The 144,179-nt window shown below is 39.8% G+C and overlaps 2 protein-coding genes and 1 non-coding gene across 4 annotated transcripts; all 3 read left to right on the plus strand.

Moving 5' to 3' along the window:
• The first annotated feature begins 580 nt into the window (after positions 1-580).
• Positions 581-651, plus strand: trnag-ccc (transfer RNA glycine (anticodon CCC)). The gene has a single exon. It is a non-coding gene; the product is annotated as a tRNA-Gly (tRNA).
• A 7,112-nt stretch (positions 652-7,763) lies between these two features.
• On the plus strand, positions 7,764-79,860 carry fbxw10 (F-box and WD repeat domain containing 10). Of its 2 annotated transcripts, XM_059948731.1 has the most exons (15): positions 7,764-8,447; positions 16,547-16,714; positions 20,479-20,673; positions 34,964-35,091; positions 39,462-39,674; positions 47,179-47,289; positions 54,122-54,225; positions 62,861-63,064; positions 63,161-63,282; positions 67,270-67,418; positions 68,913-69,055; positions 72,282-72,440; positions 73,331-73,611; positions 73,799-73,987; positions 76,676-79,860. In XM_059948731.1, the coding sequence occupies exons 1-15, from the start codon at positions 7,904-7,906 to the stop codon at positions 77,467-77,469; spliced, it is 3,504 nt and encodes a 1,167-aa protein (XP_059804714.1). In that variant the 5' UTR covers positions 7,764-7,903; the 3' UTR covers positions 77,470-79,860. The 2 variants fall into 2 exon arrangements, with proteins under 2 accessions (XP_059804714.1, XP_059804715.1); XM_059948732.1 differs by lacking the exon at positions 39,462-39,674 and having other exon boundaries at positions 7,765-8,447.
• Positions 79,861-84,563: 4,703 nt separating this feature from the next.
• Positions 84,564-101,079, plus strand: LOC132380132 (Golgi apparatus membrane protein TVP23 homolog B-like). Its single transcript, XM_059948743.1, has 7 exons — positions 84,564-84,710; positions 84,811-84,893; positions 87,286-87,430; positions 90,792-90,881; positions 92,204-92,335; positions 94,991-95,119; positions 100,428-101,079. Exons 1-7 carry the CDS (start codon positions 84,699-84,701, stop codon positions 100,458-100,460), a joined length of 624 nt encoding a protein of 207 aa, XP_059804726.1. The 5' UTR covers positions 84,564-84,698; the 3' UTR covers positions 100,461-101,079.
• Positions 101,080-144,179: the final 43,100 nt, after the last annotated feature.

Genomic DNA, 144,179 nt, shown 5'->3' on the forward strand with positions numbered 1-144,179 from the left:
ACAAAGAATTTAATACTGAGAACGAGAGTCTTTAAAAGATAATCGGTTGGTTGTGGAATTGGTTCAAAGTTGTTGTGAGTGAAGTTATCTGCTCAGGTTCAGGAGCCTGATGGTTGTAGGGTAACAACTGTTCCTGAAACATTTGTGGATCTAAGGCTCCTGTACCTCCTGCCTGATGGTTTGCAGCGAAAAAAGAGCATGGTCCGGATGATGCATGCAGCTTCTTTGTGACAGCGCTCCATGTAAAAGTGTTCAGTCCCATGACGGACTTGGCTGTAATCATTCCTTACTGTAGCGTTTCCGTTCCCGGGAATTCTTGTCCCCGTTCCAGGCCGTGATTTAACCAGTTAGGACGTTAGGTCAATTTTTTCCCCTCATTAGGTTGTTTTCGGCACGGACTAGATGGGCCGAAGGACCCGTCCCTGTGTTGTACCTCTCTATGACTCTAAACCCCCAATTTTAGTTTCCGTTTTCACGCTAAAATGACTGTTAGAGAACAATTTAACATATTCTACCCCGGATACATTTTATGTCATCATAAGTAACAGTGGTAAGTAACTGTGGCAAAGGGGTTTGCACAGCGCCGCTGGTGTAGTGGTATCATGCAAGATTCCCATTCTTGCGACCCGGGTTCGATTCCCGGGCGGCGCACGCCTTTTTCTTGACGCCGAGTATTTTAATTGATTTCTGCATTTTATACTTAGCGCTAACAAACAAAGCCCGAAAAAGCTTTAAATTTACTTCTAGCTTTTTTTTTAAAAAAAAAGACAATTCACAGCTCCGCGGTTATGAAATGGTGCCCTCTGTTCCGTGTTGGAGGCAGAGCCCGGGTTCGGCGCAGGAGGCGCTGACACCGTTCAGCCCGTGGGAACCGCACCGTCGGTCGGGAGACTTCCGTCGGCGCAAACAGGCGTTTGTTACAGCACCGCCGCCCTTAGCGGGCAGAGTGCTTTCCGCTGTACCGTCGGTAATAAGCCCGCACAGCTCGTCATCCCGCCGAGCACAGAGAGGCCTCAGCGTAGCACGATGAGGAGCGCTCGCCCGTGGACCCCTCACCGCTGTGAAAGCTTGGATTCGCGTGCACGGACATGTATTGTGCTTCTCTCACATCTGTCCCGCGTTTCTTTGTATAAAACAAGGGTACGCTGATACAAAGTTGTTTTCTTACTGGGATCCGACAGCGCCGCTTCAAGAGTTGTCGGTTTTCTGGCGGGTAACTTTATCAACAATATACTTATACACAAACATTCGAGGTAAAGAACAACGCTGTATATTACTGCAACACATTAACAAAAAAAGATGTTCCCCAGAGGAGTGATTTCAAAAACTCCTGACCTTCCTACTGAGTGTGGCGGTGTGAGATGTAACGAGCCGAAGGCAGGACATTAAATAAATAGGTGTTATGTTCCAGAAATAATGTTTGAGGGAGTTTTCGGGTTTTTGATGAGTTCCAAGATAGTGAGACGAGAGCTCGCTAGTGATCTACAGGGGAGACAATGGCATTGTTTTTTTTTTAAAAAAGGGCCGTGCGATGCTTGGAAGTCTAGAATTCATTGTTCATCGATAATTGACTTTCAAAAAGTTGTCTTAAGCATAATTTTGCACATGCAGAGCGCTGAAGTAGTTTACAGTGGTAAAAGACAGCTTTGGTAAGGTTGCAGTTTAAATTAACCAAAGGCTGATTTTCATATGTTGTATAACAGAAAGGCAATGAAGATTGGAATTTATTTGGAGATGACAGGACTTGGTGCCATTGAAGGCATTTTTATACAGGTTCAATCTAATGTGGCCCAATCAAATGAACAAATGATTGGAACAAATTACTACAGATGCAGAAAATCAAAACCAAGAATTAACAGTCAAGAAATGCATCAGTGTTTGAGGTCAGTGGAAAGTTTGAGGTCCGAGGAAGGGAGATGTTTTTCCAACACTGCTGCTGATCCAACATCTGCTTGGACTTTTGGTAAGATGGCGGCGCATACAAATGCAGCTGCCTCTTGGGGGTTGACCAAAGTTGCTTCTCCTCTGTGTAAAATTTGTTTTTTATGATCCAGAGCCAACTCTACACCAAGAACTTCGATTAATGCGGGGCTACTCCATCAGTGAGCTGCTGGTTGACAGCAGCAGCTGGACGGGTGTCGGCAGTGCAGCCAGCCGAGGCCGCGATGGTGAATAAGGAGACCATTGGGATATCAGATGAGCCAATTGGGATATCGGTGGAGCCAGTTTGGGTACGGAGGAGCTGATCCCGCTGCAGGCCGTGTTACTCGGAAGCATCGAAGTTGGTGCAGGAGATAGTCTAGGACATCTCACTCGTTTTTGCAAGACCCTGTTGGACAGTGATAATGTAAGTTGCTGCAGGCCCGTTACCCTTGTTTGGTGGCAGGACAGATGACAAGGCAGCTCTGTAGCCTCAGCTGTAGTGAGGATTAGGCCTCAAGCCTTGGGCTTGCCTGCTGCTGCAGACCAGGTGAGAAGATGCGAAAGAGTTACGGCCTGGCCTCTCCAGTCATTACTGCCCTCTCATGTTTGAACAGCAGAATGACAAGCCGGATTGCGTGCATCTGCGCACTGCCAGGAGACTGTACCATCGATTGTAGGACATTGCTGCTCAGGGTCTTGGACAATATATATATTTTTTTCAGTAAATATGCTTCTTTGCTCACTATTTTGAATGTTTGCTTGCTATTTTGAATGTTTTGTAACTTGACCCAGAGGAGCGCTGCCTCGTTCAGCTGCATTTATTTATCTATTTATCTATCTATCTATTTATTTATTTATTTATTTATTTATCTATCTATTTATTTATTTATTTATTAAAATTAGTTTTTTAATACATTTTACAAATTAAAAAAAAACCCAAATCAGAATGAGGAACATTAAAACAATGCAAAATTAAGCATACAATGACAATATGATGCAAAGAAAGAGAATTTTTTTAAAAAAGCACCTAAATTGAAGACAAGTAAACTTAGTATCCTCCCCCAACCCCACAACACAATAAAAAAACTCCAGACCAACCACAACACAATATAGAGAATATAAATCAGGACAATCAAACTCCCAGACTGTGAATACACTTAGCAACAGAGGATAATAATGCCTACTACCAGAAAAAAAAGGGAGCTGAAAGCAAGGGACCGAAAAAAAGAAAAAACACCCTAGTCAAGAGGAAGGTTATGAAAGTACTCGATAAAAGGTCCCCAGACCTTATGGAACTTTAGATCCGAATTGAGAACTGAATAATGAATTTTTTCGAGGTCCAAGCAGGCCATGATGTCGTTAAGCCATTGAGCATGAGTGGGCAGGGCAGCATCTCTCCATCTGAGGAGGATCAAGCGTCTAGCCAGGAGAGAGGCAAAGGATAATATTCGGCATTTGGTTGGACTCAGACGTAAATCTGTCTCGCCCCGGAAACCGAACAAAGCAATTAAGGGGTTTGGTTCTAGGTGCTGATTCAGAATATACGATAACGTAGTGAAGACATCTTTCCAAAATTTCTCCAAGCTAGGACAGAACCAGTACATATGAATGAGAGAGGCCTCGCCCCTCTTGCATTTATCACAAAGCGGACTAATGTTAGGGTAGAATCGAGATAGTTTAGATTTAGACATATGGGCTCTATGAACAATCTTAAACTGTAAAAGGCAATGGTGAGCAGAAAGAGAGGTTGAGTTAACCGATTTGAGAATCGACTCCCAACTCTCATCAGATAAGGAGATATTTAAATCCTGCTCCTATGCCATTTTAATTTTATCCACAGGGGCCTGTCGTAAGGCTGCTAACTTATCTCGAATAATTGATATTAAACCTTTACCTAGTGGATTAATGGAAAGAAATAAGTCCATAGCATTTTTCGCAGGCATTTCAGGAAAGTTAGTAATTAAAGGAGCAATAAAGTGTCTAATTTGGAGATATCTAAAAAAATGAGCATTGGGCAGATTGAGCTGCTGAAAAGAAGCGAAGCGATTATCAATGAAAAGATCTTCAAAATGCCTAATGCCCTTCCTATACCAAACATGGAATGCTGAATCGTACGTAGTAGGTAGAAAAAGGTGATTATGTACGACAGGGCTGGAAACGGAAAAACCATGGAAACCATAGCATTTCCTAAACTGAACCCATATACGCAAAGTGTGTCTAACAAGAGGATTAGCTATTAATCTGGACAGACTACTAGAGTGCAGAGCCAAGAAGTGCAGAGATAGATAGTTCTTTAGCGGAGCTCAACTCCATTGCCACCCAATTAGGGCACTCGGGTTGGCCATGGAAAAAAGACCAAAATGTAGCACAACGTATATTAGCTGCCCAGTAATATACACGAAAGTTAGGTAAAGCCATGCCACCCTCTTTTTTAGGTTTTTGGAGATGGATTTTACTAATTCTAAAGCGCTTATTCTTCCACAGATATGACAAAATAATAGAGTCTAAGGAGTCCAAAAAAAGATTTAGGAATAAAAATTGGGATAGATTGAAATAAGTATAAACATTTGGGGAGAACATACATTTTAACAACATTAATACGACCTACCAAAGACATAGATAGAGGTGGTTCAGCTGTATCTACGTATGGTTTGAATGGTAATTAAACTTGATTTGATTGGATTGGATTGATCCCTTCATTAGAAGTGGAGAAAGGAGAGGGAAAGGGAAGAGGGAACAAATTTTGATAATGTGAGGCCAAAGTTATCAAGGCAAAAACCACTGAAAAATATGAGTTAGTGACAGAAGGAAGGAAAATAAAAGAAATTAATTGAAACTGAAAAGTACACACATATGTGTTAAACTCAACTAGGCTGACATTACATTGTTGCCCTGATTTTAGTTTTTAATGCAAGTTAATCAGAATGATTGCCTCTACCATTACCATCTCTACCTGAGAACACCCAGCAATCTAGGGCAGAAAACGCCAAAATAATCCAGCCTTTGGATAAAGAAATTTTTCATCACCTCTGCCCTGAGTACTTTGAGATTGCCAGTCCTAACTCTGTATATCCTTCTTAACTTCTATATTATATATTGCATAAGTTAATAAGTTTCACGTCACATGCTGGTGATAATAAACCTGATTTTGATTCTGAAATCTCAATTATTGTACCCAAATCCTATTACAAATCGAGTCAATATGTTATTTGCCCACTTGCCTCCTTGTTTGGTTAGTACTATCTGCTTCTGATATATTTTTCACACCTTTATTTTTTTCTTCATACTTTAAAATTAAAGAAAAAAAAGCAATATTTGAACTTTTGACTTCCTGACTTTTAAGTCACACTCAGTTAAATTCAATTAAAGTTGAGCGATTGACTATAGGGTAGATAAGAACTTTTTAAAAAAGTTGCATTAATATAGATTTTGGAATGGAATTGTTCTCCTTAATCACAATTTAACCAGTGACATGAGTCTTTTGAGATTGGAAATTAATATTTCCTAGATGAGTCCTGCCTCACTATCTCTCCAGGATGGTTAGGTCAACAAACAAAATCCATTGACCGAATCCTTCAAGCAGATGCCCATTTAAGTAAATAAAAAGTGACAACATTTAGTTTTTAAAAATGGGAAACAAAAGTCTTCTATAGTTTTGAGTGAGATTCTGGATACATCTTTTTTAATTTAAATTCAGTTTTCACAGAGTACATTGGTAAAATTTATATTTAAAGGGAAATGAATAAGCTTCTCATTTCCCTTGGTTTAGAGTGATAGTACAGTACAGAAATGGGCCCTTCATTCCTTCTAGTCCGTGCCAACCTTTTTCTCCATCTAGTCCCATCTACCTGGATGCCATGGTAACGTAGGGGTTAGTGCGATGCTATGACAGTTCGGGGCTTGGGGCTTGGAGTTCAATCCCAGCATCCTTTGCGGTTTGTGCATCTTTTTCGTGGAATGTGTGGGTTTTCTCTGTGGTTTCTGCTTTCCTCCCATAGTCCAAAGATGCATTGGTTAGCAGGTAATTGGTCATTGTAAATTGTTCCATGATTAGGCTCGGGTTAAATCAAGGGTTGCTGGTTGTGTGGCTCGAAGGGCCAGAAAGTCCTACTCTGCACTATATCTCTAAGTAAATATATTTTTAAAAAACATGCGCCCAGACCAAAGGTCTCCAATTGTTGCAGTTGAATCTACATCCACCACCTCCCCTGGCAATTCATTCCACACTCGCACCGCTCTCTGAGTGAAGAAGTTTCCCCAAAGGTTCCCCTTTAATATTTAATCTTTCACCCTACCCTATGATGTCAAGTTCTCAAACAACCTCGGTGGAAAAAGCCTGCATGCATTTACACTATATTTACCCCTCATTATTTTGTATACAGGTGTACCCTGCTTTAGGAATGTTCACTTTATGCCACTTCACTTTTACAAAAGACCTACATTAGTAACCTGTTTTCGTATTACAAAGAGGATTTTTGCTTTTACGGAAATTTTTCCCACATAATGATTCTTCACTTTACGCCATTTCGGCTTAAGAAAGGTTTCATAGGAACGCTCTACCTTTGTAAAGGAGGGGGACACCTGTACCTCTATCAAATTTCCCCTCATTCTTCCAGGCTCCAGGAAATGAAGTCCTAGCCATTTCAATTTTTCCCTTCAACTTAGTTTCAACTCCTGCAACATCCTTGTAAATTTTTTCTGTACTCTTTCAATCTGACTGATCTTTCCTGCAGGCAGGTGACCAGAAATGCACAAAATACTCCAAAATAAGCCCTGTCAATGTCTCATACAATTTCAGTATAACATCCCAACACCCGCACTCAATTCTCCGATTTATGAAGGCCAATATGCCAACAGCATTCTTTATGACCCCATCTACCTGTGATAGCACTTTCAAGGAATTGTGCATCTGTTTTCTCAGATCCATTTGTTTTACAACACAGCTCAGTACCCTACCGCTCACTGATAAGTCCTACCCTGGTTTGTCCTGCCCAAGTGTAACACCTCACACTTGTCTGTACTCAATTCCATCCCCCATTTTTCAATCCATTTTCCCAGCTGGAGCAGATCATACTGCAAGCTTTCACAGCCTCCTTTAGTATCCACAATGCCTCCAGTCTCAATGTCATCCACAAAGTTATCACATTATATCTAAATCATTAATAGGCCTAACCATCTACTACCTATTCCTGACGTTTGCTAAGCTAATGCTAAATGCAATTTACTACTTTATCCTGAATGCTAAGCGACTCCAACTTCCACTTCCTTCATCAACCTCCTCAGAGAAACCAAGATTGGTTTGACATGACCTACCGTGCACAAAACAATGTTGTCTATCCCAAATCAAGTCATGTCTATCCAAACACTTACAGACCTTGTTCCTTAGAATATCATGTTATAATTTACCCACCACTGATATCAAACTCACTGTGTGACAATTTCCCAGCTTATTTTTAGAGCATTTATTGAGCAATAGAACAGCACTTACAATCCTCCAGTCCTCTGCACTAAGGATATTTGAAATCTCTCTGCCAGGCCCCTGAAATTTTCGCACAAGAAGTCCTCATGTCAGGCACTGAGGATTTATTCATCCTGATTTGCCAAGGGAGTAAAGCTGCTTAACACCATAGTTACACTGAGATTAAACAGACCATTTATCAGGAATGTCTTTGCTAGGTAGTAAGTAGAATCTGGAACTCGTCACCATCTGGTATCCCTGGGCCCAACAGAGAGCACAGGGTGCATGGGCGGTCGGAGGGCGCAGTAGGCATTACGGGCATGAGGGGAGGGACGGAGGGGCTAAGTGGGCGGGGCGTGAGGAGCACCGAGAAAGACAGCGACGGCGTTCGCGTGCTGACGCCGGCTGTCGCCCGGCAACGGGAAAGATACACGGAGCGCGAGGGAAGGCGTGGCTCCGCTCGCTGGCAGCGATAGGGCGGGGGAAACATCTCCTCCGGGGCTGATCGGGCACCCGGCCTCAATGAAAATGCTCCACTTGGACGCGGTGGGTGAAGTCAGCGAGTTTAACATCTGTTCCACCCCCAGCTACTCCTGCCTGGCTGGCGGCTGCTCGGTCTCGTCCTGCGGTTCGTGTTACGCCTGCATCCTCCAAATGAAACTCGTCGCCTCCAAGCAGTGGTTCCTCCGGGCTGGCGACCTCTCCAAGCAGCTGTTTTTAAAAGGGCTGATCCGGAGGATTGGCAGCAGGGACCTCTTGCAGCAAGTGGACAGACTCCTGCAGCCAACGTTTGGCAAAGATTTCACCCACTCTCGCTCGTGTGCTAACCCAAGCCTTCCAGGGGACCTCAGTACGCAGAGCTCGGACCGCAGCTTGAACAAATCCGCTCTACGCGAATATATCTCCGACACTTGGGAATGGTTTGCAAATAGCAGATACTGGACAAAAGCAAACTACATTCTGGGATTACTCCAGTTGTGTGATGTCAAACTACTTCACCTTCTAGCTAATCTGGTTCGCGCTCTGATACTCAGTGAGAGAATGCCCGACTCCCCTGTAACGAAAGGTTAGAAATACCTCAGTATTTAATTGAAATGCGCTCAATGACATTCACTTCCAAAAGCAATAAAGCATAGACTCTTTCCAACAGTGAAGCACAAAAAAAATTAGGTTAAGGGTATGCTAAGCACATAGCCGAATAATGTACAGTTTTGTGGGTTTATTAATGTTATCAATTGTTATTTTCAAAATTGTGCTTTTAATCTGTCCTCGTTTCTCGCTCATTTTTCTTCCTCCTTACTCCAGCCAGCAAAAGGTGAACTGTGTGGGATGGACTTTTGATGCACAGTGAAGGTTCATGAATTACTGTAGTAGATATTGTCTATGTGGACTTAAAAGTCTTTGACAAAGTACCTCATAAACAGTTGGTTAGTGAAGTCCAAGCTGAAGTAAGCAGGAGGCCCAGTGCTAAATTGGGTAAAAGCACAGCAAATTGTGGTAGATGTTTTTTCAGGCTGAAGAACAATAGACTTTGATGTTATTGCATAATCTGCAATTAAACCACTGATTCTTTTGACTGATACGATTTCAATAGTGGAATAGCAAAATGGGCAGTGGAATTTAACACAGGTAAGTGTGACGTGGGTGGGCAGGGGTGATAAAGTCATTACCAGAGAGTTCACAAGAAGAGTGAGCAGGAGATTCTATGCATGGATCTTTGAAGGTGTCAGGATGCATTGGAAGAGTGGTCAGTAAAGCATCTGGGATCATGGATTTCTTACATAAGACCATAACACCACAAGGCATAGGAAGACACTTAGGCCATTTGGACCCATCAGGTCTGCTCTGCCATTCCATTATAGCTGATTTATTATCCCTCTCAATCCCGTTCTCTTGCCTTCTCCCCTTAACCTTTGACACCCTTACTAATCGAGGATCTATCAACCTCTGTTTTAAATCTACCCAGTGACTTGGCCGCCACAGCCATCTTGTGGCATTGACTTCCATAGATTCACTACCCTCCGGCTATAGAAATGCCTCCTCATCTCTGTTCTAAAGGGATGAAGCATCCCCTCCATGCCAACTCTATCTAGGCCTTTGGATTTCAATGAGATTCCCCTGCTCCCCCACCTCATTCTTCTAACTCCAATGAGTACAGGCCTAGAGCCATCAAATACTTGTCATACATTAACTCTTTTATTCCTATACATAAACATATTCAGTAAAAATGCAGGGAGGTTATACTGGGCTTTTGTAAAGCTGTGACCTGCTTATCAATGTAATATTGCTGCCTGTTCTGGTCACCATACAACCTTTGAAAAATAAGAGAGAGACCTCAGATTAATTAAGAGATTTAGAAATTTCAACTGCAAGATTAGCTGTAGAAGCTGTTGTCACTGTCCTTAAACTAAAGGAGGCTGAGAGAGTTGATAGAGTTATACAAGTTTTGACAGTTTAATGTTAGATCAACAAAATCATTGACCTTAAATAAGAGAGTACATATTTAAGATCTTGTACATTAAATATTGAAATAAATAGGAAAAATATTTTTAGACTTTGAGTGGTAATAAAATTGAAATTGCTGCCTTAGAGGTCAGTGGAAGCAGAAACAATCAATAATTTTAAAAGAAGAATGAAGAAATGGTTCAATGAATTAAACTTGCAGAGAGATGGGATTGACTGGATTTTTCTCTAATGAGTTAAAATGGATTCATAGGCTACATATCCACCTCCTGAACAAGAGGCTTACAAGAACAATCTATCTCTGAACAAGAGATGGATTGGTTGGTTGAGTGATGTCCCAAAACAACTTTGCATTCAATATTGAAAAGGCCAAGGAATTGATGGTGGACTTCAGGAAGGTGAAGCCAAGAGAACACACACCAGGTTATCAGCGGGTCAGCAGTGGAAAGGGTGAGCATTTCAAGTTCCTGGGAGTCAATATTTCAGAGGATCTATTCTGGGTCCAACACATTGATGCAATCACAAAGAAGACACACCGAAGCCACACTTCATTAGGAGTTTGAGGAGATTTGCTATGTCAGCAAAGACTCTGGCAAATTTCTAGAAATGTACTGAGCAGAGCATTTTGAGTGCTTGCATCACTGCCTGGTGTAGAGGTGCACAAGATCAAAAACAAAAAAGCTGCAGAGGATTATTGACTCAGCCAGCTCCTTCATGGGCACTCAGCATCATGGACGTCTTCAAAAGGTGATGTCTCAAGAAGGTGGTATCCATCATTAAGGAACCTCACCATCTAGGCATACCCTCTTCTCATTGCTGCCAAGTGGGAGGAGGTACAGAAGCCTGAAGATGCACAATCAATATTTTATGAACAGCTTCTTCCACTCTGCATTCTGAGGTTGTGTTCATGGTTCCTGAATGAACCCTTGAACACTACCTCACTACTTTGCTCTCTTTTTGCACAAATTTATTTTTAATTTATTTCCTATTGTACCGTAGTATTTTTTTTGTATTCCATTGTAGTGCAGCCACAAAACAACAAATTTCTTGGCGATGTTTGAATAATAAAACCTGATTCTGATAATGTCTATGACTATAGAGTCAGCATAGTCTCTCTAATTTCTCTTACTATAGTTTCATGTGATTGATTTTTAACATAGACCTGCATATCAATAATTTTGTACAGTAGTTTTATATCATATTAACCAAAGAAAGATCTAGTGTTTGGTTAGCAAATTTCAAGAAATCCATGTACTAATGTAGAAGAAAAACTGGAAAGTAAATTTGTGCACTGTAATTTACCACAAACACCATTGTGACAGTGATTAACTGATCTGGTCATAGTAATGTTAGTTGTATAAACACCAGCCAGGTGTTAGGTTGCTCATGTTCCTTTGTATCAGTGCACTAATATTTGGTTACTAAGAGCTTCTCTCTTTAAATAAACATTAACCTTGTTTAGCCATTCTTCTTCTCGTGGTGCAGTTTGGTTGCTGTAGTTCTGATATTTATCAAATTATGACAATTAGAACTTTTAAGTCTACAGAGCTGATGTGGCAATTGTTTCCACTGATCAAACCAGCAGAACTCAGTCATAACGGCCACAGTACATAACACAATTAATGTAGCAAAACATCTTGAGCAATTTTATCTGATGTTAAAAATTAAAATTAATATTATGCTATTATGAGAAGAGGAAATAGAAAAGGGATTGTGCAAACTAATTTATCATGGAAGGGTTTTGTATGGTTTCAAAGTTAATACTTGATATTGCCTTCTCAGGCAGAACATTGGGATTGAGGATGACCGATATTCACCATGGTCTTGTGGTTCTGAGATCGATACTGAGAGAAACACAGATATATCCTCAGATGGGATGGTAGTGGCTGATGGGCTGGGTAGTGGCCGATGGGAAGGGTGCGAGCTGGTGGAATGGGTACTGGCTGGTGGAATGGGTAGTGGCTGATGGGAAGGGTGCGAGCTGGTGGAATGGGTACTGGCTGGTGGGATGAGTAGTGGCTGATGGGAAGGGTGCGAGCTGGTGGAATGGGAACTTGCTGGTGGAATGGGTAGTGGCTGATGGGTTGGGTACTGGCTGATGGGCTGGGTACTGGCTGATGGGCTGGGTACTGGCTGATGGGAAGGGTGCGAGCTGGTGGAATGGGTAGTGGCTGATGGGTTGGGTACTGGCTGATGGGCTGGGTACTGGCTGATGGGAAGGGTGCGAGCTGGTAGAATGGGTAGTGGCTGATGGGTTGGGTACTGGCTGATGGGAAGGGTGTGAGCTGGTGAGATGCATTGGTGTGTCTTTTTGTACCTTGCTTTGTACAGCAGAATGCAAGTAATCATAGTTCCTTTCATTAAACTTGATGAGTTTGTTTGAATTGTGCTTTTCTGGTGAGGGGTTGTTTATGTAAAGTATTGCAGCATGTAAATAAATCTATATATCACAGATGGAAAGCAGTAATCCTACTGTAGTAAAATGTTAAAAAAGGATGTATTGATACACTTATATGGTGTCATGTAAATAGAAATGTAAAATATTATTTTACAAGTATTAGCTATAAATATCCCTTGTATGAGAGGAACTATTCTTATTAGAAATATACAGAATCCTACGTGAAATAGTTTTGCAGTCAATATATGTGAAGTGTGTAAAAGCTTTGACTGTTTTTGCCAAAACTCAATTAGTGAATTATTCATTCAACTCTGTTGCAATGTTCACATAATAATATCTACATGTCATCGAATATGAGATAATTCTGACACAGCCACCTTCAATGCTTTAACAGGTTTATCTCACGGCAGGGTCTGTCCAAATGTTGTTTTCTTGTCTGGATCAAGAGCTCATTGATAGGTCTTGTGATAGGTTAAGCTGGATAAAAAAATAATGTGGAACAATGCGAAGCAAGTTTAAAGATAGTGTATTCTGGTTTTGGTTTACATGAGCCCTCTCAGACAAATAAAGGACAATTTAAAAGTTCATTACCAAGCAAGATTAATGTTGTACTCTAAATGTCTCTGGTTGGTAGAAATATAATGTTATTTTAACATACATTGTACTTACCAGCTTCAATCTGAAGTGACTGGTACTTTGGAACAATTTCAAATACAATAAATAATTAAATTGTGATTGGCCTAATATTTCATTTTGGAGACACGATGGAGACGTTTTGTTTATTTCATTCTGGTTAAACTTAAAGAGACACGGATGGATTTAATATTGCTTTGTAAAAAGATTCTTGATATTTTAAATGAAGTTTCATTAGTGTCATTATCAGAAACACATGGTTGATGAACTGTGGTGAGGAAATGAATTTTTGTTCATATTGCTGTGAAATATTTAATCTTTTCTGTTTTTATCAAATTAAATATATTAACATTTTAGCCTCTATATATTATGATTGTTGAAAAATAGTGCAATATTTTACTTTTTATTAATGACAGTTGTTGTTTAGCTATTTTTGACCAATAACTTCATGGCATTCCTCAATCATGGTTTTTATTTTTGTTTTCTGCTTGCTAGTTGGTTTTGTATCCACCTGTTGAGGCGAATTTTTAACATTAGTTTGATAGTGTTAAAGCAAATCTAAATTTACATAAAGGTGTATAATTTCATGATAATTTAAGCAGTAGACAAAATATGCATTGGAATAGATGTTTTTTTCTCAACTAATAGAATTTGGGAATAGTTCTTTTTATTAATAATATAGAAGAAGATTGAGACATGCTTCCTTGAGTTAAAAATACTGTATTACTGATACTCCACACCAGGTCTCACCTGAGATTTGAATTATAAGATGGCTTTAAACAATATCCTAATGACTTCAGCGAAAGGAGTTACAATTTGCTAAGACACAGATGTCAAACTTAGTTTGCCTGGACCTTGCGAGCATGAGGTCATCACCTTTGTCCCTTTAATTTTCACATGTTTTGTTCATTTGTGCGACTTTGTGCAGTAGAAGTGCAAATATTTATCTGGCTAATAGCTGAAGCATAGGGAAATTAGATGCTAATGAGTATGCTGTTAGTTACAGAGAAATTTCTAAAAGGGAAAGTTAACAAAAAACATCTGTATGACATTTTCATACAATGGGAATCATTAGGAAGAAATAATCAGTCTGTGAAATTGCTTATTAACATCATTCTTATAAGAACCATAACATTTGCAAAATGCTGTACTAAATTAGATATTTGCTGGCACGCATGTCTGAAAGGGCTGAGAGCGCTTTGCTTGTAGGTAATTATCTGTGAATTTAAGACAGCAAATGTTCAGAAAATTAATTATGGTAGTTGTTGAAAATCTAAACTAAAATTAGTAGAAATACACACTTGGCCAGACAGCATCTAAAATAATCTAACTCTGGCATTTATGTACTTCATTATTTCCTCTGTTTGCTCCTGCAGTAGATAAATATTAATTCTTGTCTTGTTTTTATTCATTTTTTTCTGAGTAGACCAGTTTTGTTGTGGATTATTTATTGGTTTGAATTACATTGACTTTGAGGTTAATGGCAGATTTAGAGACAATAATGAAAGATCCTGCTCCTAACTTTGGTTTGAACCTTGCATTTTTAACTTTCCGTTTGATATCCTTTCTTTGTAATATCAGAATCTGGAACCCATTCACAATGACAAACTTGTGTATTATTCATGACCCTTAAGACCCACTCTGCTGAATTTTGCAGGCAGAATTTTTGGGCTGGATTTCACTGATGTTCAGCCACTCATTCTCCAGAGAATCAGACCTGGGAACTGCTTTGTCTGGGTTAGTTCATTCCCAACTTTTGCTCTCTGCCTTGCAACGCAGATGTCAAAAATGAACTGGAAGATGCATCTGGCCTTTCACATTGCTGCTGTATCCAGCTTTTAAGCTTTAAATCTTAGCCAGCTATTATGTACTTATTAGAAATACAACAGTGCAAAATAAGCCTTTCTGGCACTTCAAGCCGAGCTGCCAGCAACCCTGATTTCATACTAACCTAATCATGGGACAATTTACAAAGATCAATTAATCTACTAACTGATAAGTCTTTGGACTGTGGGAGGAAATCAGATCACCCAGAGGACATTCACGCATTCCATTGGGAGGAGGTACAAATTCCTACCAGAGAACACTGGGATTGAACTTCAAACTCCAATGCCCCAACCTCTAATAGCAACTCATTAGCCGCTCGTTAACGTGATTGACTACAAGATCTTGGAAGTAAAAATAACCCACATTTTAATAATGATGTCTTCAAACCTAATAGTTTTAGGAGCTTCATAAAATAAGTTACGAGGGGTGATTGATAAATTTGTAGCCTAAAGTAGAAGGAGTCAATTTTAGAAAACCTAGCGCATTTACTTTTCCTACATTCACACACTTAGTCCAGCGGTCGTGGAGCATACGGATCCCTTCTTTGCCGAAGTCGGCGCCTTGGACCTCCAGAAGTGATCCATGGCAGGGGTGATTAATGGATTTGTGGCCTAAGGTAGAAGGAGATGAGTTATTAACTTCAAACTTCCTGCATTTTCACTCAAAGAGTTGAACTGCACGTGCATGCAACGAGAGCTGTATAACTCATCTCCTTCTACCTCAGGCCACAAATTTATCAATCACCTATGCTGTGGACCACTTCTGGAGGTCCAAGGGGCCAACTTCTACGAAGAAGGGATCCGTATGCTCCACGACTGCTGGACTAAGTGTGTAAATGTAGGAGGGGACTATGTTGAAAAATAAATGTGTTAGGTTTTCTAAAATTGACTCCTTTTACCTTGGGCCATGAACTTATCAATCACTCCTTGTATGTCAATGAATTGAAACAAAATATATTATTTCCTTTTTCCCTGTAGAACAAATATTGATCACCATATTTTCTTTTTATTTGGAAAAGAAAAGTATACTTGGCAGGAGAAAGATTAGTAGCATTTATTTAAGATCTCAGCTGAAATGGATCCTTCTATGTTTGTTTTAAATAGATGGGGTTAGAAGCTGTTGGCACAACATCTTATCCCAGGACGGCATTTAAGTACTACAAGGTGGGGGGAGGTATTGAAACAATATTGGACTGTTGATGCTGCCCTGTTCATAGATGAATGACCAATCTTCCCCTTACTCCTCTTCCAACTTCAGGATGACTAACTCCCACTTCCCGTGATTATTGACACATTTGTTCTAACTCCCTGCCACTCTCCTCCAGTATGCTTCCTCTGTGACATCTGTCAATTATTCTGTTTCCCAGTTGTGCTGCTAGTGTGAAGTGAAAACAGTGGAACTAAACTGCAAAAGCAGCCATCACCCCTACTCCCTCCACCATGTGGAGAAGTCAAAGTCAAAGTTGTGGTCCTAAGGTTTAGATCCACAAACTTGTGTGTTACTATCCTTACCTTTTGAAATTGGGGCCTGAGGAAGTACGGAGGAACACAGATAAGTGAAAAACCATCTCAAAGTTCACAAATGGCCATAGTGATTATAATGGAAACAAAATACCTTGGGCAATAATCCTGTTATTTCTTATGAAATTATACTAAAATGTTATTACAGAGAAATCAGTCTTATGTAACAATTTTAAATACCTTTGTGAAAAAAGCAAAATTGAAACCAATTCCTATTCACAATTTCTGTTCAGAAGATATTTATAAAATTTACTATAAATCCATGCAAAAAACCTTGTAAGATCATAATTATTAATGACCATTAAATCATATTTATTTTTTCAGATAGGGTTAAGGATGAAGATACTGTCTTACTGAATGAATCAAGATACAGTTTTAAAATAGATGAACACCCAGAACTGCAGGAACTGGTTGATATTTGGCCTCAGTTTACTGTTGTCACTCCTGATATAATGCCTCGTAGCTTCCGCAGTCAACCCAAAGAAGTTGTTGGTAAGGAAGTTTAACTGATGATGTTTTAAAAGGACTCTCAATTTTTACATCATTAGTAATACTCTTGCTACTCTGAAATCCCTCATTATATCTTTTCTTCATTTAATTGAGAATAATATAGCATTAGTAACATTTAGATTAATTCCAGTAAATCTTGCAGCATGATGTGCCTGCTGCAGCTGACAAGCTAGCATTGTACGCTATTTTCTGCTTTGCCAAAGTTATCATTCTGGAGATCTTCCTGGCTCTCTTTCCCTCCAACTTGGCCTCCAGAATTATCTCAGACAAGCCTTCTCTTGCCTGTGACCAGTGATGACTTCTGACGGCTGTGGACTAACTCCCTTCATCAGTTGAGCCACACAACGGAACTGCATTTGAGGGGTGTGGGGGATGCCTTCATTTTGGGTTTGTTCGCTTCAACTGACAGCCCTATGTAGGATCCGCCCTGCTTACTCTGCTTGGGGAAGGGGCTGGATAAGGTGCCCTATAAATAGCCTGCCTTGAAACCTCCTGACTAGATTACCATGTCCAGAGGGACCGCTGTATGTGGTTAGAAACAAAGAAACATGAACTTTGGAGCCTGAACGTGCACACTCTGAAAGATAGTTGATGCACCATCAATAACTCTCAGAGACAGGAGGCGAACGATAGGCTTTTATTAGCAGCAAAAGAGACCACGACATCTTGGAGACTGAGAGAGGAGCAGTGCCTCCAATCACCTTTATACAGGGGTCTGTGGGAGGAGCCACAGGAGCAATCAGCGGAGGGGCGTGTCCAGACAGGTATACATAGTTTACCACAATAGTGCAGCCAGTGACTAGTCAGAAAGAAAAGCTGTGATCATTGTCAGAGAACTGAGGAGATGCCATATCAACCTTGCTGCTCTTTGTGAGACCCACCTGGTAGACAGAGGACCACAGAAAGAAGAGAAATGTGTCTCTTCCTTCCTCTGGAAGGGAAAGGCAACTGATGAGTGCAGGGTCCATGGTGCTGGGTTTGCAATACAGAACCAGTTTGTCAGTCAATGTTCTGAGCTTCCCATGGGGATCAGTGAATGTCTCATGACCATCTGTTTAGTGCTTGCCAACAATCAGGCGGCAACCGTCATGAGTGCTTACGTACCAACTCTGGACTTGCATGAGTATGAAAAAGAGGCCTTCTACGCTGGCCTAGAGCATCCCCAAGGAGCGTAAGGCAATTCTGTTGGGGGATTTCAATGCAGGGGTCAGTCAGGACTTCAACCTTTAGAAGGGTACCAAAGGAAACCCGACATAAATTTAAATGGAGTGCTGATTTCACCATATTTGTGGAGCACAATTTTATCATCATAAGCATTCTCCTCTGCCAGAAAAACAAATTCAGGGCATCTTGGCAGCACCCTCAATCCAAACAGTGGCATCTCATTGACTATGTCACTGAGTGAGCTAGGGACTGATTTAATGTGAATATCACAAGAGCCTTGATTGGCTCAGGTGACTGCCAGACAAATAGCTGCCTGATGCACTCCACCATATCCATCTCAGATTCAGGAAAAAGAGGAAGGTTCATATGAAACAGACTAGGCCAAGACCACAACTGGAGAGCCTGTTTGACACTCCTACCCTTCAGCATCTTCGGGCCTCGTTTGGGGAAAACATCCAAAGAGAATATCTGGAGGATATTGAAGAACATTGAGGAATGCATAAATCCCCCATCCTCAATGCCTACAAAACATCCTTGGGTATAAGTCTAGAAAACATCAGGATTGGTTTGATGATAATGACATGGAGATAAAAACAATTTATCTTAAAGAAAAGGAAAGCCTTTTGTGCCTGACAGAATGATATTGGCAGCAAGACCAAAAGAGAATCTTACTCCAGAGCCAAGGAAAATGCCCAGTGCAGGGTGATGGAGCTAAATAATTCTTAGTGGACTGAAAAAGCCCTGAAATTCCAGAGACTGGCAGACTCTAGTGACACAAGAGGGCATCAAAACAGTCCAAGTTACTGCAGATTAAACCCTCTATGCTCAAAGGGCAGGTAGAATTTGCTAAAATATTGAAAGGATATCAACATTCAATAGAGATGGCACTTTCACGAGCTTCTTAACCGTGAAAGCATTGCTGAACAAGAGATTATAAATGTGATCCTCCAGAGACCTATGAGGGAAAACACGGGGAAACCTCTCAGTATGAAAGAGGTCCATGATGTCATCAGGAGCCCTAAAGCGATCCCAGCTGAGATCCTCAAGGAAGGCGGACCAACTCTTCTGCGTCACATAGACTCTGGCCCATGGTAGTGTAGCTGTTAGCACAATGCCTTACAGTACAGATGACCCAGGTTCAATTCCCACCGCTGCCTGTAAGGAATTTCTACATTCTCCCTGTGACTATGGGGTTTCCTCCAGGTGCTTCGGTTTCCTCCCACCATCCAAAGATGTACCAATTGGTAGGTTAATTGAGAATTGTAAATTGTTCCGAGATCAGGCTAGGATTAAATCAGGCGATTGCTGGGCAAGGTGGCTTAACAGGCCAGAAAGGCCTGTTAGACGATGTACCTCAATAAATAAAGTCAGCCTGAAGAAATTCAACATTACACCTAAAAGCTGAGAAGACGTTGAACTCAATAGATACACCTGGAGGAAATCTGTTCAGGAGGAATCTGCTCTACATGAGAGACACCTCCACTGTGCCACAGAAAACAAGTGGCAGATGTGAAAGGAGAGAATGAATAACCAGAAGACCCAACCACTAGTCACAGCTACCACTTACCCCTGTCCACACTGCACCAGAATATGTAGATCCTGGATAGGTGGCTCTACAGCCATCTGAGGCTCCACCAGAAGAAAACCATGACAACCCTTTAGGAGAAGGTCATACCTGACTCAAGTGATCAAGTACCACTGCTACCCAATCAGAATATGGGCTCTTGAGACCTATGTTAAAGCCCATAAGAGCAGAGTTCGTACTAGCTGTCACTGAAATCATGTTAATAAATTCGTAGCCTGGGTTTCATCTGCAGCCAGTGTTGGGCTGAATGGGTGCGGGCAAATCATAGATTTAAATTGGAAATACACATTCTCCATTTCTATCCAGTTTGATTTCTGAGGAGACCTTTCTGACTTTCAAGCTTAATTTTGGGAGCACAGTCCCATTTCTGAGAAGGCATTGTGAAGAGTAAGGTGTTACAATAATACCATCTGTTCCCAGATTCTGCTGAGCAGCTTTGCAGCTGGTTCTGGATTTCTAATACTGTGTTTGCAGACAAACTAAGATCTGGAACACATTTTTTTTGCAGCTAAACTAGCTTGTCAATTGAAATCACTGCATCAAAAATATTAATTTAAATTATTATAAAATTTATATGATCGTAAAATCATTCAAAGGGACATCAATGTTTCTGGCTGTTATTCCCTTGTTTACAAGTTTTCACGTTAGAAATTAAATGCACTATTTTTAAGTATCATGCTTTGTGTGATCACTGGACAATGTCTGTTGCAGTAGATTTATTAATATGTGACTAACTTAAAGACTGTACAAGTACATAATTAATGGCTTCTTTCTGCAGTGCTAAATTGGAATGAAAGATAGTCATTGTTTACTCTGGGCATTTACTTACATTCATCTGTTGCCAATATTTTCTAAATAAATCAAAACCTCTAATAAATCTGTGATGATTTTAGAATAACTTGTATTCTATAGTTACTTAGGGGATGAAATCCTACTGTCATTAGAAGCTGGCTTTGCACCCACAATTTAAGATTTTTCTTTGTTGTTGCATCCTTAGATCATAATCAACCAGCAAAGAAGAGATTGGCGAAAAAGAAGATGTATTCGCTGAATGAACCACAGGATGTTTCCACTGAAACTGAATCTTCAATTCCATTGGTTATAACCTCTTCTTTTCAGGCAACGTCAGGGGTCAGCAATTATAAGGACTTTCTCCGCTGCCTTCCTGTTCATCTCGCAAAATACATTCTTGGTAAGCACTTGAGTAATCATTTACACACAGACACAATTGAGTTTGCTCTACCAGGTCTGGGAAATCTGTATGCAGGATGAAACAAAAATAACCTTTGCAGTATTAACTTTTGAATGGGGAAATGCAACATTTTTAAGGGGAAGTCCATTTCATTAGATTGCCTTTATAGTGCTTATTCATACAGGATTGTTCTGCATAATTTGCTTTAAATAGTCTTTATAATGCATTTGGCTATCACCACAATAGGTATACATACAATGGATTTGATCTCATTGTCATTTTATGCGGCCTTGGATCATCTGGACAATATTAATACTTACGTCACGCTGTTGTTTATTGTCTACAGCTCAGTACTTAACACAATCGTTCCTACAGTTCTGATCGAAAACCTGGGCATTTGTACTTCCCTTTGTAACTGCATCCTCAGTTTCCTCTGTCCTGATAAAGGGTTTCAGCCCGAAATGTCGATGGTACTCTTTCCCATAGATGCTGAGTTCCTCCAGCATTTTGTGTGTGTTCCTCAATTTCCTCACTGGAAGACCATTGCCAGTGTGGATTGGAAATAACATTTCCACCTCATTGGTAACCAACACTAGCACACCTCAAGGATGCGTGCTTTGCCCACTGCCAGAATCTCTTTACACCCACGACTGTGTGGCTACGCACAGCTCAAATATTATCTATGAATTTGCTGCTGACGAAACTGTTGTTGGCAGAAATTCAAATGGAGTTGAGAAGGCATTCAGGAGCAAGATATATAGGCGAGTTGTGTGGTGTCGCAGCAACAACCTCGAACTCAACGTCAGAAAGACCGAAGTACTGATTGTGGATTTCAGAAAGGTTAAGATGAGGGGACACACAGCAGTCCTCGTAGAATGATCAGAACTGGAAAGAGTGAGCAATTTAAAGTTCCTGGGTGTCAACATCTCTGAAAATCTATCTTTGGCCCAACATATCAATGGTGTTACAAAGGGGTGACAGCAGCTACATTTCATTAGGAGGTAAAGGAGATTTGGTATGTCACCAAATATTCTTGTAAGTTTCTACAAGTGTACTATGGAGAGCATTCCAAATGGCTGCATCACCATCTGGTCTGGGGGAGGGGTGGCACTGCATAGGATTGAAATAAACTGCAGAAAACTTTGAACTCAGTCAGCTCCATCATGGTCACTGAACTCTGTAGCACCCAGACAGCTTCAAGGGGAGATGCCTCAATACTTTTGCTCAGCAAAATTATGTAGCAGAATTCCATAAGGAATTCACGTGTATTTCTAAGTCTGAGTTCTAAATTGAAACTAATATAAGAGTTTTCGTCTTAGGCCATACATAAAACAGTGTTCATTATTATTGAGTTTTGGAGCTGGTAAATACATCTTTTGTGGCATGTCCAGCTTGATTCAAACATTTCAGTACAACATATTAAATTTATTCACTGAAAGTAAGAATATTAATAGCACACACAAGATGAATTAGAATGGACAATTTAGACGCTCGTGTCTGCTCTGTCAGCCAGTGCTTCATGACTGAAATCTTTTACCTCTCTGCCACTTTCTTCTCTAACCCATATCCTTTGATTTCTTTAATATCTAAGAATCTACCTCTGAACTAAATAACTCTGGTGTTTAGACTCCCCAGCCCTTTGGGTAATGAATTTTGAAGATTTGCTGTCATCCGGGTAAAGAAATTTATTTTCCTCTCTGTCCTGAATAGTCAATCTCTTACTCTGAGACAGTGACCTTTTTGTTCTAGTCATCTCAGCAAGGGGAATCAAAAATCACAAATTCAAATGTACCCCTTCCTTATTCATAAAATGTGGGTGTGCCAGTGAGTTTGTGAACTCGCCTGCTTAAGCAGACTCCTTATAAAAGGGAGAACATAACTTAATCCATTGCAGTTGTACCTAAAACCTAAAACCTACTTGGGAATTTTGGGTTTGCCTTCCGCTTTGCACAACATCGTAGGCAAGACTTATCATTTGTGGATAACACTGACTTTACCTTTATAAATACATAGGTGAGGATGGATGTATATCTTTTTGTTCTGACCATGCAGTGCAATTGCAAAAATGTCCCCAAGAAGCTGACAATTGCAGTTATAAACGATTGATGAGAAATTCTGATCAGGCGGTTATTATGCAAAAGCTGAACTTAGTCATAGATGTGCAGCATATTGTACAGGAACTTTGACCTATCATGTCCACACTGATCATCAAGTATGCATTTATACTCATTTTCCATGGTTCTGTGATCTGAGCGTTCATTCTAATGTTTCTTTAATGTTGCCAATGTCCCTGTCTTCACCATCCCCCACTAACAGTGTATTCCAGATCACAACCATCCTCTGGGTGAATAAAATCTTTGAAAAGCTTCTTAGTATCCATGTTTCTACTTAATATCAGAGAATGAATACAGTATACAACCTGAAATTCATACTCTTTACAGACATTCATGAAACAGAACAAAACCCAAGAACGAATGACAGAAAATGTTAGAACCTCAAAGCCCCCCCCAACTCACATGCACAAGCAGCAGCAGCGAAAGCATCAGCCCTCCCCTCATTTGCTCCAGCAAAAGAGTCAACCCCCACCACCCTCCATGCAAAGCCCCCAGAGATTGTGATGTGGAGTCAAACAAAATCGTTTCAACATCTCAGACAGGCTCTCTCTCTCAGTAGCAAGGCAGGGAGAGTTAGCGCTCCTGCAACAACAAGAAGACCAACAGCTCACTGTTCTGCTGTTCCAATCTGCCGCATCGCTTGTCCGAGTTCCCCTGACTTGAGGACCAGTGGACAGGAAAGGGAGATGGAGAGGGAGAGGTATCACTAAGTGTAGGGGCCTCCTTTTGACAGCAGCATACCTCTGCCTGCTGTATCAACGTCCTGCAGTGCTTCAGTCGGCAACATCGGCAGGGAATCGAGACATCCACAGGGCCACGCCCCGCAGGTGCACGTCTTCCAGGCTACACCCGGAGGTATTGAACGGCAAGCCACTCAGCGAGAGCCCACCGTCTGTGAAGAATCGTAGTTTGAGCTGCAGCTGTAGATCACAGACTTGGACAGGACCCCAGTCACCTCATAAAAGGGGAGAAAAAAAGACATGAGAAGAGAAAAATCAAACTGTTTTATGGAGGAAATTGAAGAAGTCGTCTAGATCTGCAAAAACCTCCAGTGCCCATCATTATCTACTCTATTTATGCCTCTCATAATTGTGAGTACTCCAATCTAGTAATGCCATCAGTTTCCTCAATTCCAAAGGAAACAAACCTGCCTTATCTAGTCTCCCATTATCACTGAAGCACTTCAGACCAGGCAGCATCCTTTTTGAACCTGATGCAGGGGTTTAATCTAAACCTTTGATAATTTTTCCACTCCATCGACCCCCACACACTCCACCACCATCACTGCAGATGCTCCTTGATTCACAGAGCAGATTGTTTGTTGCTCCAGAATTTAGCAGTTTCTTGTGCCTTCTGGTGAATCTATTCTGCACCTTTTCCAATGGAATCACTTTCAACCTCTGGTGTGACAATCAGAACCACACAGAGTATTTCTAATGATGTATAATCAATGTCTTATTGAGTTGGTTCTTAGCCTCCCTTCTCCCATGTTCAATGCTATGGCTAATGAAGTGAAGTATCTTGTGCCTTCTTAACCATCTTACCTACCTATGGTGCCACAGATACTCTCATTGGCTAACTTATTAGCTACAGGCGTGTATCTAATAAAGAGGCTACATGAGTGGAACCCAGTGTGATCTTAAGCTGCTGTAGCCTATCCACTTCAAGGTCCAATGTGTTGTGTGTTCAGAGATGCTCTTCTGCACACCATCATTGTAATGTGTGGTTATTTGAGTTACTGTTGCCTTCCCGTCAGCTTGAATCAGTCTGGTCAATCTTCCTTGACCTCTCTTATTAATGAGACTTTTTTTGCCCACAGAAATGCCACTCACTGGATGTTTATTTTTAGTTTTTCGCACCATTCTTTGTAAACTCTAGAGAGTGTTGTGAGTGAAAATCCCAGGAAATCAGCAAACCACCCCATCTGGCACCAACAATCATTCCGTGGTCAGTGTCACTTAGGTCACATTTCTTCCCCATTCCGATGTTTGGTCTGAACAAGTGAACCTCTTGACCAGACACGCATGCTTTTATGCATTGAGTTGCTGCCTCATGATTGGCTGATTAGATGATTTCGGTAACAAGCAGGTTTACCTAATAAGGTGGACACTGAGAGTAATTTCTGGGGCATAAGGCTGAGATATTTTGGAGAAATAATTATGTAGAGTCAAAAGTTGGGGCTGAAAGCCGGTCTTAAAATCTCCCTTCCTCTGCGTGATCTAGAAAATATACTAAGTTGTACTTTAGCATAACTCACTGATGGAAGTTATCTCTGAAGGGACTGTTTTATATTGCTAAGCGGTCTCCTGTTCCTTACTTGAATAAAAGGATAAGGCCAAGTATAATCCCTAAATGTCTTCATGTCAGTCACTTATGAAATGATGTTATCAATGTTGGTGGAAAATGGTAATGTGGTCTTTAAGGCATGAAATAGATGCCTGCGCTGCTCAAGATTTGCTGGCCAAGTTGAATGCTGAATCCCACCAGGAGTTTTGGAGCAACATCGAAGGGCTGTTTTATTTGTCTCTGCCAGCAAGCAGCAGATCAGATGATTCAACCCAGCCTTCTTGAAATACACAGCCTGGGCTCCATAGTACAATAAACCCAAATTTAGTTTTTTTTCATCTTGATGACACGAGAGTCTGCAGATGCTGAAATCTGGAGTAATAAGCAATCCTTTGAAGGAAGTTGGTGGATGGAAAAACAGCATTGGGTTGGGGGGGGGGGGTGGTGGTCAGACTAGGATATATTGTTTAGCTTCATCGCTGAATTGGCTGAATAATGAAAAAAAGGCAGATCAAAATAGCTGGGACAGAAATGACTGAATGGATTTTTTAAATGGACCTTAGTCTTTGTGATAAAGATGGCACTTCAGTTTAAGTTTTTATAGGTAATCCACAGTCCAACCCTACTCAGGAAGATGATATCCCTTCTCGAGATCTCGGCTGGGCCTACCTTGTACTGAATCACTTCAATCACTTGATTTCCTCTTCCTGTTTGCTGACTGGGCTGTGATTCCTGCTGAGCTTGAGTGACAGATTGGTGTAGGTTGTGGCCATGAAATGATTGGAAGATGGTGATGATGCTAATATGAAGTTACAGGTGTCATCTGTGGCAGTGTTCTAGTAATTACAAATGACTGCATATGGTACTAATCTGAGCAACGGAACGATTAACATTAATTTGTCTTTGTGAAGAAGGCAGCTTACTGAGTTAACATTCATATGATCTACAACCATAGCAATATCATTATGCTGCATCCATTTCCATTTTCACTGACCACACCAAGAATGTTAGTTCTCAATGGCAGAGAAGGGGTGGCTAACCTGTCTGTGCTTCTCAAATTATACCCCTACTTTAAAAAATTCCTCTCCAACTTCAAGTACAATGAAGAGTAAATCTAAAGCAATGCTTCTTTTTCATATATCTGTAGCACTTCACACTGGAAACACCACCCACATTGCCCAATTATAAAAACGCAAGTAAGCCAGCAATTGCAACACATTTAAAAAGCCTAGATTTGGGAAGAAATGCAAATCATCTACTATGCTTGTTTTCCTGAGGAGTTTTGCCCTTTAAATGATAATTCTACTTCTCTTTCCACAGATGCTCCTTGACCTCCTGTGTTTTCCAACACTTCCTGTTCTAAATATAGATTTCCAACATTTGCAGTTTTGTTAAAATTTTCAATCCCATCTTTAATTCTTTTCAATGCCTGTGGACAACTACTAAACTTGTTATAACAGAAAGGAGCTCGCAACTTTGATTGACTGGCCAAATGAAACGAAAGCAGCAGATGGTGGCATGCACCGGCAGTGCTGACTTCCCAGTGGCAGAGTACAGAGAAATTCTCACTCTTCTTATTACTTGATGCTGTCAAGTTAAATGTGTAAATCAGACAGTAAGCAAAAATGCAGAAACTAGCTGAAAAAGAACTACGTGAGAAGAAAACTGATTCAGATGCAGCTAGATGATTTTGTATCTCCCCTGTTTCTAGATGTGTGTTTTTTTTTTGCACATTCCTCACTGTATCTCTAATTATTGTTTCTGCACATATTGCAGGGTACATTTGCTTGCAGCTTTTCTATTAGAAGTTAAAATAAAACTCTCATAATTGGCTGTCTGATTGTTTCAAAATCCCAGAAGGTTTGTCATGCGGCTTAGCTCTGTTTCATTTACCTTTAAATTTACCAAAAAATTTATTATACCACTGTACTGTGTAACATCTACAAAAACAAATTAAAGAGAAGTAAAATCCAAAAGTCCACAAAATATGCCAGGCAGATTCTAAATTCAAATGCATGCCTGATCGATGTAGTTTTTTCTGTATGTGACCATTTGGTCTCTAATTATTTAAAGACGTTTTACACAGTGGACACTGGTGTTCCTTTCCCAGCCAACTGAGTAATTTCTGGTCCCACTTTGTGTGAACAACTTGATTGCAGTCATAGGTAGAGACTGAGCTTCAAACTTCATTGCACCAGGAAATTGTACCCTTCAAATTGTGCCTTAATTCAGCTAGGGAAATGAGATTCTCCGAGGAATCTTTGTCATACAAAGTTTCAAAGTTCATTTATTATCAAAGTATGTTTGCAGTATACAACCCTGAGATTCGTCTTCCCCACAGACAGCTACAAAACAAAGAAAATTATGGAATCTGTTCAAAGAAAATCATGATTTCCCCATGCACAAAAAAGATCATGCAAACGGGAACTAAAGAGAACAAGCATAAAAGACACAGAATATAAAACACAAAAACGCAAGAGTCCATATTCTGTTAAGTTCAGTATTCATCATCTGCAGGCCACTCCAATTCAAAGTCTCCCAAAAATATCAACAGGAACAGGACCAACCAGAAAATGCATCATAATGTGAACTACAGTCCAATCCACAAACCTTGCTCTGGCACTGTCCTCCGACAGCATCGAGGTAGCGCGAGTTCATTCGAACTGAGGGACCTTCCCGCAGGAGCAGTGAGGGAGAGAGAGAGAGAGAGAGAGAGAGACTGTCACACATTGACTTCTTCTCGGGCACTGGCTAGCAAGAGAGAGTGAGACTGTCACACGCAGACACCTTCTCCAGCTGCAGTGAGCGAGAGGGCATCTCCTCTGGTAGCAGAGAACACAAGGCCAGTAGATGGCTCTGTACACTGGCTTGCCTTCCCATTCACCTTGATGTTTTCAGTCTTTCTGGATGCTTTAATCAGAATAATGTTTGAATTATGTACTGCATTGACTCATTCTTTTCCTTTCATGGATACCATCTGCTGAATACTGTGAATACCTTAGGGAATCAAGGGATATCGGGTTAGAGCTGACAAGTAACATTGATCAGTCATGATCTCATTGATTGGAGGAGCACAAGGAGCTGAATTTCTTAGTCATGTTTATTGTCTCTTATAGTTCTTATTTTTGTTTATTAATTGGTGAAACATTGCATGTGACCTGACAGTCACACATGACCAATTTCTGTTCAACCGTTGTTCATCATCATTTACACATACCACAGAGCCAACCTGGTCCCATAGACCGAACCCTGATTTGTAAAGTTCTGTGATCACCCTGCTGTAAATAGCAAGCACTCAAGATTACTTTATCAGCATCTTAAGCCACCGCTTATTCTGTCTCACCAAGGCTCACCACTTCATCAGAACTTCCAAATGATTTTGAATGTCTGTTTAAAACCCTTGGCATTCATCAACATTAGATAAATGAAGAGGTAAATCCTGGGAGGTGTAGGGGGTTGGCACTCTCATACCATGAGCATCTCCCAGGCAGTTCATATGTACAAGCCTGAGAAGTGATTTGGCTTTGCTCTCCTCACATAGAAGTATGCTATTATACAGTCCTGAAGGAGGATCTTGGCCCGAAATGCAACTGCTTATTGTTTTCTATAGATGCTGCCTGACCTGCTGAGTTCCTCCAGCATTTTGTGCATCATGCCATTACACCTGTATTTATACTGTGTGATAGAACTGAGTGGTCAAATTTTGGCTCGTCAAAGTAGAATCATCATTGGACAGGTGCCATTTTGTCTGTTGTGCCCATGCCAATCCTTTGCAGAAAAATCCATTTTGTTACAGTTCTCTGCTCTTTCCCAATGTTTTGTAAGTTACTTTCCTTCAAGGGCTATCGATTTCTCTTCTGAAAGCCTACACAGCCTGTTTGCAGATGTACTGGCAGTGAGTTTCAGATCATCAAAAAAATATTTCCTCACCTCGTCCCCTTGCGGATTTGTCCCTTTAAACCTTTGCCTCCATTTCTTAAACCACCTAGTAATGTTAATAGCTTCTTTACTCTAAACAATTCTCTCAATGTCTGTCACGGCAACCAGAACAAACTCAGCTTCTACAATCAAAGCTTGTACTTAAAATTCCTCCCTCTGAAACTTTTCCTATGAGTCTCTTTTGAACTCTTTCCAGATATGTCACAAGATTCGTAAGGTCTGGTGACCAGAGTGGAGTGCAGTGCTCTTGTTGTTGGGCAGAGAGGCTGAGGCTTTTCCATTTCTGAGGACACTTAAGAGTTAGAGTTGAAGGGTAGAGGTAGATGGGATTGATGGGCCAGAAAGGTAGGTACATGAGAAAGAAAGGAATGGAAAGATACATGGATGAGAAGAAATGAAGTGAAAAACAACAATTGGGACATTGAGACAAATGGCTTGAATGTATGCTGTAAATGTGATGTAAGTCTATTAAAAAAAACTAGAATTTGCACCGTTCTATAATGAAAATTTGGTGAGTCAATACTTTAAATTGCTCCACATCAGTTCTTCTCGAAGTGGGGCAAAATAATCTAGAAGATTTTTACAATGAACTCTGACTAGTTATTATTCATCCTTCCTTCAGTTAAATATTGTAATACAAAAGGCCTGTGTTAAATTTCAGAATGATTTGTTATGAAAACCAGTATGGTGTTCAGAATCGTTTCATCCAATTGTCATGATGGTTCTATGAAATAAGGTGTACAAATCACACATATGGTTCAAACAGGTTTAAAATTGCAGATGAGAGTCAAATAGCTGGTGGCAGTCTATTGATGCTCCGTCTGTCCACCCTGATTCTTCTATCCCAGAAGAGATTTTAACTGTTCTGGCAGCTCGCTAGTTCCTCAGTTGTTTTGCAGTAATTTGTGGCCTGAGGTCTATGTGCCTAACCCCAGGCATCAATTCTGTATGTCTTGTTACAGCATTCCGCTGATAAAAACAGAATGTACTAGAACAACTCATAACTGAGGGAGACAGAGAAAGAAAATATAAAGAGTGAAATGGGGGGAGTTAAGGAGAGATAACACCAGTAAAGGTATGTAAAACCTGTGAAATGCAGAAGTCCAGGAAATACAGGTTAGGCCATGGAAGTTGAGAGGAAATTGAGCTAAATTGTAGATTGTCCATGGCTTGAATAATCTAACTGTACTTTATTCCTAACAAGCCTGCTTTAACAACTTTTGACTTGGCTTTTCGAAAATTATTGTGACTTTTTACAAACACTTTTTGGAAATAGAATGTTTTGAGAATGTCTAAATAGACCCTTTTCACGTCTCTTTATTGTAGCTATGATCTGTTAATATAAGGCAACAGATCAATATTCAGCCCAACTTTCTGAAATAGCATTCTTCCATTTGCATTATGGTTGGTTTATTTACATTTTATATTATGCCTGCATAATTTCTTTAAGGCTCAGAAAGGTTAGGTCTTACTGTCTCGTATGAACAAAAAGATTGCTTCTTTCCCAAACTAAGAAGTTATGTAAGAATCTCTTGCTAGCAACTTAAAAGGCTAAAGCCTCACAGTTCTGAACTTTTAATACAAACTATTCTAGCTTTCATCCATGAATGGATATGTATACAATATGATCCATTGAAAATAGATTTGTTTACAAGCATTTTCAACAAACATGTCATTTGGAATCCTTCCTCACCTATGAATTGTCAATCAATTAAGATAGATTCAAGGAACTGAATTTGAAATAAAAACGGAATGGCAATTGAGTCATATATTTTAATATAGCCAACTATTATTATGAATTTTATTTTAATTTCCACTAAGATTCATAATAAAGAATCTTTTTACAGTGCCTATAGAAAGTATTCACCAATGTTGGAAATTCTCATGTTTTATTGTTTTACAACATTGACTCACAGTGGATTTAATTTGGTTTTTTCGATACTGATCAACAGAAAAAGACTCATTGTTCTCAAAGTGAAAACAGATCTCGACCAAGTGATCTAAATTCATTACAAATATAAAACACAAGATAATTGATTGCATAAGTATTCACCCCCTTTGATATGACACACCAAATAATCACTGGTATAGCCAATTGGTTTTAGAAGTCACATATGTAATTAAATGGTGATCACTTGTGTGTAGTAAAAATACACCTGTATTTGGAAGATTAAGCAGCTAGTGAGTCAGTCGAGTCATTTGAACCCTTAGTGCCTAGGTCGCACATGGGCCTCCACAGGGGTCTTCCATTTCTGCCGGTCTTTCGCTCTGCTGCTCGCCGTTACCCAGTTCATGCCCACTGCTTTCAGTTCTGCTTCCACAGATCTTCGCCACATCATTTTGGGCCTGCCCCTACTTCACTTTCCCTGTGGGGTCCACCTTAGTGCTACTTTTGCTAGTGGATCATTTGGCATTCTCATTACATGGCCCAGCTACCTTCATCGTCTTCTTTTCACACAAGCTGAGATTGATTCCATATTGCGAGATGTAAGCAAGTCTTGGTCTCTGATTTTCTCAGGCCAGAAGATCTTCTTGATACGTCGTAGACATTTTGTCTGGAACGTGTCAAGTTTCTTGCAGATGTCTTTCGTCATTTTCCAACATTCATTTCCATAAGGTAGCACGCTTAGGACATTGCTTTTGGGAAATCTGATTTTGGTGTTAAGTTTGAGTTGTGTGGATTTCCAAACTGCATTGAGGCTGCCAAAAGCTTGATTTGCTTTAGATAGTCTTGCTAATACATCCTTACCACTATCTCCATCAGTGCTGACTTTACTCCCAAGGTATGTGAACTCATCTACCTCTTCCACTTGCTGATTATTGATGATTACTGGTTGGAGGTTGGAAGCACTCATCTTCATGATCTTTGTTTTTCTCACTTGAATGTTCATCCCAAGTTGCCATGCATATGATGCAAGTCTGTCTGATTTCTCCTGAATGTCACAATGTCGACTCGCTAGCAGACTGATATTGTCAGCAAAAACTAGGTCTTCAAGTTGAGGTAAATGTCCATTGAATACCCTTTTTCTTTTCTGTGATCCTCATAAGCTAATCCATTGCGAAAATAAAGAGAAAAGGTGATAGGATACATTGCTGTTTAACTCCTGTGCATAACCTGAAGCTTTCTGTCAGTTGCTTACCACAAATCACCTTGCACTGAAAGTCGTTGTACATCATTTGGACAATGTTTACAATTTTTTGGGGAATCCGTATCTTCTTAAAATTTTCCAGAGTGTTTCTCAGTGGATACTGTCAAAAGCTTTATCTAAGTCCACAAATAGTACATAAAGATTGCTGTTCCACTCTGCATATTGTCCGAGAACTTGTCTTAGTACGAATATATGGTCTATGCAAGATTGACCTTTTCTAAAGCCAGCTTGTTCTTTTTGGATGATATCTTCTACAACACCTGAGAGCCGATTTAACAAGATGTGACTGAAAACTTTGCTTGTAATTGAGAGGAGTGTAACATCTCTGAATTGTTGCATATACTTAAATCTCCTTTCTTTGGCAGTTTTGCAATAAGTCCAGTTTTCCACTCCTTGGGTATTTCTTCACACTTCCAGATGGTGTTAAAGATTTGACACAGCACACGGCACATTTCTCTGTCATCTCCCTTAAGCATTTCTGTACTTATCTCATCTTCTCTGGGTGCCTTTCCTGATTTCATTTTCCTAATGGCTTGCTGGACTTCTTCAACTGTGGATGGTTCCGTGGAGATATCAAGGTCTTCATTACTCTCACAAATCTCAGGGGTTTCTTGAGGTGTTGGTCTATTCAAAACTGCTTCAAAATTTTCTTTCCATCTGGTGACTATTCCTTTCTTGTTTTTGATAGTATTGCCATCCTTTGCTTTAATAGTGATAGCATGCTTGTTTCCATAGTTCCCCTTCATGCATTTGGTTATTTTGTATAATGTTCTCAAATCCATATTTTTTGCAGCTTCTTCAGCTTTTGAGGCAAGTGTCTCAAAATATTGTCGCTTGTCCTTTCTGCAGCTTCGTTCAACATCCTTGTCATTCTCGGCATATTCAGCAGCAAGTCTCTCCTTCAGGCGACGGGAAGTTGTATACAGCATTCTTTTCTTGATTTCTTTCCTTTTCATTCTTTTCATCCAGGTCGTCTCACTAATCCACTCTTCTTTCCATTTCTTTTGGTATCCCAGGATCTCGTTACTAGTCTCCTTCATCACATTATTAAAGTTGTGAATTGTCATGTCCGTATCTTTGCCAAGTATGCTAAATCTGTTTGTAAGTTTGAGTGTAAATTTTCTCTGTATCTGGAAGTTTTGAAGTTTCCTGGAATCGAAGCGTCGGCCTCTGCCTAAGCCCTTTCTTGCTTTCCTCAATTTTAGTTTCACTTTTGCTACAAGGAGATGGTGATCGCTGCCAACATCTGCTAGCCTTTTTACCCGAACATTGTTGAGTGATTCCATTTGTTGTTATAATGATATGGTCAATCTGACTCTCAGTTTTCCCGTCTGGGGATTTCCACATGAGTTTATGGATATTTCTATGCTGGAAAATGGTGCCTCCTACTGTAAGACGGTTCATTTCACAGAAGTCACAAAGTCTTTCACCATTGTCACCATTGTCATTCAATGGTGAATGGTGAACTCCAACACTATGCCTTCCAATAGTACTTCCATGATTGCTGTTTTCACTCCCAACTCTTGCATTAGGGTCCCCCGTTATAATGAGCAGATTGTGTTTTGGGATCTTTTCCATGGCAGCTTGAAGGCTGTTATAAAACTCATCTTTAGTTTCTTCTTCCGCATCCTCAGTAGGTGCATATACCACAATTATGGACAATTTAGCGAACTTAGAGTTCATAGATGGGGTTCCATTCTAATAAGACCCTCGAGGCATCCTTGTCGCTGAGATGGGAGAGACTGTGCATACAACAACTGTTGCTCGGGTACTTCAACTCTCACAGTTCTATGGGAGAGTGGCAAACAGAAAGCCATTGTTAAAAAAAAAACTCAGTGTCTCAGCTAGAGTTTGCCAGAAGGAATTTGGGAGATGCTGAAGTCAGCTGGAGGAAGGTTCTACGGTCTGATAAAACTGAAATTGAGCTACTTGGCCTTCAGACTAAACACCACACATCATCAAAAACACACCATCCCTACCGTGAAGCATGGTGGCGGCTGCATCACGCTGTGGGGATGCTTCACTGCAGCAGGCCCTGGAAGGCTTTTGAAGGTAGAAGATAAAATGAAGGCGGCAAAATACAGGGATATCCTGGAGGAAAACCTGATGCAATCTGCAAGAGAACTGACTTGGGAGAAGATTTGTTTTCCAGCAAGACAATGACCCCAAGCATAAAGACAAAGCTACACAGGAATGGTTGAAAAACAACAAGGTTAATGTCCTGGAATGGCTAAGTCAGAGCTATGACCTCAATTCAATTGAGAGTTTGTGGCTGGACTTGAAAACAGCTGTTCACTCATGATCCCCATGCAATCTGATGACACTTGAGCAGTTTTACAAAGAAGAATGGGGACAAATTGCAGTGTCCAGATGTGCAAAGCTAATAGAGACCTATCCACACAGAAGCACGGATGTAATTGCTGCCAAAGGTGCATCTCCTCCTAAATACTGATTTAAAGGGGATAAATAATTATGCAATGAATTATTTTGTGTTTAATAATTGTCATAAATTTAGTCCAATTTGTAGAAATTTGTTTTTACTTCAACATTAAAGAGTCTTTTCTGTTGATCGGTATCAAAAGAGCCAAATTAAATCCACTGTGATTCAATGTTGTAAAACAATAAAACACAAATTTTTCCAAGTTGGGGGGGGGGGGAATACTTTTTTATAGGAACTGTACATTGGAATTTTCCTCAGCGACACTAATCCCATTTCATGGGTTACCACCCACTGGAGATTCAGGTTCATTAATTTCTTTGTTCTCTATAAATATTCTTAATATATACTTTTTGTTTTATTAGGTTTACTAGATGATGAATCTTTCCAAAATTGCATGCTTGTGTCAAAACACTGGCAATATTTGGCAAAGGAGTTGTCTAGAGATCTGTTGGCCCTTCACTGCATTTTTGATGAAGTCTTAAAATTACAGGTATTGAAATGAGTTTTTGTGTGTGTTTAATGATATTTAATGTTACAACTCCAACAACCGGTTCCTGTTTTTCCTGCTAGACTGCTTAATGTTTTAAAAAGATCCATTTTGTGTTTCATGTAGAGTAAAATGGGTATCCAAGTGGTAATGAAATCCTCCAAGAAAGATTAAAATGACCACTTCTCCCTTTTTGTTCTGTAGTGGCTTAAGGTTGATCTGCAAACGGGTCAACAGACTCTATTCCACTCCCAATAAGACCCTGAGCATCTTTTCAAAAGTACAATATTGTGAGCCGCATATTTTATTCTGATGGTGATGAAGAACAATTATAGATTTAATCAGGCATTGCATAGTTCTGAATCTCTTGTAAGAAACTGTTGACCAATTGTTAAAAGATTTCAAAGAATTAAAGAAAAATCCTTTTGCATATTAATTTTTAAAATATATTCTGATCAGTGTAAAAAGATTGTTGGCTGACACGTTAGCAACAATTAGCTCCGCTCCAGTCCTGTCTACCTGCTGTAAAGTTCAAAACTGTTCTTGGATCATACGCTGGTTTATAAAAAGAGTGGCAGCGTCTTGTGCATTATGTGCTTCAATTTGAATAAAGAAAATGAAAATCAATCAAACATCTATTATAAAGGAAAATCGTGGACGTTTAGACTTCCATAAATTCCATAATTTTCCTTCCGATTCTTCTGTGGATATGGCACCTGATCATGTGCAGTTGTGTTCAGTGTTACGGGTAGATGCCCATTTTATTTATTGGAGAAGCTAAATATTGTTTGTGCAGCCAGGAATGAAAGAGACTGCAATTTCGAGAAACAAGAAATACAAAAGTGCTGAAAATACTCAGCATATCAGGCAGTATCTGGGGAGACAGAAAGGGAAAACATTTCATCAGATGAGTGATGAGTCGACCTGTGATGTTTACTCTTTTCCTCTGTCTGCAGATGTTATCTAACATTCTTAATTTTTCGGCACTTTATTTATAATATATGCAACAGTTATTTTACTTGTAATTGGAATTGATTTATTATTGTCACATGTACCAAGATACAGTGAAAAGCTTGTCTTGGATACTGTTCATACAGATCAAAACATTATACAGTTCGTTGAGGTAGAACAAGGTTTAAAAAAAAAATGCAGAATAAAGTGTAACCACTTCAGAGAAATTACAGTGCAGATAAACAGTAAGGTGCAAGTTCATAACGAGATAGATTATGAGGTCAAGAGTCCATTTTGTTGTACCAGGAAATCATTTATTAGTCTTATAACAGTGGGGTGGAAGCCGTCCTTGAGCCTGGTGCTGTATTTTTTCTCGGCTTTTGTGTTTATTGTTAAAAAATAATTTTGCAGCTTGTAAGTCGTGGTATCCCTATTGTTTCCAGTTGGCAATGTAAATAGGCCAACTATGATGAAGATAAGTAATTTATCAAAATAACTCGGATAGAGGATGCCTCTTTGGACTAATGGTACAGTACAATGAGTCATGATGCACTGGTTCAGTTGATTTGGTTACAAAATATTACATTTATTGTGTTTTGGAAGTAAATTCAAAGGAGGGAAGCAGACTAGTGGATTACATCATTGTCTATTCTGACAGAGGTTTGAATCCAACACAGTTGCCTTAGAGTCATCGAGTTACAAAGAGCAGAATGAGCCCCTGTCCCCCACAACATCCATGCTGATATTTTTATTCATCTGCGTTAAATCCATTTGCCAGTATAACGTCCATTTCCTTGTACTGTATATCCTGAAGAAGGGTCACCACCTGAAACATCCTCTGTTTACTCTTTTCCATTGTTGCTGCCTGGCCTGCTCAGTTCCTTCAGCATTTTGTGTGTTTCCTTGTATACCTCAGCTATTTAAGTACCTGTCTAAATATCTTAAATACAGAGATTCGATCTATTCCAACACCAACTCCAGCAGCTTGGCAGATATCAACCACTTGGTGTATAAAATATTCCCCTCAAATTTCCTTTTAAACCCTTTCCCTTCATTTTAAACTCTTGCTGCCTTGTTTTTGATATCCCTATCATAGGAAAAAGATTCTGATCATATATGCTTCTTATAATTTTTTATTCCTCTATCAATTCACTCCAGGGAAAACAACACCAGCTTATCTGATCTCTCTCCATAACCAAGGTCCTGCAGTACCCTAAGTCCTGCACTTATGTTTGCTCGTCCTGCTTTATATGATGTGATGGCGCAAATTCATTCTGTAGACCCTCAGCACAAGTTTGCACGTTGACATTGATTCACACTTTCTTAATTCAGAGTATACCCATTCAGATTCGGATTTAGATTCATGAATTTATCAGATGTACATCGAAACAGTGAATTGTTTCGTTTTTGTTAACAGCCAACACAATGTAAGGATGTGCTGGGGGCAGTCTGCAAGTGATTTCACATATTCTGGTGCCTACATAGCACACCCACACTTCTCAACAAAACCACACCAGCAAAACAGGCCCCATTCCTTCCTCTCTCCCATCCACCCATGTACTCACACAGTCTTCCACCTTCAGGAGAGTCCGTCTCTGGCCTTCAGCCTCCAGCTTCTAGAGGACTCAAAAACCTGCTGTCTGTGAGAGTACGACTTCTCCGGTTGACTTGCGGACTTGGGGCTCCAGACTTCGGACCTTGGCTTCCAGGTTCCTGATCACCTTCAGGCTTTGATCTTCAGTATGGACCCAGGATTCACTGACGACTTTGGATGAGATTCCCAAACTCCAGGCCTCGAACTCTGGAATCGCAGATGGCAGTACCTCAAACACTAGGCCTCAAACTCTGCTCTCACCAACACTCGTCCCTGGGGGTCACTGACCCTCATACCTACTGCTCGCATGGAACTCTGATCTTGGAACTTGCTGACAACTCGCCGTGAACTACCAAGCCCCATCCTCACTTGTCTGCCAGCCCTCCCTCACATGTCCATGTCACTCTAACTCCCCTGCATACCTGTCCCTAAACCCTAACCTGACCCCTAAATGCCTCTCTGTCCCCAAAGCCAGATCTATGAACTTAAAAAAAATAACTAAGTCTAAGCCACAACTTTGATGGAGACTGTATCTCAGTGCTATCTAAACCAGAACTCATTTCTTATATTCTGACATTGCTGCACACGAAAGAAAGAAAGGAGCTAAAGACTCCCTAAGCCTTATCTACTGTCCAATATCAATTCCCAACCTCTACATTCAAACATCCTGCAAATTCATATTCACTGATTATTCTAAGCCCTCTGGAGATTGAGGATGTGAAGTACTTGTAGCCATCAGAATCTGTAGATTGTTTTACACCAGAGTCCTAAATGGCAAACTCCTTATCCTGAGTTCATGACACTGCAGCTTCATCTTGCTTCATCCCCCACCCCTCTGCCCATTACTTCCTCCACCACCCGACCATTTCAGTTCTACACCATCCAGCCAGGAAAAAATAGCCTCTGAGTATTGATTCTGCTAAATCCTCTGAATAGGTTTTACACTTGAGTAGATTTCTTTCTCCTTTCTCCAAATATGAGACTCTTAGCCCAGTCAAACATCCTATTCCTTTATAAACTGGATAAGGAGTGTTTTTTTTGCTATTGTTTGGCAACTTTTAAATTCCTTTCTTTGCTTGGCTTAACACATCTGCCCCAATGACAATAGAAGGTATGATAAGTTCTACAAGAGGAAGCACGTGCCACTCCATGGATTGTCTTTAATTTGATGTATTGATATTGTTTAATTTATATGTAGACATACCTGGGCCAATTTTCAAAAATATGCAGAAGTTTTTATTCTCTACTTCCATATTGGGCTGTAAAGATAGTTATTTTCTTGTCCTTATATTTTTAAGGAAGTTGAGTAATTAAGGAAGAGTTATGGTAGTAGAAGATGCGGCAAACAGCCTTTGCTTGCCCTTGGCATTCTGTTGATAAAAGGGCGGTGTTTGCGCATATTCTCTTGGAAGAATGAAAGCCCATTGAGCCAGTTCCATTCTTCCCTGGGACTTCTAATATACCTGGTTAGTAGAGACCGGATATTTTACTTAGCAGGATGTTTGAACTACATATACCTGTCTGGACACGCCCCCCTGCTGACTGCTCCTGTGGCTCCTCCCACAGACCCCTGTATAAAGGCGATCAAGGCCTGAGCCCGGCCTCTCAGTCTCCAGGATGTAGTATGGTGGTCACTCACTGTTTGTTCCTTCTTCCAGTCAATAAAAGCCGATATCTCGCCTTACGTCTCAGAGTGAGTTATTGATGGTGCATCACAGGATTCCCTAGAATGCACTGACAATACCACTTCCAGTTCTTATTTTAAGAAAGTTGTTTCCTTCATAATAAACTTTTGATATAATTGTCTTTACCATAAAATTAATGAAAGCAATTAGGCAACATCACAAAAAAGAAAACAGTGGAAAGTATAAAGAAAATAATGAACCAGAAAATGAAAGGTAAAAGAGGAGAGACAATGAGAAAGAGAAAAGGGAATAAACAGGAAACAGACCTAGAAATATGCATCAGGCAACTTGAGAATAAAGACGTACGCCTGAACAGGAGAAAGCTGAAGAACATTTCAGACAGCAGAGGACCACAGGTATTTATTTATGAGCTAGTTAGTAAATATATTAATTATCCTATCTTATCTGTACTAAGAGGAAAGTTGTATTTTCCATTTAGCAGAATTGAAGACATTTCACACTTATGTATTCAAATAAAAATCAGAATCGGGTTCATTATCACTGGCATCAGTTATGAAATTTATTAACTTTGTGGCAGCAGTACAATGCAATACATGATAAATGTAGAAAAAAACTGAATTACAGTAAGTATATATGTATATTAAATAGTTAATTAAAATATGTAGTTCAAAAACAAATTTTAACAAACTAAAAGAACAAAAAGGAATAAAAATCAGACAGCAATACAGCACGTTATTTGACACATTGGTTCTATGGTGCTTGTTAGAGAACTAACCAGCTGAGATCTATTGTCTAGCACTAACTCCAAAGCTCCATGGGTCACTGCTCAAGTACATAACCAATTTTTCCAATAAAGCGTTGAAGGTCCCTTTCTATCACTCTTTTATGCATTGAGTTCCAAAGTCCAGCCAACTCCTGTGAAAACATTTTTCTTATCTCCCTTCTAAACCTTGTACCATTTACTTTAAATCTATACCCTGTGGTTCTGACCCCAGTAAGATAAATATTTCCTTTTTCTATATAGCTGTCTTTCTTTTATCTTGTCCGTAATATGGTAACCAGAAATAATGCAGTGTTTAACCTGTAATCCAGGAAGTGTAGTAGACAACTCATGTAATCTCTCTGTTGTTTCATTCCTCAATTCATGCAGGAAATGATCGTTTACAGTTTATAACCACTGATTGACCTTTTGTGATAGATTTAACAATTTTTGGCATATGCTCAGAAAACCCTTTTGTTCCTCCTCACATTTTAGCATCCTCTCATTTATGTGTATCCCCTTGCCTTGTTGCATTTCCCCTGATGCAGTAAATTGCATTTCCCCAGATTGAATTTCATTTGCCACATTGCAGACTGACTAACCAGACCATCTATATCCTCATATAGTCTGCTTTCATCCTCATTTTGAAATTAGCCTTGTGGTTGACAAAATCCTAAAATGGAACAGGGCCAGTTCTTTTCATGCAGTTCATTTTAGAGTGGATTTCAAATCAATCGTCTTCACCATGCCAGTCTGCAATACTTTAAGTATAAGCGATGTGCTGAAAGCTGAATTTGTTCTTTCACAGGTACAAAACTACACTTGAGTTCAGTGGAATCTAAATTATTTGTCATTCTGCTTCTTAAGCCCATCTCCCCTACTGGGCATCGGCCACCAACAGCAGTCTCTATCCTGCGGGGTGGGGTGTGGGGGGAGATAGGTCAATTGGCCCTGTGGCTTCCACTTTCACCACATGACTTCATGTGTCTTCTTGGTGAAGATCTTTCCTCTGCAGGAATGAGGTCTTTGGAGCTTCTGCTGGTGTTTCTGTAGCACCGGGATTTGTTACAGGATGGTGTTACTAGCCCCATGCCCAACCGTCCTCCTTTCTCAGCTGGATTTAGGACTGTCCATGGCGGAGTTAATTGTTTGTCATGGAACCTATAAAATGATTTCTGTGAAGTGCAAACACATAAGAAGAACATAACGAATAGGAGCAGGAGTAGGCCATCTGGCCTGTTGAGCCTGCTCCACAATTCAATAAGATCATGGCTGATTTGACCATGGACTCATCTCCACCTAAGTGCCTTTTCCCTATAACCCTTATACCCATACTATTTAAAAATCTATCCAACCTTGTCTTAAATTAAAGACTATTTGTCTCATTGAATCAAGTTTCTAATGTCACTACACACGTTGAGCAGAGATGGGAGCCAACTGTGTAAAGCAACTGAATGATACTGAAGATTTGAATTAGAAAGTTCAAAGTCCTACAAAAGAGTGCATACGCAAGTAGAACATTTAATGCTATTAATTTTCTCTGTACTCTTTTGCTACAGCATGAGTACTTTTAATTTTAGTCTAAATAATTATGCTTTGTGCATGGTGCAAATTGGAAACATTGGTATAAAGCACTCATTAGATCTGAATATGTTACTGTATAAACAGCACTAGTACATTGAAAATTGTAAATCTGCTAAAAGGAAAATGCATCTTTATTATTTCAGACATAAAGTTTTAGACATTAGATACTTTTTGTTTTCTGGAGTTTATCCGTAATTAGTTTTGAAAAAAATTGAAAAATAAGTTAAAAGTTATCCAGTAACAACTGATGCAAATAAACCACATCATAATCTCTGTGACGAATGGTGGCTGACTCTTATTGGATATTTTTAATCAGGTAAGTTTAAAAGCAACTGGTTTTGAAGCTGATATATTTGTTTCTGCTACCTGATTTAGTCTATTTTTGAGATATGACTATCAATCCAAGGTGAAATAATTCCCCATCCTTGAAATGATGAATTTCCAGTACAAGTTTGCACACAAGATTTCACAATAAATAATAAGATAGTAAATGATATGGGAAAATAACACCAAATATAGAACTCTACAGTACAAGACCTTTGGCCATGATGTTGTGTCGATACTTCTACCTGTTATTAGATCAATCTAACCTTTCCCTCCCTAGCCCTCCATTTTTCAATTATTGATGTGCCTATCTAAGAGTCTTAGAAGGCCCTAACATATGTGCCTCTACCGTCACCTGGGGCAGGGCATTAGGGATGCAAAATCAAAAAGGGTAGCAAATACAGCACTCAAAGTGTTATATCTCAGTTCCCAGAGTATAAGGAATAAGGTGGATAATCTTCTTGCACTATTACAGATTGTCAGGTATGCTGTTGTGGCCATCACTGAATCATGGCTGAAGGATGGTTGTAGTTGGGAGATGAATGTTCAAAGTTACATGTTGTATTGGAGGGATAGGAAGGTAGGCAGAGTGGGTAGCGTAGCTGTGCTGGTAGAGAATGGCATCAAATCAGTAGAAAGATGTGACATAGGATCGGAAGAATTCTTGTGAGTTAAGAAACTGCAAAGGTAAAAGGAGCCTGATGGTAGTTATATACAGGCCTCCTAACAGTAGCTGGGATATGGAGCACAGATTACATCGGGGGATAGAAAAGGCATGTCAAAACGGCAATGTTATGAGTGGCATGGGAGATTTTAACATGCATGTTGATTGGGAAAATCAGGTTGTTAATGGATCTCAAGAGAGTTTGTTGAATGCCTCCGAGATGGCTTTCTAGAGCAGTTTGTCATTGAACCAACTAGGGATTAGCTATACTGGGTTGGGTGTTATGTAATGAACAGGAGCCATTTAGGGAGCTTAAGGTAAAAGAGCCCTTAGGAGCCAGTGATCACAATATGATTGAGTTCAAGTTGAAATTTGACAGGGAGAAATTAAAGTCTGACATAGCAGTATTTCAGTGGAGTAAAGGAAATTACAGTGATATGAGAGAGGAGTTGGCCAAAGTAACCTGGAAGGAGCTGCTGGCAGGGATGACAGCAGAGCAGCAATGGCATGCGTTTCTGGGGAAAATGAGGAAGATACAGGACAAGTGTATTCCAAAAATGAAGAAATAATTAAATGGCAAAATAGATTGTACAACCTTGGCAGACAAGGGAAGTCAAAGCTAATGTAAAACAAAAGAGGGGGCATACAACAAAGCAAAAGTTAGTCGGAAGATAGAGGATTGGGAAGTTTTTAAAAACCTACAGAGAGCAACTAAAAGTGTCATTAGGAGGGAAAAGATGAAATATGAAAGCAAGCTAGCAAACAATGTCAAAGTGGATAGTAAAAGCTTTTTCAAGTACGTATAAAAAAAGAAAGATGAGAGTGGATATAAGACCACTAGAAAACGAGGATGGAGAAATAATCACGGGGACAAGGAGACGGCAGATGAACTAAATGAGTATTTTGCATCAGTTGTCACGTGGAAGACACTAGCAGTGTGCCTGATGTTGTAGTGTGTGAAGGAAGAAAAGTGAGTGCAGTTACCATTACAAAGGAGAAGGTGCTCAAAAAGCTGAAAGACCTAAGGGTACATTAGCCACCCAGACTAGATGAACTGCACCTTAGGAAGAGGTAGTGTTAGAGATAGTGGAGGCATTAACAATGATCCTTCAAAAATTATTGGGCTCTGGCATGGTAGCAGGGGACTGGAAAGTTGCAAATGTCACTCCACTCTTTAAGAAAGGAGAAAGGCAGCAGAAAGGCAATTATAGACCAGTTAGCCTGACCCCAGTGGTTGGGAAGATGTTGGAGTCAATTATTAAGGATGAGGTTATGGAGTACTTGGTGACACAGGACATGATGGGATAAAGTCAGCATGGTTTCCTTAAGGGAAAATCTCTGATGAACCTGTTGGAATTCTTTGAGGAGATTAAAAGTAGGATAGATAAAGGGGACGTATTGGATGCTGTGTATTTGGATTTTCAAAAGGTGACACAGGTTAAGAGCCCATGTTATTTCAGGACAGTTACTAACATGGTTAGAGATTGGCTAATTGGTAGGATGCAGTGAGTGGGAATAAAAAGATCCTTTTCTGGTTGGCTGCCAGTGACTAGAGGTGTTCCACAGAGGATGATGTTGGGACTGCTTCTTTTTATGCTGTATAGCAATGATTTAGATGGTGGAATAGATGACTTTGTTGCCAAGTTTGCAGATGATACAAAGATTCTTGGAGGGGCAGGTAGAGTTGAGGAAACAGGATGGCTGCAGAAGGACTTAGACAGAATAGGAGAATGGGCAAGAAAGTAGCAAGTTAAATACATGGTCATGCACTTTGGTGGTAGAAGTATCTGTGTAGACTATTTTCCAAATGGGGAGAAAATCCAAAAATCTGAAATGCAAAGGGAATTGGGAATGCTTGTGCAGAATACCCTAAGGTTAACTTGCAGGTTGAGTCGATGATGAGGAAGACAAATGTAATGTCAGCATTCATTTCAAGAGGTCTTGAATACAAGAGTAGGGATGTGATGCTAAGGCTTTATAAGGTATTGGTGAGCCTGTACCTTGAGTATTGTGAACAGTTTTGGGGTTCCTCATTTAAGAAAAGATGTGCTGGTACTGGAGAGGGTCCAGAGGTGGTTCACAAGGTTGATTCTGATAATGAAAGGGTCATCATACGAGGAATGTTTGAAGGCTCTGGGTCTGTACTCACTGGAATTTAGAAGGATGGCGGGGGGGGGGGGGAAATCTCATTGAAACCTTTCGAATGTTAAAAAGGCCTAGACAGAGTAGATGTGGAAAGGATGCTTCCCATGGGGTGGGGTGGGGGGTGGGGTCTAGGACAAGAGGGCACAGCCTCGGGATAGAGGGGCATCCATTTATAGCAGAGATGTGGAGAAATTCCTTTAGCCAGAGGGTGGTGAATTTGTTACCACAAGCAGCTGTGGAGGCCAGGTCATTGGGTGTATTTAGGGCAGAGATTGATAGGTTCTTGATTGGACATGGCATCAAAGGTTACATGTAGGAGGCTGGGGAGTGGGGCTGAGGAGGGAGAAGAAAGATTGATTGAATGGCAGAGCAGACTTGATGGTTTATGGCATGCCATGCACACATAACTCATAGTGTAATAACATTACCTCTGACATACCCTCTATACGTTCCTTCAATCACCTTAAAATAATGCCCCCTTGTCTTAGCCACTTCTGCCCTGGGAATATGTATCTGGCTAACCATTGAGTCTATGCTTCTTATCATCTTGTACACCTCTATCAAGTTATCTCTTAGTGTCCCTTGCTCCAAAAAGAAAAACCCCAGCTAGCTCAGCCTATCTTCATAAGACATGCTCTCTAATCCAGGAAACATCCTGGTAAATCTCCTCTGTACCATCTCTAAAGCCTCCACATGCTTCCTATAATAAGGCAACAGACTATTCCAAGTGTGGTCTAACCAGGGTTTTATGAAGTTGCAACGTTACCTTGCAGCTCTTGAACTCAATCCCCTGAATGATAAATGCCAAAACACCATATACCTTCTTAACAACCCTATCAACTTGCGTGGCAACTTCGAGGGATCTATGGATGTGGGCCCATGTTCCCTCTTCTGTTCCTCCACACTGCTAAGAGACTTACCATTAACGCTGTATTCTGCCTTCAAATTCGACCTTCCAAAGTGACTCACTTCACTTTTTTGAACTCCCATCTGCCAATTTCCAGCCTAGCTCTGAATCTTGTCAATGTCCTGTTATAACTTATGACAGCCTTCTACACTGCCCACAACTCCACCAACTTTCATGTCATCTGCGATCTTACTAACTTCCACTTCCTCATCCAAGTCATTTATAAAATTGCAAAGAGCTGGGGTCCCAGAACAGATCCCTGCACAATACAACTGGTCATTGACTCCAGGCAGAAAGGCCCATGTAGAATCACCCTCTTATTTCTATGGGCAAGCCCATTTTGAATCCACACAGCCAAGTTTCCTTGGATCCCATGCCTCTTGACTTTCTAAATGAGTCTAGAATGGGGAACTTTATCAAACACCTTTCTAAAATCCATATAGACCACATCCACTGCTCTACCTTCAGCAATATGCTTTGTCACATCCACAAGGAATTCAATCAGGCTTGTGACGCATGCCCTGGCACTCACAAAGCCATGCTGAACATCCCGAAGCAGGCTAAGTTTCCCCAAGTGCTTGTAAAGTAACATAACTCCATGCAGCTCAAATATTTAATTAAAATGTCGAAAATACACAATAGTATATTTACAAATTACATGATAATCGTTGTATCTTTGTGATAGAGATATGGTGTTGTTTTGGAAAGTTTCATTGTGACTTGCTAAGCATACATACATTATTAAACTAGTACATAAAAATAGTTTATTTAAAAAACCCCAAAAGATTATGATATAATACTGTTGTATTCAAATTGTGTATTATGTTAATGTTTTTAATTCTGTCTATTTTTATGATAATTTTAGCCTATTATTTTTAAATTATGATAAATCTTTATAAATATTATGCTTCTTGAGTGATTTAATTTCATAGCCATATAAGCCAACCACTAATTTAAGCCATCAATGTGTTTTCAAGGGAGTATAATCATGAAACAGGACATGAAAAATTGAGGTAACATATGAAAATAAAAATTAGGATCATTTAATACCTATTGTAATATTGCATTTGAGCTTAGTGGAGAACTGAATTTGATGTACTGTGGATGAAAACTTCACTGATTTGTTGGTACGTTGTAGTGCGATGTGAGATTTTGTTCATTGTCACATTTATGAGTTTCTCCCTTTGGCCGCACAATTTGCAGAGAACATTGCCTGGGAACTGAATAGTTTCTTATACTACGTGAAAATATTAGGGGTTACATACACTGAGCTTGTACTTTATAAGTTTCTAGTCATTAGTAGCCATATCACCATGGACTATATTGTGGAGTGAGGAAAAATGAAACATAAAATAGTTTATTGTGCAAATTTTCAATGAAAAAAAGCTTAATTTGCAATATATATGAAATGATGAAAAAATCAGTGGTTAAGGGAAAAAGGCATTTTTTCTATAATATTCACTTTTTTAGGTGCTGTGAATAAGTTATATTCCTCATTGTGTATTTACTTTTCAGGAAATTGTACCTCAGAATGTAAGTGCGGTATATGCAAAAATTTGTCACGTTCCAGTGCCAAGAGTAGATGAAAATGGACTCACCATACCAATGAAGAATTTTGATAAAATGGTATGTATAAAAACACAGTACCATGTCTGTGTATTTATATTGTAAATATATAAGTTTATGAGTGGATTGTAGTGTGGAGACTGAGAGGATGTTTCCTTTTGTGGGAGAATCTAGAGCCAGGCGATGAAGAGAAAAATTTTACTGAGAGGAAAATCTTTGTTTTATTTATTTCAGGGATATCTGTAAGAGTTCTTTTTTATTTGCACAGTTGCCTTCTTTTGCATATTGGTTGTTTGTCCATCCTTGTTAGTCCAGGATTCCGAATGACTTGACAGCTACATTAATCACTGCTCTCCCATTATTTGTCTCCTGGACTGCTGGAATAATCTGCCACATATTGAATCCTAGTAGACAAAAACACGATGGCAGCAATCTCAGATTCTGTAAGCCTCTGAGCTTCCACTGTAGTCATTAGGTTCTGGGTGATTGATGTTTGTGTTACATTGGAATGAGATATTGCCCCTTGGATGTTGGATTGCTAATGTGCTAACAGAGTTCCCTATCCATCCATGTTGTAAGATCTGGATGTTCAATTCAAGGTTGGTGTTGGATACATCCCAGCTCCCTACTATTAAACACAGGCTCTCTAACAGGCCCTGTCAATGTCCCAAGGATTTCATTGCAGACTTCACACATCCAAGTCCTCCGGTGAGATGATAAAAGTTGTGAACTTCTTTGGTTGAAAATCACTTGTGTTTAGGAGTCCGCCTATAGACTACCCAAATTATAGATTGTGTCTGTATCAGAGCTGCTGGCTGGAACTGATGCTTCTTCATATTGCCTATCCTGTTCTTGGGTATCTGACTGAGCAGAGAAGAATGAGGTTGGTTAGAGGTGTACAGGACATTACTAGATAGGATAAATAGAGAATCTGATGGATTTGGAGCAGGAGGTGGAGATATGAAATGGAGGACAAATCATGTAAATGGAAAGTAAGGAAAATCTCAATACAGAGTGGTAATAATCTGGAACTCACTGTATTCGGAGTAGTAGACACAACACCTTGTCAGTGTTTTCAGGAGGGAATTGGAGAAGCATTTAAGAGAGAATAGCTTAAATGCATTAAACAACCATACATTTAATTCTGACCTCCACCTGGTAACAGGGAATAATATACATTTTTTTCAGATATCAAAAATATATTTCAAAGAATATCATAAATTAATTCATTAATAAAGTTGCATTTTCATCTAACCTTTTTTTGTTCTTTCCATTTCAATGCATTAAACATTGCAATCAGCTTGGAAAACTACTACTTACTACCCATTACGCCACTGGTATTTAGGGCAGCAATGAAGGTCCTCCATCTCTGGTGGTGTTCAGGGCTTCCTTCATCATGTCAGTTGCTTCCTCTTAATTTTCACTACTGGCAGTTATACAAGTCCCGAATGGAGACGCAGGAATACCGTCGCACTCAGATGTAGAAGGATTATTTATTGCTGTTTCCCTAGCATTTTTGTTTTATCAGTCAGGGTTGTTAGCCCTGAGCTGAACCCCTGAACCTGGAGGACCGGTGGACCACTCTTAGTCTGGCCTCTACCCTTTGACCTGTTTGGCAGGGTGACCCTACCAAGAGACGAAGCATAAAGCCCGTTCTCCAGCCAACATATCTTTTTGGTCATTGAGGTAAACAAGCCTACAAACCACGACAAGGTTGTGGTTCTTTTGGAGAAGGAAAACTAACAGACTGTATATTCCCCTTAATCTATATATAACCAACCTGTCTTTGATGATTGGATATGTAGTTCCAATCCCTGCAAAAAGGTCACCATCTAGTGGCAAGACAAAGCAATAATTTACTGTTAGATTCAAAACCGAGGCATGAACTGGATAAAAATTGGTCCAGAATTTTCATAAAAATGCTGGCATTTCCACATAGGACCTGAATCAGGAAATTCACAAGTCTATGCAAATGTGGCTTTGTCAAAGTACTTGAGAGGTGCTCAAAGGCAATTTCACAATCCTATTTCGTCTCCAGATGCAAAGTGCCAACTAGATTAGGCAATATGCCTGTTGACCTTGGTTAGGTTTAATGCTTCCTATTCATTTCAAAGGTGAGGAACAGCTATGAAGAAGAAACAAGTTTCAGCCCTTTCTTCCAGTCTCCACATTTTCAGTAATTTAATAATAATTCTGAAGGATCATGTGAGGAATGGGAACATGAGAAAATCTGTAGGTGCTGGAAATTTCACCAGCATTTTGTGTGTGTTGCTTGAGAAATGGGATGCTTGTTTCTGTCTCTATACATCTGATTGCTTTTCCATTGGTCAACACGGAGATCCTCTGATCAACAGGCAGAGCTACAACAATTTCTATTTGTGTAGCAATTTTAATGGCTTTGAAGAATTGAGAGAACTCCCAGCAATAAATATTGTAAGAACTCGGTGGGTTCTCAGTATCTGGAAGTGCTGTGCATTTTACAACTTCAGCTGTGATTTCATCCCCTCCCTATAAAGTTTCTGACCACTGTAATCTTTTGTGATGAATCCTGCTGTGCATTGGAAACTTGGGGATAATGGGGGTCAAATCATTTCTAGCTGTTTTCCAGTGCTAATTGGTCGTTAGTTGGACTCACCTCCATACATTCAGTTTCACAAGTTTAATATATCTTTCAAATGAAGTATTTTGGGTATCCTTTGAAGGTGTAAAACTTTTAATTATCATGTTTGTATTGTTCCTTTTCGTGCCTTGTGGCATTTTTCCTGTTTCTGTAGCATTTGACTTTTATGAGGACGAGTTGCTAGCTCAATGCTCAACTAGCACAGATGGAGCAAAGAGTGAGCAAAGAGTGTGAACTCAGCACCATTCATCTTGAAGTCTGAGGCTGATGCCACTATACGTGAAGTTTTGTAACTAATTCATAAGGAGATCATAAACTCTATGAAAGAAAAAAAAGTCTCTTGGCACTTGCTGTGCACTGGGAGCAATAAATTAGATGTCAAAGTTCAAAATAAATTTATTATCAATGTACATATATGTCACTATATACAACCCCGCTATTCATTTTCTTGTGGGTGTACTCAATAAATCCGTAACAGAATAATAGCTATAACAGAATCAATGAAATACTACTCTAACTTGGGCATTCAACCAATGTACAAAAGGACAAAAACTGTGCAAATACAAAAAGAAAGAAATAATAATAACAAATAAATGGCAAAAAATATTGAGAACATGAGATCAAGATTCCTTGAAAATGAGTCCATTGGTTGTGGGGACATTTCGATGATGAAGTGAAGTTGAGTGAAGTTATCCCCTTTGGTACAAGAGCCTGACGATTGACAGCTAATAACTATACCTAAACCTGGTGGTGTGAGTCCTGAGTCTTCTTTCTGATGGCAGTAGTGAGGAAGAGCATGTCTCGGGTGGTGGTCCCTGATGGTGAATGCTGCTTTCCTGCAACATTTCATGTAGCTGTACTAAATGGTGGTGTAGGCTTTACCCATGATGGACAGGGCCACATCCACTACTTTTTGTAGGGCATTTTTTTCAAGGGCAATGATGTCTCCATACCAGGCTGTGATGCAGCCAGTCAATATACTCTCCACTACACTCTCCACTTAGTAAACTATTTAAGAACTTTTTAAAAGCTATTTATTAATGCTTTTTTGGGAGGGTGATTTTAGATGCATATCATATTTATACTGAGTTAAATACTGTATGGAATTAGTTTTGCTACAATAAGTGTATGGGACACTGGAAAAATGTTGAATTTCCCCTTGGGGATGAATGAAGTATCTATCTATCTATCTATTTATAAAGTAGGTCAAAGATGTCATGCCAAACCTTTGCAAACGCCTAAGGAAGTAAAGGCTGTGCTTTCTTCATAACTGCTCTATTGTGCTGAGCCCAGGATAGATCCTCTGAAGTAATAACACCAAGGATTTTAAAGTTGGTGACCATCTCCACCTCTAATCCCTCGATGAGGACTGGCTTACGGACCTCTGATTTCCTCCTCCTGAAGTCAATTATCAGCTCCTTGGTCTTGCTGGCATTGAGTAAGAGGTTGATGTTCTGTCACCACTCAGCCAGATTTTCAATCTCCCTCACCACGTTTGATTTGGCCTACAACAGTGGTGTCATCAGCAAATTTGAACGTGGCATTGGAGCTTTACTTAGGTACACTATCATAAATGTAAAGCGAGTAGAGCAGGGTGCTAAGCACATAGCCTTGTGGTGTACCTGTGTTGTTGGATACTGTGGAGGAGATGTTTTTGCCAATCTGAACAGATTGAGATCTGCAAGTGAGGAAATAGAGGATCCAATTGCACAAGGAAGTTTTCAGGTCAAGCTGTTGAAGTTTATTGATTAGTTATGAGGGAATGATGGTATTGAATGCAGAGCTGTAGTTGGTAAAGAGCCTCCTGATGTATTCACCTAAGCTGTCTAGATGTTCCAGGGATGAGTGAAGAGCCATTCAGGAGGCATTGACTGTGGACCTGTTGCTCAGTGAGGCAAATTGGAGCATATGCAAGTCGCCTTTCAGGCGGGAGTTGGTATGTTTCATCACCAACCTCTAAAAACACTTCATCTCTGGATGTAAGTGCTACTGGATGATGGCCATTGAGGCAGGTTACCATGTTCTTCTTAGGCACTGATATAACTGAAGCCTGCTTGAAGCAGATGGATACCTCAGACTGCCAAAATGGGAGGTTAACTATCTCAGTGAACACTCCAGCCAGTTGATAAGCACAGGCTTTTAGTTCTCTGCCAGATAATCCATCGTGGGTTCACCCTCCTGAAGGCTGCTCACACATTAGCCTTAGAGACTGAAATCACAGGATCGTCCGGGGCTGTGGGAGTTTGTGTTGGTTCTTTCATGAGCATTGAAGGCATTGAGCTTATCTAGAAGTGCAGCCCCATTGACGCCTCTGTCAGTTGATTAAACTTTATAAGTGGTGCTAGTATTCAAGCCCTACCACAACTGTGCAGCATCCTTCGTCGATTCAAGTTTAGTCTGAATTGTTTCTTCAGCTGTGAGATGGCTTTCTGGAGACTGTACCTGGACCTCTTTGAACTTTCTTGGTCACCAGACTTGAATACCTCTGATCTGGCCCTCAGCAGATTGCAGACCTTATCGTTCATCTAGGGCTTCTGATTTGGGAATACTGAATGATTTTGTGGGCACATACTCATCTACAACTCTTTTAATGAAGTCCGTTGGTGTATTCACCATGGTGTATTCACTCAAATCCGCAGATGAGCCCTGAACATGGCCCAGTCCAGTGATTTAAAGCAATCCCTTAGTTGCTCCTCTGCCTCTTGTGACCAACTCTTTGTTATCCTAATCTCTGGAGCTTTGGTCTTTAGTCTCTGCCTGTATGCAGGTAGGAGATGGACAGCCAAGAGATCCAATTTACCAAATTGCGGTCTGGGCATAAGCATTCTTAACAGTGGTCTTGTGTGTTGGGATCGCTGGTGCTACTGGTTTTCACCACCCACCTCTTTCTAATAACTTTTTATGAGAAAGGTAGCTGATGCAGTGCTTGATTTAAATACTTTAAAACACGATAGTTCACTAGACAGCTCTCACTGCCTCAGGAATTTTCTGCATGCTTCAAAAAAAACTAAAGGAGGTCAGAATGGAACCTGGATGTGGAGTTCTCAATGAGGTCCCTGCTGTAGCTGTGAGTTTACTGACAGGGCGGAGCTCTGGCGTGCCTGAATGATCCCCAAATTCTGCAATGTTTTCAAGTAATATCTGGATGAAATGAGCATCTCCCTCTTCAGAGGTGAAGATATGACTTCAGTCAGTGTCTGGTGCATTCAGCTGGTGCAAAACTTCCTGAAATTACTGCATCTAATTGTGTACTAATCCATGAAACACCACAGCTGGTGCTGTGTGAGGTGTGGAAGCAGATTTCTAGTGTGATCAGCAGCGGAACAAACCGGCACATTTTTCAGCACCAGTGAAAATGCAAGGTCATGCTCTTCTTGGACTTGACAACAGCTAGCCGAGAGATAATCAATATGCAAACACATACAAAATGTGACTGAGCAAATAGCTTAAAAAGGTTTTTTTTTCTTATATTCATTACACAGCGACTTTATCATCCATTTTACATGCAATGAACTCCAACACTGTAGATAGTAACTACCATAGCGCATTCAGGAACTCAATCAAGTCTGCTCCAATATGGCTCTCAACAGTTGATGTGTACATTTGGAAGAAATTTATAGTCAACATTCTTGCTTGAACAATGGGATCATGAATGGGGCTTCTTAATAGGGAGCAACTAATAGAACTAAGTTTAAAAAGTTGAACGTTAGAAAACACAATATAAAGCTACAGAAAATAAATCTATATTTTTAAAAAATTGGTACCAAATTATTAGTCAAAATAATTAATATTGTAAGCATCGTGAAAGTACATCTTCCTATGTTAAGGAATGAAATGTCAATAGCTGCTCACTTTGTTGCCTGTGAATCATAGACTGCCAGATGTCCCACACTTACCATTGCAGAATACATTGACATCTGCCACCTCTATAATCTAATTGTCTCCCAAAAAATCTGTTTGATTGTATGTTTTACTAGCATAAGACATCAATAACTGTAATGTTATTATTCATTTGATCTTTTGTTGTGAAGATTATTTTGTTGTAATATTTTTCTCTACCAGAAATCCCACATGTATGATTATTGCTGTTATTGATCCATTACCAATTCCAATAAACTGTTAATCTCCATACTTTTACATCATTGGCTACATTAAAAGAGCTGGTTCTTATCATAGTATTATTTGTTACATTGACAATTACGCATGTCAAAAATTAAGTAAGATTTGAAACCCTGCTCGTTGTTAAATATGCTGATATATTTACCTCTACAGACTGGATTAACAGCAGCATATACTGACATCGACACTGATGTGATACAAATGGAGGAGAGAAATGTCTACTGTGGTCCTTATAATATAAAAGTCATCAAACAGCAGTATGTGAATCATATAATACCTGTGTGAAATGTTCATGTTTTTCTTCTATTTATGCCTCCTTTGATAATTCGGGTGAAAATTGCATTTTTCAAGCTAAAGCAGAGATTTTCTGAGAATAACACATTAATTTTGGAAATGCAGTTAGATTGAATCCAATGTTCAGCTGAAAAATTGCATTTTGGCACATTTACAGCTGAGCCATAACTCATAATATTGCCAAATTCACTCTGCATCAGGTGGTCCTAACCTTTTTTATGCTGCGGACCCTGCCGTTAACCGAGGGGCCCATTGTCCCCAGGTTGGAAATCCCTGATCTACATGATATTTGGAAAAACCCTATTGATGAAATGGTTGCCATCACATTATCTTTTTATTGAAGAATATTGTGACGGTAATCTATTCAACAACTTCAAATCTATAAAAACTCCATGAGATGGTCCAAATTCCTTGGAGTATTCATTTAATTGCAATATTTTGAATAAGGGGAACATTGTTCTCATTATTCTGAATTAAGTATTAATGCCTTGCACTGACAGTTACTTATGTCAAAAATCAAGGGAGACTTGTTAAATTAGCTGGCGTGTTTACTTTTACAAACACAAGATGGCTTCCCATCTTATTTTCAATAAACAGCACGAAGAGAGTACAGAGACTGGGGGATGTTAAAGAACATTAAATGTACATCTTATACTGATTCATTCGACATGTTTGAAAACTTCGTTTGTTCACACTGACAAACTCTTTGATGTGGTAGATTTCTTAGGATTGAGTTCCCCCCACACCCCCTCCCCTAAGGTGACATATCTGATGTGAATTTCAAACTGAGGTAACATGTTGTGACCAAGCTTGGCAATCCACAGAGCTCCAGAATGCTGCTGAATGACAGATAGCTTGCCTCATTGATTATAAATGAAAGAACAGAAACATCACCAAGAATGAGATACTTTTTATAGATCTGAAAGATAGTCTATATTGCTGGGCTTGGGATTCTCCAAATTTGGCTCCAGCTTACACTCATACATGATAAACTAATAGGGCAGGGGGATGGGAACCAGTATGATAGAGCTGAGAATGAACCAGCAGGTTTACAAGAAGATGATAGGTGTAACGTGAATGTAAGGAAGGACAAGCCAATGACTGGAGACAAGTGCAGATGGAGCAAAGAGTTAATTTGTACCACAGAGGCAAAATTCAAAAGGTCGAAGAACTCAGGATTGAAAGTGCTGTATTTAAATGTGTGTAGCATTCGGAATAAGGTGAATGAACTAGTGGTGCAATTAGAGAATAGTCGGAATGGTGTTGTGGGTTCACTGAATTGTGGCTGAAAGAAGGCCATAGTTGGGAGCTTAACATCAAAGGATATATTTTGTAATGAAAGGACAGGCAGAAAGGCATAGGTGGTAGTGGGGGTCTGTTGGCAAGAGGTGGAACTACATATTTAGAAAGAGGAGACATAGGGTCAGAGTGTCAAATCCTTGTGGGTGGAGTTAAGACACCACAAGAGTAAAAAAAAACCATTATGGAAACCTTTTATAGGCCTCCAAATAGTAGCCAAGATGTGCGGTTGAGATTGTAAAGGGAGCTAGGAAAGGCAAGTAATAAGAGTAATGTCATAATTGTAATGGCTTCAATATGCAAGGGGACTGAGGAAAATCAGGTTGGTGTCAGGTCACAAGAGAGGGAATTTGTTGAATGCTTATGAGATGGCTTTGCAGATCAGCTTGTGCTTGAGCCTACTTGGGGAAAGGCTGTCCTTGATTGGGTGTTGTGTAAACTACCCAGATCTTATTAGGTAGCTCAATGTAATGGAACCCTTAGGAGACTGTGATCATAATATGGTTGAATTCATACTGCAAACTTGAGGGGAGAAGCACAAGCACCAGCATTGCAATGGGATAAAGGGAATTATAGAGGCGTAAGTGAGGAACTTGCCTCGGTGGAGTGGAGTAGGGTACTGGCGGGGATGACAGAAGAGCAAAGGTGGTTGAGGTTTCTGGGAATAGGTCACAAACTGCAGGATAGATATGTCCTGCAGAAGAAGTAGTTCTCAAATGGCAGGGGTAGGCAACCGTGGCTAACAAGGTAAGTTAAGGACTGCATAAAAGCCAAGGAAAGGGCATATAAGATAGCAAAGGTGAATGGGAAGTTAGATGTTTGGGAAGCTTTTAAAATCCAACAAAAGACAACTAAAAATGCTATAAGAAGGGAAAAATGAACTAAGAGGGCAAAGTAGCCAATGATATAAAGCAGGATAATAGAATCTTTTTCAGTTATAAAGAGTAAAAGGGAGGTGAGAGTTGATATTGGACCACTACAAAATGAAACTGGTGAGGTAGTAAAGGAAGACAAAGAAATGGCAGATGAACTTAATGGGTACTTTGCATCATTCTTCACTGTGGAAGACATTAGCAGTGTTCCGGAGGCCCATGAGTGTCAGGCAGCAGGAGTGAGTGCCATTCCTATTACAAAGGAAAACATGCTAGGCAAACTGAAAGGTCTTAATGTGGATAAGTCACCTGGACCAGATGGACTACATCCCAGAGTCCTGAAAGAGGTTGCTGAAGAGATAACAGATGTATTGGTCATGATCTTTCAAGAATCACTTGATTCTGGCATGGTCCTGGAGGACTGGAAGGTTGCAAATGTCACTCCACTCTTTAAGAAGGGACGAAGGCAAAATAAAGGAAATTATAGGCCAGTTAGCCTAATCGCAGTTGTTGGGAAAGTGTTGTAATCTGTTATTAAGGATGAGATTTCAGAGTACCTCATCAAAGTCAGCATGGTTTCTTTGAAGGGAAATCTTGCCTAACAAATCTGTTAGAAGTCTTCGAGGAAATAACAAGCAAGGTGGACAAAGGAGAGGTAGTGAATATCATTCACCTGGATTTTCAGAAGAGATACTATAAGGTGCCACACGTGAGGCTGCTTAACAAGATAAAATGCTATGGCGTTACAGAAAAGATGCTGGCATGAATAGAGAAATGGCTGACAGAGAGGAGGCGGCGACTCAGAATAAAGGGAGCCACTTCTGGTTGGTTGTCGGTGACCAGTGGTATTGGGACTGCTGCTTTGCACATTGTTTGTCAATGACTTGGATAATGGAATTGATGGGTTTGTGGCAAAGTTTGCAGATGATACAAAGTTAGGTGGCGGGGTAGGTAGTGTTGAGGAAGCAATGCAATTGCAGCAAGACAGATTGGAAGAATGGGCAAAAAAGTGGCAGATGGAATACAGTGTTGGGAAATGCATGATAATGCATTTTGGTAAAAGGAAAAATAGTGCGGACTATTATCTAAATGGGGAAAAGATTTAAACATCAGAGATGCAAAGGGACTTTGGAATCCCGGTGCAAGACTCCCTGAATGTTAACTTACAGGTTGAGTCTGTGGTAAAGAAAGCAAATGCAATGTTGAGATTTATTTCAAGGGGAATAGAATATAAAAACAAGGAGATAATGCAGAACTTTTATAAGACACCAGTCTCACCGCACTTGGAATATTGTCAACAGTTTTGGGCCCCATATCTCAGAAAGGATGTGTTGTCATTGGAGAGAGTCCAGAGGAAGTTCATGAGGATGGTTCCAGGAATGAAGGTATTAAAATATGTGGAGCGTTTGACAGCTTTGGGCCTGTACACACGGGAATTTACAAGAATGCATGGGGATCTCATTGAAACCTACCAAACGTTGAAAGGACTAGATGGGGTGGATGTGGAGAGGATGTTTCCTATGGTGGGGGTATCCAGAATTAGAGGGTGCAGCCTCAAAATTCAGGGGCGACCTTTTAGAATGGATGTAAGGAGAAATTTTGTTAGCCAGGGAGCGGTGAATCTGTTGAATGCTCTTCCACAGACTGCAGTAGATGCCAAGTCTGTGGGTATACTTAAGGTGGAAGTTGATTGTTTCCTGATTGGTCAGGGTATCAAAGGACATGGTGAGAAGGCAGGTGTATGGGGCTGAGTGGGATCCAGGATCAGCCATGTTGGAATGAGAGAGCAGACTCAATGGGCTGAATGGCCAAACTCTGCTCCTATGTCTTATGGTTTTATGACCTTGAGTATTGTGAACCTATCTTGTGTTTTAAAAATATTAGAATACATCATCTTCCTCTGTTTTTAATTTATTTTTGGATTAATCACATGTTCTTTTGGTTTAATATTTTTCCGTTTGCTTACTTAATGTTTCCTGTGTAGAGATATAGATTTGCCACAGGTATCGACTTGGGCTCTATGACACAACTCATGAGTGATCTAATTACCTGCTTGTACTCAACCTTGTATCACCTTGCACAGTACTGGAACTTGGAAATATAGTAAAAACTTAAAAGGTTAGAGATATTCATCTGGGGACAGAAACACAATTCGAGGGGGAGGCACATGCTGAACTTTGCCTTTCTTTGGGTTAGATAGATCAGGAAGGGGAAGTAATAAAAAAAAATACAGAAAATGATGTGTCTGTCCACACCCACACAGTAGAGAAACTGAGTTAACTTTTCAGATCAATGACCTTTCATTGTTACCCATGGACAAGTAAGTTCTAAGTTAGTCTCGTTGCTGAGTGAGCGGGTTTAAAGAAGGGAAGGAATGCAGGAGACAAAAAGGAAGAAGGCAGGGATTATTAACTTCCAAAAGTTATGAGAAGACAAAATAATATGGATCTAAAAAGGCTATATTTGCTGCTTCAAATTGTAGATGCAGTGGTTACAATCATATTTGTACAACTCACTATTGAATCCAGAAGACTACTGTCTGCATAATCACAGATGAATTATTCTTCCCTAGCTTGTTTTGAACATCATTGTAACAGACAGGAGCCCAAGAGCTGAGGTTGAAGTGTGGTTGTGTGTGTGTGTGTGTGTGTGTGTGTGTGTGTGGGGGGGGGGGGGGTTGCAAAGATTTAAAGAGAGAAGCAGCATGAAGATCTGAGCCAGATGAAGGAATTAAGCAAACTGAGCAACAATCTGTATTGGATCGACACAGCTTGGAGGAGACTGCATCTTACGAAGTGCATAAAATGCACAGAATTTAATTAAGTACAAGTGCTTGGTCCTCTTGGAAGGATTGCTCTAGGCTCCCTTTGATAAGAAGGAAGTTGGTTAGCAGGCAGGAGTTGGATCTGCTGGGCTATCATGTGACATTGCAAAGGGGAGGTAAATAGGTTTGGGCTTGTGGATTACAGGCTGTTGGCTAAAGTGACTTTTCAGAATGCTGTTGAGTGCAGGGAGAATATGTTACAGCATCCACTGGAGATGGTGGAGAGCAATTTACTCTGAATGTGCATCTAACATTTCCCAGAACAATGAAAAGTTAATTCTATTTTTCTCTTTGCTAATGTTGCCCAACTTTTTGTTTTTCCTTTAGATTTCCAGTATTCACAATACTTTGCCCTCAGTATTAGTGTACCTATCTATGGTTGATATCTATTGCATCTGTTCTGTTAATTTTTCTGAAGGTGGAGACGGCAATGGGCACAGAGTTGCTTGGTTTAATTCACTAACTTATTTTCACTCTGGTTATACAAAACAGAGACAACTTAGTCCAATGAAGTAACTGGTAGAATAAGTTTGGCTTCACTTAATCTTACAAAACAAATTAAAATGCTGGACTGACGAGAGTTTCTTGCTTACAGTGTGATCACAATATAATCTATCTTTCCAGCAGAACAGATAACATTTATTGCTCAGAGGCATTTTACTGCTTTGATTCCTGTCACATTTTTTGTTACTATTTCCCCTTCTAGCATCTTCTAGGATTTCTTCTCAAATAATTGTTGCCTGAAAAAGGCATTCAATGCTTCAAAATTGTTCCACAAATAGTTTAAATAGCGGCTGATTGGATCTTAACTCTGACTGACTGCCTTGATTCTCGGATATCCCATCTGTCAAATCTAGTAATCTCAGTTTTAAATTATTTATTTGACAAATCTTTTTGGGAAAACAGGGAGTTTCCAGATTTATTTGTGAGGAAGTGCTTTCCGATATCACCTTGGATCAATTAACTCTAATTTTAAAGCTATGTTCTGACCTAAATGAAGTACATAGTTACTATCAATTAACCTGTTAAGTTCTGAAGTCAGTTTTTACTTTACAATTTTTTGATCTGTGTGAGATTTAATACCTTTGACAGCCACTAGATGGTGACTCAACATCTTATTTTGTCACAAGAGGAGAATATGTGGCCTATTGGGTCTATGGCAATTCCCCAGGAGCAATCACATGAGTCCTATTCCATAAGACCATAAGACATAGGAGCAGAATTATGTCATTCCGCTCATTGAGTCTGGTCTGTCATTCGATCATGGCTGACCTATTTTCTCTCTCAACCTCATTCCCCATAACCTTTTCCCCATAACCTATGACACCCTTACCCAGAGCTATCCATCCCTAATTTGGTGTTGCCATTTAACCCACAATCATATCTTTAGGATGGGACAGTAAACTGCAAAATCCAACAGAAGTCTATTGACGTTATGGAGAAATTATGCAAACACCATCCAAGGTCAGGACTGATCCTGTATCTCTAGAGATGAGAGGAAGCAGCATTAACAGCTGGGCCACCATTCCACCCAGTCAAAGAAAAGGTCCACAACAGCAAACACTGAGCAAACAACTGTAGGGTAATGTAATGGTTGACAGATCACACATTTTTCATAATAAAAACTGTCCTACATAATTCACAAACAATGTCATTGAGTTGTTTTGTTCATTTTAAGAGATGTTGTCTGATGTAATGGCTTTAGGGTAAGGTGACTGTTCTTCGGTTTGTTGATAATAGAAGTAAGGACCTGCAGCTTTTGTTAAGCACATAAAATGACTCTTGCATATTTTATTCACAAAAGCCTATACAACAAACACTTCAATTCCAATTCCCATTGTCATTCCAACATGTCGGGCCGTGGGCTGCTCTTGTGCCAAGATGACACTGCCCTCAGTGGAGGAGCTACACCTGAGATTCTGTCTGGTTAGCATCCAACATGATGGCATGAATATCAATTTCTCCTTCTGGTAAAAAAAATTCCCACCTCCGCTTTTCCCCTATGCTGCACTCTGTCCTTTTATCTCTTCCCACCTAACTATCAACTCCTCCCTCCTCCTTCCGTTTCTCCTATGGTCCATTCTGCTCTCCTGTCCGATTTCTTCTTTTCCTGCCCTTGGCCTTTATCACCTACCTGGCTTCACCTGTAAGTTTCCAGCTAGCCTCCATTCCCCTCCCTCTACCTTTTTATTCTGGCATCTTCCCCTTTCCTTCTCAGTCCTGAAGAAGGGTCTCCCCAAAAAAATTGTCTATTCATTCACTTACATAGATGTTGCCTGACCTGCTGAGTTCCTTAAGCATTTTTTTTGTGCGTTTCTACACAACAACTACATATTCAACATAAAAACAGAAAATGCTGGGGGTACTAAATCAGTTCTATTAGGAAATGGGGAGGTGCAACGAGACCTGGGTGTCATTGTACACCAGTCATTGAAGGTGGGCATGCAGGTACAGCAGGTGGTGAAAAAGGCAAATGGTATGTTGGCATTCATAGCAAAAGGATCTGAGTAGTGGAGCAGGGAGGTTCTACTGCAGTTGTACAAGGCCTTGGTGAGACCGCACCTAGAGTACTGTGTGCAGTTTTTGTCCCCTAATCTGAGGAAAGACATTCTTGCCATAGAGGGAGTACAAAGAAGGTTCACCAGATTGATTCCTGGGATGGCAGGACTTTCATATGAAGAAAGATTGGATCAACTAGGCTTGTACTCGCTGGAATTTAGAAGATTGAGGGGGGATCTTATTGAAACGTATAAAATTCTAAATAGATTGGACAGGCTAGATGCAGGAAGATTGTTTCCGATGTTGGGGAAGTCCAGAACGAGGGGTCACAGTTTAAGGATAAAGGGGAAGCCTTTTAGGACCGAGATGAGGAAAAACTTCTTCACACAGAGAGTGGTGAATGTGTGGAATTCTCTGCCACAGGAAACAGTTGAGGCCAGTTCATTGGCTATATTTAAGAGAAAGTTAGATATGGCCCTTGTGGCTAAAGGGATCAGGGGGTATGGAGAGAAAGCAGATACGGGGTTCTCAGTTGGATGATCAGCCATGATCATACTAAATGGCGGTGCAGGCTCGAAGGGCTGAATGGCCTACTCCTGCACCTATTTTCCATGTTTCTATGGATAGGGAAACGGAGTTAAAATCCAGATCAATGAATCTTCATTGGTCTAGCTCCGATGAAGGACTGTTTTGTTAATCTGATGTGTTACCTCTTTTTCTCTCCAGAGTTGATGTTTGGCCACTGAACATCCTAAAATTTTCTGTTTTTATTGGCGAGAAAGATTCTGGTAAAAATATTAATTTTAATATGTGCATTGTGCTTATAAATATATTAAACAGAGGTTCTCGGTATAATTCTGAACTTCGAGGTTTTACGAAGCAGAAAATTTTGAGCTTAACAGTTGTTAAATGTTGTTCCTTTATAAAATTCATGTTAATAGAAGCACTTGATTTGAAATAATTCAGAGTGTTAATTTAACTAGTCCTGTTTGAATTTAGAATGTATAAGGATGGGTGATAGCCATGGGTAAAAAAAATGACAACATAAGGATCTAATGTAAAGTGATTTGCGATGTTCAATCATTTCTGTCTTTGATTTTTCAGGACTGATCCCAGCAGGGTAATCCACTACAATGGTGGAACAATGATAGCCAGTGGCTCATCAGACAGAAAAATACGATTTTTGGATATCAGTCGTTCCAAAGACATTACCAATGTCATACAGGGGCATGCGGGAAGCATCAAGGCACTCTTTCTATGTGAGGAGCACAATTTTGTCCTTAGTGGAAGTTTTGACCTCAGCATCAGGTGGGAGTTAAAGTACTTTAATCCAAATTTCTTAGTAAGGAGCACATTTCTAAATAAAATGTTTAATTGTTTAATTTGTTAATTGTTCACTTTTAGACGGTGGAACCTGATGACAGGGTCGTGTATGACCATATACCGTGGTCACATGGGATATATAACCTCTCTTGAACTGCACAAGGACAGGCTTGTATCAGGGGCAATGGACTGTCTGACCAAAGGTTAGCCAAACTTCAGGTAATATCTTACCCTAATCTACCTGGGAAGCACTTGCGTCTGAACAAGATTCCACTTTTCTAACTTGTCCAGGGTCTGCGATGCTCTGAGCACGCCCACAATATCCTCAAAACAGAGGGTGAGCAGCCAGAAGTCATGATACATATTGGTACCAGTGATATAGATAGAAAAACGGAGGAGGTCCTGAAAACAGAACAGCAGCCAAGATGTGGGGTTGACTTTGCAAAAGGAGATGGAAAAGGCATGTAATAAGGGTAATGTCACAATTGTAATGGGGGACTTCAATATGCAAGGGGATTAGGAAAATCAGGTTGGTGTTGGATTGCAAGAGGGGGAATTTGTTGAATGCCTATGAAATGGCTTTTCAGAGCAGCTTATTCTTGAGCCTACTAGGGGAAAGGTTATCTTAGATTGGGTGTTGTTATTAGTCCTGGGTCTTATTAGTCAGTTTAACATAAAGGAACCCTTAGGAGGCAGTGATCATAAAATGATTGAATTCAAACTGCAATTTGAGAGGGAGAGGCATAAATCACATGTATTTTTACACAGACTCCCAGGCTGAGTGTGTGTAAAGAAGGCAAATGCAATGTTGGCATTTATTTCAAGGGGAATAGAATTTAAAGACAAGGAGATAATGCTGAAGCTGTATAATCCACTGGTCAGGCTGCACTGGAATATTGCCAACAGTTTTGGGCCCCTTATCTCAGAGAGGATGTATTGTCACTGAAGAGAGTCCAGAGGAGGTTCATGAGGATGATTCCAGGAATGAAGGGGTTACCATATGATGAGCGTTTGTCAGCTTTGGGCCTGTACTCACTGGAATTTAGAATAATGCATGGGGCAATCCCATCTTTTTGTTTTTTTTTTGGTTTTCTCTTGATCTGAGTTTTACTTTTTAGCTGATTGATCTTCAATTTCTTAAAATAATTGAGCAAATTTCCTGATTAGTTCCTTAAATGATGAACAAGCTTTTGTCACTTAGTGCTGATACATTATATCCAGTGTTTCCACTGAAATTCAGCATTTCAGAACAGTGGCATTCTGCCAGCTGTAGAAATTCGTTAGTGTTGGAGATGATAAATCAAATAGTAGCTAATGCCTATCATTACCTTCAACCTGGATTATGTTCTGATAATTTAAGTATGCACCCTAACAGTGATCAGGCAGGTAATGCAATTGATGGTGCAAGGATGCTGAGCTGTAGTAATCCTTTAAGCTAGTTGCCTTATAACTGTTTATGAAGTCAGCTCATTCACTGGGCTTGGTCCATAACACATCTTCCACTTTGGTAATATTTTACTGTTTTCATTTCCACTTTCTTGAGATCTATCTTTGGTTTCCTCCCAGATTCACCATCACCTCCTTTGTCTTGCATCCAGCCTCTTTCTGTTAAACTCAAGCCATTCATTCTTGCTATTCTTTCCACTTCGTCTCCCATTCCTTGCCTCAGCACTTAGCTCATAACAAGATCTGGAATGTTAGTTCTGCTTCTCTCCACATATATTCCTTCTGTGCTACCAGCAATTTTTCTTTTACTTAAGATTCATAATATCTGCTTTTGTAATCCGAAGCAGCAACGCGAGTCTGAAATAACAATCAAATCCAATTTCTATTTGGCCCATTCTGTTAATTTATTTCACTACTTTTGTCAAAGCATGGAATGCTTTAGAATAATTTTGATGGACCAATTTAGATTAGCCCATGTTGTGGTCTGTGAAGCCAGGATAGCTGATTGCTGATAACTCAGCAGTCTTTCTTTTCAAATCTTTTTATTATTATTATTCAAAAATAACACAGGTACATCGAAGTAATAACACTTACAATGCCTCAAGAAAAAGAAATTATCTTAAAGATTGAAAATTTTTGTGAATAAAAAACTCTACTAAGCAAGAAAAGTGAGAAAAAAAAGAAACCCATTGGGGGTAAAACCCCGGAGCCATGCGTCATACAAAAAGCTTCTAAAAATAAACATCAAACCGCCAACAAGAAAGAAAGACATATCAAGAGAAAAAAAATTTACACTTAGATCGTGGAGGAAATCTATCAGTTAGCTGAAATGATAATAACGAGGAAATGGACCCCATCTCTTCTCAAAATCAAATAAAGTTTCAAAGGTTCGACTTATAATTTTCTCCAAACTATGACACAGCATCACTTGAGAGAAAGTGACAAAGTAGGAGCTGATATATCCTTCCATTTCAACAAGATGACCCTCCTAGCTATCAATGTAACAAACGCAATAACATGTTGGTCAGAACTCAGCAGTCTTATACCAATGGGTGCATTAATTCTTTCCCACTCTGAATAGATTATCAGCATTCATTGTTAAATATCAAAATGAATTCCAGAAATTAAACACAAATGGGGAAAAAAAACAGTGAAGTTAATGAGAGTAACGCACGTGAAATGCTGGGCAATCTTGGCAGGTTAGGCAGCATCTGTGGAAATGAATAAATTGTCTAGGTATTGGGTCAAGACCCTTCTTCAAGACTGGAAAGGAACGGTGAAGACACCAGAATAAAAATCTGGTGGGGGGGAGGGAGGATAAGGAGAAGGTGATAGGTGAAGCCGGGTGGGTAAGAAAGATAAAGGTCGGGAGCGGAAGGAATCTGATAGGAGAGGAGAGTGGACCATAGGAGAAAGAGGAGGAGGAGGGAGAGGTTATAAGCAGATGAGAAGAGGTAGGAAGCCCGAGTGGGGAATAGAAGAACGTGGGAGGGGAAGGAAATATTTTTGCCTGAAAGAGAAATCAATATTCATGCCGTCAGGTTGGGGGCTTCCCAGACAGAATATAAGGTGTTGCTCCTCCATCCTGAGGGAGGCTTCATCTTGAACAAGAGGAAGCCATAAACTGGCATGCTGGGACGGGAATGGGAATCTGAATTAAAATATCTGGCCACCAGGAAGTTCCATTTTTGGCAGATGGAGTGGAGTGCTCAATGATGTGGTCCCCCAATTTACGATGGGCCTTGCTGATGTAGAGGAGGCCACGTTGGGAGCACCAGGCGCAATAGACGACACCAGCAGCTTCACAGGTGTTCCCTCACCTGGAAGGACTGTTTGGGGCCCTGAATGGAGGTGAGGAAGGAGGTGAACAGGCACTTCGGCCACTTGCAGGGATAAGTTCCAGGAGGGAGATTGGTGGGGAGGGATGAATGTACTTTGAATTTTTGAATCATGGAGGAAGCAACCCCTGCAGAAAGTGGGGCGGGGGAGGTAAACACATGTTAATGAGAATTATTATTTGTAACTGATCTTTAAAAGGTGCCTTAATGGTGTGAACTTTGTAAATGGAGTGCAATTTTCTGTCCCTATTTCACAAAATTTAGCATTTAAAATACTTAAATATTAATTGAATTCCATCTTAGACACATAAAAATATGGAATTTAAAACTATTGCATTAAATGTTCTGTAGCTCAGTGACAGAATCAAACCAAATGAGTATTATGGAGATTTATATGGTCTTGGCAGCATCAGTGTTATGTAAAAACATGAAGCTAGAAGCAGTTGCTTTAATTTACTCTTTAGCCTCATCAGTGAAGCAGATGCAAGTTTCACAAACACTAGTTGAGAGAATGAAAATGTCATTCATTTTGATATTTATGCCAATTTCAATAAATACAATTAATCTTAGTATGCTGCAGTATCAATTTAACGAAGTAATTCCCTATTTGTTTCTGTTGTTAACATCCTTGCCTTTTTGGAAGTGAACTTTCTCATGTATTTCTCCACAGTGAAGGATCAGGTTGATTTATTACCTAATTTCATGCCATAATTCAGATCTTACCTATCACATACTGTGTCCTTGAATACAGAGCTATGTTCAACATTAGTCATTTTATCATAATTGGCTATATTATCAATGATAAATCTGTCACTGAGATAATTCAGTCAATGTGGAATCTTGTTTTGAACAGTGTACTACTGGTGTTGCTTAACATTGTTTAAAATAATTTTTTTAAACCACCAGTATGGGACCTCGAGCAAGGAAAATGCCTGTCAAGCCTCAGGCATAATAAGCCAGTTCTGTCTGTGGCTATTAGTGAGAAGAATGTGATAAGCGGCTGTGAGAATGGAGAAATCTACATCTGGAACCTCGAATCAAACTCAATAGCTAAGGTATTCAAGAAAGAACAGATCAATTTTTTCTTCAGTGCATTATCCCACTGGACAATAGGAATATGACACAACAGTAGGGACAGCATCAGAAACTAAGTGAACTTACCCTCTTCTACAATTTAAAAGTAATCTTTATTCATAAAAAGATCAAACGTATGCAATGCAATGCAGATTATTCGAGGCAATTTTTTCATAACAATTATGTTCTCCCACTAACATTAGCCTGTAATCAGTTATCATTCATATACAATAATAATTGACAGTTCACAGACTTCAATTAATTAGTGCGTAATGGTTGGAGAGCTCCAAACTGTAAACATTATACTGACTGCACACAACTTCAGCAATCCCTTAGTACATAGTTCTCCACCTCAGTGCATGCCACTTGCAGCAGTTGATCACGAAAATCAGGGAGTTTTGGGATTGTCAGCGGGAATCTTTCATTGCATTGTTCCCTTTCCTGCAATAGATTCCGGGGAAATAACAGTACAAGGTGCATTATGTAATCCACATTATTCAGTGTGTATCCCTGAAAATAACTGTGGTGAACTACATATACCTGTCTGGACATGCCCCCTGCTGACTGCTCCTGTGGCTCCTCCCACAGACCCCAGTATAAAAGCAATTGAGGTCTGAGCCCGGCCCTCAGTCTCCAGGATGTAGTATGGTGGTCAGTCACTGCTTGTTCTTTCTTCCAGTCACTAAAAGCCGATATCTCGCCTTCACGTCTCAGAGAGAGTTATTGATGGTGCATCAATAACCTACACAGCAGAGCCTCCACTATGCAGTTGTTGGTTACAAACTTCCACAAATGCACTACATCTCTTCCTGACAAGGACACATTCTGGAAATGGACGCACAAGTGTCTCACTCCCGATGCATCCATCACAAGGACAATATGCTCTGTGTCCAAAATCTGGCCATACACAACCATCATCTTTCCGGTTTGCATTAGCCAAGGAAAACCACGTGTGAGCAATCAACTGTGGAGGTTCAGCACTACCCTGTTTACATAACTATTATAAGGATGCCCTTCCCTTGGACAACATCAGTGGCGTGGAGAGGGGAGACTTGCAGTTTGGGCAACTGCTGGTCTTCCATAAAAAAAATCTTGACCAGGCTGGCGCCCTGGGAACTTTCCAAGGTGCAAATCCGTGGTCTATCCAGACTAATGGAGGCCTACATAAGGATACATCCTTGAACTTAATTCATATTAAGTACTCATTGAAGTTCTTGTTTTGCTTAGCTCTCTTAATGATGCTTAGCATTAGCCCTGCTGGTAGATGTATGATCAAGTAGTAACAGGCATGATGGGCTGAATGGCTTAATTATGCTCTTATGCCTTATGGTCTGTGGTACTTAATGTAGGATCTGTTAAGTCTATACTATACAGTATGCAAAATGCTAGTTTAAGTTAATTGTGCATTTCTCTCATTAGGTTGGTTGGCCACAGTATTTGTTTCAGTTGATGCATTTTCCTTTCCCAATATTCAGATTCTGAGTGGTCACCAGGGCCCAGTCACGTGTTTGTCTTTCGACCAATGGCACTTGGTTAGTGGGAGCAAAGATGAAACTGTTAAGGCCTGGAGTATGATTGGCAAATTTAATAAATGTTTATTGACATTCAGGCATCCAAGGTGAGTAATTTGATTGAATGAAATGCATACTAATTCTAAAGTCTGAAAATTGTTTTTCCCAGTGTGTTATGTGTTATATCTAACATCTGTTTTTCCATTACACAAGTTGAACAGACAATGATTATTTTCTCCATCATGGTGCCGGAAATTTCTCTGCCCTTTTATTCCTTAATGTCACAATATTGGTGCAAATCTCTCGAATGCTTTTTTTGAGGGAAAAAAACACCTTTTAAAGGCTGTGAAATATGTTAGTGCTAATTGGAAAAAGAAAACTTTGCTGTAGGATTCCCTTGTATGTCACCGTGCTGGCATTACTACGCAAACTTATCGGTGTTAGTACTGAGGCGCATCAGCCAGCCCTGAAGGGTGCTGTAAGATGAGGTGTGATATGGTGAACGGAGAACGGCAACAACCTGCCTAATGTAGCTGTAATCAGCAAATTGTGAGCAGCGGCATGGTTTGGCAGATGAGGACAGGAATGATCCTGAGAGCAGTGACCAACATTGTGAGAGCTATTCAGGCCCAGGTGACTAAGCTTGAGCCTGAATTCACAGATACCCAATTCAGCTACTTCACCGTGGGCATGTCAGGCCTCAGCACCCAACAGTTTATCCACCTGAACTTCACTGGAAGTTATGCTTCTATCTACCCTGAATGGAGATGCAATATCCAAACAGATTATTGTTCCTGAAGAGAGTCAGGATTCATTTAAAATGGATTCAACAGTGGCTGGATGGGAGATACCAGAGAGTAGAGGCGGATAACTGTTTGTCAGGTTGGAGGCCGGTGACTAGTGGTGTGCCTCAGGGATCTCTACTGGACCCAATGTTGTTTGCCATATACATTAATGATCTGGATGATGGGGTGGTAAATTAGATTAGTAAGTATGCAGATGATACTAAGGTAGGTGGCATTGTGGATAATGAAGTAGGTTTTCAAAGCTTGCAGAGAGATTTAGGCCAGTTAGAGGAGTGGGTTGAAAGATGGCAGATGGAGTTTAATGCTGTGCACATTTTGGTAGGAATAATCAAAATAGGACATACATGGTAAATGGTAGGGTATTAAGGAATGCAATAGAACAGAGTAATCTAGGAATAATGGTACATAGTTCCCTGAAGGTGGAATCTCATGTGGATAGGGTGGTGAAGAAAGCTTTTGGCATGCTGGCCTTAATAAATCAGAGCACTGAGTATAAGAGTTGGGATATAATGTTAAAATTGTACAAGGCATTGGTGAGGCCAAATTTGGAGCATTTTGTACAGTTCTGGTCACTGAATTATAGGAAAGATGTTAACAAAATAGAGGAAGTACAGAGGAGGTTGAACGAGTTAGGTCTTTATTCTTTGGAGCGTAGAAGGTTGAGGGGGGACTTAATAGAGGTATTTAAAATTATGAGGGGGATAGATAGAGTTGATGTGGATAGGCTTTTTCCATTGAGAGTAGGGGAGATTCAAACAAGAGGACACGAGTTGAGAGATAAGGGGCAAAAATTTAGGGATAACACGAGGGGGAACTTCTTTACTCAGAGAGTGGTAGCTGTGTGGAATGAGCTTCCAATAGAAGTGGTAGAGGCAGGTTTGGTATTGTCACTTAAAAAGAAATTGGAAAGGTATATGGACAGGAAAGGAACGGAGGGTTATGGGCTGAGTGCAGGTCAGTGGGACTAAGTGAGAGTAAGCGTTCAGCACGGACTAGAAGGGCTGAGATGGCCTGTTTCTATGCTGTAATTGTTATATGGTTATATGTTATATAGTCCTCCATCCTATCTGTGAAGTCAGAATGCCTCCATTTCACATTCACAAGCTATTTTTTTGTATAATTTGTCAGTGTGCATTTTCATGTCTTGAAAGTATTGTGGTACTCGGCTCGGAAAGCTGCACAGGGTGTGTGGGAACCCCAACAGAATAGGATTTCTGCCTTTCAATCGTTTTCTGCCAGTTAGTGGATTTTACAGGATAAATTAACTGGTCTTGCTCCTGGTTACCCCACTGTTGTAAACACACTCACTTACATTCATCTCCAAGGTTTTCCAAAGCTCAGGAACCCAGGTTAAAATAGAAAAGCTAATAAAGAGATGGAATACAGACTCCAAAAATTTCAACAACTGTCCTAACCACCAGAAAGATGAAAGGCACCAGAAGGCTGCCTGCCTTCTTCATTACTACCAGAATTAATGGCAAATAGATGGGGTTACTGTTTCAAATTTATTAATATTTTGCCTTTTTGTAGTTTAATGGTCAACCTTAACTTAACCTATCACCCTTTATTATTTTTGATTTCCCTCATTGATTTACTTTGTATTTCAACAGCACAAAATGTCAGTTGAAGTTGTTAGAGTTTTGTTTATAGCCCTTTCACACTGCAGGTTGTTAGAATGTAATGTGTGACCCTATCACGCGGCAGGTTGTTAGAATGTAATGTGTGACCCTATCACGCGGCAGGTTGTTAGAATGTAATGTGTGACCCTATCACGCGGCAGGTTGTTAGAATGTAATGTGTGACCCTACCACTTGGCAGGTTGTTAGAATGTAATGTGTGACCCTATCACGCGGCAGGTTGTTAGAATGTAATGTGTGACCCTATCACGCGGCAGGTTGTTAGAATGTAATGTGTGACCCTACCACTTGGCAGGTTGTTAGAATGTAATGTGTGACCCTATCACGCGGCAGGTTGTTAGAATGTAATGTGTGACCCTATCACGCGGCAGGTTGTTAGAATGTAATGTGTGACCCTACCACTTGGCAGGTTGTTAGAATGTAATGTGTGACCCTATCACGCGGCAGGTTGTTAGAATGTAATGTGTGACCCTATCATGCGGCAGGTTGTTAGAATGTAATGTGTGACCCTATCACGCGGCAGGTTGTTAGAATGTAATGTGTGACCCTATCAAGCGGCAGGTTGTTAGAATGTAATGTGTGACCCTATCACGCGGCAGGTTGTTAGAATGTAATGTGTGACCCTATCATGCGGCAGGTTGTTATAGACAATAGACAATAGGTGCAGAAGTAGACCATTCGGCCCCTCGAGTCTGCACCGCCATTCTGAGATCATGGCTGATCATTCACTATCAATACCCAGTCCCTGCCTTGTCCCCATATCCCTTGATTCCCCTATCCATCAGATATCTATCCAGCTCCTTCTTGAAAGCTTCTTGTTAGAATGTAATGTGTGACCCTATCACGTGGCAGGTTGTTAGAATGTTGTTTATGACCCTGTCACATTGCAGGGAGGTACTCTGTCTGCATCATCTTTACCTACGGGTACTCAGCAGCTGCAGTGATGGGAAGATCAGAATTTTTGACCTGTACCGTGGCACCTGTCTAAGAGTGATGAGAGCAAGTGGCCGTGGTGATCCCGTGCTTTCCTTTCACCTTTCTGAAAAGAGGTCGGTATGATGTAAATTTCTAGAAACTAAGGAACCACATTGCCCGGTTCACTTCTGAACACACTGCTCCTCTGGTTAATTGTGCCTTTCCATTGCTCATCCCTGCTCTTGGTTCACCCTTCCAGGTCCACTTCAGCTCCCACCTCCATCTCAGGTCAGCTTGATCTCTACCCTGTCTTCTCTCCTCCAAATTGGCTGTAACTCCACCCTGCCGGACCCACAGCTGGTCCCAAGTGTCGGACTCTGAGGCCCTTTACTGTTGCGCGTTCTATGGTTCATTGCTGTTTCGCCCCACACGGTTATCACCCTTTCTGCCCTGCTTGTTTTCCCACCCTACCAGGCCTAGGTGTAGTCTGCCACTCAGGGTCATCCTGCTTCCATCGCGCTTCTCCCTGCAGTAAGTTTAACATGGGTTGCTCTGTCACTTTTGCTTCGCTCTAAGCCTGTAATTACCATGGAGATATCCAGGCCCCACTCTTGGTTCAGCCATAAACATTACCCAATGTGTGCCTTCTTCTTGGGCCATCAACTCTCAGTGAAGCATAGGTCACTGATGATATCCCATCTCCATCATCCAAAGTCGATGGTATGGTTGTTCATCAATGTTTCTGTAATGCACTGTATTCACTGTACAGGGGATTGGCCTAGGCCAGAGCCCTATTGACCAGCTTTACCTGTTTCCATATCTCACAACAATGACGTAGGGTTGGACTTTCAGAAGCCAAGTTGTGCCTGTACAACCCCAATGTGGTCGAACCGTAATTTCCTCCCAAGATTAGAGGCATACTATACATGCCAGCCTTGTTAGAAATGATGGTAACATATGAATGAATGTAATTTTGTTTTCTTTCTCTGAGAATGACCGCCAATTTCTTCACTGTTTCATTTAGCATTGTAATAAACACTGTTGCTGCTGTGATCGCATTTCGCTTTGAGGATGTCACGTGGGATTACGCAGCACCATCGTCAATCATCGAAAGTCCAGCACAAGAAGACTTATTTAAAATGGCACCATTGAGGAAACAGCCACACAGTTATGTTCGTGCTCAGCGCATGAGAAGAATTGGTTCTACCAATGAAAAGATCTATCATAGACAGGAGTATATCACACAACAGGGTCTGTCCCATCATACACGCTTAATGTCAAGCCGATGTATGCAACTGGCACAAAGTAAGTCTTTTAGAAGTTCTCAGATAGTTATTTCTAAAATATTTAAAAAATCTCAGTTGTGATCATGGGATCTTATTGCATTGAAAATTTAACACAGTTAAGTAAAGATAAACATGATGTTGATTGATATTACTTTGGACTTGGTTTCCTTCAAGATATTATTTATCTTTTTGTTACTCTTTGGAAGGAATTCAGTCAGATTCTATGAAGGTTCCAAACTTGAGGGAATTTCAGTACTACGGTCCAGAATCAATGCTTGTTAACCAGAAATCAGAATTTCTATCCAAACAATCACCAACTGGTTGTGTGTCCATTGGCCCAGAAGTGTTCTCTCAAGGAAGAATAAGTGATTATACACTGTCCAGCAGTGGTTATGGTGAGATACTAAAAAAATTTATATTCCTATATTTGATTTATATCCAAATAAATTTTAGTAGGTCAGATAAATAGACTGTGATGATATTCTTCCCTTTTGCTTCTTTGACTGGTGGCTTATTATTTCCCCTCAATAAAGTGTTCTCATTTATGAACTTTCGGTACTAAAAAACAACCTGGAATTGTTGTTTTATTAGCAGCACAATACTCTCATGGAAAAACACGTTAGGATTCCCAGTTTTAAGTTCTTTAGAGTAAAACTCAAATTAAAGAAAGTTCTCATTGATATCTGAACAGCTGCCCAAAAGGTTGCAGACAATGTGGGGAAATTTGAAACTTCCAGTTAGTTTAGTGGCCTGAAACATTCAATATTTTATTTAAAGCGACAACGATTACTCATTAATTAGGTAGGAGTGATCACCTGCCCATGTTTGGGAATCTTGAGTGTGAAGGGCAGCCACTCAGCAACAAGACAGAACTGCCTCCTGATTTTGTGGGGCTTAAGCTAGATAGGTTCTTTCAGCTCCTACAATATCTTGCTTTGTTGCTGGTGATTCTATATTTCTTTGGAGTGACATATTGAGTAGAATTTAGTTTTATTCCTTACATGCTCCCAGTAATATTATTGTGGCATATTTGCAACCTGCTGTTTCATCACTATCATGGTAATTGAAATGGCAATCTTCTTCACTGGGTTTTGAGTGCCTAGAGTTGGTCTCCCACATGTACAGCAGAATTATTCAGTAGTCATCAGGGCAAAGCCATTATTGACTTTATCTTTCTCTAAGTCAATTTGCTAATTCAGCATGGTCTCAGGAATAAGTTGTGCTTGTTTCTGTAGCATGAATGGAACTTTGCCTTCCCTGACTTAAACAATTGAGCTGGTGCAAATACCGGGAAAAAGCAGTTAACGTTACTCTATTCATAGTGTATAAAATTGTGTTAAATGTGATCTATTTTGTTTATCAAATTCTCTCAATCCACAACCAACAGGCAACAACAGTATATCTGGGTTTAACCTCATGATGAAAGCACCCTATCTTCTTTGACTTTTAGTATGGCTGTAATAAAGAAATTGATTTCTTAAATGAAGATAAAACTAAAATACCTTTGGTTGGTCCCAAAGCCAAGAGAGATAAACTTGGGAACTTGGCTCCCTTTGTAAAATAAGAAGTTAATGAGCATGAGTGTTATCCTTGATTCGGGTTTTAATTTTCAATCCCACATGAAGAAATGTGACTAGAGCAGCATTTCCACACTTAAGGAATATTGCAAAGTTTCTGTCATGTAATGGTGCTGAAAAATTAATTTATGCTTATATATTGAATAGACTAGATTACTTGTTACTGATCTTCCAAAGCAAACTATTGACAAAGTTCAACTCACTCGGAACGCCACTGCTAGACTTTAACTAGAAGTAGGATAAGGGAACATGTCAATCCCATTCTAGCTACTCTGCATTGGCTTCCTGTATATTTTGGAATTGATTTTAAAGTTCTCTTACTTATTTTTAAAGTTCTTAATGGTCTGGGACGAGAGTACATTACAGAATTGTTTTTGTTATATAATCCAGTTGCCTTCTTCCGCCCATCTCGTAAACAATCTCCCTCAAAAGGTAATTGGCCAGTCAGCTCTTTTTAATTACACTCCCAAACTGTGGAATTCAATGCCTAAAACTAGAAGTGTTTGCAGACCCAGTTGACACTTTTAAATGTTGGCTCAAAACCTATTTACTTAACCTTTTAACTAATATCTTGTCTTTTATTATTTTTTTCCCATATTTGTACTTTTATCCACTGTAAAGCACTTTGAACTACATCAACTGTATGAAAAGTGCTCTATAAATAAAGTTATCATTATTATTATCTTGGGTTTGCATTTCCTCATCTCCTTAATTGAAGGGAATTTAACAGCAATAGAACTAGATCGATATTTGTAGCATAAACAAAATAGTCCACAGGATTATTTCAGCTGTGACAAGGATGCTCAGGCTCATCATTACTAAAGTGTTATTTAAAAAAAAAGCACTTGCGTGCATTTGCTGCTAGTATTTTAATTATAAATTCTGAATATGTCAGTTATTCCACTGTCTGTATAAGTTACCAGTCATGGCTCAGTGCCAGCAATCTTGCCTTTGGTCTGAAGCTTACTGTTCAAATCCAAATCCTGTCCCTTTGGCATGCAGTCTCTGTTCCCACACCAGGGCAGAGGCTACATTTTGGATGAGACATACCCCCACAGGGACATGTATAGAAATATGACAGCCTTTTAAGTCCTTTAAACAGATGCATGCATACATTCCTTAAGCTGCTTAATAAATTAAGAGGGACTAAAGTTCCTGTCCCCAACCCCACATCAACACCATAGCACTCATGTAAATGCCTTTGGTATAAACACAAAATACTTGGTGACAGCATTTTGAAGAGCATAGTAAATTTAGTATATCATCGTAAATGATTATCTCTCTACTATCACTTTAAAGGATTATCATTGCTTTTTGAGGGATATAGGGTGAAGTGGCTTCTTTGCTTCACACAATACTTCAAAAGAGTGAAATGCAGGCAAAAGAATGCAAAGAATATAGAGGGTTATTTTAAAAAGATGTTTTACCTGATTTCTATTGCACCTTATTATGAAGGCCACTATGATATAACAAGTTTAAGTTTACGGTTTTTTCGTCTTTGTATAGATAAAAGGACTGATTCGTTGTCAAGAGCTTCGAGGTTTCGATATGCAAGTGAGCAAGATATTTTAAAGCAGATTAAAAAAAACAGGCTGTCTAGGCCAAGAACCTCAGAGAAGATCTACCTGACTGTCAGTACTATTCACAACAGCACTGGATCTAGTGAAACAGAAATAAACACTGTCAATAATATTTCACTCTCTGTTGATTGGGGTCAGCACCAATGTCCTTTGAAAGATATGGAGAGAAGATTTATTGCTAAAAAGCACGCAGTTCAAAGCGGTAAAATAATTGAGAAGGACACTGAATCAACTGAAGAGTATGTTGATATCCAACCCGCTCTTCCCAGTTTTGATTTTAAAAAGCAAAAACCTATGCAGAACTTTGCACTTCAATCCCCCAACACAAAGTGCTTTGCAATAAAGCCAATGATTAAACGATCAAAATCCACTCTAGGGTTTGTAGAGCCTGTCCAATCTTTCAGTCAAAAGAAAAGGCCACAAACTGCATTTGAAGACATAATCAAGAAAAACAAAGTATCAAATGATGCAAAAGAAAGAAATCAACTCAGCGGCTTCTTGGTTCCAGTTTCTACAATACCCTCGGTAGCTGCAAAACCGAAGTCTGAACAGAGTGTAAACATTAACCCATTTCGAAATAGGAGTGGCTTCAAACTTCGGACGCTGAAACAACGAAAAGAATATGAGGAAGAAATAATTGCAGAACAGAATATGAACCGACAAAGACTAGAACAGGAAAAAAGAATAGCTAATCTGAAGGCAATAAAGAAACGTTCTTGAATTTGGACAGAACTTGCCTACAGACCATAGACAGAATACAGCAGATAAAGTAATACAGTAATTGAGCAGAAACCTTTTGCAAGATGCAAGTGTAACATTATAAATGTCATTTTTTTCTGTCCCTTTTCATATAGGTTATTTTAAAAGTTGACAAAGTAAATAAATCTGTAAAGATTTGAAAAAAAAATGAAGGCAGGATAATTTGTTGTGATAAAGGATGAGCCGGTTTGTATTATGAAGAAATAGCTGAAAAAACATGATTTGTCAGTAATGAATGGGAAGTTTACATGCCTCTGCTTGTATATCCTTTCTGACTGCATGGAAACCAGCTATCATGCGCATGGACACAGTAATGTGGGATCATCTCAAAATTCATATTCTGAATAGTCATTAAGTAATAATTAGTTCCTACTGTTTCAATTGGCATTGTAATGATAAGATGGATGATAACTACAATGATTTGATATTGCTTATAAATACATGCAGTTTATAGGAGGTTGTGAAGGACCAGGGTAACCACAGAGGTCAACTGAGATATATTCTTAAGTAGAATTAAAACTGTTAAGGATTTAAACCCAGTTATCTTTGTTACTAGACCCTGCAGAAAGATTTATGAATTGCCAACAATGAGGGAGCTTGGATTTGGAAAAAAATAATTGAGTGCATCCTTGGAAACAAACTTCTGTTTCCTGTTTTTGCCAGAGACAAGAGGACAAATCTAGCTCTATCTATGTATCTATATTTATGAGGACTACTGCCTACTTGACTCTTTGGTCCACTCATCCTTCTACAACCAACTCTTTCTTAACCCTGGACCTTTCCCCTGCCTTCACAATGGATGCAACATTTGTCCTTGCACTCCCTCCTTCAACATCAGCCAAGGATGGAAACAGTCATTTCAGGTGAGGCAACCGGTCACATATATCTCCTCCAATCTTGTCTACTGCATTTGGTGTACCTGATGTGGCTTCCTCTACATTGGCGTGACCTAGAGTTGACTCAGCGACCGTATCTGCAATGTCCATCCCGAGGTCCTAATGTCCACATTCCCAACTGTCAGGATGAAGTCTACAGGAAGCTAGAGGACCAACACATTATATTCTGCTGGGGCACAACTCAATGGCAAGAATGTTGAGTTTTCCAATTTTCAGTACTAGACCTTGCAGAAAGATTTTCGGAATTGCCAACAATGAGGGAGCCTGGTTTAGGAAAACCAATTGAGTGCATGCCTGGAAACAAACTTCTTCTACCCCTTGTTTTTGCCAGAGGCAAGAGGACAAATCCAGAACCAATATGTGACAGCCTAGATACAACTTACGGTACACACAGTAAAGCCTTTAAAATTGGAATGAAGCGATGACGCAAAAGGAAAGTTCAGGAACAAAAATCGAACAAGGTTCTCTTGCCTGTCACTGAAGACAAGTAAACATATTGCAGTACCAATTCCCGAAGGTTTTGTGGGCTCAAGTTGAAAAAAAACTAGAGCGTGTCATTTAGCACCTCACACCTCTTCAGTCGTATATGATCGCTCCCCAAAATACATATCCCTGATTTTGATACAACTTCCTTAATACCTTGGCATAACAAAATTTCATGGCTCTCATGTTTTAAGATGTTATTGATTTAGCATACATTGTTGTTTGCAGAAGGATCTCAAGCTTCTTTTAGCCTTTGCTTGTAGAAGTATCTCCTAACTTCACCCTTGGAAAGCCAGGCTCAAATTTTTAAAACGTCCCTCATGCCCAACCAGTGGGATCATCTTTATTGCAACCACCCCCCCCAACTCATGTACCCCATCTGCACGCTCATCCTTACATTTTGAAAGCTTGAATCGAACCACCTTTTAATCATTTTTATTTCAAAGAATACAACTTGATTTGTACAATCTTAAATAGGTCCTGATGTAGGGTTTTGACGTAAAACATCAACAATTCCTTTCCTCCCACAAATGTTGCATATCCCTTCTGCATACTGTTGCTTAAATTTTAATTATTAATACAGCTTGGTAAATCAACATAACACTCCTTCCAAGTCCCATAGTGCGGTGCCCAGAATAGCTATTGTAATAAAATAAACAGCATTGTGATTGTCTTGTCTCCAAGTATTCCACTAATTTGGCATAAACTAGAACAAGAATAAGCAGCACTTTCTTCCTTTCGTGTTGGAGAAACTACATACCAAGAAAACCTTCCCATTCTTTTAAACCAGACCATTCCCTTAATCCATTAAAAAATGATATTCTCTTTCAATTATATTTCTACTTTAATTGTGTGACTCCCCATTTCATCCACAGGTTTACATTAAATGAAGCATATGATGCTATTGAAAGCAGAGCAGGTTCGTATGAAGTTTATTGCCATTTATTATATCTGTGTACAGTATTTTCCAGTTGAACCGTCAACAACGTATTTCTAAATAATATAAACAGTATATTGTTCCTTAGACCAAAAGGACCTTATTTGGATCACGTTATTTAAATCCTACGATATTGCTTATGTAAATGAAAATTAAAAACAAATAGATGCTGATAATCCCACCCACTGCTGCAAAGAGCAAGTACAGAAATCCCCTGGCCCCTACCTTCCATATCACATTCAATAGACAAGTGGTCACAGTTTCTGCCTGTACCAATAAGATTCCACCAACTAGCTCTGCTTTTCCCTGTTCTCTCCCACTCCTCATGGCATTTTCCCACTCTACGGTTAGAACTATAACACCTGTCCTTTCTCCTCTCTCCTTCCTAAACCATTCCCACTCTGATCTTTGTGGCAGTAGTTGTTGGTGCCAGATCTCGCATCTTCTCACCCCATCTCAGCCAGGCAGGGTTCCCCTAGTCCGTACCTTTCCCCCTATGGGCCTTCGTATCTGGCAGAGCGTCCTTCATCATTTCTGCCAGCTGCTAATCTCCCCCTCACCCCATTCCGTGTTCCACAAGGACCACTGCCTTCATGACTCCTTATTCCACTTATCCCTTTACAACCAGCTCTCTCTTTCCCCTGTCCTCACAGTGGATGCAAGACTTGCCCAAGCACCTCCTCCCTCACCACCATCCGGGGATGTAAATAGCCCTTTCAGGTGAGGCAGAGGTTCACATGTATCTCCTCCAACCTTGTCCTACTGCATTCGGTGTTCCTGATGTGGTTTCCTCTACATCGGCATGACCAAGAGTAGACTTGGCAACCATATTTGCAATGGGCATCTGGAGTTCCTAGTTGCAGACCATGTCAACTCCACCCCTCCCACCTCATTTCCACCTTGATCCATCCATTTTTGGCCTTTCCTACTGTCAGGATGAAGTCTAAAGGAAACTAAAGGAGCAACACATTAAATTCTGCCTGGGCACAACTCAATGTAGACTGGGAGACCGTTTCACTGAACCCCTACGCTCTGTCCACCAGAGAAAGCAGGATCTCCCAGTGGCCACACATTTTAATTCCATGTCCCATTCCCATTCTGATATGTCTATCCATGGCCTCCTCTACTGTCAAGATGAAGCCACACTCAGGTTGGAGGAACAACACCTTATATTCCGTCTGGGTAGCCTCCAACCTGATGACATGAACATTGACTTCTCTAACTTCCATTAATGCCCCTTTTCCCCTTCTATTTATTATTCCCCTTTTTTTCCTCTCTCTGCCCCTCTTACAATCACACCTTGCCTGTTCTCCATCTCCCTCTGGTGTTTCCCTCCCCCTTTCTTTCTCCCTAGGCCTCCCTTCCCTTGATCCCTTCCCTTCTTCAGCTGAGTATCCCTTTTGCCAATCAACTTTCCAGCTCTTAGCTTCATCCCACCCCCTCCTGTCTTCTCCTATCATTTCAGATTTCCCCTCCCCATCCCACTTTCAAATCTCTTACTATCTTTTCTTTCAGTTAGTCCTGACGAAGGATCTCGCCCGAAACGTCAACTGTACTTCTTCCTGTAGATGCTGCCTGCATCTGGTGGTGTCCCATCAGCATTTTGTGTGTGTTGCTTCAATGGCAAGAATATTGAGTTTTCCAATTTTAGCTAATGCCCTCTTTTCTTTGTTTTCCCTCTTCCACCCCTACCCTACCTCTGATCCTCAGGTCCTGCATCTTCCTCACACACCCTCTAAGCCCCCAATCCACCCAACTTTGTCTCCTTGTTGGCATCTAAAAACCAGTCTTATACGGTTAAAATAAATCAACCAGCACTTTCATTTCCAACACCTGCCAAGTGTTTGTCCAATGGCCAATATGGAATATACATTCTGGTTGCATGTATTTGCACTTTATTAAATGTACAACTGGTCATTAATTCAAATATCTAATCAACCAGCCATGTGGCAGCAACTCAATGCATAAGTTCAGAATGGGGGAGAAATGTGATTCAAGTGTCGTTGACTGTAGAATGACCATTGGTGCCAGACGGGGTGGTTTCAGTATCTCACAAACTGCTTATCTCCTGGGATTTTAGAGTTTACAAAGAATGGTGCAAGAAGCAAGACAAAATCCAGTGAGTGGCAGTTCTGTGAGTGAAAACACCTTGTTCATGAGAGAGATCAGAGAAGGGTCAGACTAGTTCAAGCTGAGAGCAACTCAAATAACCATGTAGAAGAGTGTCTCTGCACACACATCAAACCTTGAAGTGGATGGGCTACAGAAGCAGAAGGCCACAAACGTACATTCAATACTTCATGAGGCGAGGATGTACCTAATGAGCCCCAATGGCCCCGAAGACCATGAAGGTAGTTTTTTAAATGCATTTGTAGACTATGATAATCACTGGTGAGGTCAACATTTATCACCCTTTTACTAACTGGCCTTTGAACTGAGGGACTAGCTGGAGTAGTTTGGACTCAACCGCATGACTATATGTGCTATCAAGGCTAGTCTTGGCAAGGAAAACTAATTCCATTCCATAAAGCAAATTAGTGTACCATTAACAATGACGACACAAACTTAAAATGCTGTGAGATGGATATGCATTGTTCAAGGCTAGGAAGGGGGAGTTTTGTCAAGCTCAGCTTTCTAACACAACAGCCAACACTTCTAGAGATCAAAGAGTTGTTTTTGAGTAAGTTAAACTTACGACCAATATTCTTTATTCAGCTTCTTGTAGTAAACAGGAGCCACTCTTCAGTTCTTAATGCAAATTGTAAGCAGTAATTAGTCTGAAGTTAAAAGGACAGCTTTGGAGTCAAACAACAGTGTATAGAGCAGAGTCTCCTGGCCCACAGCATAGTGTTGGCTACTCAAGAGATGTACTGCAAGACAATGGGGTTATATTAACTGGCTTGTATCAAACCAGACAATACTGGCTAAGCTACTGTATTTAGTTCAAGGAAACTTGTAGACCAGATCAATACTATCACCTAACACACAAAATAGCTGATCTATCAATAGTTGGAAGATTTGTGTTCTCAAAAGATCAGCATTCACAGCATTAATTAAGGGTCTTTGGGATCTCTGTCACTTAGACATTCTGTGTGAAAAGGATTCTGAAAAAAAATATCTTGTGTGCAAAGTCACCCAAGTGGGAAAAAAGTATAAATGTAAGATTGCAGTCGGACTTGTTAGGAAGGGTCAAGGAATACTAAGGAGAATGACAGAAAAATAGGGTGACTAGAATCCTTTCCTCTGCCTTCGATTTCTGCAATGTTCATTTGCAACTATACTTTGTGTTTTTGAAATAATTTGTAATTTGGAAATCTTTTATAAGATAGAAAACCCGAGTTTTAAATGTATTTTAACATTTTTATCCAAATTTAAACAGCTATCACTGAAGTATTTCTACAGTTCCTAATTACCCAGGAGGTTATTTCAGCCCATTGAGTCTTACAATATAAAGCAGTTCCATATATAACAATAACAGCATGGAAACAGGCCATCTTGGCCCTTCTAGTCCATGCTGAAAGCTTACTCTCACCTAGTCCCACCAACCTGCACTCAGCCCACAACCCTCCATTACTTTCCTGTCCATATACCTATCTAATTTTTTTTTAAATGACAAAATTGAACCAGCCTCTATCACTTCTACTGGAAGCTCGTTCCATACAGCTACCACACACTGAGTAAAGAAGTTATCCCTCGTGTTACCCCTAAACTTTTGCCCCTTAACTCTCAACTCATGTCCTCTTGTTTGAATCTCCCCTACTCTCAATGGAAAAAGCCTATCCATGTCAACTCTATCTATCTCCCTCATAATTTTAAATACCTCTATCAAGACCCCCCTCAACCTTCTATGCTCCAAATAATAAAGACCTAACTTGTTCAATCTTTCCCTGTAACTTAGGAGCTGAAACCCAGGTAACATTCTAATAAATCTTCTCGGTACTCTCTCTCCATTCCCCCTTTTAATTTCTCAGTAGCCTTTTTTTGCATACTTCCTTCAACTCTTCATATTCTACAACTCAATGGCCAATTAATTCAGCAACATACACGACTTTGGGATGCGGTAGGAACCCAAAACATCTGTTGAAAACCGCTGATCGAATTGCTTATATTTAGTATGAATGGGCTCGAAAGGTCATAAGGCTTATTCCACGCTGCATCTCCAAATAAATAAAACCTCCCTCATGTCCATATTATATCGTTACACTTGTTAAACAGTTCTGGCTGTATTTCACCAAATAGCATCTTATGTGGAAAAACTCGATAGATTTTTCTATATATTTCGTACACCAGACCATTCAGTCCTTCAAAGCCCTACTAGTTCCCAGAGCAATCTTATTCCCGTGGCCCATTTTATCTCATACACATGCCCATCACTATCTTCACACTCAGGGTTTCGTAATCAACCGAAGCAGGTGGCAGTTCATCCACGTTAAAAGTACATAATAAGGCAAAATAAGTAGGTCGGTCGGTCGGCCGGCCGGCAGAACGTTTCCCTAAAGTCCGACATTCCCAAACACACTACCCAATCAACCATTATCGGTCCTTGCTGTCTGCCATGCGGCCGCCGTTTTCGCCTTTTTGCCAAACCCTACAAAAATCGGGCATTAAAACAATATTTACGCCCTGAGTGCCTAAGTTCTTATTTAAAGGCGAACATTTGATACGATTTGAGGAAAGAACGCGACATAATGCGGAAGTGCCCGGGGTTTCCACCGCACGTGACCCCCATCAACTGTTGCAATTTTTGGAACGTCCGACCGCTACGTTCCGAAATAGAACACGGCCTCTCCGGCAGGAGCCGGTCACCCTGCGGGTCCTGATTGGTAAACAAGCGGCACGTGGTAAGGAAGTGCTGTCAATGGCGGAGCGCCGTGATGATGCGGCAGGTAAGAAGTGGGGCATCGGGACCAACCCCGTCCCGCACCGGCGGCGGCTCCTCCGCTTCCCCGGCTGTTGTTCACCCCGTCTCTGCCTCTCTGCTTGCAGGAGTCTAGCGATGATGCGGAAGACGTGTCGCTATTTGATGCTGAAGATGAGGGGCGGCGAACACCGAAGAAAAAGAAGATCCGGTAATGTGGGGGGTGGGGTGTCAGTGGTCAGATTCACAGTGTGAGGGGTCAGGTTTATGAGAAGAGTAGGGATTACCTCAGGGTCGGAGCGGGGGAGTTATTACCTTGAATGAACAGGAGGAGGAGGAGAAGGAGAAGGGATTTCTTTAGCTCTATTGGGGTGAAGTGGGGTTGGTTTTGTGGTTTTAACTGTGGAACTGAAGAGTGGGTAACGATTTAACTGCAGCAAAAGGAGAAAAGTTCAGTTCTTTGAAGAGTTTAACTGGAGGGTTCAGGTAGAGCTAGCTCAGTGAGAGGTCTTGGAAATTACGTTAAATTCTTTAGGAGGATTAGTTGAATAAACTTGAAAGTTAAAGTTGTCATGGTAACAATTGCTTTAAAAACCAGCAGTTGGAATAGTATCAATTTTGAACATAGCAAATTAAGGTAGGAAGAAGTGGCCAGGTATGTCGAAAAAAGAAGGGATTTACTTGAATGATTAAACTTATTAAAACTAGGGGTTGTAAATGTGACTTGTCAGGTAAAGTGCTGTTCCTCAAGCCTACGATGGATAGCACTGCAGAAGATGAGGTGCTCTTTTTCAAGCTTCCATTGGGTATTGTTGGAGCAACAGAGGAGAGAGAAGACAAGAGAGGTCTGAGTGGGACAGCGAAGCAAACTGACAGGCAACAGGAGGTGTTCTGCAAAAGAGTCACCTAACCTGTTTGGTGTTTCCTATGTAGAGGAGACTGCATTTCATACACTGAATGCAGCACAGTAAATTGGAAGAAGTTCAAGTGAATTATTGCTTCACTTGTTTGTGTTCCTGGATGGTGGGAGGAGGAAGTGAAAGGGGGCAGATGCTGATAGTAAGAGGCTGGGAAAGTTGTTACTTCTGGTGGAAATACCTGTGGGATTAGTGGAAATGATAGCATGTTTATATTTATTAGATTTATTTTAGGTAATTCCAGTGAAATGAATGTTTCTCCTCCCAATAATCGTTCTCATTCTGCTGAGTGCCTCCAGTGTTCCCAGTTTTTATTTTTAATTTCCAGCACCTTCAGATTTTTGCTCCAGTGATTAATGGGCCTTCGGCCTGGTACAGATGACCTTGGGAGAAACAATAAAGTCTTCTACATTATACTTGATTTGATCTTAATTTTGTTTATCTCAATCCATTAATTACTGGTTTTAATCACTTCTGTTGTATTCTGTGTCTATAACATTTTGACCCTTTCCCAAGCTCCATTCCGTAAGTTCTGATTTCACTGCACTCCCTGACAGTTGTGTGAATGGAACTAGACTGTTTACAATGTCCATTGTAACTGACTATATGTTGACTCTATGTAGCATCTTTAAAAATGCCCACACAACATTCACTGACTCCGATTTTGCTTCAACTCATGTGATGCTAAAACTCTTAATGATCACCAGCTTTACCAATCAAAACCATTCCTGGTTAGTGCCTAGTTGGTTAATTTCTTTCTTCCAGTGCTTTGGTGTCTTTTTCTCAAGTCTCATGAAATCCCTTTTGTCCGTCACCCTTCTGATTTACGGTAACCTGAAGATAAGACGTACATTGATTTATAATTGTAATTCAATTGTTAATCTTTCCTGGCCTCTCCCTTCCCTATCCCTGCAGTCATTTCCAGTTACATATCCCAACAGGTCTTCACTCTCACTTTCAGACAGACAGACATACTTTATTGATCCCGAGGGAAACTGGATTTCATTTCAGCTGCACCAAGAACAGTGAAGAAATATAGCAATATAAAACCATAAATAATTAAATAATAATAAGTTAATCATGCCAAGTGGAAATAAGTCCAAGACCAGCCTATTGGCTCAGGGTGTCTGGCACTCTGAGGGAGGAGTTGTAAAGTTTGATGGCCACAGGCAGGAATGACTTCCTATGACACTCAGTGTTACATCTCAGAGGCTCTGGCTGAATGTACTTCTGTGCCTAACCAGTACATTATGGAGTGGATGGGAGACGTTGTCCAAGATGGCATGCAACTTGTACAGCATCCTCATTTCAGACACCACTGTCAGAGAGTCCAGTTCCACCCCAACAACATCAGTGGCCTTACAAATGAGTTTGTTGATTCTGTTGGTGTCTGTTACCCTCAGCCTGCTGCCCCAGCACACAACAGCAAACATGATAGTACTGGCCACCACAGACTCATCACAGACTTTCAGCTCATCCTTAAATTTAATTACAGTACAATTAAAATTAACCAAGCCCTAAAATACTTTCCCACCATTTCTTCCCCTCTTTATTTCTCTTTCCACCTTGTATGACTCTCCCTCGAATATAAATCTTTGCCCAGCCTTTTTGCATCCACCTGTTGTGCGACTGTATTGTGAGAAACCTAAAGTTGATTTACTGACATATTTTCTTCTCTTTTTCAAGACATCCAGTGGCATGTTTCTTCCACCTCTTCTTCCGAATTAGTGCAATAGTTGTCTACCTTCTTTGTGAATTCCTCAGCAGCAGCTTTATCGCCTGCTTTGTGACAATAATTTTGCTCCTATCCTGTGACTTCTGGACTGTCAAAGTAAGTAACCTTTGGAATGCCAAGATTGCATTGTACACAGCTGGAATCTATTCAGTGTTTTCTGTGTGCTAAATGAATGCTTCCTTTAGAAATTAGATACAGTGATATTTTCTGAACCAAATATGACTAGCTATATTTGAATCTGGTCTTTCTGCTCAGAGGTGCCTTAATTGTATTGTAATTGGAGTGAAAGCTGATTTCTTAAAAGTTTCTGAGATGTGTTTTATTTGAATATTTGTGAAAATAAGCACTTTGCTGTCTTGGTGTTCACACTCAGTCTGGTGACTCAAAGTTGGAATGGTAAATCCATCAGCATGACCAGATCTTTCACCTTTGCCGTGGAACTGTTTAATTTTGCAGCCCAATACCTTTCAGACCAATGGTTAACACTGCAGTAAGACCGTGATATTGGGACAAACAACCAAGGGACAAACAACTAACCCATTAAAAATCGATTAAAAATCAGAGTGATTGACTGTGAGAAACAAATAAAGAATTCAAATCACATCAGGTACAGAAGTAGAAATGAAGAGAACAAAAGGAAGATTGGATTGAGGGGGAAAAGTAGGTAAAATAAGATGTTACAAAAAACAGTTCAAGGAAATCTCCAGCAGAAGTTTACCATTTGCATGCCTAAAACTCTACAGTGTCAAATGCTTTCTTGCTGGTTCTCTAAATATGATTACTGTGTCAAGACAATATTGTCCCATCGTTATCATGGTCCTTCCAATCCGCGGCATAATCATGAAACTGGTGGGGAGATTGACAACATTTCCCTATTTCTTCTCCATTGCTTCTTTATATTGTCACCACTTAAATGTACTTGCACTCAGTGGCTGCCTTATTGGATACAACTGCTCGTTAATGCAAATATCTAATCAGCCAATGTTGCAGTCACTCAGTGCAGATCATTGAAAGGGTCAGGTGTTGCTCTGACCAAACATCAGAATGGGGAAGAAAGGTGAACTTCCGTGACGGGGTGGTTTGAGTATCGCAGAAGCTGATGATGATCTGGGATATTCACACATATCTCGAGAGGTTACAGAGAATGGTGTGGAAAACCAAAAGCCATCCAGTGAGCTGCAGTTCAGTGGGCAAAAATGTCTTGTTACTAGGAGAGGCCAGAGGAGAATGGCCAGACTGGTTCAAGCTGACAGGAAGGCAACAGTAGCTCAAATGACCATGCATTAAACAGTCGCGTGCAGAAGAGCATCTCTGAATGCAAAGCTTGAAGTGGATGGGCTACAGCAGCAGAAGACCAGATCGGGATCCATTCCTGTACCTAATAATGTGACCACTAAGTGGATGTTTTCTACAACAACAATTACTTGCAATAGCAATTCCACATGGTTATGACTTTTCTGGTAAAGAAGTTTTTTTTTCTGCATTCCACATTGGATTTCTTGGTGACTATTGTATGTTGATGGTTTTTACTTCTGTCATTCCTAAAATGGAAATTTTTTTGTCAATTCTGTCAAATCTTTTATAGTTATATGGGTCTGCCCACCCCAAACCTCTACAAGAGGAAAGACTTCTCGGTCCTTCCTCCTTTTGTGACCTCTTAATATTGCAGCAGTTGTCTGACTTGTGACGATGTTTTCATGAGTTGTGGTATATCCTTGCTGCAAATCATGTTTCTGCTTAAACACAGTGAAAGTAACTTGTGGTATGTGGCCACTGTTCTTTTCCCAGCAGTTTCTGGAACATTGAGTACTTGTGATATATTTTACTGTGCTTGCCAGAATCCTAGGCTATGTGAAAAAATGCTCATAAAATATGTAACCAATCAGCTGAATTAATAAACACTTATTTAGCAGATTAGGTGGGTGACATGATTCGAAAAGTTTAAATATGCTTGTAGGTTTGATACAGCATAGCGCTCCAGATGTGCAGTAGTGATGTTGCTGTAATGAACAAATCAGTTGGGAGGTAGTCATGATTTTTTAAAAATTATTTTTGCACATTGTAAACTTTCTTTTAATTACTCAGCAGTTTAAAGGTTCAAAATCCAAACAGCTTCTAAACGAGTAGCTGTTGGAATTGCTACTTACTTATTTGGAAGTAAAACCATTGTTTATTTGTTCATCCATGACAGCTCCTGAAGCCGTTCAAGAGTCAACTGCATCAGTACCCCACTTCGTGCTCAGGATTTGCTCCCTGAAAGGGGGTGTGAATAGAATCAGAATGAAAAGAGCTTATTGAAACACAATGTGTGCAGACCCCAGTTATGAATAGTGCTGCCGTGCTGGGCGCTACAAAACTGGGAACCTGACATTGCAAAGAGGGCTAGAGCTGTGGCACAAATGTGGGGCTTAAGGCATCCCCGGTGACTGGCAGTACCTCCTCTATTGTCTGGCTGACTAGAGCCTCTCTCCCCGACTCCTGTTGGATGTGACTGATATTCCTCTCTTCCCCACTCTTTGTCTGCCTGCTTAACTACGCTCAGCTTTTTTTCTGTTACCACAGGGAAATCTCAAGGCTGGAGAGAGTTTTGAGACCAAGCTTAAGAGAGTAGGGAAGATCAGCCTTCAGTGTCTTTGTCGGTGGGAGTGGGGGAGGCTATAGGATCTGGTGGTCTGTCAGTATGTGGTGAAGGTGCCCCCCCCCACCAATGGTCCCTACTCACTGTACAGTACAGGTTGAAGCCCTTAGCCCTGTTTCAGTGCTGAGCATCCACACCACTCGTCCCGGCCAGTCAGTCTGTAGCCGTCGGGTGCAACCACTCCTTGCTGATCAATGGGGCAGTAGGGGAGGGGGAGACAGTTGAGCACAGCTCAAGCAGATGTCTATTTCTTTAGAGCAGTAAGGTGTGTGCTGAAGTGTCTGGTCTGGTTTAGGATGGCAGGTTTCCCTCTGATAGAGGTAAGTTTTCATGACAAGTCAGCAGTAGTATTGGTGACTGCAGCACGTTTTCTATTCTTTTAGTTGCCAGACACCATGGGGGGGGGGGGGGTGTTGGAAGATGTAACCAGTTGAGTTCTACAGGTGCCAGCCCAGTAACCAAACTGCTTTGCAATTCTACCTTGTATTTGACTCCTATTAACAATCAAATGCTCATACCTGTAACTAATTCCTGCAACTGCGTGTCTGAGTTAATGTAAGAGCCCTTGTCAGTTGGTCAGGTCTCCCCCTTGTCCGCTCCTTGTCTAGATATGTCTATTTGCTGAATATTTCTTGCTTTCAAACGTTTGCCGTATTTTACTTCTGAGTAGATGGCGTTTTTAAATCATCAGTGTACGTTTTGGCTAAGAGACATTTATGAAATCTTGTGTATTAGTGATATTACTGTGATTTTGTGCCATTAATGAATGTGGAAAACCCGATACTTCAATAATTTTGCCCTTTCCTGTCTGTGCTGCAGAATATCACTGGTCGGCTGCTAGTGGGGTTACGTTGGTGGAATCAGGTTGATGATGATGGAAAGAGTCACTGGATCTTTGAGGCCAGGAAGGTATGCTTGATTGAATACAGGTTTTCCCCCGCTATCCGAAGGTGGAGCGTTCCTATGAAACCATTAGCTGATATGTCATAAAGTGAAGAAGCAATTACCATTAATTTACATGGGAAAAATTTTTGAGCGTTTCCAGACCCAAAAAAAAACCTACCAAATCAAACCAAATAACACATAAAACCTAAAATAACATGAACATATAGTAAAAGCAGGAATGATGTGATAAATATACAGCCTGTATAAAGTAGAAATATTGTATGTACCGTGTAGTTTCACTTATCAAAATCGGGAAAACAGCAAGCCAAAATCAATTTGGAAAAAAAAACGGCACGTACACGCATGTGCACACAACTGCCCGCACAAGGCTTCACGGTCGTGGTAGTCTTTGTTGGGGTAAACACACGTATGAAGCAGCTGTCTTTGTAAAAGCGAAAATCCTCTTTGGTTAGCGAAAACAGGTACTAATGTAGGTCTTTCGTAACAGCGAGCTGTTGTGAAGCGAACGTTCGAAAAATGGGGGCCACCTGTACCTTATTTAAATAAAAGCAAAATGGGCTTTGCTATCGTGATTACAACCTGCACAGGGTATATTGATTCTCCTTGAAACTTGGAAGCATAATTGCTGTCTAATAGTTGGTCTGACTGTTGTCCATTTATGTTGAGTCTGATATATTGGTGGGATGGGTGCATCTGTAGTGACATAAAATTTGCATTATTAAGCAAAATATTTGTATTAAGCAAAAGAGTCACCATATGATGCTTAATTATGAAGATCATGAATGTAATATGAATCATAGTAATATTGAAAGCAACAATCTAATGTGAATAAACAATATAAACCAATGGACACCAGATCATGGAAATTACAAATGAAAAGCAAAAGTGAGTAATGTAAATGTCCTTATTGATATTTAGTTGAAAGCAGAGAATTGGTTAAATTAAATCACATTGGCAATTGTTGCACTGAAATAGAAACATAGAAAGCCTACAGCACAATACAGACCCTTCAGCCCACAATGTTGTGCCAAACATGTACTTACTTTAGACAATACCTAGGGTTACCCATAGCCCTCTATTTTTCTAAGTTCCGTGAACCTATCCAGGAGTTTCTTAAAACACCATCGCCGGCAGCCCATTCCACGCACTCACCACTCTGTAAAAAACAAAACACAACAACAGCAGCAGCAAACAAACTTACCCCCGACATCTCTGTACCTACTTCCAAGCACCTTAAAACCATACCCTCTTGTGTTAGCCATAATATGTTGTAAGGTGTAGACTGGAACATGTAATTCTAATTATTTTTTGTATGATTTTCATAGGCTTCAGGAACAGGGAAGAGAGTGTCTTCTGAAGCTGAATCTAAAATATTTTGGCTGGGATTAATCATCTGTCCTATCATGTGGGTCATTTTTGTCTTCAGTACTTTCTTTTCCTTTAAACTGAAATGGCTGGTAAGTTCCTGACTTGCTTCGCAACTTTACTTGGTGATTTAGAATCTTGTTTTGAAAATTATATTGATCATTTGGAGGTAGCATTATACAAAAGCAAGGAATTCAATATGGTTTCCAAATTTTAAGCGATTACTACATAAACACAGACTGGAAATAGTTTATTATTCTCACGTGGACTGAGATGCAGTGAAGTACTTGTCTGGCACACTGTTCATATAAATCTAATCATTAGAGAGTGCATTGATGTAGTGCAAGGTAAAGCAATAACAATGCAGAATACAGTGTAACAACTACAAAAGTGTGTAATGAAGGTAAACAATAAACTGCAAGGTCATAACAAGGTTGATTATGAGATCAAGGATCTATCTTATCATAATATGGGAACCGGATAGCTTATAACAGAGGGGTAGAAGTTGTCCTTGAGACTGGTGGTATGTGCTTTCAGGCTTTTGTATCTTCTGCCTGATGGAAGAGGGAGAAGAGAGAATGGCCTGGGTGGGTAGGGGAATTCTTTCATATCGTTGGCTGCTTTACTAGGGCGGTGGGAGGTACAGACAGTCCACGGAGGGGAGGCTGATTTCTGTGATGTACCTGTTGTACTTGTGCCATTTACAATTATATTAATTCATGAAATGAATCTAAAATGGTTGGTGTCACCCCAATATAACCGAAAGGACATATACTGCAAATTAACAGCCCAATAATACATTCTTAGATTAGGCAAACCGAGACCTCCGTCCTTTTTCAACTTTTGCAAATGACATTTACCAATTCTTGGTCTTTTATTATTCCAAATAAAAGATAGAATAATAGAATCAATCCAATCAAATAAATTCTTGGTCAAAAAACAGGAATATTCTGAAATAAATATAATTTTGGTAATATCATCCTTTTAACTACATGAATACGGCCAACAAGTGAAAATCTAAGTGGGCTCCATCTACTAAAGGAATACTTCATAGAGTCCACTAAAGGAGGAAAATTGGCTTTATAAAGATCCTTATATTTTTTAGTAATTATAGCACCTAAATATCTAAAAGAATCCGTAACTTTAAAAGGAATATTATCATATATATATATATATATATATATATATATATATCCTTTTGGTTATATTGGGATGATAGGAATGATCGGCCAATTTGGGTAGACCTGGAACTGAGAGCTGTGAAACAGTTTTATTTAACTTTATTATTAGGAGTTGCTCTAACTATACAATTAGCTAAATTTGCTAATTTAAACCTATATCCTGTGGTTAAGCGCTCTTTACAAACTTAGATCCAGTTCCGTAATTTTTTTAATCTTAAAAAATTTAAACTTTGTAGTATAATTTATCATAATTACTTTTTTAAACCTTCTTGGAGTGATCCAATTTTTTTACTTTGGAAAAATAAAGGTATTCTTTTTTGGATTTATTTAAAGAAGGCAGATTGATGTCTTTTGAACAATTAGTCGATAAGTATTCTCTCTCATATTCACATTTTTTACAGTATCTTCAAGTTAGACATTTTTTACAAAAATATTTAAGTAATTTTCCTTACATATTGGAGGCTGATGTGTTAGACACTATTATGAATATGAACCCCTTGTTGAAAGGTTCTATTGGAAGAATTTATAATTCATTATTACAATGGGATAAGTGTCCTTAAGATTAACAGGACTAGGAGAAGGAACTCAATTTGACTTTCATAAGGGAGGATTGGACTAGGATTCTGAAGCTGGTTAATTCTTTGATCTGTGCTAGTCATTCACTGATTCAATTTAAAATTGTACATAGTTACCATTTGACAAAGGAGAGACTTTCTAAAATATTTCCCAATGTTGACAAGTATTGTGATAGATGTAAAACAGAGATAGCTATACTGACACATATGTTCTGGTCATGTTCTATATTAAAACAGTTTTGGAAATCAGTCTTTTTGACAATTTCTAAAGCACTCAGAAACAATTTACAACCTAATAAATTGACTGTGCTTTTTGGAATAATTCCTCAAAATATCAATGGTATTTCTGTGTCTGACCAACCTGTTATTGCATTTGTTACATTGATAGCTAGGAGGCCCATCTTGCTGAAATGGAAGGATATATCAGCTCCTACTTTGTCACAATGGTTCTCTCAAGTGATGCTGTGTCATAGTTTGGAGAAAATTAGAAGTCAAACCTTTGAACCTTTATTTGATTTTGAGAAGAGATGGGGCTCATTTGCTCATTATTATCATTTCAGTTAACTGATAGATTTCCTCCACAATCTAAATGTAAATTTTTTTTGATATATCTTTCTTTTTTGTTGGCGGTTTGATGTTTATTTTTAGAAGCTTTTTGTATGACGCATGGCTCCGGGGTTGTACCCCCAATGGGTTTCTTTTCCCCCCCCTCACTTTTCTTGCTTAGTAGAGTTTTTTTTTTAATTCACAAAATTTTCAATCCTTAAGATAATTTCCTCTTTTATGAGGCATTGTAAGTGTTGTTACTTCGATGTACTTGTGCTATTTTTGAATAATAATTATAAAAAGATGATAAAATGGTTGGTGATGGTGGTTAGTACAGAGAGACGCAAATTACTTTATGAGCAGTTTTGCAAACTCAGTGGTTATAGTGGGGATTGTTTTGTTTCCATTGATCTTACAAATGTTCTTTCTGTCTCCTTTGGAACAGGCTGTGGTTATTATGGGCGTTACACTACAAGGGTCTAATCTGTACGGTTATATTAAATGCAAAATAGGAAGTGGGAAAAATTTGACCAGCATGGCTACCTCCTACCTAGGCCGCCAGCTTTTCAAAACGGTGAGTTAAATCTGGTGAGGGGTCTTGGCCCGAAATGTTGACTGTTTATTTGTCTGACTTGCTGAATTCCTTCAGCATTTTGTGTGTGTTGCTAAAAGTTTATAGCATCTGCAGAATTTCTTGTGTTTAAGTTGAATCTGTCACTGCACAGTGCTGAAATCCTTTCCAAGTTTGAAAAGTTTAGAACACTTCCTTACTTTGGCAACACAACTTTCATGTACTTTTAAATATCCTTGTAAAATAAGCTGAATCAGATATAACATGGCAAAGTTACTTTTATTTGAATTGTCTGGTTATTCGTTTGTCAGATTTACCTTCCATTTTTACTCAGCAGTAATTTATATCCAGTAAAATTTCCGTCCTCTTGGGGGATTTTGATTTACAAGTGACCATATCTTGAAGAGTTTATAATGTATTTAGTGTGTATCCAAGATTCTGTTAGAGTCTGAACATGGTGGATATTATTAAAGATACTTGAATTATCATTTTGTAAATCTGATATGATTCAGGAGCAGATCAACCCTCAGAGAGCACAAAACTCTAAGGTAGACTAGATTTTAGGTTCAGAAAATGATTGGAGAAGTCTTTTAAAGTGGCCTCAACTACAGTTCCAGTTCCTCCAGTCTTTCTGTTATCACCACCCTTTTAAGTCAGGAGTTCCCAACCTTTTTTTATGACATGAACCCATACCATTAAGCCAGGGATCTTTGGACCCCAGGTTGAGAACCCCTGTTTTAAACTGTCTCTTGAACCTGTTGAGTCAGAGCACACTACAGAACTGTGAGCCATTTGCTCTGCACTGTTTTATGCATCTTTTGACTTCGTGCTTCCTTTGCATGTGGAACACATTGTTAACATCCGCTCCACGGGCTCCAGGGTACATCTAGACTGTACTGAGTTGAGGCACCATAACCATCACAGCTGGTTTCTACTCGCAATGATTCAATTCATTTGAATGGAGTCATTCTCTTAAGTTTAGTAATAAAGAATTGTTAATTTTCTTCATTCACTGTGTGCAAGTTTTTAATTAATATATGTTTTGAACAGATTAGAAATAATATACCTAATATTAGAAAATATTCATAATGGGTTTAATATTTACATTATATATCTGACATATCAACAGTTGAGTGAAACAATTCTCACTGGTTACTGTGTTAAAATTGACAGATAGTGACAAACATGGAAAGTTGCATTTACACATCAATTCTGGATTTATTTATCTGTTTTCATTTCAGCATTTCCTTGGTTATTTGATAATGTTTGAACTGATAATGTATTCTTTTCCTGATGTGTGTTATATTTATAAGAAGATGTTTTTTACTGCTGCAAATTAGCAAAAGAGCTTCCATACTTTTATGGTCCAAGAATTTATCAACTTAAAGATTTTAAGAAGTTGCTACTTATTTCTATAAACTGCTGATGTTTGCAACACTGTTGTCCTGTAGCATTGTACAAAGTTGGAGTTAGAAATTTATTCGTCAAAGAACTCCTAGGTCTGTCTAAGATCTGAGAGAAACACGGAGTATTTATGACATAATCTCCCTTTTGGGTATTTTACATTCCATGTTTCTGTAAGCATCCTCAGAAGGAACCATGTGTGAAATTTGAGACACTTACAAAATAGAAAACGTTAGGAGTTCCTGAGATTGTCAAAATCAGTTTTCTGTTCTCTTTCTTTCATGCCTGAAGATGGTGATTGATGCTGATTTATAACCAAACAGATGTTACCTGAGAGGCCAATCTCCATATTCTAATCCTCTGCAGACTGTATGAACTCTTGTAGTCAAGCTGGAATGGGACTCTGTATTGTTTTTGAAACATTCTTTCAGGTTGTTCTCAGTGTTAAGCATCATATATGCATTCTCCCCGCAGCCCTTCAGGTTGTGCGTCTCCAACATTCTGCTGCCCATACTTTAGTTCCTTCAAAGTCTAACTTCATCCATAGTTTGTCCGTGTGTTGTTGGATATTTCCTGATCCAGTAGTGTGTTGTTGGACAGTTCCTGATCTACTGTAAGGAAGAGAGAGAAAGCAAAGGGGAAAAAAAAGTTGAGGTCATCTCATACTATTAACTAGTTCAGACTAATGAGATAAAGCACATGACAGTGATAAGAAATAACCCATGAAATAGTCCGATTCATTGGTGTGACACAGGCTGCAGAGTAGCTTCTAGAAAAATACAAAATCAGTTATACTACAATTACTGAAGATTCACTAATTATACACACTTAGGTGATTATTATATAAATATAAGCAAACCTAGGAAAGTTAAGCTACAGGTAATATAATTTTGCACTCTGATCTGTATGTTTTGACATTATTAGTCCTAGTCTGACATAATCCCAATTTTAACCTGCTCATTCTTGTTTTCACGACTTTACCAACACTTACCTTTTGAATCTCTTCTAGACCATTTCTGAAATTCCTTTTCTGTTCCCTCGTTTTTTTTCCAAATCTGGTTTTGGTTATTCTCTTATTTCAAAATGATTTGGTGTCAGACATCCAAGGGCATGCTTGTTGTCTGTTTTTGGGTCTTTTTCACTGTAGAAACAACTATTTTTTGTTATCTCTTCCAACAAACTAGCATCTTAATTTGGATGTTAATTTCTAGTCAATAGAGTCATCCTAAGGTGTGAAATTCTGCTGGGGTTTTTCATGACCTCAAGTTATTTCATTGGCTGTCACCTGCTCTGCAATGCAGTGGAGGAAACGTGACAGTCAGTGTATAGCAAATTCTAGCAAACACAGAAGGTGTAAGAATAAAATAATTTGTTACTAGTTGACGTTTCTGTATTGACCAGGCATGAGGATAGGTCTGTTATTTGTCTTTGGAATTCTGCAATGAATGTTTTGCAGAAGCGATTTCATTTTGACCATTGAACTTGTTAATCAGATAGCTTAATATAGTTGATGGAGGACTGATTGCCTTCTAGAATTTGGGTCATGGACTTCTTCCTTCTGTATCTTCTAATTTGTATCTCCATGATTATATAAATAATAGACAGATCCTGAGTTCACAGGTTACCTCCTCTTGGACAATGCCATTTCTTCCAGTGTCGTTTTCTATTGGGAACCTGTTTTCCAGCACGTTGACATGTCCCAAGGCAGGTATGGTTCAGTGCAATGCTAGTAGCCAACTGCATTTACAGAACGGTTTTAGGAATTGCTGAAACCCTGTCTCAGAATGCAAAGCTGATACTGTAATTGGTTGAACTATTGTGGAATATTGGTAGCTCAGGTTGGCTGTTGGAAAGCTTGGTTGACCACTGAGCTTGTCAAGCTCAGCAATCGACCAAACTTCCAAGCTGTAATTGCATAATTGTGAATTTCTATGATGAACATTCACCCTCAAAAATACTTGAAATATTCAGAAGGAAAACCAGTAGACTTGCTAATTTAAAAAAAACAAAGAATGGTGTGTGTGTGTGTGTGTGTGTGGAAACTGCTGCCAGTGGAAGTAATAGATGCAAGTTCAATTCTAACATTTAAGAGATATTTCGACATGAATATGGATGAGAGGTGTTTAGAAGGATATGGTCCTAGGTGGAAAATAAGGCTGGCATGGACTGGTTGAGCTGAAGGGCCTTCTGTGCTGTAGTACTCTGTGACTTTAAAATAGTAAAAAAGTGAATAAGCTATACACTGCGGCAGCTGTTATTGGATTACAGACACTATGTAAATCCTGCAATTAAACTATCAAAATCCCAATGGCTAAACACAACACAATGATGACAAATGATTTACAATGTGCTGTTTGGCACTGCAAATGAAACAGATTCTAGTTGGAGAGTTGAACCTGGTTTTGGACTTGTTTAAAAGGAAACGAAGTTGCCTGTTGCATGTTGGTCTTGTGTAAGAAGCTTTCTTGATGTTCAGGGCTGCTGCCCGCTAGGCGTTGTTCTTGGCCTTGATATCTTTCAGGGCAGATATGGGGTGGTGATGGTGATCAACCACGGGTTATGTTTTGGACCAACATTAGTCTGATTTCTGATCAAACTTTAGAGCAATGCTCCTACTGACTTCACATCGACTTGGGTATTGACCTCCTTATCCTTTATCTGCTAATCACACAACATCCGTTTCCCCTACTCCGCTCCACCATCTTGCATCCAGCTGAGTTCAAGAAAAATTTCATCAAATGTTCAGGTTTCTCAGCCAGGGAAAACATTGTGAAATGTCCAGCCCATTGAGCCTTATAATGTTATTAAAGTTTCATGGAGATCACTTAGAGAAAAAAGTTCAAAGAAGTTCATTTGAAAGAAAAATTCAAAGTGCATGTACTGCATGTCATCATTACAGCCCTGAGATCCATTTTCTTGTGGTCATACTCAATAAATCCAATATTAGAATCAATGAAATGCTGCATAAACAAGGCAGACAACTGGTGTGCAAAAGGCAACAGATTGTGAAAATACAAAAGAAAAAGAAATATTAATAACAAATATATAAGCAATAAATATTGGGAGCATGAGATGAAGGGTCCTTGAAAATGAGTCGATAGTTTGTGGGAACAATTCAGTGATGGGGCAAGTGAAGTTGAGTGAAGTCTAGGCCTCGTCTACGCAATCTCTCCTGATATATCAGACATGTGTCGCAAAGTTCTATGTAACAGATAAAGTGTTTCTGGCCATCACTCCTCCCTCTTTGTAGCTGCTGTTGGGATTATCTTGTACTACTTTACAAAAATAAGCAGGCGAATGGCATCTACGCAGTGACTTTGACAGCACGTAGAGGAACCGGATGGGAGTTTGCTACTCAGTGTGAAGAAGTGTTTTAACAGCTCATAATGGACCTGGTAAAGGCACTGTATGTATTCCCAATTGGAACCACAGAGCAAAATGAAGTGGAAAGAATGAAATAGCACAGTACAGGGCTTTCGGTCCACAATGTTGTGCTGACCTTTTAACCCTACTCTAAGATCAATATAACCCATCCCTCTTACATAGCCCCTGATTTTTCTATCATCCATGTGCCTATCTTGAGAGTTTCTTAAATGCCCATAATGTATTTACCTCTCTACCACCATCCGTAAAAATGGACACAATGGACACAAACATGTACCCTATTTAAATCAAGTATTAATTAGATTAACTTAGCAATGAGTGAGGCCCAGACTGTGCTCTACTTAGTGGTTGAAATTTTTCAGAATTGGGTTTATTATCACTGACATGATCTGAATGTACAATAAAGCCACAGTGGGTGCAGTGCTACAAACATCTGTGTTAGGGAGAACATCAAAAATAATTGGAACCTTGTTGATTGAAGTCTGTGTTTTTATGTTCTAACTCATTTCCTGTTTATTCACAGGCAATAAAAACAGAGGAGAAAGCCGATTCGTAAAAGAAGGTGGTCATTTTGGAAAATAAATGTGACACACTGTATTTTCAGCACTGTGAACAGCTGATGATTCACAACAATGGCAATTTTCAGATGTTCTCCTTTCCTTAACATTCACAAGCCTGGCAGAAAATAATTATCTTTATGATTTGTTACTTTTTTATTAGTTACTCGATTATTGGAAGTTGTCCATCTCAACTCAAAATCAATTGTGTGTGATTGAGCATGAAATGAACTTTAGAAGGAAAAAATAATTTTAGAATCATTCCAAGTTGATAATCTGATGTAACTTGAGTGAGGGTATTCTTGTAACACTTTAGAAAATAGTGGGTGGGGGAATGCGGTTGATGGCAAATGGGATCTAGCTAATGTTTAAAAATTTTATAATAAGCATACACTGATGCTGGTGGAAGGAGAATATGTTTAGAAATGCTATGTGTTTTCTAATACTAGTGTAGTGAAAGATCTGTAAAACATCTCTGAAGGAGCCAAGATTTTTAACAGCATGCATTACAGCATTATGATGTTTAGTTTATAAAGTAGAACAATAAATACATGTTTCAATACCTTACATGTCAGATTGTAAACTAAGAAAATTAGTCAAAATATACTTTTATATGGACTTGGTGTTTTTTGGGATTATTAAAATAGAATTTGGAAAGTGTGATTAAAGTTATGAAGATTTAGTTGGTGAATGAAGCTATGAAGGATGTCAAGTCATAGCCATAATAGAGTCAGCGAGCTACTACCAAATACTCAGTCAAAATAAGCTGTCGTGAAGCATGGAAATGTTTCTGATGATATAGCATTTTGATTTTGGATTTTCACATAGGTAGGAAATAATTAAACTCGAAAATGTTAGTCAACTCTAGATATTTTAATGAAATCTGCAGCCAATTGCAAAAAAAGGGTTTATATTTTGTCTTAATATTTTGGCCATTATTTGTATCCAAAGCAGATGACATTTCTTTATGAGGAGCCATGGCTGTTTCTCCACAGGAAATTTCTGCCGTGGATGATAACTGTGTTTTATAATCAATCACAAAGCTCAAGCTCTATTTTTAGGATCATTTTCAACATTTTGCCATCATATGAAGAGGCATCATTTTGAACAGAGAGCCTTATTATGATGAAATTAACAAATCTTTTAGCACCTGGTGATAAGTACATTTCGTGTCTGTACAGTTTCTAATGGAACAGAAACATTATTCTAATATCTAGAGAAAAATCAATATTTCATAAAAGAATGTGTTAATAATTGAAGCTGCCAATTTTGACAGAGTTCTGATCATGTTTGCACTCTTGTAGATAATAGTCTATGACATAAGTAGATCTTGACATTTTTTGGGGGGATTCTATTTGTTGCAAAAAAGGGTATTTTGAGTTTTAAAAAGTTTTGGGTATTCCAATTTTTGGGTTTCACTATAAATTACAACTAAATTGGTGATAACAATAAATAATGTTCCCATTTAAAGCTGGCAATTTGCTTTTATTTTCCCCTTTGTTACCCAAATACAAAACGGTCAAATGGATTACATTATGAATCCATACGTGTAATTGCTTAGTACTCTGTGCATGATACACTCAATTCTGGGCACTAGGGCCGTCAGTTAATTGGGTGACCCTTTATTTGGGACAACTCTTGAAGAACAAAAACTAGTCAAGAAAATAGCTAGGATTCCCTTTGTTTCTTTGGGACTAATTGGGACAGGAGACTTGATGAACAGTTTCTAACTAGCGCTGGGCTTGGAGATGCTAGGCACAGCCGGCAGTGAAAGTGAAATGATTTCACTAGTTCAAGTTAGGAACTATGAAGAACTTGGAGGTTATGATAATCTTGAATGTTACAATGAAAATGAGTATTTGGAAGATGCAATCCTCGAAAGCATTGTATGAAAGTAGGTCATTATCTGAACTAGGTGTCTGTGCTGAATTTGTTCATTTACACTCAGTCAAAATAACAGAGCCGCGTAGGCTGGATGAATTCTGCCATAGTTAACTATTAGGAGCCAATACAATTTATAGTGTGGCGGTAATATTAGTAATGTATTGAATTGTCGTAGTTGCCAACTCACCTAGGAGAGGGAAAACTTTGATTTCAAACCTCCACTGCCTTGCAACTATACCCACTCATGGGGAAGGCTTTGGAAGTAAAGCCCGAGGGGAAAATTGCAGAGCTGGAGTCCCTAATGCAGTCCTATGCTAAGTTCAGCACTGACTGGGAACTCCTGGGTCACTGCTGGTGCCAAACTGTATCAGTCTCTACCATTTCTTTGGGTTCATCAGCTGCATGGAGAAGGGGAGCTTGCTGTCCATATTATACTGCCGTGGCTTGTGTACCTGGACAGCTAGGACATGACATCCATGCCTGACGGAGGCTTTATCACTAAATATCTCAATAAATATGAGGGCTGATTGATAAGTTTGTGGCCTATGGTACAAGGAGTCAATTTTAGAAAACCTAGCACATTTACTTTTCTACATAGTCCCCTCCTACATTTACACACAGTCCAGCGGTCGTAGAGCATACGGATCTTGGACCTCCAGAAAGTGTCCACAGCAGGGGTGATTGATAGGTTTGTGGCCTAAGGTAGAAGGAGATGAGTTATACAACCCTCGTTACATGCATATGCAGGTCAGCTCTTTGAGTGATTATGCAGTGTTTGAAGTTAATAACTCATCAGGGTGATTGATAAGTTTGTGGCCTAAGGTAGAAGGGGATGAGTTATTGACTTCAAACTTTCTGCATAATCACTTGAAAGAGTTGAACTGCATGTGCATGTAACGAGAGCTGTATAACTCATCTCCTTCTGCTGCAGGCCACAAACTTATCAATCACCCCTGCTGTGGACACTTTCTGGAGGTCCAAGATACGTATGTTCCACGACCGCTGGATTAAGTGTGTAAATGTAGGAAGGGACTATGTTGAAAAATAAATGTGCTAGATTTTCTAAAATTGACTCCTTCTACCCTAGGCCACAAACTTATCAATCACCCCAGTACATAGTTTGTTATTCAGTTAAGTGGTAGTTTATCTTTTTTTTTAAATACCTTTTTAACTTTTCTATGAAACCTTGGCTAATTGGGACAGCTGCTTAATTGGGCAAAAATGTACTGGTCCTGATAAATCTCAATTAACAAGAATCCACTGTGTATTCATTTTAGGAACAAAATAACAGTATACCCAATATACAGTGCCTATAAAAACTATTCACACCCTCTTGGAAGTTTTCATGTTTTATTTTACAATATTGAGTCACAGTGGATTTAACTGGCTTTTTTGACTGATCAACAGAAAAAGATTCACATTAAAGTAACACAAAGTGATCCTAATTAATCACAAAGGTAAAACACCGAATAATTGATTGCATAAGTATTCACCCCTTTAATATGACGCATCAAATCATCACAAGTGCAGCCAATTGGTTTTAAATTAGTTAAATGGAGATCACCTGTATGCAGTTAAGGTGTTTCAATTGATTGGTGTAAAAATACACCTGTATCAGGCAGGTCCAACTGCTGGGAAGTCAGTATCCTGGCAAAAATGACACCATGAAGACAAAAGAACACTCCAAGCAACTCTGTGAAAAAGCTATTAAAAAGCACAAGTCAGAAGATGGATACAAGAAAATTTCCAAGTCACTGAATATCCTTTGGAGTACAGTTCAATCAATCATAAAAAATTAGAAAGAATCTGGCATGGTTATAAATCTACCTAGAACTGGCCGTCCTCAAAAACTTGAGTGTCTTGTGCAAGAAGGAGACTAGTCACAACTCTGGAGGAATTACAAGCTTCAGTGGCTGAGATGGGAGAGACTGCGAATATTATAACTTGCCCTGTTGCTTCACTAGTTGCCTCTCTATGGGAGAGTGGCAAAGAGAGAGCCACTGTTGGGGAAAAAAAAACTCACATGAAATCTCAGCTAAAGTTTGCCAGAAGGCATGTGGGATACTCAAGTCAGCTGGAAGAAGATCCTATGGTCTGAAGAAACATCAGACTAGACACTGCATTATCAAAAACATACCGTCCCTAATGTGAAGCGTGGTGGTGGCTGCATCGTGCTGTGGGGATGTTTCAGTGCAGCAGGCCCTGAGAGCTTGTGAAGGTAGAGGGTCAAATGAATTCAGCAAAATACATGGAAATCCTGGGGGAAAACCTGATGCAGTCTGCAAGAGAACTGCAACTTGGGAAAAGATTTGTTTTCCAGTAAGACAAAGACCCCAGGACAAATCTACACAGAAATGGCTTAACAACCACAAAGTTAATGTCCTGGAGTGGCCAATTCAGAGTCCAGACTTCATTTGAGAGTTTGTGGCTGGACTTGAAAAGGGCTGTTCACTCATGATCCCCATGCAATCTGACAGAGCTTGAGCAGTTTTGTAACGAAGATTGGGAAAAATTGCAGTATCCAGATGTGCAAAGCTGATAGAGACCTATCCACACAGACTCGAGGCTGTACTTGCTGCCCAAGGTGCGTCTACTAAAGACTGACTGAAAGGGGTGAATACTTCTGCAATCAATTATTTTGTTTTATAGCTATAATTAATTTAGATCACTTTGTAGAGAACTGTTTTCTCTTTGACACGAAAGAGTCCTTTTCTGTTGATAAGTGTCAAAAAAGCTGAATTAAATCCACTGTGATTCAATATTGTAAAACAATAGCACATGGAAACTTACAGGGGAGGGGTGAATATATTTTAAAGGCACTGTATAGATTACATAAATGTTAGAACATAGAAAACCTACAGCACAATACAGGCCCTTCAGCCCACAAAGTTGTGCTGAACATGTCCCTACCTTAGAAATTACTAGGCTTACATATTAGCCTTCTATTTCTCTAAACTCCATGTACCTATCCAAAAGTTTCTTAAAAGACCCTATCGTATCTGCCTCCACCACTGTTGCCGGCAGCCCATTCCACGCACTCACCACTCTTTGAGTAAAAAACTTACCCCTGACATCTCCTCTGTACCTACTCCCCAGCACCTTAAACCTGTGTCCTCTTGTGGCAACCATTTCAGCCATGGGAAAAAGCCTCTGACTATCCACACGATCAATGCCTCTCATCTTATACAGCTCTATCAGGAGACATCTCATCCTCTGTTGCTCCAAGGAGAAAAGGCCGAGTTCACTCAACCTATTCTCATAAGGCATGCTCCACAATCCAGGCAAGATCCTTGTAAATCTCCTCTGCACATTTCTATGGCTTCCACATCCTTCCTGTAGTGAGGCGACCAGAACTGAGCACAGTACTCCAAGTGGGGTCTGACCAGGGTCCTATATAGCTGCAACATTACCTCTTGGCTTCTAATTTCAATTCCATGATTGATAAAGACACCATATGCCTTCCTAACCACAGAGTCAACCTGCTTAGCTGCTTTGAGTGTCCTATGGACTCGGACCCCAAGATCCCTCTGATCCTCCACACTGCCAAGAGTCTTACCATTAATACTATATTCTGCCATCATATTTGACCTACCAAAATGAACCACTTCACACTTATCTGGGTTGAACTCCATCTGCCACTTCTCAGTAATCTAAAATGAAAATGTTGTTGAAGTATAGCAAAAAGATTGTGATGCAGCCATCTTTTCGTGGTTGTGAATGTTTAGGCTTCCGGCTGTTTGTGTTTCAGAATCTTTGTAAATGTTGTGACATGAGCAAAAATACATTTCTCTCATGTTGAAGCTGACTTGAATTATAAAGTTTAAATGCAATAATTCAGGTTTTCCAGTTCTAAAGTAGAGCAGTGCTTAAAGAATCGTATGTAGTTTTTAATTGGTAAGTTTTTGCAGTTTTAATTAATGCCATTATAGACTTTAACCCATTGGTTAAGATGCAGAGTCACACAGAATTGAAGTAATCCCTTTGGCCGAACTTGCCACATTGAACTTGAAGCCCACACTGCCTCTGATCCTCAGTTCGTGGTGGTGGTGTTGTTGTGATGATACCAATGCAAAATCCACAGACGTCAGCAGCTCCCAAAGGACCATATTTAATGTGCTGGCTGGGACAATGGAATGAGAATGAAATGTCATTATCAATTGGCATGCATCACTTGTTATCCATCTAGTCAGAGTTGGCAACCCACTTCCTTGTGAAATTTAAGATCATTTTCTTTTAAATTTAGGGAGAAGGTGACATGAAAAATTGGATAGAAGCTGGGCTAGGTCACAGGGCCTCCTTTACCTGCATGCTGCACCGTTCAACCCACATAATGCTTGATATTTTCTAAGGGATTGCCTAAGAAGAAGAAAAGCAGAACATTATTTTTGCATCCTTTTCACTACTGCTCATCACAACTTACTGTGCATATTAGCAGTTCACCTCTGTAACAGCAGTGCCAGCATTCAGCAACATTTTTTTTGTTAGAGATATTTTGGCACTAAAGGCATGCAAAGTGCATCAAAATTACACTGTTGAAAGAAACAAATTTGCAGCAGACATTAATTCTTTGATGTACAAAGCACTAACAGTTGTTGTAGGTACCCACCATTGAGAACAGGATATTGATTTTCAATAAACATTGCAGGAAAAAGCCCCCTAAAATTAAACCATTTATCTCCTCAAATATTTTCTGCTCCAATTATTTGTTGTCTGCACTAACAAAGACAGTAATGTAGCAGTAACTAAGCCGGTAGTTATGAGATTAGCAGCCAGTGTTCTGTACCATTGATGCAGAGTTATGAGTTTGAATCCTTCTATGCCAATTGCAGAATTCAAATTCAGGTGATTAAATATTTATTTTTATTTAAAAAAGCAAGTTTTAGCAGCCATCAAGCCAGTGGAATGTAAGAACCGATTTGCTTTAACATCTTTCAAGGAAAATATTTTTGAATCTTTATCAGCTCTGACCAGTATGTAATTCCGGACCTACTAGTAAGATTGATTCTTAATTGTGGTTTAATTCAGGGACAATTAGAGGATGATGTAAAACAAATGCCAACATTACTAGAGTCACTGTTGGCTGATTGTTTAATTATACACATCTCAGAGAAGTGCGTAAGAATGATGTAAATCCTTGGGTGGTAATTGATATGTTTTGTAACTCCAAAAACTAATTGAGAGAGAAACGTAGGAGCCTGGGGTACTTGTACTTAATTTTTCTTTAGTCAGGTGTTCACTTTGACATGGTGGCATAACGATGTATGCCCTTTCCCGTATTTCATGCATATACCCAATAATGAATTATGTAAACAGTGCTTAATCAAAGAATATATTGACGATATTACTGAAATATTTAGTACACTACACTCCTCCCTGCTTAGCTATAAATTATAAGCTGTGTAAGAGTTGCCTGTGGAACTGTAGGAAACGGTACTGACAGCTCTGCACATCTTTCTTCTGGAGGTGTTTGCATCCCGAAAGGTGCAAGGCTGACCTATCCCAGAGCACCAGACAAAGCTTTGAGCCAATGCTTTTACTTTGACTATGCTTAGATAACCAGCACGCAGCTCCTCCAACACTTTAGCTCTCAGTTTGGATGATACAACCACTCTCAACTCCCCACGGATGGCAACCTCCCTCAAGGGCAAGTTCAAGCTGGCACCAGTAAAAATGGGGGAACTGGAACTTCTGATGCACATCCCAGCTATTTTAACTTGCCATGCACACCTGAGACAGTGTGGGGTCTTGTTTCCCTTTGGGTCATCTGTACCGTAAGAGGGAGAATACATCAAGAGGGGAGTCGTCCTCTGGAAAATTTTCAAGTATTTCCTCTTTCCAAGGGTAAACGGACCAACCCGTCAGCATTTCTGTGAATTTGATCTTGTAATTGTGTCCTCCAGGAAACAGAGCCCCTCTCTGCATTCGTGCTGCTGCTGTAAGTGGAATCTTTTTAACACAGTCTTGAGATTTTGGAGTTGTTCCTTGGCATCCTCACTGGTAAAAAAAGTCATCTAGGTAACACTCAGTGCCTGGTCCATAGCTTTCTGCCAAAGTGCAGATGCAAATACTACACCAAAACTAAGTCTATTATAGCAATTAGGCCCTTTGTGAGCATTTATGGTGAAAAAGACTTCAGACTCTTTCTCCATCTCTGTTTGTAGGTAGGCCTCAGCTAAGTCCAATTTGCTGAGGTGAAAGGTTTGCAAAGATATTCTCTATCCTGGCAGAGGGGATTGATCTACTTTCAGTACTGAGTTGATGGTGACCTTAAAATCACCACAGATCTTGACAGACCTATCATCCTTGGCTACTGGAACCACTGTGATTGCCTACATGCTCCACTCAGACTTGGACAGAATTCCTTCAGCTTCCATGTGTTCTAGTTCACCGGCTATCTTTTCACAGATGGGCTAAGGAACCAGACAGGCTTTGTAAAACTTTGGTGTGGCGTTGTCATTTAACACTATTTTACTCTTGATCTGTTTGAGGTTTCCAAAGCCATTCTTGAGCAATGCGGCATCATCCAGTACCTTCCTTAATTCACTTTCAGTTGACTCTTTTGCAAGGGATGAGGCATAAAGATAGTGGATGTATCACCAAACACATTGTAGTTGACACATTCAATCACCATTCCACAATGCTTTTCCTCCTGTTTTTAACCTCATACAAGCCCAATGTGGCTTGTTGGTTGTTGTATTTCACTGTTACAGATGTCATTCCAATAGAAGTTACCTTTTCTCCATTGTAAGTTCTTAGTTGGATATCTGTAAGTTTCAGTTCAGTATCTGAAAAGCTGTTCAAGCTCATTTTGTAGAAAGACAGATACAGGTGAGCCCGTGTCCAATTCCATCTTAATTATTTTTAATTAATTTGAAGTCCACTTCTGGTGTAAGCCATATTCCTTGACTTATGGTTAGTTTTCACATTGTAAATCTTAAGGCTACTCAATCTTGAGTTACTCTTATCATTATCAAATTTTTCATCAATAGCATGCAGATTAGTGCTCTTTTTGAAATTGGAACTTGACTTTTTATCTTATCTCTTCCCTGTGCAGTCCATTTATTTTGTCTGCCCAATTTGCTCTTTATATTTCTCCTACTTTGTCTTATTTTGCAAGTTTTGACACTAATCCTGGCCTTGTGTATGTGAGCCCCTGCCATGACAGTAACACAGTTTGCTTGGCCAGGTAGGTTCCTGTGTGCAACTCAATTGCATCTCTAGCTGCTGATATTTCAATTTCAATGGTTTGTTTAAATGTGAACTTCAGTAAGGAGCTGGTTTTGAGTGCTTTCTTGTAAGATTCAACAAAGTAAATGATCTCTAAGTGCATCAATGAGCCAATTACTGAACTGACAATGCTCAGAGAATTTCTTCAATTCAGCTACTCAATTTCCTCAATTAAGCTGAAATGGACTCTCATTCCTTTTGATTCCACTTACGAAACCTAAATCATTCTACAAACAGCAATAGTTTTGGTTCTACGTGTTCCTGATTTAATTTCATAATATCAGCACAGCTTATTTTGGCTGGTTTATTTGGGGCATATAAACTTCCAGGCAAACTTTATGCTCATCCCATACAGTGTATGCCAGGTTGCTCGATCTGCTGGAATATCTCAGACCATCAGACAAAGCTTCAAGCCAGTACTTTCATTTTAAACACACCTAAGTGACTGGCACGTAGCTACTTCAATATTTAGCTCTAAGCTTGGATGGTGCAACAACTCTAAATCACGACATAAAACAACCCTCATCAGGAGCAAGTTCATATCGGCCAAGGAAAAAATTGGAATACTGGAGTTTCTGATGAATACTTCAGCCATTTTTGGTGGCCATGTAGACCTGAAAGAGTGTGGATTCTTTTTTAGTTTCCCTTTTGATCATCTCTGTCATAATAGAAAGACTTTCAATTTCAGTCTTGCAATTGTGTCCTCCATGAAACAGAGCCCATCTCTGCATTCACGCTGTTGCTGTTAGTGGAACACCCTTCTGTGGTTTGGAAACAGACACTAGTGGTTGCTGATTACTAACTAGGGTAAACTCTCTCCCATACACGTACTGGTTGAAGCATTTTACATCCCAAACCAAACTCAAGTCTTCTCTGTCAATCTGTGCATAATTTCTGCAGAGGTAATGGAACGTGGTGTAGGTCTATGGGGCATTCACTGCCATCACTCATAACATGTGACCTATACCATAGGTTGAGATGTCATAGGCAAATGTGACTGGAAAATGTGGATCATAATGTGTGAGTGTAGAGTCTGATGATATAATTTCTTTTATCCTTTTGAAAGCCACCTCACACTGCTTTGTCCATTACCATCACTTCCCAATCTGCAGTAATGAGTTTATGGGGTGGAGCACAGTCACCAGGTTTGACAGGAACCTGTTACGGTAGTTGACAAATCCTGGAAAAGGTCCACAACTTTGATACATCCCCAGGTCTTGGGGCATCCACCACTGCTTGAAATTTTTTCAGCACACTTGTGTAAACCTGGTGTATAAATCATCTGATCCGTGTAAGTGATGCTTGGTTTAAGGAATTCACACTTGTCACATCGTGCTCTGAGCCCATAATTTTCAAATCTTTCTAACATTGTCTTGAGTCTTGGAGATGTTCCTTGTCTTCCTTACTGGCAACAATAATGTCATCCAGTTAACACTGAGTGCTCAGACAGCCTTGTAGCACCTGGCCCATAGCATTCTGCCAGATTACAGGTGCAGATGCTGCTCCAAAAATAAGCTTTCTATCGTGGTAAAGCCCCTTGTGAGAGCTTATGCTAAGAAGCACTTCAGAATCTACTTCCGTCTCCATCTGCAAGTAGGCCTCAGCTGAAATGTTCTCCACCAGAAAAGTTTGAAAAGATCTCTATCCTGGGCAGGGAGTTTGGACTACTTTCAATACTGGCTTGATAGTAACCTTAAAATCACCACAGATCATGACAGACCTATTCTTCTTGGCTACTGGTATTGCTCATGTGCTGCACTCAACCTCGGAAATAATTCCTCCAGCCTCCTTGTGATCTAGCTAACTGGCTGCTTTATCATGAATGGTATAAGAAATCTGACAGATTTTATAGAACTTAGTTGTGAAATTTTTATTAAATGCTATTTTACTATTGATACATTTGAGTTTTACAATGCCATCCTTTAACATTGCTGTGACATCTTTAAGTACCTTTATTAATTTGCCAGATTTTTCATCAGCATCATGCAGATTAGTGTTCTTTTTGAAAATGTAATTTGACTTTTTATTTTTATCTATTCCCTGTGCAGTCTATTTATTTTTGTCTGCCCAACATGCTCTTTGTGTGTGTCCTACTTTGTTGCATTGTTGAAAAAATTGCCTTCAAATCTGCATTGGTCTGGTGTATGTGAACCCCTGTCACAGCAGTAACACAATTTGTTTGGCCAGGCAGGTTTCTGTACAGACATTACAATTTTATTCACACTCTCTTTCATTCCTGACTACAACTCAATTGCGTCTCTGACTGCTGTTTCCATTCATGCAGTGATTTCAACTCCTCTTTTAAATGTGGTTTGTGCTTTAGTTAGGATCTGTTTTTTGAATGCTTTCTTGTAAGATTCCACAAATTAAATGCTTTTTCTGCATTATTAAGCCCATCACTGATCTGAGAATGCTTGGACAATCTCTTCAATTCAGCCACAGAAACTGTAATAGACTCCTCTTTCTTTTGATTCTGCTCATGGAACCTAAAGCATTCTACAAACCCAATGGTCTTGGCTCTAAATGTTCTTGAATTACATCCATGACATCAGCAAAGCTTACTTTGGCTGGTTTCGTTGGAGCAGTTAAACTTCTGAGCAAATTACGATTTCTGCCTGTTGCACCCAGTAGCTTTTCATTGGCTTTTTCATTTGCTTCAAAATACTGCTTAATTCATTCAGTGTACATCATCCAGTTATCTGTTGTACAATCCGACATGTCTATCTTTCCAATGTAGCCAAATATTTCTGCTTCATTTATTTATTACTATTATCCTTATTGCTGTTTATGAACCTGTGAATTTTGTCCGTTTTCTGCTTTTTTTTAATCTCGAGTTTCTCTCCCCTTATGAAGAAACATATACTGATTTTTTTTTAGACTCCAATGTCTCTCTCTCTCTCTCTCTCTCTCTCTCTCGTGAAGAATAAAACATGCTATGCTTCAGCAGCTAGGTTGTCATCTTGTATTCGTTTTAAAACATCCTCACCATCAATATTATGTTTTGTAACTCCAAAATCTAATCGAAAGAAAAGTACAAGAGTCTGGGGATACTTGTGTACAGTACTTAGTTTTACCATAGTGAGGCGCTCACATATGAAATGATGGAGTAATGACATATACTATTCACGGACTTCTTACATTTAACCAGTAATGAATTATGTAAGCAAACCAAAGAATACTTAATCAAACAATATATTTACAATATTACTGAAGTATTAAATACACTATGGTAATGCATACAGAATGTGATTTCTCTAGTTTGACATTGAACATATGATTTCCAATACTCTGCTGTAATCTTGTAATATGGAATTTGCATTGTGACTGTACTTCAGCATAAGTTCAGAGGAGAGATAAGGTTAAAATCTTATTTCCACCAGAGGGCACCAAATGATTAGATTGCCAAGTATTCAAGAGAAAGATGAAGCACTGGATCAAAAGAACGACTTTATATCATTAGATTAGAGGTTGAGCAATTAGTTACAAAAAAAAGCAGGCAGTATTTTTATTATTAGAATTGATGTAGTAGTTTGAGTCACTTAACCTCCAAATAGCCTTGATAATTGAGTCCTTCATCTTAAATAGAACATGGCTTCTTAATTAGATAAACTTTTAAATTTACCACCCTTAAAAGATACAATTATGGAACTGTTATTTTTGAAGTCAATACTACTTGGCTTGAGTACCAAATTAGAGTTTGTTATTCAGGAGCGATAAATGAAAGTAGTTAACATTGTGCATGTACTCAAATTCTTTCAAATTGAATTAAAAAACATACAGTACTACCCTGAATACTGATCAATCCTGGCACTACTTTTTTTTGGGGGGGGGAATAGTCTATGCAAAATGAGGATTCTCTTTGATTTTCAGTGTGTGATTTTCTGCATTCCATTCCATTTATCATCCAGAGAATATTTTAGTGCCACATGTTGAGTCAGTGCCCTTTTAGAGATTTGCCATCAGAATTTATTGGGCAAATTTAAAAAAAAAAGTCTAGCATGTGGCTTCTGCTCTGCATTCTCTGCAAAAGTTTTATTCTATTAAAATTTTCACTCCACCTCTGCCAATCCTTCCCTGCTCCCATCCTCATAAGCACACAGTCAGAACCAGGTTAAACTATTGCACCTTTCAAATATCTCTCTAATATCTATAGTATACCTTTGTGTGATTGGTCTCAGTCTGTTCAGATGCATCAACTATTTGCATTGTGCTTGTAATAATTATTTCACACAAGAAAGTAAAGCAATTGACTTTAAGGACTCTGATTTTGTTTACAAAAAGTGACCAAAAATATGATCTTGGTGGTTGGCTTTAACAAGGATCTGAAAGAAGGAAAGAAAGAGATAGAAAGACAGAGAGGATTAGGGAATGAATTCCAGAGCTTGGAACACTGGCAGCTGTAGATGTAGATGACATAGTTAGACCAATGAAAAATGAACCAACAGAGTATGTTCTCTTTAAGAATGATGGAGTTGGAAGAGATTGCAAAGATCGGAGGATAAAGTCAAGGATGGATTTGTAAATGCAGTGGAGGATTTATAAAACAAATATTGCTGGACACTAGGCAGTGTGGAAGATTGAGGGAGTAGTTGGTGGATACAGTTCATCAGCTTTGTAAGAGTTTGCTGAAAAGGTTGATAGAAGGATTGACCTTTGTACCTTTGATTGATCTTTGTAGTACCATGTACTACTTTCTGTAGTTACATGGGCAGAGCTACTTAATCACAAATTACTGCCTAGAGAATTGCTTCCACATACACTGGACATGATGCCTTCATGTGTAGCCTGATTGACCACAGATCAAACCATGCTATTAGATCAGTGCCACAGCCAATCACTTCAGGATTATTGGCGAAGTTATATTAAGGAGATACTGGACCACGCCAATCCCAAAAATGCACCTACTGAATCTGAGGACCCAGCTACATCAGTTAAATGCATCTTTCAACATAAAAAGCTGAACTAACAGACTTGCACAAAACACTCAAAACAATCTCCCCAGTATTGCTTAGTACTTATGGGTCAGATGGGCAAATAGGTTATCCTGGGAATAAATTTGAAATATTTTTCTTGAGTTTGAATAACCCAGGCTACCTAATGATGTCAGGGGAACTAACGAGCTAACACTTGATCATGAATCTTTTAGAGGAATTCAATTCTTTTAAGTCACCTTCATGCCAATCAGTTTAAATCAGAAATAGTGTTAGTGATGTTCTTGGTACCTTACTAGGCTTTGTTTCTGATCATGATGAGATGAGGTTGAAACAATTTCATGTTTCAACCTTCCCAACGATCAATTTGATTTCACAGGAAGCATCTGTGAATCCAATTAATCTGTTGATAAACTACGATTTCAAGCACATGGTCTCCAAATTCCAGTGAGTCTGGCAAATGTCGCTGGAAGGCTCTATTTTGAAAACTGGATAAAAACCAAAATTATCTCAAATATAAACTCATTAAACAGTATACTTACTTACATTTATGAGTTTTGAACTGGTGCCAAGATAAACAAGACCCATTTAAAATGGCTATTCTGGCATTAATACACAGGAACCAATCCATTTTACAACCCAGTCCAATAGCTCATCCTCCCTTATGGATTGCTGTTGCTACTGGCACTTGTGACGTCTTCTGTGGTAACTATTTTTACCTTTAATCTCAGCAGATTTTGATGTTACTTTATGAAGGACTATGCCCAACATGGCAGAAAAGACCAATCCTGAATCCACCATCTGGACTGGACCTAAATGAATGTAAAAGCAGTGTAAAGAGTTGAGTGTATCCTTGTGACAGTGAGCACTTGGTAAACACATTCCTTATACATGTACATTTACACACATGTGCAAACATTGCCTCATCAGTGTATTCTTCACTGTCTTCTCTGGTATACTTTAATAGATCCTAAAAGGTTTGGCTCTACGGTGCCTTTCCCTCCATACGCAGTGGAATATTTCATTTCTTTAGTGATAGGAATGTATAAGTGTGTATGCCTGTATGTTGTTTGTTGTATTTAAAATAGATACTTCACTTTATTTTGTAATATGATTTTAACTTTATTTGTGGGGTATATCAAGTTCTAATTCATATGTGGTTAAGTTAACTAACTTAAGGATGATATGTCCTCATGCCTAATAAAATGGGGGCTTTGCTCTTGATAGGAGAGAGAGAGAGATTAGGATTGCCACTTGGTCACACTGAAAAAGTATGGAACTATTATTGTGCTTTCTGATAGATATTTTTGTAAATAATTGCAGTTTTCTTTTCACTAATTTTGCTAATATTTGTAAGTTTGATTTTTGATACCCTTGCACCAAAGTGCTAAGCAACTCCAGCCATTTTTTTTCTTTTGGTCCTAACCTAGATATGTAACAATCCATATACTCCAATATAAAAATCAATCATGAATGTCAATGTTAAGGAATATCCACTGTTGAATTTCCACATGTTGATTATTTGGGAGTTAACATTCCCCCATCGAGGAAGATGCAGTAATGGCAGTTTGTGCATGGGGCTTTGAAGAGATAAATGCCTTTATGCATGTGTCATGCTGACAGAAAGTGCAGAATGAAAATCAGGATGATACACAAAGCAGAGATGTGTAGTTTTAAAAAAAAAAATTCTTTGTTAAAAATGTTACACTGCAAGGAGAATTTCCAGCAAAATCATTCCTGAAAATCTGAAAGTTATTTAATTGAAACAATTTTTATTATTTTAGTAAAAATAGTAAATTTTGATCTACCTGTGAGATACATTGAACATTTTCCAAATGGTCTGCTGTGGTTACAGGTTTTGACTGTAGCAGTTCTGAAAGGGAATATTTGATGATTCTCCCGAGATCTGCTCCAATGTACAGGATTGAAAGAGGCTGCAGAGGGTTGTAGAATTGGTCAGCTCCCTCAAAGGCACAACTCTTCCCACCATCAAAGACATCTTTGAAAGGTGAAGCCTCAAGAAGACAGCATCCATCATTTAGGATCCTGATCATCTGGAACATTACTATCATCAGGAAGGAGGTACAGGAGCCTGAAGACCCACACTCAACATTTTAGGAACTGCTTCATCCCCTCTGCCATCAGATTCTGAATGGTCCATGAACACTACCTCACTATTCCTCTTTTGAACTGTTTATTAATTTACTGTTATTGTAACTAATAGTATTTTCTTATGAATTACACTGTATTGCTGCCACAAAACAACAAATAGTTCTGTGCAATAGTCTTAGGCACATATATATAGCTAGGGGGCCAAAGATTTTTGCACCGTATTGTATTTGTCAACATGGACTTTGTAAATCTGGGAGGAACAAAGGAAGTTGGGAATGGTGAGGGTGGAGCACCACAGGAATGATGTGGGACAGGTGGCGGAGAAGGAGTGCCAGTGGCAGGGGGTGAGGTGGAAGCAGGCGCACCCAACCCTGAGGCACCTTAAAAGGTCACTTGGTTCCAAACAGCTGGTTCTTTGATCGTTACAGAATATCTCTCTGGTGCTTCCCACTCCCTCCCCTCTCCCTTCCCCTTTTCTGCTCTCAGTCCACAATAGAGAACCATATCAGAATCAAGTTTATCATCATTCAGAAATGCCATGAAATTTGGCTTTTTTGCAGCAGCAGTGCAATACATAAATTTACTGCAGTACTATGCAAAAATCTTGGGCACCCTAGCTACGTATGTATTATGTATGTGTGTGCCTCAGACTTTGCACAATAGTGTATGCCAGTGCTTATAAACCAGATTCTGATTCTAAATGCTCTTTAAGAGATGTCCAGCTGATGTCTACTGAAAGCAGCAAGCCTGGTGTCCACTTTTCTGGACCTTGAGTTCCATTCCACTGGAATAGTTCTTCCAGGAATAACTCACCAGGTTTGTGTCTCTCGTTCATTTCACTCTCATGGAAATGCAATCCTCCTTCATACATTTTAAACGATCAGTAAATTTAACCTTTGGCTGATGGCCAAACAAAATTTGTCAGTTCTCTTTTACATCCACACAAAATATAAAGCAGCTCTTTTAATGTGAAAGTAAGGTGATAATATGTGGATAGATTACAGGAAAAAATAGCAGGCATGGGGTCATTCTAGACTTGATAGACCAAAATGGCCCTACTATGTAGCATGAAAATATGAAATTCCTTGTATGTTGTAAATAGCTTTGCATAGAAAGCAAGCCTTTACTTTCAATATAATCACAGTATTTAAACCTTTGGGTTCAAAACTAATTCCTGAACCATAATTATTTGTGCATTATTATGTCTTGTTTTCAGCACTTTTGTTAAAAAAACAGTATTTAATGAGGAAATGAATTACATCAGGCAAGCATCAACATACCTCTCCTAGGATTTTAACATATAAAACCACCAAATAATGGCAGTAGATTTAATTTACAAACACAGAAGTGTTCGATGAAGTCTTATATCTTCCATCTCTCACTTAGCTTGGTAAGGAAACAAAACTGTTGGAAAATACCCACTATTGCACGTCCTTGTCCTCTTAATCAACATAGTGAAATGATTTCAAAGTTCAAAGTAAATATCATTATCAAGGTACTGTATGTATTTGTCACCATATACAACCCTGAGATTCATTTTCCTGTGGGTTTACTCAGCAAATCTATAGAATAGTAACTAACAGGATCAATGAAAGATTGACCAGAGTGCAGAAGACAACAAATTGTGCAAATGCAAATATAAATAAATAGCAATAAATGATGAGAACATGAGATAGAGAAAGATGGAGACAGCAACAACTGCTGTGTCAGGGGCTGATGATAATGGATGATCTATGGTTTCTGCAGCCTTGTACCAGCATTTATAATTGGGTTGTTGAAATGGCTAGTTGCAATGGTAACACTCCCCTACCTGCAGCCCATGTCATGATTTGCTACAGTTTTCCTACTTATTGAAATTTTACCTTCGCCAACATCCTTAAACCAGAGCTTTGGGTGCCACACAGGATCTTTTGCCTTGGGCCACCACCCCATTCATTCAGACCTTGAAGATATGATAGGGCAAGGATGTCTTCCAGCCTTGATAAGTGCAGGGATGCATGGTTTATTTATCGACAGAAATGGTTGGGTTGGGAACACGTTCCTTGCATTAAATGTTCAGGATGCACTACAGACATTGAAGGAGGGATTGGCTGTGCTTTTTGGCAGCCGTATGTATCTATTCGACAATGCACCTAGCAGACACATCACGTTTCTATTCTTCCATATCTAATGTCAAATGGCTGAAATTGCTAGCTGCCTTTTCAATGCACCTGTCAATTTATAAAGTATCGCCTACTCTCCTTTCTCCACAGACTCTTCTTTGTCTTTCAGGCATACTAAATTAGCTCAATTAAGCAAAAATTGTATAACCCATGTTTGAGTTTTTGAGCTGGGAAGCAAAAGGACCGGTTGAAAGTTCGAGTGCAGAGCTGCTGGTATTTGGGTATAGAACTCAACTCTGCTCCAATGAAAATGATGACCAACTAACTGGCCATCATTCATTGAAATTTTACTTCACCAGCCAATGGAATAGGAACCATTCTCCAGCAGGAAGTCACTGGGATACTGATTCTATCAGCTAGCAAATGGAATGCTCTCTTATCCCAGAAGTCTAAAACCAATTTGTGTGGGTATTTATGTCACCGTGCATTTCATAAACTCAACGGTGGTCCTCAACACGTATGTATGATATATTACAGATGTTGCTCTGGATACTTGAGAGAGATAGCATTAGATACATAAAACACATCCGACATCATTGTCCTGATTTTCTACTACACGGACAAATGGGTCTTGTCTGTAGATTTTGGAGAATGAGACCAATGAGTGTTAGTGGTATGTTGTACAGGTGGAGCTGAAGGAGGAGAACAAAGCTATAGGGGTCACCTGAGTGGACTGACAGTATCATAGAGTCATAGAAAAGTCCAGCACAGCCACAGGCCCTGCAGCCCATCTAGTCCATGCTTAAACCATTTAAACTGCCTACTCCCATCAATTGCACTGGGATCATAGCACTCCATATCCCTATCCAAACTTCACATCAATGTTGAAATCAAGCTCGCATGTACCACTTGTGCTGGCAGCTCATTCCACACTCTCATGACCCTGTGTGTGAAGATGTTTCTCTTAAACTTTTCACCTTTCACCCTTAACCCGTGACCTCTGGTTGTAATCCCAGTCAACCACAGTGGAAAAAGCCTGCTTGCATTTACCCTATCTATACCCCTCATAATTTTGCATACCTCTATCAAATCTCCTCTGAATCATCTACATTCCAAGGAATAAAGTCCTAACCTATTCTGTCTTTCCTTATAACTCAGGTCTTGCAGACCTGGCAACATCCTTGCAAATTTTCTCTGTACTCTTTTGAACTTATTTACATCTTTCCTGTAGGTATGTGACCAAAACTGCACACGATACTCCAAATTAGGCCTCACCAATGTCTTACACAGCTTCAGCATAACATCACATCTCCTGTACTCAATACTTTGATCTGTGAGGCCAATGTGCCTAAAGCTTTCTTTACAACCCCATCTACCTGTGGCATTGTTTTCAATGATTTATGGACATATTCCCAGATCCCTTTGTTCTACAGGACTCCTTTGTGCTCCACTGTTCATTGTGTAAGACATACCCTGGTTGGTCCTACAAAGTGCAAAATCTCACACTTGTCTGTATTACGTTCCATCTGCCTTTTTTCAGACCATTTTTCCAGCTGGTCTAGATCCCGCTGCAAGCCGTGATAGCCTTCCTCACTGTCCACTGCACCCCCAAGCTTGGTGTCATCGCAAATTTGCTGATCCAGTTAACCACATTATCATGCAGATCGTTGATGTAGATGACAAACACCAATGGAGCCAGCTCTGATCCCTGCGGCACTCCACTAGTCACAGGCTTCCAGTTAGAGAGACAACCCTCTACTGCCACTCTCTGGCTTCTCCCACAAAGCGAATGTCTAATTCAATTTACTAACTCACCTTGAATACTGAGCAACTGAACCTTCTGAACCAAGCTCCCTTACGAGACCTTGTCAAAGGCCTTGCTAAAGTCCATGTAGAATACATCCACTACCTTGCCTTCATCCACTTTCCTGGTAACTTCCTCGAAACACTTTATAAGATTGGTTTGACAAGAACTACCACGCACAAAGCCAAACTGACTATGCTTAATCAGCCTGTTTCTATCCAAGTATTTACGCAGATACCTAGTCCCTTAGAATACCTTCCAATAACTTTCCCACTACTGATGTCAGACTCACTGGTCTATAATTTCTTGTTTTAAGTTTAGAGCCTTTCTTAAACAGCCAAACAAAATTGGCTATCCTCCTATCCACAGGTACCTCTCCTGTTGCTTAGGATGATTTAAGTATCTCTGCTAGGTCCCTGGCCCCGCCTCCCATAGGGTACGAGGGAACACCTTGTTAGGGCCTGGAGATTTATCCACCCTGATTTGCCTCAGGGTAGCAAACACCTCCTCTTTTGTAATCTGTACAGGGTCCATGAAGTTGATGCCACTTTGCTTCAGTTCTATAGATGCTGTGTACATTTCCTGAGTAAATACAGATGCAAAGAATGCATTTAAGATCTTCCCCATCTGTTTGGCACCACACATGGATTACCATTCTGATCTTCCAGAGGACTAATTTTGTCCCTTGCAATCCTTTTGCTCTTCATATATCTATAGAATCCCTTAGGATTCTCCTTCACCTTGTATTCTAGAGCAACTTCATGCCTTCTTTTAACCCTCCTTATTTCTATAAGTGTTCTCTTGCATTTCTTATCCACCATAAGCACCTCATTTGCCTATGGCTGATACACACCGTTTTTTTCTGAACCAAGGCCTCAATATCTGTTGCAAACTATTTATCTTTTATTCTGACAGGCACATACAAGCTTTGTACTCTCAAAATTTCACTTTGAAGGCCTCCCACTTGCCAAGTGCACCTTTGCTTGATAACAGCCTGTCCCAGTGCATACTTGCCAGATCATTTCTGATGACATCAAAATAGGCCTTTGTCATATATACAGGTGTCGGATGCTCAAAAGTGACTCTTCAACTGAACTGCCCCTTCATATTTTCATAGTGGTGGGACTGAACTTTGGAATTGATTGAACTGCATTGTAACCCAGACAAAAATAGGTTTCCAGGTTAGTAACATTGAAAGGAAAATCACCATGTGCTTGAACTTCTAAGTCTGGATAACAATAACTTCAATCTGTTTTCACCCAGTAGAAGTTCCACCTAATATCAAACTGAGATAATCAAACCACGGGACAATTTTGTGCCCTTCTTCTCTGGGTAGAGTATTACCTATGAAAAATACATAAGCTACCTGGGTTAAAGCTGCCTCAAGGCTTCACCTTGAGTATTGTCAACAGTTTCAGGCTCCTCATCTAAGAAAAGATGTGCTGACACTGGAGAGGGTTCACAGAGATGATTCCAGGAATGAAAGGGTTATCATATGAGGAAAGTTGGATGGCTTTGGGTCTGTACTCAATGGGATTTAGAATGATGATGGGGGAAACTTATTGAAACCTTTTGAATGTTGAAAGGCCTGGAAGGAATAGATGTGGAAAGAGTGTTTCCCATGGTGGGGGAGTCGAGAACAAGAGGGCACAGCCTCAGGATAGAGGGGTGTCCATTCAAAACAGAGATGTGGAGAAATTGCTTTAGCCAAAGGGTGGTGAACTTGTGGAATTTGTTACCACTAGCAGCTGTGGATGCCAGGTTGTTTGGGGTATTTAAGGCAGAGATAGATAGGTTCTTGATTAGACACAGCATCAAAGAAGGCCGGGAAGTGGGAGAAAAGGATCAGTCATGATTGGATTGCTGAGCAGACTCGATGAGCCAGTTGCCCTAACTCTGCTCTTATGTCTTTCGGTCTTAAAATAAAATCTCCTCCAGACCTATGTAGATCAGACAGCCTCGCAAGTTTCATTTAGCCGGAGAGAATGGATTTCCTTTATCATCTGCAAGACCTGCAGCAGATACAAAGGTGGCCTGTTCACAACAGATCATCTGTGAATCCTACATTATTTCCAGGGTCCACATCCGTCCAATAGAGTTCAGGACATGGGGAATTGTAAGGCCTTGTGGGAATGTTTCTATTGTGTTACACATAGGGGATAATTCAAAACAACATCAGCAATGTGAAGAATGTATTGACATTGCTGTTCTGGTGATGTTAGAATGTTCCCATTTCGTCTATAAATGAAGGACCAATTAAATTCATGTACAGGAAACTTTTGCTGGGAAGTTCAAAGTTAACCCATGTTGTAAACTTATCTGCCATGTCCTTTGGTTCAACTTTCTATAATTATGTACATGGATTTACTTTGGATGCCCAAGTCCTGTTATGAAAAGTGATTTAAAGAATAAACATTGTAACAATATCACTGTATTTTTAGAATGTGGATTTAAGTACTGGTGCCTATTTTAAAAGTGATCTTTAGCTCCTTTAACTCCAATGAACATATCAGTCCCATTTTCCCTATCTGTCATTTCATCCTTCAAATTACTTTGTTTAGTATTATCACATGTAAAAATTGCTGGTTAATCCACCTTCCTCTCCAGCAGTGCATTCTAGACAACATCTACGCAAACAAAACAATTCTCAGTCTTCCACATCTATTCTTTTGTCAATTTACCAAACTGCTGCCAAGAACAAAGCTTTCCTTTATTTTGTGTATCACAACACCATATTTTTGTAAACCTTTAATAAATCTCCCCTTATCTTTACTCAAATGGGACCCACTTTCCAGCATCACTAAATTCAAAGGCAAAACATGGCCGTGGTGGGAATTCTCATGTACAAAGCAGAAATGCTGGAATAGGTCAAGCTGTGGAGGTAAAACCAGCTACTGGTGTTAAAACTGTGTACATGGACCATGTATTTTAGCATGAGTGTTGATTTCTCCTTCTGCTAAACAAATTCCTCCCCCCAAACTTCCTTTGTTCTCCACTCTGACCTTTTGTTTCTTCTCTCCTGCCTATTCCTTCCTCCTGGGCCCTCTCCTCCTTCCCTTTCTCCTCTCCTTCTTTTTTCCAACCTTTGACCTTTCCCATCCACCTGGCTTCACCTATCACTTTCCAGCTAGCATTGTTCTCTGCCCCATTTTTTTGTTCTGGCATCTTCCCTCTTCCTTCTCAGACCTGAAGAAGGGTCCCAAAATGACGACTATTTATATTCATCTCCATAGATGCTGCCTGACCTGCTGAGTTCCTCCAGCATTTTGTGTGTGTTTATTTAGACCAGGTTTTGAGAGATATTCAGACATCCAGGGAATCAAGAGACATGAGCTCAGTGCTTGAAAGTGGCTCTGAGTAAAAATCAGAATCATTGACAATTTATCAGTATGTTGTGATTTTTTAATGGTGGCATACGGTGCAATAAATAAATGTTGCTATAAGTTACAATAAAATTATATAAAATAAATAATTAGTGCAAAAGGGAGCAAAGAGTGCAGGTCTTGGGTGTGTTAATATTGGATGCTGCCTTCTTGAGGCATTGTATTTTGAAGATGTCCTCAATGGTGTGGAGGATAATACCCGTGATATAGCTGCCGAAGCATTTTCAATCCTGAAAAACATCAGCAGAGCAGACTTGATCGTCCTACTCCTTTCAAATTTCTTTGTTCATGGTACACCTGCAAAACTGCTCCAAGTGGGTGCAACTGAATGAGCACTATATATCTTAGTGATTTCAAACATACTGACCTGGAGTCTGGCCTGAGAATGGGCTTTGTGTGGCTGTCTGCAGAGGCTCAAGAGGATCTATTGGACTTTGTGTTGTGGCTGGGGTGGCAACAGGGAGAAAGGAATCAAGCCCACACCTGGAAATTGGTGTTAGAGATTGGGTTGGGATGTTGAGTGGTTAAAGGGTAGGGAGAGGAATCAGGCCTGGGTCTTTGGTTAGTGAGGCAGGTGGGAGAAGGAAAAAAGGAGTAATGCTGATGTGTATCCTGTGTCAGGCCAATGGCTGGTCTAGGATTGCTGCAGGCAAGGAGGCAGGTAATTGTGGAGGACTCGGATTATCAGAAGTTGGTGAAAGGTTTGGGGCCATGGGGTGGGATTGGAAAGCAGAATGATTAAAGGTTGTTTTAGGGTTTATCTCAGAGCATGGAACATATGTTCCTTAAACCATGGTAATTGCAAGGACAGGTAGTGAGATCATCAAAGCGTTATGCTGGAGTGTTGTGTAGATTGGAGGTAGCATCCCCATGTCTCTGTCCCAACAGTTCCTCCTTCCTGGAATTCCCTCCTGCCAGACCTGCAGACGAAAGCTCCAGAGATCAGGTTGGGCCCATAACTGAGAGATATGGTGCCCAGGTGACACGTTATATCGGCACTAACTGCAATTTCAAAAAGATGACACAGGCCGTAAGATTCTTTGAATGAGCATCCCTGTACCTCCCTTAAGATATCACCATTGCAGGGGAACTTCAAAAGTTCTTAGATAAAGTTGGTATGACAAAGGGAATTGGTTATTGAGGGTAGACAGGGAGAAATTGAGTCCAGCTTCCTGATGTAATGACTCAGGGGTGCCTACAATCAGCCAGCCATAAAATGAACACTTCAGTTTTATGTATTTCTTCAAAATGACCATAAGACCACTTGTCATACCGTAGGAGGAGCAGAATTAGGATATTTGGCTCATCGTCATCTGTTTCATCATGGCTGATTTTTATTCCTCTCTACCCTATTCTCCCCAAAACCTTTGACACCTTTACTATTCAAGAACCTGCCAAGCTCTGCTTCAAATATGCTCAATGACTTGGCTTCCACAAAGTTTACCTTGGAATGAATGTTCTGCTTTCAAAGAATCTGGAACAAGAAACTGCCAGACCCTACACTGTGCTAATTTTTTCACTTCCTCTGATCTAACATTGTTTCATTCTTGGAGTAGTTGGACTCACCAAGACAGTGTTGCTCTTTGGATCTGTAGGGTGTACAGTGGCCTATTCACAATCCCCACCTGTAATAAGTCCTGCCCTCAAAAATCTACACCGACTAATATTCTGTTGTTGGAATATAGTGTTGGTGAATCAATTTAACCTGGAAACTGAAGACAAACTGAACCTTAATCAAGAGGTTGGGGAGAAGGAAAGGACAGTCCAGCTGCCCCTATTGGAACTCAAACCTACTCATTATTTCAGTTAATTGTTTTTTTCGAAAGATTATTGAGCTAAAATGTTAATCTTGTTTCTCCGCCAATGAAGCTTACACTTTTATCCCCTAAAATATGTCAGGCAACCCTACTTGTTACAGCAGAAAGCCTTTCCTCCTACTCCCAACCCTTCCACATCACCCACTCAACCCACAACTGTTACAGAAAACGTTAGTTGATTAATGAATTTCTGGACGTGTACGGCAGTTATAATGCCGCATTAAAAAATATCACGAAAAGAACATAAATATAAAAAAGTCTGTTAGGTCATTCATCCCATTGAGTCTGCTGTGCTATTCAATCATAGATAATTTTATTTTCAAATCCATTCTTCCACCTTCTCCCTGAAAACCTTAATCCTCTTACCAATCAAGGACCTGTCAATCTTCGCCTTACTACATGGACTGACTCCGCCTTCACACCTCCCTGTGGCAATGAATTCTACATATTCATAATCCTCTGGCTGAAACAAATCCTCCTCATCTCTGCTTTAAAGAGCCATCCCTTTAATCTGAGGCTGTGATCCCTGAACCTAGACTTTCATACTAATGGCAACATCTTCTCCATGTCCGCTCTATCAGTAGGTTTCATTGAGACCTCTTCAACCTCTAGGCTCCATCAAATACTGACCCAGAGCTATCAAACTCTCCTGATAACATTTCCATTAACATTAGCATTCGGTTTGTAAGTCAGGTGCTACACATCTAATAAAACTGAACAGCACTAATTCATCTTAAATAATTTATTCTAATTTAAAAAAATACTTCAAATTTGAAGAGGAGTTACCTATCCTGAACCTTTAAAGCTAAAAGCAATTTTATTTTTAAATATTCTGAAAGACATGAGCAATATCCTTCTGTGATGGATCTGACTCATGTTGGAATATGGCCCAATTACCTCATCTAATGGCCATTCATTATGTAAGGTCAGCCTGCCGCAGACCATGAGATAATCACTGCCCTGTCCTACCCACTATTATGATTTTTGTAGCAACGAGGATGGTTGATGCTTCCACACCTACATTCAAAGCTTTGCAGTTGACAGTGGTGATTCATCAGTAATTCATTAACCAGAAAATGTAACGGAAGAGCATAAAGCTTTACGTGCATGCATATTTTCATTCCACACTCGCATCTAACAAATGTGTTGTTAAAATCTAATGAAAATACTAAATAAGTTTTACCACACTGAAATGGTATGTAAGTTACTTCCCTGCCAATAATGACTCAATGTCAACAAATATGAAATATTGTATGATATATTAAAATGCCTGAGGAAAACTAGAATGTGTAAACTAGTTCATTGCAATGAATATGCTAATGTTATTAAAATTATGATGATTTAGGTAGTGTAGTGGTTAAGTTGCTGCACTAGAATTCTGGATCATTCATTCAAAGTCATAAATTCCAAACACATAGCAACTGGGAGAGTCAAGTAATTAATGAAATCTCATGTTTTCAAAACAGCTAGCTGCAGTAATTGTGTCCAGAAGGCTAAACAGCAAATTGGCTCTCCTTGTTTTTTTTTCACGGGAGGAAATCTGCATATTTTTCCTTCTCTGACTTGTCAGTGTGCCAGTGGCTATACTTCATTAGGAGTTTCAGGAGAGTTGGTAAGTTACCACAGATCTTAGAAACTTTCTACAGATGTACCATGAAGCACATTCTGACCGGTTGTATCACCATCTGGAATGGAAGCAACATTGCACAGGATCAGAAAAAATAGCAGAGGGTTGTAGATTCAGTCAGCCTGATCCCTGACATTAGTCTTCCTACTATTGAGGACATTATCAAAAGGTAAGGCCTCAAGAAGGTGATATCATCATCAAGGACTCTTACCATCCAGCACATGCCCTCTTCTCATTAATGCCACCAACGTGGAGCCTAAGATGCATACTTAACATTTTAAAAATGGCTTCTTCCCCTCTGTCAACAAGTTTCCAAACAGCTCATGAACATCACCTCACTATTTTTATATATTATTGTAACTTGTAGTAATTGTTATATACTGCACTGTACCAATGCCACAAAAGAACAAATTTCATGACACATGTCAGTGAAAATAAACCTGATTCGGATTCTGATTGTGACCAATGTGTTTAGGTACAATCAGGGATGGACAATAAACACATCCTGTGAGTGAACTAATAAGAAAAAAAATCTAAAAGGAGATTTAATAAACTTAACAAAGGATGCCTGGGTAAACGGATTTCAGGCAGGCTTACTCTTACAGAGAACTGGGATTATTTCCCTCTTAATTTCCTCTCTAATGACATGCTGTTTGCAAAGAAAATTCGTTCAATGTTGTTTGGCACCTTTATTCATTGTTTTCAGTTTTAAATGTGTTAAAAATTACACTGTACAATTTCAGTGATAAACACTCTAGTAAGGCAATGCCAAATCCTTCTGGGTTGCAATTTCATGAACAATAGAAATCCAGGAATCCAATAGAATGTCATTCAGTTGTGTGAGATGCTTAATATCACACAGTTGTGTTTCAATCCACTTTATTTCTAGCAGTAGATGTGATGGCATCATCACACCTCCAATTGTACCTATTGTCATCCCAGCTTACTCCACTTTCTTCACTCATTTCAAGGGAAGACAGTAGGCTTCCAATGAGCTGAAACATGACTCATGGGCATGGCTGAATTACAGTACTTAGATAGATGGTAGAATTGGAGTTGGCATGAGGAGGGATAGTTAATGTGGGAGAAATAAAAAGGAAATGGTATTTAAAAGGAAATTAGAGTAAATATGTACTTGATTATCACTGTGAACGAGCTAAGCTGAAGAGACTGTTTCTCTGCTGTATGATTTTCTCTGATTTAACCCCTGCTCCACACAAATTTTACTGTGAAAATTCTCATGATACTCCTCATATCTAGGCATGGCCTTGCCTTTCCCTTTCTCTTTGACCTGTTCTCTGATCCTCAGAATGTGCCTCTCTTCCACGTTGTGGCTTCACTTCCTTTGCCTCCCCATGGGAAGCCAATTTTCTAATCATTCAAACCTCACTCTCCGGAATTCCTTGTCTATGTCTCCACCTTCCTCTTCATTAAAATGTTTCTTCAAATTTATTACCTCACAAGATTTTGCTCACTTCTCCTTTTTGTTTATGCCTGTTTTATTAATTTTTTAAATGCTATGGAAGACCTTTAGGATATATTATTAAACTATAGACATTATGTAAACACAGACCAAGTTCAAGGTTAATTGTCATTCAACCATACATATGAATATAGCTAAATTAAACAGCTTCTCTCCAGGGCCAACACAGAATCTGCAGGCATACGCAAAACGCAGCACATAACACTTATGGCATATATATTTACGATAGCAGAAAAGACATGCAATCACAAGGATTAATATAGCCCAAGTGGCTGAGTGGCACAGCCTGTGGTTGATGGTGTGTGGGATACTATTCTGGTCCAGCTTGTCTTTCACTGAGTGAATGCTGGAGAGCAGCACCGATGGGAGGGGCCAGTCCCAACACAGTACGGATTCCAGTTCGCCCACAGAGGCCTTCTCTTACTGCCACAGCACCTCCAATGTCTCCTCTCCTGGGCAGATGCAATAGACAACACCCTGGCACACGGGCCTGCTCTGTGCACCAACTGAGGCAATAGAGCTTCCCCACCGTTGGACTCCCCAACGAATCAATGAACCAGACTTGCAGTATTCTGTATTACCAACATCCAACAGGGTCTTGCGACCAGGATTAAAATGTCTAAAACAATCCTTTGCAGTGTTTGTTGGTCCGTGCACTGCCTGCACAAGCAACGGAACACAACGATTCCAGGGGCAACACGGTATGCAACAAGTTCAGCTATTGAGCAACTTGCCGATGTGCAGTACATGATGCTCTTTATATCCAGCAGTGTCTTGCAATCATAGAAACAATGTAACGAACAACCAATTACATCTTGAGTTAGACCTGGAGAGGCCACTGCAACCGTGCATACCACCATCTTATCGGAAAAGTTGACCTAGGACCTTGGAGACCACAAACCAACCACAAAGTGACAAGTAGATAGGGATTCAATCTCAGGCAAAACCATCCCCACACACATATTATTCTCCTCTCACACCTATCGCAGAACCCTTCCACCCACAGCATCAAGCAAATTGTCAACTTTATTAGAAAAGGTTCACTTAAACCACCTTTGAGACTTCACAGAAGTGAAGAGGAGATCTATCAGATGGTAACTATGTATATTTTCTATCACCTCGTCACACACATATGGAATTGCGTTCTTTAAAAGCAAAGCCAAAAGCTGCTTGGCTTAGTTGGTAGCTCATATGCTTCAGTGGGTTTAAGTCCCATTCCAAAGATCTGACTACAAAAACTTGGATTGACAGTGCATTGCTGGACGTGTCAATCTGTAAAGAGACATTATGCCAGAACCCCATCTGGTCCCAGGATCAACTTGACCAATATTGAAGAAGAGATTGGGAGTTACCACTATAACCCACGTCAACACTTAGTGAACAGCAAGAAAAGACGAATTATCAGCCAAATTAATTTCTGCAGGAGTTTTCTGACTTGCATTGATCTTAAAACACTTCAGAACATCTAGAAGTCATGAAGTTTGCATATAAATGTAGGTCTATTCTTCATTCTTGCCTGGAGTTTTATATATGGCAGAATCAATGCCTAGACACTTCACAAAGTTTGAAACTGACTTCTTGTGTAATGCAGTTTCAATAAATGACTCAGAGAGTCACCCAACTTAGTTGTAGTTTGAAAGAAATTTAGAGCTATAGAAATTTAACATAGAAAACCTACAGCACAATACAGGCCCTTTGGCCCACAAAGTTGTGCCAAACATGTCCCTACCCTAGAAAATAATAGGATCCTGGGACCAGATGAGGTTCTGGCATAATGTCTCTTTACAGATTGACACGTCCAGCAATGCACTGTCAATCCAAGTTTTTGTAGTCAGATCTTTGGAATGGGATTTAAACCCACTGAAGCATATGAGTTACTAACTAAGCCAAGCAGCTTTTGGCTTTGCTTTTAAAGAATGAATTTCCATATGTGTGTGACGAAGTGATACATAGCCCTCTATTTTTCTAAGCTCTATGTACCTATCCGAAAGTCTCTTAAAAGACCCTATCTTATCTGCCTCCACCACCATTGTTGGTAGCCCATTCCATGCATTCACCACTTTCTGAGTAAAAAACTTACCCCTGACATCTCCTCTGAACCTTCTTCCCAGCACCTTAAACCTGTGTCCTCCTGTGGTAACCATTTCAGCCCTGGGAAAAAGCTTCTGACTATCCACACAATCAATGCCTCTCATCATCTTATTGAGTACTTGGAATTTAGAAGAACTAGTGTTGACCTTATTGAATCATTTTAAGATCTCTAGGGGGCTTGACAGGATAGATACTGAGAAGTTTCAACTAATGAGAGAATCTTAAAAAAGGGTATACTATTACAAGATTATGAGGGTACAGTTAAAACAGAGGAGATTTTTGCAGATGGTTGTATCTGCTAGATCACTGGGGTATTTAAGGAAGAAATGCAGAACTGTGCGCAATTGGAAATGGCCCAGAAGAGGAGGCGAGGCCTGCAACAGATTAGCCATGGTCACAATAAATGGCAGGGCAGGCATGAAGGGTTGAGGCTCCAACATTCTTATGTTTTATTGAATTTGATAAAATGTTAACAATTGTGTTACAGTGATGGAGGCAGTTAATTTGTATTCCAATCAAACTGGTCTATGTTTGTCTCTCTATGTGTCCTTTGGGAGATCAGGCAGCTGCTCCCTGTCTGCCTGGCACGTGGGTGCTTGTCTAAGATGGAACTCAAAACAAATGTTGGCAGGCAGGTCTTGGGATCAAGTTAGCTAGTTAGTTAAGCCTGTCATTCCTTTCGGGGAATAGGCCGTTGATAGCAGCCCTCCAGTATCCTCTGTCCTGGGTTAGTCTGGTGATGATACTGGATCATAAAAGGTTGATTGGTCCTGTGGCTTCTACAGACCAGAGGCTCTCACCATTAGACTTCATATGTCTTCTAGGCAAAGATGTTACCTCTCCCAGGGATAAGGTCTTCCAAGCTTCTGTTGGTGTTTCTGTAGCATGGGTTATTATGGGATGGGGTACATGCCCAACCTTCCTCCTTTCACACCTGGAGAAGACCATAGAGCAGTTTTGGGAATCAAATGTGTGGGTAAACTGCCAACAATTCCACAAATACAAAATGTTTCCCCCAATTAACGTCTAGGTTTTTAAATGAACATGTGGTTCCATTTCAGAGGAGTTTAGATCGTGTTGACCCATCTTCGGTTGAGTAGTTTTGGGGCCATTATATTTTCACAGTGCAAGGTTGGGTCACTACTGAGTTAACTTCATTTGCTGCCTTCTACTCTTTAACACCCCCAATCTCGTGATACTGACCCTCTCTGCTGAGCAATCTCTCCTCCCTCTCTGAATTGTTCACAACCTGACTCTTAACCACAGCACTGCCCCAAGCTACAAAACTGACTGGCAACTCATTGAAGGCCTGACAACCTAGTGGCCTCTGGTCCTAATCGCACCAGGGCTCAGAGTGTCAACTCTTCACTGCACCTCAGGAAGTCATTCCACCACCACTAAATCCCCACCACCCCTTAGACACTTCTTGTCCAAACTTCCCCCACACCAACCCTACTTGTCTGATGATCAACATTCCCACAGAGCTCAGATTATTCAGAGACATCTCCTGTTGGCCCTTCTCCCAACATTTGAGTAACGCCAGTACCAACTGTAGACTGACTATGGTAATTAATGCTAACACAATTGTCAGAGGAAGGAAAATCTCAGCCAGCCAGTAGCCTTCCATTGGGCACTCTGAAGGCCGAGTTAGATTAATCAAAAATCATGATTCCTGTTGTGCATTTAATATTTCAATAATATTGCATTTGTTTGATTAAGCATTGTTTGTTGTTTACATAATGTATTGTAGGTTATCTGTAAAAGTACCTAGATGGTATATGTCATCACATCGCCATGTCATACATATGTGTCTTGCTTAAAGTACAAATGAATTTGGATTTGCATTCCTTTCAATTAGTTTTTATGTTTTGGAATTACAGCAGTGCCGAGTAAGTTTTAAATAAACCCGAGACAACTACTTCCCTGTGCAGCAAGATGTTTGAGTTTTAAAAATGACATGCTTTCCATGAGCCATATCCTTCTTTGTGATGGATCTGACTCATGTTGGGATATGGCCCACTCTGCATGCTGCTGATGAAAGATCTGACAGTGATGAGAGTGACACAGAACTGGGAAGCCTTGAGATTTATAATGTGAAAACTAACACTAGACAAGCAATATGAATTAAAATGGAATTGGGCACTGGCTCGGCTGTTTCCCGACATTCCAAAAAATGAATTAGAACGCCATTTCAGAAATATTGAACTGAAGCCTGCAGATAACCAACTAAATGCTTATAATGGAGAAAAGATTATTCCTGCAGTATTGACGGTCATAACAGTGAAACAACAACCAACAAGCCACATTGGGTTCATACGTGGTAAAAATAGGAGGACCAATATTGTGGGGATGTAATTGGCTGAGACAACCACAACTTGATTGGAGATTTGCATGCCACATCCCTTGTGATAGAATGAACTGAAAGTGAATTAAGAAAGGTACTGGATGATGCCACAAACGTGTGCAAGGATTGCAAATGCAGACTCAAACACACAGGAGGCCCCCTTTTTCGAATGTTCAATTTACGACAGCTCGCTGTTACGAAAGATCTACATTAGTACCTGTTTTCGCTAACCAAAGAGGATTTTTGCTTTTATGAAAAAATAGATGCCTGCTTTATACGTGTGTGTTACCCCGAGAAAGACTACAATGACCGCGAAGCCTTGTACGGGCAGTTATGCGCACATGCATGTACGTACGTAGACATGTATGTGCATAGACGTGTACGTGCGCTTGCGTGTATTTGTCAATTTTTTTCCCTACATCGATTTGGGTGCGCTGTCTTCCTGATTTTGATAAGTGGAACTACATTGTACATACAATATTTCTATTTTATATAGGCTGTATATTCATCATATCATTCCTGCTTTTACTATATGTTCGTGTTATTTTAGGTTTTATGTGTTATTTGGTTTGATTTGGTAGGTTATTTTTTGGGTCTGGGAATGCTCAGAAATTTTTCCCATTTAAATTAATGGTAATTGCTTTTTCGCTTTACGACATTTCGGCTTACAAGCGGTTTCATAGGAACTTGCTACCTTTGGATAGCAGGGGAAACCTGTATTAAGGGTAAAATAGTATTAAGTGAAAATGCTACACCCAAGTTTTACAAAGTCTGTCTGGTTCCCTAAGTAATTTGTGATAAAGTAGCTAGTAAGCTAAATTACATGGACACTGAAGAAATTCTTTCCAAGTTTGAGTTGAGACCTTGGGCAACATCATTGGTTCCTGTAGCAAAGAAGGTTTGATTTGCCAGGATCTGGTTCTTCAGTACCATCCACCCAGTACTGAAACTAGATCAATACCCTCGCCTAGGACAGAGGATATATCTGCAAACCTTTCTGGTGCAAGACACTTCAACAAAGTGGACTTAGCTGAGGTCTACCTACAGATGGAGATGGAAGCAGAGTTCAAAGTGTTTCTCATCATAAGCACTCACAAAAGATGTTATTGCTTATCATTCACTTTTTGAGTGGCATCTGCACCTGCACACTGGCAGAAAGCTATGGTTGTTCAGGCACTCAGTGTTACCTGGATGACATCATTTTTACTGGTAAGGATGACAAGGAACATCTCCAAAACCTCAAGACAGTATTAAAAAGGTTAGTAGATTGTGGGCTCACAGCACAATGCAACAAGTGTGAATTCTTTAAATCAAGCATCTCTTACTATGGTCACACCATTGAGTAACAAGGATTACGCAAGTTTGCCAAGAAAATTCAAGCAGTGGTGGATACCTCAAGGCCAAAAGGCACGTCACTGTTCTGGCCTTTTTTAAGATTTATCAATTATTGTAATAGGTTCCTGCCAAGCCCGGCTACCATGCACCACCCCTTGAACTCATTACTGCAGGTCAGGAAGAAATAACAGTGACAAGGCAGTGTGAGGTGGTTTTTCAAAAGGTCAAGTAAATGTGACGTCAGACACTGTCCTCACACATTATGATCCACATCATCCAGTTAAGCTTACCCTTCACTATTCAGGATGCCAAGATGAAAGGTATCCAGAAGAAGGTATTTAGAGCTGTCAGAACAACTTCCTGCAGTCCCAGAGTCAACTCCTACAACCACGATGGAAGCGGCCTCAGAAACTGAGATTGTTTCACAGCCACAAGTCTCTCCTGCAAGCAGAGTGCCCTCCCTCCCCCTTATCAAGGAAGACAGTAAGAATTCCTCCACAGTGATCAAACCTTTAGGCCTGAATGGGATGATTTAAAATGTACTATGCTGTGGATGTCTATATAGTAATTGCATTATATTGTATACTGTATATGTAATATGAGATGCATTCTACGTTAAGTTGGAATTTATAACTAAGCATGGAGAAGAGTTGTGTATTTAATATTTCAGTAATATTGTAATATATTGTTGTTTAACCATTCTTGATTGTTTACATAATGGTAGCAGGATATATGTAAAAGTACAAAAATGGCAAATGTCAACACACCACCACATCATACGTATGCACCTTGCTTAACGTAAAAACAAGGTTACACTTGCATTCCCTGCTCCTGTTTTCCTTTCAATTAATTTTTATGTCTTGGAGTTAACAATTCCAACTTTAGTTGGTATTCAAAAATATTTGTTAAGACATCAAAAAATTTGTCAACTAATATGATGAATCATATAAAAATTATCAAGTTATACAATTAGTATTAATCCTTAACAAATTGCTTAAACAATCATCACTGTATAGTTCATAGAATTTACACTTCCAGAGAGATCACAAAAATTAACAAGTGGAAGTACATTTTATTCTCTTTGAAATAAATATGCAAAAAGCAATTTGAAGGAATTAATTGAAAGGGATTCATAAAACATTTTGCATTCCTGGTATGGTCCTTTCCATTTGTGTCACTATAGTTGATGAATATTAACAGAGTTTTGATATATTACCAGGTTATAATTTAGAAGGATGATTGTAGGATTGTTAGCAATATGAATAAACATGCTATAAGAAGGAGACTGAGTGCATTTGGCAGATTACTTAAACAAGTTAGCATCATTTTCCATTGCACGTTACTGGAACAGTATCTGCTGTGTGGGGAATCATCTCAACAGCCTAACCCCGCCCAATATGGCTGGACTGACTAATCTAGGAGGAATGTGCTGCAGCAAATATAATCACTGCAAAGTGACTCATGGTTTACTCACATAGTAAACTGCTGTCAGATTACATTTAAAGTGATAATATCCATTCCACTGCTGTGGGTAGGTTGAGATAAAAGTTTACTACAGTACTACACAACACACTTCATACTTCCTCCCAGCCAATGAGAAATTATCTCACATTAAAATCTTGAGGTTAACATCAAATGATCTTTCAGTGGTCATATTTCCACTATACTCAATATTTACCACCAGCTTTGCGTGCTGGGTGTTCCAGTCATGTGATACACTATAGCAACCGGCCTGGTTAACAGACTATCTTGCCCAAAAATTTTTATATGCAAGAGCAGAAAGCTCACGGAAAAATCATTATCCTGTAGTGGTGTGCTACACGCAGCGCTGAAATAACACATAGTCGGTGAGCTGCAGTCGCAAAACAGAGATTTATTCAAACTTCGCGGTCTCGCTTTAAAGCCTTCCTGATCCCGCCCTCCCCGGGTGGGAATACTGTAGGGGGTGCGCGCGGGCTTTTCCCCTTGCTGGTGAAGCAGACTTAGCGCCCTCTTTGGAACTGGCCTCTATGTCGGCGCGTGCCACTTTGTGAGCTGGTTCACGTGCGCTGGGAAGTGGGTCGCCACAATCCCAACTTTTGTTTTAGGTCACACACATGTTTTTTGCTGAGGCAGTTTTGAGGAGGAGGAGGTGAAGGATTGATGTTTTGTGTGTGGAGGAGGGGGGCTTTGGGGTTCTTATGCTTTCCCGTCATTAGTTCTTTGGGGTTTTCTTCAGTTTTGTGGACGTCTGTGGAGAGTAAGAACTTCAAGTTGTATACTACACATTCTTTGATATTAAATGGAATCATTGAATCATTGAACTGATCGACAAATGATGCAATTATCACAGCTCTACACTCTTTCCTTACACATCTGGAGAAGAAGGATGCTTATGTGAGAATGCTGTTCTTGGACTACAGTTCAGCATTTATCCAGAGTCGACAGGAAGCTCAGAGGCCTCGGCCTTGACCCTGCCTTGTGCAGCTGGATCCTGGACTTCCTGTCAGATCACGGGCAGGTGGTAAGAGTGGGCTCCCTCACCTCCACCCCTCTGACTCTCAAAACAGGAACCCCTCAGGGCTGTGTATTAAGTCCCCTCCTTTACTCCCTGTATACCCATGACTGTGTCGCCACCCACAGCTCCAATCTGCTAATTAAATTTGCCAATGACACTACATTGGCCTTGCCTCAAACAATAATGAGGTGACCTATAGGGAGGAAGTCATCTCTCTTGACACAGTCGTGTCAAGAAAACAATCTCTCCCTCAATGTTGCAAAAACAAAGGAGCTGGTTGTGGATTACAGGAGGAATGGAGATGGGCTAACCTCTATTAATATCAATGGATTCATGGTAGAGAGGGTAAACAGCTTTAAGTTCCTTGGCATCCACATCACCAAAGATCTCATGTGGTTTGTACACACCAGCTGTGTGGTGAAAAAGGCACAACAGTGCCTCTTTCTCCTCAGATGGTTGAGGAAGTTTGTTTTGAGCCCCCAGATCTCAAGAACTTCCTACAGGGGCACGATTGAGAGCATCCTGACTGGCTGCATCACTGACTGGTACGGGAACTGTACCTCCCTCAATCGCAGGACTCTGTAGAGAGTGGTGTGGACAGCCCAGCGCATCTGTTGTTGTGAATTATCCATGATTCAGGACATTTACAAAGGCAGGTGTTTAAAAAGGGCCCACAGGATCATTAGGGACCTGACTCACCCCAACCACAATTTATTCCAGCTGCTACTATCCGGGAACTGGTCCTGCAGCATAAAAGCCCAGAATTAATAGGCTCCGGGACAGCTTCTTCCACCAGGCCATCAGACTGATTAACTCAAGCTGATTTGAGTGCATTTCTATCTTACATTGATGGTTATATTTATTATAAATTACTATGATTGTACATTGCACATTTAGACAGAGATATAACGTAATGATTTTTACTCCTCATGGATGTGAAGGATGTAAGAAATAAAGTCAATTCAATTCAATTCAAATTCATAGTCTTAACGTAACTGAACAATAAATACACTCTTGTAAAGCACATGCATATCTCACAGTCAAATAATAAATAGTAATTCTACATTTGAAAAATGAAGCCAAAAGATAACAATAAACTGCACATGCTGAGTATGAAAACAACACGAAAGGATTAGAACTGCTTATGTCGGTGAAAGAGTACTGTGCCAACTGACATGTTTCCAGCATTTAGCCTTGAAATTTCTCTCTAATCACACCACAAGTGGAGTCAGTGAATTTCACATTGCTTCTATTAAACAGACATATTGGGTAGTCAGTCTTTAGTGATATGGTTCCATTTTGGTGATGTGTTTCCTGCTTTTAAGATTCTAAATGACCCAGGTAACACTAAACAGGAAAGTTAGAAATAGCTTTACATTGTTTTTGTGAACATTCATCAACACAGGTGGTAAAGGACAAATTAAATTATCTCTAATCTTCTGTATCTAGCAGTTCTATACGTGCCTACACAGTAGTTACATTAGGAGTGACATATAATTTGTTGTATTAAAAGGTATGTTTAATAAGTTTTTATTTCACAATTATGACAAGCCTTATGCTGCAGATTGTGCATTGCTTGCTTCCAATTCAGTGAAATGTTGAAATTATTCCAATTGTTCCTCCTGTTCTCTTGGTTAGGATGGGATTTGCGGCATTTCCCAATAAAACCCCAAATTATTGGTTAGAAACATAACCTTATGACAGATATAAAATAAAAGATTTTTTGAAATGCATTTACTTTGCAGCAGCCACGTACAATCATTTCCCAACTTCTTAGTGGTTAATTTATCTCAGTTCTATTCAAGAGGGGGAGCACATTAATGCAATATTGGATCTGGTCCCATTAGCTGGTTTGCCTTTTGAAACAGTGCAGAGAGATTGCTCACACAATTGTAACACTGCAAAAGCTGCAGGCATATTTCTAGATCTCAATCTATTTGCATTTTATTTGGATCCAAATTCTCAAAGCTCTGGGTTAGAATAACATGAAAGACCACCCTAGACTTGCAATTGCAACTCTTCTGGCAGTTTTAATTCAGCGATCCATTGAATCATGATGTCTTTTTGAAGAAAAATAAAATATTTTGTTTGAAACCTAGGCTTTGTTGCTCATTACTTCTTTGCAGAAATCAAGAATGGCTCTGTGGGGAATCCTACATTTCTGACAGATGCAGGAGACAGCAAATACTGGAATCTGGAGCAACAGAAAAGATACTGGGAGAACTAATCAAAACTCAATGTTCTGGGAATAGTTTCTTTCCCTCTGCCATCAAATTTCTGAATGGTCCATGAACCTATTAGCACTATCTCGCTATTCCTTTCTTTCACTATTTATTTATTTGTTTAGAGCAAAGAAGATGTCAAACAGATGGACCAAGGAGGCATTGCTAAGGACATGCTGCGTGGTGAGGTGAATGGGGGTTATCGCCCACGAGGAAGACCACACCTCCACTACAGGGATGTCCACAACTGCAGCATGACTTCAGGCATCAACCTCATCACGTGGGAGGAAACAGCTGAAGGCCAGATAGCACGGAGGGTTGCAGTCAAAAGTGGTGTACAAGGTGCTGAGATAGCAAGGACTAACACGCTCATCAACACGGGACCCAGAAGAAAAGCCAGAGCTGCAGCACCCAGAGCCCCTTCCTCCTTCACCTGAAACCATTGTGAAAGAGGTGGTTACTCTAGACTGGGGCTGGCCAGCCACTCTAGAAAGTGCAAACAACCCCGAGAACCAGCAGAAACAGAGTTACACCATCTTCTCTCAAGACAAACAGATACTGCCACCGCCAACTATAGTCATTTGATATTGCTGCCACAAAACAATTAATTCCACAACTCAACAAGTCAGGCAGCATCTGTGGCTGGAACTGAGCAGTTGATGATTCGGGTCAGCTCCACTGAAAGATAAAGGGGTGATAGCCAGTCCAAAAAATGGTAAGGGGAAGGGGTGGTGTGTGAGCTAGCAGGTGATAGGTGGATCCAGCTGAGGAGCCAGAGAGGAATTAGTGATAAAAGATAGGAGGTGATATGTGAAGGTGGCAAACAGCTGTAAATGATGGAATCTAATAGGAGAGGAAATTAGAGCTGGAATCAAGCTCGTTGAGCAGATGGTAACAGTGTGGGGAGGGAAACCAGTGGAACGAGTGTGTGGCACACCTGGAAGGGCAAATGGCTACAGTGCTGGGCTCCCAAAAGGCCAGTCACTCAATTTTGCTTTAGAGAGATTCCCTGACAACTTTCTGCCATCATTGCCTTTCGTCCGGGTGTTTCTCTCCATATTTTTATTCATTTCTCATCTGATAGACATAGAAGAACCTCCCTTTTTCTCAGGATTTCTTCTGCCATTTCTGGCCACATAATTTTGAAGAGGAGCCTGTGGAACCCACCTAGTGTGTCGTGACTGAGGTCCCAGTTGGTTTAGCTGAGAGCTGTTAGCACTTTGCCTGTGAATAGTAGACATATATGTCTGGCCCTTAAAAAGAGACTAGTAATGATTAACAACTGTTATTTTTCTGTGAGGAAGTCAATCGAGTCACAATTAAGAGCAATATGGTTGAAAATATTGCCAGAAACAAATTTTGGGTATTACTCTGCTATTGACACAATTTGGGTGAGCAGTGCACAGGGGAAAAAAAATGCTGGAGGACACAGACCTCAAACCCAAGAAGTTCATCCCTTATAACTGAAATTAACTCAAAAAAAAGGCAGGCAAAATTGATTAACAGCATGTTGACAACATTTTTGTCTTCCGGTATTTTGGCCATTGTGCAGACCATGGCCTAAGCTCAACTCAATAAAATATGTATACAATATTTATTAACATAATAGGACACTATTCATTTGAATGTCAATAAAAAATCTTAATATTTATCCAATTAAAAGGAATATACAAAAATAAAATAATCATTTGAAATAATCAAATGTTTGGTATGTTTCCATTATTTACTATATTCTTATTTTTAATACCTGAGCATACAACTTTTTCTCGTAATAGTGTGAGTCTGTGGGCTTGCCCAAGTGAAATGAGGAATCCCATGCTGGATAACTCCACCATTACATTTCACCATCACAATAATATTTTTCTTATACCTGGAGCAATTTACTAAAGGATGAATAAAGTCAATACTGAAAGACAAACATTCTCCATACACATTGGAGATTCTGGAATTATGGTTACTGCATGATCTTTCTTCAAAATATCTTGAAAACTATCAGTAAGATTTTAGTTTATCTATCTAGAAATACCTGGCCATCACTATTTTGTAACATCCAATTAAATACTACTATTATTGCAGGGGGTTTTGCTTTTACCGCTTTGTTCAGAAGCCAATCCAACTTAGGGGATAATTTTTGCTTTCATTTGTTGAAATTTCATTTGTTGAAAACCAGTGGAACAGTTTGGTGTTCCAATATAGAATACTGTGGAAATGCAGGAATGGTGAGTCACTGAGAGGTCAGAGAGTTCATTGGTCTACCACCCAAGAGGAGAATGTGCAAATTTCAAGAAATGTCTAATATCCATTGTAATTTTACTCCTTGACTTTTGAACCACATTTATAAAAATTAGACTTCAAAGCTTTGATGTTTTTCTGAATGACTTTTCTGTTACTTTTTGAAAAGCTAGCAGGCAGCTTTTTCCCTCTCAGCTTGAAGCATCTCATCTCTCCTTTCTTTCAAAACTTCGAACAGCAGGGGTCACTATAGTGGCTCATTTCCGATTTGCCTCAACTTCTTGAATAACTTCTATGTCTGAGTAAAAAGAACATTCTGTTCCAAATGTATTCTGGCCATACAGATTGAGCACGACTTGTTATCTGAATCGTATTCCACAGCTTTGGCTGGGGAGTTTGCAGTTTTACTTGTGTTGTTGATTGTTCTCAGCAGAGGACTGATGACATGAATGTTAAGTCTGAAGACTTCCAGATCTCTTGCGCGACTTTTTAAGTTTTTATTTTCTTTTCATTTGCAGAATGTACGCTTCAGTGCCAAGGCCAGCTTTTTTTTTTACCTTGTCTCTCATTTGCCTCATAATGGTGATGTAAAGATGTAAAATTTTTCTGGTGAATTTGCAGCTGAGGGTATTTTTCCATGCCTATTCCCCTCTTTTTGTCACGGTGATGGGAGTGAAGGGCCTGGGTGGTGCTGTCACTATATCCTGCGCAATTTGTAGTTGGTGCAAACTGCACCCATTATGCACCAATATTGGAGGTAATGAACATTTAGAATGGTGGGTCAGGTGCCAATCAATTGGACTGCCTTGTTCTGGTTGGTCAAGAACAGGGGTCCCCAACCTTTTTTATCCCCTGGACCAATACCATTAAGCAAGGGGTCTGTGGACCCCACATTGGTAACCCCTGGTCTAGAATGCAGTTGAAGTGACACTCATTTAAGCAATGGAAAATATTCTTCACTCTCCAGACATGTACCTTATGGATGACAGGAAATGCATCAATTACTGCTCTATACTCATGCTTTTACCTGCACTGTGGTCATGTAATTCAGCAGTTGCCATTGAATTTCTGGTCAATAATTATCTCTATTAATGCCTGTGTGGATTGGTGATAGTACCTTCCCATCACAGACTAACAACACTGGTGCTCTTCAGGGGAGTGTGCTACTCCCTCTATATCCATGACTGTGTGGCTAGGTACAGCTCGAATGCCATCTATAAACTTGCTGATGATACAACCATTATTGGTAGAATCTCAGATGGAGATCAGACGGCGCACAGGAGTGAGATATACCAACTAGTTGAATGGTGCCGCAGCAACAACCTTGCACTCAATGTCAGTAAGACCACAGAGCTGATTGTGGACTTCAGGAAGGGTAAGATGAGGGAACATGAAGCAATCTTCATTGAGGGATCAGAAGTGGAGAGAGTGAGCAATTCCACGTTCCTGGGTGTCAAGATCTCTGAGGATCTAATCTAGTCCCAACATATCGATGCAGCTATAAAGAAGGCAAGACAGCAAATATATTTCATTAGAAGTTTGAAGAGATTTGGTTTGTCACCTAAAACACTTGAAACATTGCTACGTTAACAAACTTCACGACACATGCCAGTGATAATAAACCTGATTCTGATCTCTTGGAGAACATTCATTCTATTTTCACAGACTTTTTCAATTCATTTACTAGAACTCGCAGCTTTACAACTAATCTCAGTTGAATGCAAGAAGTGTGGAAATGCTCAGCAGGTCCGTCACCATCTAAAGTGAGAGAAACTGATTTAATATTTCAGTTCAAAACTGAGTGAAAATAGTCAAATAAAAATAGTGCTGCATTAGGCAGACAATGATGAAAGGTCACTGACATTAGATATGCTTCCCTCTCCATTTCCTTATCGCTTTTGATTATTTTCATTATTTCAGATTTTCAGTTTTTTAATTTGTTTTGGTAGCACTTTCATATATTTGACCTCAAATATTCTATTAAAAGAGCATTTAATCTGAAGGACTAAACTGAATTTGCAGTTCCTCGTTCAATTACTTCTATAGAAGCTTGTTTAATTCCCCTTTCAACCACCACTCTCAGCTATCTTTCCAACCTAAATACTGATGTCTCTGTCTTTGCCCTCAGTGAAACTCTGCAGGAATAATACTCTAGTAATGCTTTGGGCATTGCCTGGACCTTCTCATTAAATATTGACCATGCTTCAGGTATCTCTCTTGGAGAAGGCTGGGAGGGGATCTAATAAAGGCGTTTAGAGTGGATAGGGAGAAGCTGTTCCCATGAGCAGTAAGGCCAACAGCCAGAAAATATGAGTGAACTTTGCCATCCAGTCACTAAGTTATGCAGCACAGAAACTGGCCCATCTGCCAACTTGTCCATGGAACCCAAGATGCCTTCTATGCTAGTTGTATTTGCCTGTGTTTGAATATTGAACTTGATCATCAAATAAACAAAAACGTTAGGAGTAATGACTATTTTATGTAATGACAACTTCTCTTTGGGGGTATCCAGGTGTAAATTTTGAAGCAGGTGCAATTATAGCTTTCAAAAGGTTACAGGATAAATAATCAGAAATATTTAGCTTTGTGCAGTGGTCAGTGAGTGGGACAAGCTGATCAGTTTTACA

The sequence above is a fragment of the Hypanus sabinus genome, chromosome 23 (assembly GCF_030144855.1).
Source record: "Hypanus sabinus isolate sHypSab1 chromosome 23, sHypSab1.hap1, whole genome shotgun sequence".
NCBI classification, from domain to species: Eukaryota; Metazoa; Chordata; class Chondrichthyes; order Myliobatiformes; family Dasyatidae; genus Hypanus; species Hypanus sabinus.

Coding starts and splice junctions, on each gene's coding strand:
- fbxw10 (XM_059948731.1), top strand. CDS start 7,904: ATGAAAATGCTCCACTTGGACGCGGTGGGTGAAGTCAGCGAGTTTAAC. Junction 35,092..39,461: donor ATGAAGTCTTAAAATTACAG/GTATTGAAATGA, acceptor AATTAATGAAAG/CAATTAGGCAACATCACAAA. Junction 73,612..73,798: donor ATGTATGCAACTGGCACAAA/GTAAGTCTTTTA, acceptor ACTCTTTGGAAG/GAATTCAGTCAGATTCTATG.
- LOC132380132 (XM_059948743.1), top strand. Junction 87,431..90,791: donor GTGACTTCTGGACTGTCAAA/GTAAGTAACCTT, acceptor TCTGTGCTGCAG/AATATCACTGGTCGGCTGCT. Junction 95,120..100,427: donor GCCGCCAGCTTTTCAAAACG/GTGAGTTAAATC, acceptor GTTTATTCACAG/GCAATAAAAACAGAGGAGAA.